At 41.5% G+C, this 142,962-nt stretch overlaps 8 protein-coding genes and 1 long non-coding RNA gene across 17 annotated transcripts in view; 2 read left to right on the top strand and 7 right to left on the bottom strand.

The window, feature by feature from the left end:
* ret (ret proto-oncogene receptor tyrosine kinase) overlaps nt 1-13,364 on the bottom strand; it is a 20,588-nt gene extending 7,224 nt beyond the window's left edge. Inside the window, exons 1-7 of the mRNA XM_069689963.1 lie at nt 13,102-13,364; nt 3,740-3,985; nt 3,216-3,509; nt 2,267-2,505; nt 1,976-2,171; nt 1,689-1,888; nt 1-89 (exon numbers count right to left, since the gene is read on the bottom strand). The exon at nt 1-89 is cut by the window's left edge and continues 194 nt beyond it. Of these exons, the coding sequence (XP_069546064.1) occupies nt 1-89; nt 1,689-1,888; nt 1,976-2,171; nt 2,267-2,505; nt 3,216-3,509; nt 3,740-3,985; nt 13,102-13,168 (1,331 nt within the window). The 5' untranslated portion in view covers nt 13,169-13,364. The remainder of the gene's footprint in view (nt 90-1,688; nt 1,889-1,975; nt 2,172-2,266; nt 2,506-3,215; nt 3,510-3,739; nt 3,986-13,101) is intronic.
* Nucleotides 13,365-16,446: 3,082 nt separating this feature from the next.
* LOC138616013 (heparan-alpha-glucosaminide N-acetyltransferase) lies at nt 16,447-38,156 on the bottom strand. The gene is made up of 18 exons (XM_069689964.1): nt 38,075-38,156; nt 37,618-37,712; nt 36,744-36,865; nt 35,510-35,628; nt 33,799-33,868; nt 33,610-33,680; nt 31,574-31,649; nt 28,499-28,575; nt 27,627-27,657; nt 27,366-27,526; nt 25,014-25,126; nt 24,669-24,790; nt 23,924-24,047; nt 23,741-23,827; nt 22,813-22,890; nt 19,159-19,229; nt 17,936-18,048; nt 16,447-16,691 (listed from the first exon to the last, which is right to left on the bottom strand). The coding sequence occupies exons 1-18, from the start codon at nt 38,154-38,156 to the stop codon at nt 16,510-16,512; spliced, it is 1,794 nt and encodes a 597-aa protein (XP_069546065.1). The 3' UTR covers nt 16,447-16,509.
* A 2,562-nt stretch (nt 38,157-40,718) lies between these two features.
* LOC138615902 (uncharacterized) lies at nt 40,719-41,690 on the bottom strand. The gene is made up of 3 exons (XR_011310564.1): nt 41,481-41,690; nt 40,932-41,095; nt 40,719-40,784 (listed from the first exon to the last, which is right to left on the bottom strand). It is a non-coding gene; the product is annotated as an uncharacterized lncRNA (long non-coding RNA).
* A 2,896-nt stretch (nt 41,691-44,586) lies between these two features.
* pcbd1 (pterin-4 alpha-carbinolamine dehydratase/dimerization cofactor of hepatocyte nuclear factor 1 alpha) lies at nt 44,587-47,118 on the top strand. The gene is made up of 4 exons (XM_069689961.1): nt 44,587-44,710; nt 45,502-45,633; nt 45,739-45,819; nt 46,668-47,118. Exons 1-4 carry the CDS (start codon nt 44,708-44,710, stop codon nt 46,758-46,760), a joined length of 309 nt encoding a protein of 102 aa, XP_069546062.1. The 5' UTR covers nt 44,587-44,707; the 3' UTR covers nt 46,761-47,118.
* A 53-nt stretch (nt 47,119-47,171) lies between these two features.
* sgpl1 (sphingosine-1-phosphate lyase 1) lies at nt 47,172-60,030 on the bottom strand. 2 transcript variants are annotated; one of them, XM_069689959.1, is made up of 14 exons: nt 59,961-60,030; nt 56,187-56,352; nt 55,224-55,291; nt 54,792-54,939; nt 54,558-54,637; nt 54,193-54,321; nt 52,711-52,799; nt 52,503-52,611; nt 52,314-52,412; nt 52,075-52,221; nt 51,542-51,780; nt 51,298-51,444; nt 51,094-51,214; nt 47,172-49,634 (listed from the first exon to the last, which is right to left on the bottom strand). In XM_069689959.1, exons 1-14 carry the CDS (start codon nt 59,970-59,972, stop codon nt 49,491-49,493), a joined length of 1,698 nt encoding a protein of 565 aa, XP_069546060.1. In that variant the 5' UTR covers nt 59,973-60,030; the 3' UTR covers nt 47,172-49,490. The 2 variants fall into 2 exon arrangements, with proteins under 2 accessions (XP_069546060.1, XP_069546061.1); XM_069689960.1 differs by lacking the exon at nt 59,961-60,030 and adding an exon at nt 57,345-57,415.
* A 4,869-nt stretch (nt 60,031-64,899) lies between these two features.
* neurog3 (neurogenin 3) lies at nt 64,900-65,568 on the top strand. The gene has a single exon (XM_069689800.1). It carries the CDS (start codon nt 64,900-64,902, stop codon nt 65,566-65,568), a length of 669 nt encoding a protein of 222 aa, XP_069545901.1.
* A 349-nt stretch (nt 65,569-65,917) lies between these two features.
* On the bottom strand, nt 65,918-72,835 carry pdlim1 (PDZ and LIM domain 1 (elfin)). The gene is made up of 7 exons (XM_069689958.1): nt 72,566-72,835; nt 71,446-71,597; nt 70,890-70,974; nt 69,593-69,777; nt 68,457-68,605; nt 68,135-68,252; nt 65,918-66,581 (listed from the first exon to the last, which is right to left on the bottom strand). The coding sequence occupies exons 1-7, from the start codon at nt 72,656-72,658 to the stop codon at nt 66,395-66,397; spliced, it is 969 nt and encodes a 322-aa protein (XP_069546059.1). The 5' UTR covers nt 72,659-72,835; the 3' UTR covers nt 65,918-66,394.
* A 3,279-nt stretch (nt 72,836-76,114) lies between these two features.
* On the bottom strand, nt 76,115-116,758 carry LOC138616004 (sorbin and SH3 domain-containing protein 1). 8 transcript variants are annotated; one of them, XM_069689951.1, is made up of 29 exons: nt 116,660-116,758; nt 107,079-107,115; nt 106,779-106,865; nt 106,296-106,412; nt 105,428-105,534; nt 105,159-105,300; nt 104,903-104,932; nt 104,095-104,237; nt 103,110-103,170; nt 102,895-102,969; nt 99,977-100,012; nt 99,740-99,842; nt 98,351-98,465; nt 95,691-95,774; nt 90,626-90,675; nt 88,443-88,621; nt 85,004-86,464; nt 83,741-83,805; nt 83,381-83,551; nt 82,717-82,763; nt 82,245-82,359; nt 81,924-82,049; nt 81,635-81,829; nt 80,857-81,381; nt 80,122-80,217; nt 78,593-78,639; nt 78,452-78,504; nt 78,212-78,318; nt 76,115-77,882 (listed from the first exon to the last, which is right to left on the bottom strand). In XM_069689951.1, the coding sequence occupies exons 3-29, from the start codon at nt 106,810-106,812 to the stop codon at nt 77,832-77,834; spliced, it is 4,335 nt and encodes a 1,444-aa protein (XP_069546052.1). In that variant the 5' UTR covers nt 106,813-106,865; nt 107,079-107,115; nt 116,660-116,758; the 3' UTR covers nt 76,115-77,831. The 8 variants fall into 8 exon arrangements, with proteins under 8 accessions (XP_069546052.1, XP_069546047.1, XP_069546053.1 ...); XM_069689946.1 differs by having other exon boundaries at nt 78,452-78,639; nt 116,660-116,757; XM_069689952.1 differs by lacking the exon at nt 78,593-78,639 and having other exon boundaries at nt 116,660-116,757.
* A 2,897-nt stretch (nt 116,759-119,655) lies between these two features.
* On the bottom strand, nt 119,656-131,474 carry pik3ap1 (phosphoinositide-3-kinase adaptor protein 1). The gene is made up of 17 exons (XM_069689945.1): nt 131,299-131,474; nt 130,072-130,497; nt 129,068-129,315; nt 128,654-128,798; nt 128,402-128,544; nt 128,169-128,301; nt 127,748-127,944; nt 127,481-127,649; nt 127,322-127,387; nt 126,979-127,233; nt 126,842-126,898; nt 125,729-125,922; nt 125,568-125,640; nt 125,216-125,383; nt 122,977-123,047; nt 122,015-122,118; nt 119,656-120,416 (listed from the first exon to the last, which is right to left on the bottom strand). Exons 1-17 carry the CDS (start codon nt 131,327-131,329, stop codon nt 120,302-120,304), a joined length of 2,595 nt encoding a protein of 864 aa, XP_069546046.1. The 5' UTR covers nt 131,330-131,474; the 3' UTR covers nt 119,656-120,301.
* Between the last annotated feature and the right edge of the window lie 11,488 nt (nt 131,475-142,962).

Genomic DNA, 142,962 nt, shown 5'->3' with positions numbered 1-142,962 from the left:
GCCGACACGTTCTTATCCGGCACCTCGAGTCGGTATGTGACGCTGAAGCCGTCGAACTGCTGGCAGTTCTCCACACACACTCTGCCAACCTGAGAGGAGATGGAGGAAGAGAGGGAAAGTTTAAATGACAGGAGGTAAACACCACTGTGGACAGCTATATACTGTATATTGATTAATATATTTCATTTATTATTATTATTATTATTATTATTATTATTATCATTATTATTATTATTATTATTATTATTATTATTATTATTATTATTATTATTTTTACTGCCAGCAGGTGGCAGTCTCTCTGTATGTTTAACAGTGAGTCAATGACAATTTTTTAAGATGTTAAACTGACTATTGTCTCTATATAATGAAATAAACACTGAAAAACATTTAAGATGTATTCTTATCCTCTTATTTAGGCATACAATTATTACAGTATCAAAGCATTGCATTGAAGCATGTTGCAGTTCTGGCCACTTCAATGCATAAAGGTAATACATTCGAATCACTGAGCAACATTTACTAATGCTTCTAGAAGTTTTCACCCTCTGCTGACTACACAAAATTGTGCACCAGATAATGTTTTAGCAGACCAGACTGCCTCAAATGGGCTTCGATCTTTTTGAAACACAGAGAGCTTTTGATGGGAGACACTGCGTACTAAAATGCACCAAATTGGTGGCTTATAGCCCCAACAGAGAGCCTCACAAGTGAATGAACCACCTACAAGTCAATCAGTTTTAGTTTTAAGTTTTCTTTTTTCTCTCTGCCTCAATCCGGTGGGAAAAACACATATGAAGCCAATAAAGCATCATACAGTCTTTCACACATTTTTGAACAGAAAGACTAGATTTTGTTACTCGTCACTTTCATGCACCAACAATTGAAAATTATCAGGTTTTGGTGATGTTATAGTCAGTGGATGTTTGTGTTTATAAATAAGACCAGGCTGTGGAAAGGATTGGGTTAACATGTTGTTTGTTTTGTAATTGACATTTGGGTTTTGGCTTTTCCTTTCTCTCCATTTGAAGGTGTATCACTTCCTGGTTTTTGACCAAAAGGCCTCCCACTCAGCTTATTAGTGCGACATAATAAAGGTGTGTAAGCTACTTCTGATGATGACCCTGATGAAGAGCTGTGTGGGTCGCACCGCATTGGTCATTTTAAATACATTTTGCCATGTTAAATAAAAGCCTTGTCATTTCTCACGGACTCTACAGTGTGCTTTGGGTTGTTTGGAAGGAAACTTGCAGTTTTACACTTTGGACCGTATTCCATGTCTGTAATGAATCCTTCTCAAGAATGAATAATGAGCTTTGGCACTGAAACTCAGTACTTCTCTCAAGGGATTAATATTGATACAAATCATTGCAAAAGGGTCTCCTTTGGATCCATACCCTGGACTCTCTGCTGCCCACAGGGCTGTAATGAGGGACAGATTATATGTTCTGCGTGTGTTTGGCATGTCTGAAAGATCTTTGTGGCTAAAAGTTTATATAATAGATCAAATTCAGTGTCTGCAATAGGAAAAAGTGAGCAGATGTTTTTTTCGTTGGAAAATGATTTTATAACTCTCTCAGTGAGCATGTTTATCATGTTCATGCATTAAAAAAAATGCATAAGTGTCACTAAAGGCAGCAGCAGCAGACTAAACAGAGGTACAGGTCAGTATGGTTTGCAGTCAGGAGTACCTGTGCGTAAACAGAAGCTCTGCGCGTCACTGTAAATACGTGTGTGATGTTGGCGAAGCGGATGTGGACGGGTAAGATGGTGACGTTGAAGTGCAGCGACACTGTTCCCTCCAGACCGGGATAGGTGGTGTCATTGACCAGATAGTCCAGACGCAGGGTGCGGTTCTCTGTCACGTACAAGTTCCTCTTCAGGACGAGCTCTAAAGTCAAGGAAACATCATGAGTCACTCCCTGATAGCTGATGTCCTCATAAAAAGATCTTTATCAGTAGACTCTATGTTACTCACTGTAGTCATGAACCGTCTCTCGAATGCCTCTGTGAGCAGCTTTCTTTTCACTGAAGGTGCTTTTTATGTCAAATGTTTCCTTTATCCATGGATCACTGTTGAGCAGAATCCCCACGTACTTATTGGAACTCTTGTCCGGGGGAAAGATGGGCGTCAAATCCCTGTCAAAGACAAACAAGGAGCCGAAAGATCCACCCTGGGAAAAAAAAGTCAAAATGAGACAATTTAGCCGACGTTGTGTCTATAAAACATCCAGAATCGATCCGCTCAGTGTTACAGTAGTCGTCTCACCGCTGTCCGATTGAAACTGATGATAATATCTGCTGTGTCTGTTCCGTTCACATACGGTGCGTTATCATCCTCGTCATCGACAAACACATCCAGCGAAGTTTCCACCTTGGTGATGACAGTTTCTGTTCGGACCGTACAAACCAGCAGGAGTCTGTAGCACTCACTCTCCTCGCGGTCCAACGGCGCCGTCACCACCAGCTCTGTGGTGTTCTCATCTACAGCAAAAGGTGCCGGGGTGTCTGCAGACAGGATTAACAACAAAGATTCAGATCCTTTACTTAAGTAAAAGTACCAACACAGCACTGTGAAAATACTCCATTACAAGTAAAAGTCCTGCAGGGAAAATTCTACTTCAGTAAAAGTACAGAAGTATTAGCAGCAAAGTGTCCTTAAAGTATGAAAGTAAAAGTTCTGATGTGTTCCCTCTGACTGATATATTGATATATATTACATGGTTAGATTAATTATAGTGACGCTTCAGTTAGTTAGTTTGAACTACTTTATTTCCAGTTGGATATCCAGGGATAGCAGATAACTCTGAGGGGTCGTCAGATGATTTCTGGGAGGAAAAACAAAGTTCTCATCCACAAATCTGTTTTTCTCTAATCTTAGATTTTTGGTGAGATATTGGATCATTTGAACATTTATTGAAATGAAACAATTAAGTTTATTGGGGAAAAAAAATCACTATTTAGTGGAGCTCTTAAAAACTCAGACATCTGAAATGTGACTCCGACTGCACTCTGCTGTTTGTAGGACGTCAGAAGACAAACAGGTTGGAACCTTCTGGTTTCATCTTTAACAATGTGTCCAAATTTTAAAAGTTAGTTATATTATCCTTTGTGTCACACCTTCATCCTAAAACCCTTACAGAAAAAAACAGGACTTTCCCATGTTATTTCTACTTAGAGAAGACAAACAAAAAAAAAAGGTGTTTAATGTGTCTAACCTGACTCCACACTGTAGGAGATGGTGTAGTTGGGGCACACGTTGAGTCTGGTGAGACGCTGGAGCTGCCGCAGGGCCCCGGGGAACCTGTTCTCCATGATGTGGGGGTTGGACTTGTCTCTGTGCGGGAAGCATAACTCCTTCATGTCTGTGTGAGCACACTGAGGCATTGAGGCGTTGACGAAGTCCAGCATGATGTGAGCATAGTTTTTGGTGATGCACAGAGTCCTCTTGGGGTAGTTAGGGGAAACCATGGCATGAAGGGACAGCTTGGTCACCGACCACGACTTTTGATCTGATGAGACACACAGCCAGAAGAAAAACAAGAAGCATTTTAATCTCGACTCTTTTTGATGACTGGGCTCTTTTTAGCCTGCATGCAATTACATTATCATCCTGAACGCAGAGCCAAAGCATAATTAGTATGCACAGAGCATCAAGGAACGAATTCACCCTCATGTCCAGAGGATACCTGGCACTGAAACGGGACTGTACTTTCCATCACTATGAAAAGGCCTGACTCACAGTGCAAGGCAAAATCGCTCTCCTCCAGGGTTTTGTTCAGGGATAGCACTCCGGTGTTGATGTCCAGGTGGAACCAGGAGCCGTAGGCCGGACGTCGCAGAGAGCTCATACTGCACAGGTAGAAGTGCGCCCGCTCGGAGTCACTGTTCAGCATGGCGTGGACCTGGAGGATGGGCGTCCCCACCGGCTGGCCCACGTAGATCGTCTCAATGTACACATTCTGGGGGAAGTAGAGACCTGTCGCTCCTGCACAGAGAAGAAATAATAAGAATGAGTGAATCATAGGGAATCTGGTCCTTTAAGGACAACATCGTGATAACTGTAAAATAAGACCAGAGACCTTGTGTTATTACAAAGCAGGACAGCAGCAGTTATCATTCATCTCTTTCTAGATGTTTAACTGTGGCGACAATACTAACTGACAATGCTGTCTGGCCACTGAATGGAAATTAACACATACATGGGAATATGACAGGTCCAATTCTTTCCCCCTCCTCTGATGCGTCCTTCATCTTAGCGGAAATTGAAAGGAAGGCTCAAATGACACTTATGCAGCTCCTCTAATGAATTTCTCATCTGGTCAATAACATGTGGTTTCCGATTCTCCTTGTGTTCACCTTGAGAAGTTTAATTACAGGGGATAACATGATATGGAAGAGAAATGAATCATTACCTGCCAGAGGGGAGTGCAGGCCATGTGTGTGTGTGTGTGTGTGTGTGTGTGTGTGTGTGTGTGTGTGTGTGTGTGTGTGTGTGTGTGTGTGTGTGTGTGTGTGTGTGTGTTGGGGTAATCCATAAAGCGCTACAGCAGGCTGTGTGTTTTACAGGAAAATGGAGATGTGAGTGTTCCTCCTGTAATTATATCCCCGTTGTGTTCCTCTTTGACGACGGTAGGCGACCATTTAGGGAACGCACTAATGTCATTAGCAGACAGCAAAACTAGATTTTCTATTTCTGCTGGTGCAGTTGAGGCCTCAGCTCTGGTTTCAGACATTGATTTAATTTTGCCGGGTTTAGATGACAGGAGGCCGAGCTGATGGATAAATGTGGCCGTCCTTCCTGCAGGATGGAGATACACTCAGTGAGTCTGCAGACCTTTCTATTAAAAGTGTCCCCAGGACAAAAACAAACAGCGCACCACTTGTTTGTTAATCCTGTTGGGAGTCAGTTTCAAGACTGCCAACATTTTAGGGAGGATTTTCCACATCCTAAATCTACCACAACCAAATTAAAACCATTCATGCCATAATGGTTGAGAAATAATACATTTTTGTATTTGGCTTAAAGAGGCTGTAATTTCACAGTTCACGTTTGTTTATTGACTGGCAAAGCTTTTAAATGTAAAAAAAATATAATAATATAATAAAGTAAAATAATAAGGATATGAAGAAGCCGGTTCAGAAATAACTCATTCATCAATTTTGTTTCTTTCACTGTAATTTCAGTGAACTATTCAGACACATTTGAAAATTCATCTAAGAAAAGAAACATTTTCTGAAGCAATAGACGTACCAATCACCCTTTAATTAAAAATTAAGTCTGTTAAATTGGCTATGTTTGTGCTACCCTGATTTGCCAGGTACAGGACATCATTCAAAGTATATTTGGGATAGTATCACACCAGAGATCAGACTAGAATACTTTGATATGTGTGCATGGATAAAATGTTTCCTCTGAAGATAAACAAAAGGTGAGAGTTGTGTTTTCAGCATTAAACATACCAATATATATATATTTTCAAATGTATTCTGACTGGAAGATGTACTGTACTAATGTACAGTAGGTGCAGGCCTTAAAATTTCAACTTGGATGGATGGTCTTACTCTGAATTAGCTGGAAAGAACAATTCAGTAATGATATAGGAAGTATAAAAGCGAGGTAAAACAGAATATGATGATTTTATGTGAGAAACTCTTGAAAATGTGGAGCTTTTCATTTGTATACCTAAAGAGGCCATTAGAGGGAGCCATTATCATACTGAGACAGGCCCGAAAAGAGTGGAAACCTGCAGCTTAATCATTATCATAACACATTATTAGACTAATGTCTGTGCTGGTTTCATATTAAAGATCCTGGCTTCATTTATTTTTTTACAACCTAGAAAATATTCACTTTCTGCAGCTCTTTATTAGATAAATAAATTAAATTAAATTGTACACGTGACAAAGTCATGAATCAAACACAGCAGATGACAGCAGCTCTGAAAGCAAAATGAGAGGGTCCAACATGTTAACCAGTGGGAGCTGAACACATTTATGGAGGCAGGCCTTGGCTGTAAGCCACAGTGGCTGGACCCCGTGCAACACAATTCGTTTATATCATTCAAAATTCAATTTCTTTCCAGGACAGAAGCCAACAGAAAGCAAGCAGTTTATATCAAAACTAATTAATTGAATGGATCAAGCAGGCCTCTCGGAGCAAATGGCATCTTTGGTCTGTGAAGCCATGATGACGACTTTCCAAAGCATGACTCATTACCTTCCCTAAAATGATGCACGAGAATGACAGAAACACAGATAGTGATGACATCTCACCACTTATGACATTTTGAATAAAGATTTCAAAGATAAAAGACGTAGTAAAGGTTTTATTTTGGTGCTACGCCTTGAGCACTCTTTTTAGATTTGGACATATAGGTGGATGATGAGCTGTTTTGAGCAGCTTTGGAGCCTCAAAGTATGTAAACATTAGCATCATAAGCAGACGCTTTACAGCCTCCAATCACAATAAAAAAAAAAAAAAAACTGGTGCTGAGCTTCCATGTACAGTGTCATTTCTTCAAAAGCCAGAGTGAGTAAATTTGCAAACAAAGCCAGTGTTTGAACAGGAGGACCATTGCAGCAATCCATGTTTACAATAGATATCATGTACTGCTGAGTGGATGGTGAAATTGAACATGGAAAAACATGAAAACAACAGCAGTGGAAAGTCCTCATTCGTCTGTACACGTATGAGTGCAGTTTCTGTGAGTTAATTATGGCTCTGTCTGTGTGTGTGTGTGTGTGTGTGTGTGTGTGTGTGTGTGTGTGTGTGTGTGTGTGTGTGTGCGTGTGCGTGTGCGTGTGCGTGTTTTCTGTTATGTCTCGTATTTTAACCGTGCAAGAGCAAGAAAAGGACAAAACTCATCACAGAATCTGAAGCCATGCGCTCAGCCAGCCACAGACCTCAGCGTGTCTCAGCCTGGTCAGAGCTGATAGGGTGGGACGCCCTCTCCATCGTCCCAGACAAAGACAGGAACTCAATTAGCTCAATGCGTGCTCGGGCTGATAGATTTACCAGCTATGAGCTCATGTTCTGGAGTGACCCACAGGCTTACTAATCTACCTCTGTGAATCCACCTCTAAGTCTCAGTGAAACAAAAGTGGGGGTCTCCCACCCACCCAGACGTCCTCAAAGAGCATCCTTGTCAACAGCGTGGCAGATCAGGGAAAGTGACCTGGTCTGGCTGCTGTGTGATTCATCCTCTCTGTAATCTTGTTCGTACTCTGGAGCTTGCGTGGTGAGAGCTCAGCCTCATGCCCTTTTCCTCTCCCAAGGTCAATCTGCGCTGCATCTGTCCCTGGTAACGACCCACTGGAAAGGCCGTGTATCTGGCAGCAGACCAATCAATAAACGTACTAATCAACAGTGATGCTGATTGTTTTCCGCTGATGAGACGGACAGGAGGGGAAAAGCTGATGGCTGCATGTGTGCAATCATCTCCGCAGCACTTGTTTGGGCATCTGTGTGCATGTCCACAGAAATATGACTGTACAGGTTTAATTTCACAGCTAGCTCCAACAATCTATCCCATCAATATCCACACTTTCAAATAATCCATCATCTGTCACAAAGTAGCTTCAGCCAGCAACATTAAGGAGCAGTTCGCCCAGTTATATCACGGTGGTATAAACGCCATAAATATTATAATCACTCTGAAACCTATCGTCATTACTCTGCTTCCAAAGATGTTACAGTTATGGGAATTGTTCTCTTCAAAGATTCAATTAACTAAAAAGCTGCACATTCCTCCATAATTCCACTCATGAAAGCTATTATTGATCATAATGTTTTGAAATATCTCCCTCTCAGTTTCCTGTATCATTATGCACCATCAGTTCATCATATCACACTGGAATCAGGACCTGGGTTTAATATAGTCATGACTGTGATGCTTTCAGTCTGAAGGAAACAAAGTCATTTCCTGTCATGATGACACACTCGTCAAACTTTTCATCAGAAGATATCTAATCTGGGTTTGGAGGAGGCAGTCCGGCACCAGGTAGATTACTCAGTTTACCATGATGCATACCATAACATAATAATCAATTACCCCATCGTGTAATCCAATTAGCCCACAGAGAATACACGAGCTGGGATCCAATGAAGCATGTTCATCCGTCATCGAGAAATCTAATAGAACATCTCCTTAGGGGTTAGTTGCAAGTACAAATTCAGTTTAAGGATTCCTCTTGGGATGACTGTGGCATCAAAGATTTAACATGTGGTACATCATGGAGCTCCAGTTTGATGCAGCAGTCATTAGACTGCTTTGATAAAACTATCTGTCCTCATCACAAAAAGCTATCAAATTCACTGACATGAGGTTGTAACTGCCTGCAGCAAAACACAGTAAAAGAATCTGTATTTGCATCAAGAGTTTGCAGCCACGGGTTTCATTAAGGTTTCAGCTTAATTGACCACTTTTAAATTTGCTACTATTAACAGCTTCCAAATAAACAGAATCGGTTCGATCACAACCAAAACAGATCCTTCACAGCAGGGAAGAGTCGAGCGGCTCTGTGAGTCTGTATTTACGTTGGGCATTGCATTGTGCAACATCAGTAGCACCAGTAACGCTGCTAACACGGCCATCCATAGCAACACTATAATGTTTGGTACATTTAATATTTGTCATGCTAACATGGAAATATTTGCTAATTAGCTCCAAACACAACGTGCAGCTGAGGCTGATGAGAACGTCATTAGTTGTGCAGCTAGTGGACAAATTAAAATCTTGACCTAATTATGGTGCTCAATAAAAGTCTGGGGGTCAATAATGTCATTTTCTGTAGACTATGAATGTCTAATTTCATGATAATCCATCCAATAGTTGTTGAGATATTTCAGTCTGGTCCAAAGTGGTCAGACGAAACAACAAAGCAGCATTGCTATACTAGAGCTAACTGGCCAACATGGCTAAACTCAGCCACATGTATAACTAACACATAGTGCACATTGTATAAAGAGGTCTGTTCTTTTAATTAAATAAACACTTAAAAAATGTAATTAAATATAAAATGGCTTAATTGTAGGACTCTCTCTTCCAGTTTAACGGTGCAACGGTATGTGGAGCATTTTAGCATCTTTAAATCTGAACTAAAATAGCACTGCTCAGATAAATAGTTGTAGTTCTGCTGGACTCTGACTGCTTGTTATTTAGTGTCACAGCATCATGTTTCACAGTGAATCTGATGGATTACAGAATAGAAACCAACGGAGGGCCATTGCTTAATGGCAGAGAAAGAAGGACGCTGATCTTCCAGCACAAATGAAAGAAAAGCTTTCTGTCACAAGCAAGTGGTGTAAAAATGATCTCCAACATGTTTACAACTTCAACAAAGTGAAAGATCAAACAGAGGAACGCCAGGGTGGGGCTGCTGGAGGAGGAGCAAGCATCAATATACATAAAGAGCAATAAGAAAAAGATCCCTATTTGGAGAAATTGCAATAAATTGGCAGATTATATGTTTGTTAGCATCTGAGCTACTTTCTCTCCCATTCATTCCTGCAGTGTCTCACGGACAATGTGGACTCAAATGAGCTGAGCTTGTTCTTTGTTTTGTTCATTGTTGTAAATGATGGGTCAAACACAGCGCGCTCCGCTAGGCGACTGGAAAATAACTTGTCAAGACCCATGTGAAACGAGAGGACTAAATGCCTCGAGGGCGAAATCTCAATCAATGTCTCCTTGTTCTTTCACCACAGCAAATTAGATTCTACCCATGCATGAGAGGGAAGTGTGACCCTGAACTGACTAGAGGATCAGACACAGAGCTTTGACAGGTAGGAGCAGCATCCATGCAACGGCAGCGCCAGCAGCAGGAGCAACAGTGGGACTCTCGGCGAAGGCAGTCGTAATGAAGTGAGGGCTGCCTCTCCATCAGACACGATACTTAAAAAAAACAAACACTGTCCAGCTTGGTCAGTAAACTAATGAGATGACAACATTTAAAAAAAAGTTTTGTGATTAACAATTGAGCTGGAAAAAAGAGGAGCTTCAAAGTCAAAAAGGCTGAAAATGCTGCGGCCGTGCTCTGATTGAACAGTTTTACTTACTGCCCCAACACGGCTGGTTTCAGAGCATCTGCATGTTTACTGTTACTCATTAACTTCTTGAAATGGGTGGAAAGAAGCTGAGGCCAGATTGATGTGGTTTTACATCATAGCGTGATGTATTGTGTGCCATAACAAAAAAAAATAGCATAAACCTTCCAAAATAACATAAAAAAAACATCCATGTCCAGCTTCTGAAAAAATGTTGTTTTTCTTCCTGAGATTCAAAGAAAAGCTCAGCAGTTTCACACAATTGAATACAGAAGATAAACTCTGCTCGTAATATAATGTTTTCCAATTATACTAAAAGAGACATAGTGACAGCACGAGTGGAAAATTGACAAGATTTACAACGCTTCCATACGCAACACGAGACAGAAGCTTTACTAAATTATATAATTTAATTTAATAAGGAGCTAAATCAAATAGCAGCGTGTATCAAATGAGATTTATCGGTCTGGTCCTTCTCAAAAGCAAAAGATGCTGATGAAAATGACCGTTCTAAAGCGCGGAAGGGAAGGAGGAGCTGAGGAGGCTTCCTCAGGGATAGAGGAAGAGGGGGGTGGTCATCACTGAGGATGACCACTTGGCTAAGGTTTCAAAGGTCACAGGGCGAGGCGGGGTCAAAGATACAGTAGCAAGGTCACGGCGGAAGATAAACGGATCAATGCTTTTATGTGAAAACATCTGTGTCTCCTCTTGTGGGAGTGATGGATCACTGCGTTAAGAGGACTCGGTTAATTTCAATAAAGGCTTTCAGCAGGGTTAGTCACAAAAGGAACTATTGAGTTTGAAGACCAAGCGTTTTGTTTATCTTTGCGAAGATGCCAATCAACACTGTAGGATTTCATCTCTTCTTCAAACTACTCTAATCATAAATCAGCCTTCATTTAAAGACATCAAATTGGTTAAAGGTCATTTCAGTGGAAAAACAAAACACTTAAATCCTTACAAATCCACAAAAGACTCCTCTTGGATCTTTTTCTAAATTATAAACATGTTAACATCCAAACTGCATCCAACTCCACAATCCACATAAGCTCCCAATTTATGTTTTCTACTACATCACTTCTCCCATTTAACTCCAGTTTTAAGTGCAGGGCAACATCTGAAAGTGCTGATTACTCTAATTGTGAGCACTGATTGCCAAATTCCTTTGTTTGATGACCTCAGCAAACACTAAATTAATCAGTAACCTGGACCAGGGATGGTAAAAAGCACCAAACACATACAGTGCTGCGACTTAAACCCATCCATTAGAGTCTACCAAATATTAGAAGACTTGTATGGCATTGAAAAATCCACATTACAGGTATTGCTGTACAAAACGTGCCTCACAGCATTTATGAGCCCCGACACATTTGTGAAATCATTTGGAAATTTAAAATGTTTGAGAGAAGTGTATTATTATATGACATCAGCAGTCAGAAACAAATTCACTAGCTTGAACCTGTAAAATCAATCTGATGTGTCATCTGAAGGGGAAGCCAATGTCCGACCTGCAGTCGGAGCGGTGTGTGCACTTGTATAACAGGAGATATTTTCCTAAAGAAAACAAACAGCCGGTGTTTACCCAGAGATGGGAGCAGCTGCTGCACACCTGCCCGCAGCTCGCCTCTTCTCCTCCCTGGACAAGTGCAGGTCTTTTGTTGCAACAAACGGGCAGGTGATGGATGCCGCGTTTACGCAGGGTTTAGCTTTCAGCACCCGTTTAATTACCATCACGTCCTTGACATATGAAATCCAACTGGACCAATGGTGTTCTTCTATAAATATCAGGAGAAATGTCTGCTTCAGTGATAATACATGGAGAGCAAAGTAGAAGGGAGATGTAGATGTATGTAGGGTGAGTGAGAGGAACATCAATTTACATCACTCTGTGCACTGAAAACTATACAATTAAAAATAAGCAGCGGACACTGCACACAAGTATGCCCACTTAAAATTAATCATTTTAACAACTCTGCAGAAAACTGCTCCCCTGGGTGGTTACGTACTCCTAGTTTCTCAGTAACCCCCACTTTTGCAGGCATGAAATAGCAGTGACCCATTCACATGAAAATTAAGACCGTTTTTCGCACCTCAATTCCACTAAAAGACTCTGACGATGATATTACTTTTACACTCTACATCCCTGATGAATGCACTGATAGTAACCTCTGAGAAGACCAGTTCAAAGTCCAAAAACAAATCCAGGAATTCCACGCAATGGCCTATATTTGTCCGAGCATCACATCTGACAAACAGGCTGCACGCTGAGATTTACACACTCCTGAGCTATGAGAGACACTTTAAATATAGACTGCATGGCAGGACCGTGTTGGTACAGTTGGGCTGTGGGATTTTGAATGGGATTATAATATTATGATATAGGGCTATATTCATTTTGACTCTGGGGGTTCAATGTGCCATACCATGCATAACAACCAGCGCACAATGCACGTATCAATTTCTGCAGGATGAGACACTGCTGGCATTGTGATCGTGCCTTTTCAGACACTTCTTGAAAAAAACAGAAAGCCTTAAAAATCACTCAGTTTCCAAAATGCTGCAATTTAGCAAAGCGATTCAGCTTTACACATGAGCAGTCATGTGTGTTTGTCTGTCGCAAACTAGATTTCAGGTCCATTGGCTGTTTGTAGCAGCAAAGAAACCTTTCTTCTCTGTATTTCTGTTTTGCAGAGTCACAAACGTGGTGAATTTAAATAAAAAACAAACATTAGTTTAGTTCCTGCTGCCCTGACTGACAGGAGAGGAAGAGATAAAGAAGATCTTTCACACAAACAATGATGCTTTCAGAACAAATACGTATGAAATGCATAAAGCAGGCAGTTTAAAATATTCTCCTTTGGACTATCAGAGCGCATATAAAAGTGTTATTTCATTTCAATTTAGTTTTAATTAATATAACTATCTTTTTCTAATAAGCCACCATCAATTTGGACATACTTTAGTGCAAGATGTAAAGATGTTTTCCAACTTCATCACCTCTTCATCTCTTCCTCTCCAGTGATCACTTCAACAGTAAAACTGATGATGAATCTTACCTTCAAGCAGGAGCAGCAGCAGCAGCGCGACGATGTTTCCCCGAGAGAAACCACAACTTGACCCCATATTCACGAACCATAAGTGAAAGTTTCTGAATGAAAACGCGATTAAAAAAAGTTCCTTTTTTGAAGAAAAACGAAAAAGAGGAAACCGATCGAATAAAGAGCGTCAGTGTATAAACCAGTGTGCGTCCTGCGTTCGCGGCTCCGGGCAGCCAGATGAAGTCTTTAGTGTCCCATCGACGGGCTGCTGCTGGGCTGACTGGCTGGTCAGGGGGAGGAGGTTCACTGCTTCACCACTCACTGCCCCGCTGCTTCCGCAGCAGCAGGCGTCTCAGCATCTACAGGAAATTTAAGAGCACAATTTAACAGCAGGTCAGCCATCTCATTAACGCTCTGCGGGGGAAAATTATCAACAATTACCATTAGATGTGTAATGGTTCATTTTAAAGGTACATGCACTGTTTCAAAGGGGCATCCGGTGTGTGCGATTTAATTACTCGTTCATTATACCAGATTTGTAATAATTTATTTATGCGTTTTATTTTGAAATAATCATGATTTTACATGTATCTGAAGGAGCATTATCCTACTGAAATGCATTAATGCAATTAAGTGGATTTAAAAAAAAACATTTTTTTAAAATTTGAGAACAAGGTGGACAGAATAAAGTGAACACCTGCCTTTGGGGAGGGATTTTTGGTTAAATGATAAAACATTTCATTGCTGAGCTGCAACCCAAACCATCACATGGATTAATAACACCACACGAATGACATCCACAGTGTTTATCCTCACATAAATCACACTTTAAGTCCCAGAACAGAATCAGCACAGCATTGTAGACCAGCTGTGTGACTCTGGTCAAACTCGGTCCAACCTTTCCTCTCTGAGGTGTGAGTGTGTGTCCGAGGCTGAGGGCCGAGTTAAAGTGTGGGGATCTCTGTGTGACTGGATGATGTGGAGTGATGCATTGCTGCAGCCTCGGGCCAGGACACCAGTCACTCACACAGCAGTCGCTTTCCAATCAATGTCCCTGCATGGAGCAAAAACACTAAGGCTCACTGGGCCGCGGAGGAGAGAGCAGGGCTCCTCAGAGGATCCATCAGGTTTCACCAACTGAAAAAAAAAATACAGATTACTGGGTCTGTACTTATATCTGCACCTCTTGTCTTTGGGATGATCAACTGCTTTTTGGTGTACTCTTACAGAAAAAATACGTGAGTTTCAATCTTTTCCTCATGGGACAGATAGGATCACATGTATGACACATGCTTACCACATGTTGCAACACATGATAACATGGGGAAAATATGAGGAAAAGTTCTTACATGGGCTTCAAACATTACATGAAAATGTTCCAAAACTAGTTTTCCATGAGCAAAATACATGTTTCACATGTGCACATTTGTATGTGGTCCCATGTGATCACAAGGGTTTTTGCACATGTGAAATTCATGTGTTTCTTTTGTATTAATATGGCTTAAAAATTGGGGGCCATTTAACTCATAAATAAAGGTGAATAAAACTATCGGGGAAGAGATTAGATTTAACATTTTGCGTGTTCAGTTAAAACTTTTTGTACACTTGTAAATTCTTGTTTGCTCGGGAGCCTGTTGTTAAATAAAAAAAAATTGAAAGTTGTTCTTTTTCAGTAGTTTCGGACACTGATTTAACTTTCAGTGTGCACCATAAATTGCTACATTAAAAAAAAAAAAAAAAACTTGGTAATATGTTCCTAAGAGCTGATCTCATAGACAGATAGTGTGCTCAAATGTTCACTCACATGTAATATTACTTGCTGTATCAGGGGAGAGTGTGAGCAGCATTATGTGACACAAGAAGCTGAGCGGTCGGCACGAGCACATTTAATCTGGGATAAAGTTTCCATATGATAGACTATAGGTATCCTAAGATATTATGCTCAATGAGAATCAATACAGACAAGGAAGTGCGGTGGTCTGGACATGGTATGTACAACTACAATGTTTTTATGGACCTTTTCTGACAACAATGCTGCAGGATAGATGAATCAGAAACTCAGTCTGAAATATAATCTGAATATTTGTCACCTTTATAGTGTTCACATTCTCATTTTGATCCTTTTGATCTTCATTAACAGCTCCTCAGGACATTTAATAGGTTTTGACCTCCTCATAATGTTGCAGTTACTGTAAATCACTCTGAATGAGTCAGCTAAAAGCTGATACTTAAATGCAAAGCTTTATCAACACATACACAAAAGATATCTTTGGAGCTCTGTGGTGAGTCTGTATTGATTTTATTTCCATCCAATCATGAATCAGCTATGCGTTTCCACTGCTGGCACAGTAGTTTGGAAAAGCAATTATGCTTGCTTTGTTCAAGAAGGCAGGATGCACCTACTGGGATTCAAACAGCAACTTTGTGCTCACAAAACAATTACCAAAAACCACTACACCATATTACGCACTGGTATGACGACTTGTGCGGAGTGCATAATAGGATTTCACTCAGGAAGAGGAGCATGAAGCCGCATCACTTCATTAACTAGATGGTCATTTCATGATGTACACGCCACCTGAGCTGATGCCGAGGGACTCTGATCTGAGTGTGTTCAATACTGTCATATATACACTGAATAAATATGTGTAAATCACTCAACTGGACGGTCAATCATGTGGAAAGATGATAATCTGAGACTGAACCCTGTTTTAGTAAGTAAGAAGCTCTGAGTGTTGAGTATGCAAAAATGTAAAACATATAAAGGGCTCGAACTCTTTGAGGAGGCTCGTCTGATGAATTGCATTTGTCTAATTTCCCTGATTTTCTAATACAATGAGTCCAAGAGGTGTCAGGTCCATTAATGATACTCCTTTGTGAGCTGTGCATCTTGACCCCTATTAAAGTACGGACAGCAGATGGCACACACACACACACACAAGGCGAAGAAGAGTGGCCATGGCAACAGACTCATAATGGCTGGCCTGATGTGTAGTGGAATCACTCGGCCTAATTTGTTAAGTACCACCTCAGTATATTTGATTTAATCAGTCTATTCTGTGCAAAAAAACAAGTGGCATCAAATAAATCCTCAGCTTCCCACACTGACAGCAGAGCAGACGTCTTCTCTACAAACTGGATTTCATGGATGAACACTTTCATGCTTTTTCCACTGATTTGCTGCAGATTGTTTTTCATAAAAAAACTTCCTTTGAGCTGCTTCATTTACCAGATGACTTAAATACTAGTTTACTTTATTAAAATGTATGAGGGCAGGTTGTATCTATGAAGAGTCACCTAAACTCATTAAGCCAAGAACAGGAGACCAGACGTTATAATAATCTGTATACCGTTCCCATGAAGAATGTTTGTTTTTAATAGAAAAATTAGATATCTGCAGAATAAAAGAGGAACAGATCATCCTGCTTATATTTTGAGGAAGAATTTCTTCCTGTAGAGCAGGTAGGCAACGAGCACCCACAGTATGGTTCCCCACAGGCTTTGGAAGAGCTGCTCCCAGTGACTGTCCAGGGAGTGCATTTCCCAGCTGAAAGGGAAGTAGAAACCCAGGAGAGAGTGGCCGACGTACACGAAAATGGAGTTCATCCCTGAGGAGACAGAAGACACAAACAAGTGATTACAGAACAGGATTTCTCAGTTTTAAAGGAACATTTTGGTATGTATTTTTTTTTAACTCAGGTCGTATTTTCTATGTGGATATTTGAAGAAAGTGAAGGATGACAAAATAATATACTTGGTCAAAGCTTTCCACATCAGGGAAAATGTTCAACCCAGTGTCACAAAAAAGAGTGTAATACACCAGTCAGTCCTGTAGAGGATACCGTGTCAGTGCCATGTTTTGCCTCGCGTAGGCGTGAAAAGTACAGTATCTAAGTTTAGGCACCCAAAACCTCAAAGTTAGGTCAAGGAAAAGATCATGGTTTGGATTAAGACAAGTAATCTTAGGTAAATAATGATACATATGTCATGTAATTTACTTAACGTGCACTGCATCCATAAATACGTCCTGTCCTGCGAAATCTAAGTTTTATCCAAAGGCAGCTGCACTTCTTTAGTTTATTGAAGACATTTCACTTCCTCAGTTCTGAAGAAATAAAGAAGTCTCGTTGCCTTTGGATAAAACTTAGATTGACCTGGATGACTGAGAACTGGATGACTGAGAACCTTCACAGACGTCCTGTGTTTGATCCAGCCAACCATCCCGACCTCCTCCCAGTGTACACTTTGAGTCTTTGTTCTTCATCATGACCTCCGTCACACGACCTTGTTCTTTCACCCCGGCCATACACGTGTGTTCTTTTCTCACCTATGTGAGGTGAAATGTGACACTGATGTGCTTTTCTCAAGTGGAGAAATGTTATATGAAACTCTTTTTCTCAAAGCTTAATAACTGGAAGAAAAGAGGTCAGTTAGACCAAATAGTAATTAAAACCCCTACAAAACAATCACACACACTCAGGACACTTTTGTTATATTATATACTATATATAGCAAAACCCTGCAATAGATACAGTGATTGTGTTAAATAGCTGTTAAATAATAAATTGTTCTGCTAAATACTGCTGCCATAGCATTCTTGTTTCCTGAATTTCTTTAACAGGTGGCAAGTGTAAAGATCATCTAAAAAAAAATTGCCTATAATAATGAGAATAAGACCCAGGTTTAAATATACATTTTTAAAACAGAAATATTAATTAGAGCCACTTTAAGACATGAAATACATTCTTTAAGGTTTGCAATCTTGTTCCAATGATGTATCTAAAGTTTTTCTTTTCACCAAAGCACATCCACTGTTATAACAATATACTCTAGGAGCATGAATAAACAGTACCTGGGTATAAGAACGGCTGCCCTCCCCACCAGCCCTTGATGTCGATGACAAAGTACATGCCTCCCAGCAGCAGGAAGGAGAAGCAGCCCATACACATCACAAAAGACAACGACCTGGACGAAAGAGACCATCAGTGACACTTTACAACAACAGCAACATTTTACTCTGTACATTACACACGGGCATCGCTGAAATGTTAGCAGTGTGGTGTGAACAAGGGTGTAAACACACTTAGTCCATCAATCCTCCGCTGCAGATAAATAACACTCAGGGGTCTCGAGCCAATCCAACAAACTGTGGGACAGTTCGCTAGATCGGTCGAAAGCATCAGCCGTGGATCTTTGGCACGTGCCCCATGGAGCTGAGCCAACCAGCCATGTCCCTGTCTCCTCCTAAGTGCAAGAATGTTTGATGAAATATCATCTAATGTAAAATGGCTGCCTACCAGAGCCTCCTGCAGTGGGCTCTCTGTTCTTTTTTTTAATCTCAGCTGAAGTGGAGACAAAAAGGACTCTTGGCTGGGAGTTAATTACTTCTAGACATCCAGGCAGGGACTTCTACTCAAGAGCTCAATAACCTGTGCATGATGAACTGCCTATAAAAGCCAGGCAGGTAATAGCGGGGGTTGAGCACGTGTGGCGTGAGCGGCGGCCCCTGTGGAGCATCACGAGGAATTTGCTTACACATCACAGATGAAATGCTGTTCTTCCTGCAGCAGCATTAAAGTGATTCGCATCATTATGAGGGGGAACGTGGGGGTGGAACAAATGCACAGGTCGTAAAGTAATCTGTGTCCGAGGCAGTAATCGTGCTGTGTTTCATGTAAAATCATTACAAGCATTTATCAAGGTGCTGCGCCCTGTTTTTCCAAAAAGGCACATGATAGTTTGGGAGCAGTTACCGGCACCGCGCTGTGGTTACTTCTTCCAGTGCTTGATCCCTTCCCATCACACAGAGCTGGTAAAACGTGTAGTGAGTGTTTCTGGGCTAGAGGATAAAGCATTCTTTATTTTGTTGGCCATAAGGAAGAGTGATCATGTTGGGGAGGATGTATAACCGCTCCACCTCACACTTCTGACAGCCCGGGTGATTATTTACAGTCGCGGCTGTCATTAGAGGTAAGTAAACGCGTGTTTTAGCAGCCGTGATTTGTGCCTGTTGGAAACCCATCCTTTCTTTTGTGAGGAAAACTGGCTGGATTTAGAGGGTCAGGAAGCACTTACCAAAGGTTTTTATTGACAGGTATAAATCCTCCATCTCGTGTGCACTTAGAAAGGATGGCTGCGGAGATTCCCTGAGGGTGGAAATGAAACAGATTTCAAATCAATGGGGGGGCGATAAAGCAATCTGTATCGGGCTGCTAAAACGTGAGGCATCGGAATCAGAAGAGTCCAGCAGATGAACCGATTATCTGGGAGTCAGATGAGAAAGGCCTGTCAAGCCACACAGACACACACAAAACAATGAATAAAACCAAAACAATGGCTAAAAGACACTAAAATGTGTGGATTTACTCCTACAAGGGCAGAGTCAAATCCCGTTGAGGCCCACCTGGATCCATGGTCTTATTTACTCACAACACAAAGGAACTCCATATAATCAACTACATGTCAGTAAGAGCTTTTATGGTCTCATCTTTTTACCTTTACGTGCTCTTTAGATACATAAAGAAACCTTTTGTGCTCCGGAGAGAAACCCGAGGCAGTGGATCAGAATCCAAACATGCTCGTTAGGTGGATATCCATCATGTGTATAGATGACAGAATCGATGGTGTGGAAATAGCCTAGCTGAGACTGGATTAAGTCTCCAGGCTATCCAGGCAGCAGGATGTGGGATGGGGCTGGTATGTGGGGCAATCGCTCAATTTCAATCTCTCACTTCTGGAGCCTGATCGTTGGACTTTAATTAACAGGGGCTGTTGTTTATTATGAGGAAGATGCATGGCTGCCCCTGGATATCAGTCTGCCACAGAAATACAGTGAACTGCGGGCTAAAATCTGGCTTTTCCGTTTACTGTAGCAACGCTTTCTGGTTCTTTGCAAAACCGCCCTGTGCCTGATACCAATCCTGTGGTTGGGTGCGTGTAGTAATGAGCTCACTCCTCCACTGAGGAGACCTGCTAATGTCAAGAGCACATGTCTGAAACAAGAGGCAGCTCAGCTCTGCTTCCTGCCTCCCCTTTGAGCCGAACTCGTATTAGAAAAGTCAATATGAAGAGCAGGCCGATCGCTAAAACTAATTTTGCTTTCTGTGTTGGTAAAAAAAAAAAAAAAAAAAAACACAACTAAAAATAGATTTAGCCACTGAGATTAAAGAAACCAAAGCAGATATCCAGGTGCAGAGCTCATGGTATGATTATGTGCTGCGTTAATTTTTTATTTGGGTCTGTATCTGTTGCTAAAATCGATGTCTGCTCTTTCTGTCGACCACTGCAACATGAGAAAATCTATTTTATTGTGATTCTTTATTTCAGTTAACCAGGATTTTAAGTCCCTGCATTGATCCATCACTAAACACTGTACAATCCTGAATATATATCATCTCCAACGTCATAATCTTGAGTAGCATTAACTGTCACACTATGAGGTACAGTGGAAACACATAAAAACCCTCATGTTTATTTATTTCATCATGTGTTACTTTATCACTCGGTGCCTCTGGGAGAAGCCAAATGGATCTAATTTATTTCACCTCCCTCCAGCCACTCACTGCACAATGATAGTCAATACGATTCAACACAAGGAGACGTAATGGAGGACATTTGTCATTTAAGAATTGAGGTTAATGACATTAAATTCTCACAACAGAATTTCCATTGATTCTCACGTGTATAAACAGGATTATTCCTGATTCACAAACACAAACCACCCATTCTTTGGACTGTTGGACTACATTATTATTGTCCCTGCTAAACATCAGTTAACATTGTTACCATGAGCATGCCGGTATTAGCATTTAGCTCAAAGCACTACTTGGCCTAAATCAAGTGGCAACTAACAGTGATGTTACCCATCGGATTGTAAGTTCAGATATTGTCCATCGCCATTGTTCGGACAGGTTTGGAGCCAGAAATGAACATATTTGGACGAGCTGTGGAGAGCAAGCGAGCGATCTGACTCGATCTGATTTGAATACTATAGTACTACTGTACAGACCGATAGCCGTAACCTGACCACAGGCCTGTCAATCAAACAGACAAGCCCCAAAAAATATACCACTTTTTGAGGTTTATTTAATAATTAATGAGGGATTATTCTCAGATGGACAACCGGAAAACTATTCAGAAGGAGCGACTTTAGCTAGAAACACAGAAATAACTTGTGGAAAAATTATATTAACTTTGTATTTCATGAGAGAAGTTAAAGGGGAGAATATGGAGCCAGAGGCTTTTTGGAGCCAACCCCGAGTGGCACTCAGTGGTATTGCAGGCAATTTTTCAGACCTGGAAGCTACGTCCATTTTTATATACAGTCTGTGGTCTAAATACAGGCTCAAACAGATGGTGTAGATGCTTTAGTTCCTTACATGTTGAGGTTTTTATGGATTTTCTTCTTCATATTTGTTTTTAAAAGTAGGGGCTCGGTGGATTAACATTCCTGTTGTTGTCTATATAAATATAAATCCCATTTAGATAATGTACCTGATATTGAGCTATAAAAATAAACTTTATTTGACTTGACAAACCAGACAACATGACATCTATAGTGCTGATAAGACAACGCTAGTGAGTTAAATTGTTTCCTTAACCGAAGAACCTTCAATGTGGACTCAACACATGGGTCAAAAAAAAATAAATCCACATGACAGTGTGAAGGCCGATATCCAAAGCTGCACTAAAAGGCACAGCAGGAACTCCTTGACTCTCTCCCTGACTCTGTGTGCCTTTTCTCCGCCTGAGTCGACCCTTCCTTTCGTCCTGGCACAGTTTGATTTCAAAGGCAGGGTGACGCAGCCAGCTCCTCCAGCTCCATCATCGCTCCAGGTCACAGCACCGCCGCTTCAGGATGTCTGCCTCCACAGCATGCAGGCAGCCTCCTACTAACCCCGTTCTTACAAAACAAGCCACATCTCTGCAGCATCTCACTGAACGTACATGAAAACAGCGGCCGAGGACGGCTCAGCGAAGCCTGGCCTTCCTGTCAGTTCTGTTAGAGCAGACTAGAGCAGCCTCCTCTCACAGGTTTAGAAATGCAAAACAAGCCATCTCCCGTAACACCTGGCTGCTCCCTGGGGGACACATTCCCCCTCTAAACCAAAAAGAGGCCAGCTTGGCTCTTTTTGTTTCTTTGAGACCACCCAGAATGAGCACAAATCTAGAAACAATATGACCTCAAAGCTATCCAAATAAATGAATGTCTTTATTCTGGATCTGAATGGACTTTAATCCATTTCTTTAACAGAACTGCCGTGTGTTAGATCTGCTTGTCGAGACTTTTGCGTGCAGGTGCCTGAATTGATCTTTCGATGCTGCAGTGGACTGTAAGTAATATGCATATCTCTTCTAATCTAAAACCACATGTGAGGCGCAGGCAGGCAGTGCGAGACAGTGTGTATCCCCCCGAGGCGCCGGATACTCATGTCTGCCCAGAAATGCAGCCACACATGGACGTTGTTTAATTGTACTGAGATCACACACATGTCCTCTGCTAAGTCCTGCTAATGAATGGCTTAAGGCAACTATGACTAATACCCCGACCGGCTGGAAAACACGCCGCAGAGTTTACCTGCAAAGCGAAGTGAAACACCGTAAAAGCGCTCAAGTCTGTGAGTCATAGAAGCAGGAGGACGATGCTTTCAGTGGATTGCTGTCTTGGTGTTAAATTATCAATTGACTTTTATACTTGTTTGTTTTAGCAGCTGTGTCGGTGTGACGTACCAGGACGACGGCCCACACCACGAATCGACAGAGGATGTGGACGTTCTTCTTTTTGTAGAAAAGGATTATTTTCCCCGCCTGTGAGAGAAAGAGGCACAACTCATTCACCCATACACTTAATGACAAATACCACATAAACAACAACAACAACCAGTGTGTCCATGCATTTGCCACTGGGAAACCAAAGAGGCCTGGGATGCGGCTGTCGATGCTGCGTCCCTGAAGTGGCAGTCACATTTCTCCTCTCCTGTCGAGCCAGATGTGGGGTGTAAGTCATCTGCGCCCTCTGATTAATTTGGTGATGATGAATGTGTTTCAGCTGAGAACATTAGCATGGGCAAACACAGAGGAGGGCGGCGGACACCTGGCGTGTCGTCTAAGACTCGCTGACTGACGGGCTCAGAGCTAACCGCCCACCGGGAATAGAGAAATGCGGCTGCTTTTTTATGGCAGCTTCCCACAGCCCAAATGGTTACAAGTGACACTGTCGCCATCAGAGGCTCAGGTCTAAAGACCAAAAGCTCTCTCCTCGCTTTCTGACAACATTTTGTCACTTAAGGGGCACAACTGTGTACTTATAGTGAGGCAGGAAAGTGGCTTTCACATAACTTTTACAAAGCACAGAGTTAGCTGTAGGTTCTCTGCCTAATTTATGATATTTATCAACATATTAGCATAAAGAACACCACTGATCATCCAGGTAAATTAGCTCTGGTATGGCATTTAAAAATTTCAAGATTAATCACAAACATTAAGGTTAAATGTATTACTTATATGTCTGATTCTTTTCTCTATCTAAACTGTAAGTTGATCTTGATTTCATTGCACTACCTTGTACATGACATTTATTCCCACTGAAAATTGCGAAGTCTGTGACTCATAATTTAAAAACACTCTTGTAGCACAAGAAATAAATGAACCATCTTACCTGCATCCCAAGAAATCCCATGACAATGGAGTTAATTGTGCCCAGAAGCCCCTCTGGGTCAAAGGGCTGCGTGGTGTGATACAACTCCTGGAAAAATAAAAATATAAGGAACCTGCAGATTTCATAGTCATTGAAAATAATAATACAGATTGTTGAAATTGAGAGTGTGAAAAAAATACTTACTTTGCATGTGGGGTATCTGTACATGTTATCACCAAACATCCATCTGTCAATGTGTCCTGCTGCACCTCCAGTACAATTTGGGTAAAGACCGTTATCTCCGATTCCACCGGCTCCTAAATACCCTCTGATAACAAACAACATCACTATTATAAGTATCATTATCAGAATAAGAATACAAATATTTGAAAAATGTAGATTTATAAAGGTATTACAAAAGAGACAGACATAATATAGTTAAAGCAAGCTCAGTCTTAAAGTCAATGACCACCTCATGTATTTAAAGTCTGTATGGCCGTAATTTACCACACATCCTCACGTTCCAGTACGAAATACAAATCAATCAGATGTCGTAGAAAACACAAGAGCTCTGGGAAAAAGTGCTTCAATTTGAAGCCACAATATTCTAAACCTTATGCCAAGCAGGGTCACAGAGACGGGGAAAAAACACACAAAAAGCAGAAGACTCAGAGCGAGGAAGATGGATCCTCTGCCTGCGCTCCTCTTATTGCACATGACAGACTGAGATTGGCTAATTATGCCCTCTGAAGCATCCACCACAGGCCCATAAATCACGGCGGTTCATAACACCTGCAACACAAGGTGCACACTAACACCTCTGCTGCAGCTCCAACTGGAGATTATCTGAGCAGGGAGCGGTGGAGGGGAATTATACTTTTGAAACACATGTGTACATTGGATTAATGTGCAGGCTGCACTCAGCGGTGGGAGACTAGTTTGGACTTACGTGGGGCAGTTGGGTACAGGCATGAGGAGAGTGATGCACAGCCACAAAGTCTCCAGCAGGATGATGATTAGCCACTGTGGCCAATACAGGACAACATCCTGGGCGGGTTTCCACCAGGGATCCTGCAGCATGCGCATGTTGTGTCACCAAAAATATTTCAAAAATAAAGAGCTGCTTATGTGCTTGACATTGTTAACATTAAACTTTACTTTGAGGTATATCTGCCGCTTATTCCGGCAAAAAGAAAAACTAAACATGAGGTGCACACGTGAAATTAGCCCTTCATAATGTTTTGTCATGCTCTTGTGTGTAACAGCTGACAAAAGTGACCCTGACAGGACTCACCGCTCTCAGAGGGATTTCTTTCTGGCCCCAGAAAGTCTGCAGCAGAGACAGAACAAAGTAGGTGAAACCCAGACGCTGCAGGACTCCAGGGATCCTCAGCCAGGACCAGGACACTAGAACACAGTCAGCACATTAACACTAATGTCGAGAACATGAACTTACATTTTAAACAAGACACAGCTTTAATTTACTGACATTAAGCTTTTTCTGCTGATTTCAACAATCAGGAATCTTCTCAATCATCCCTCTGCCACTTCTACCATTGATGGACAGCACGAGGCCCACGGCATCAGTGTCAGCCTTCAGGATAGGGACATGTCAAGAATGTGGGAAGCTAATCAAAGATTCCCAGTTATCTCCCAGGCTCGACAAATTGGGAAGGATAGGATTGGCTGCAGGTTGAGAGATTGATGGTAATCTACACATTAGTTAATTGAAAACCTCTTTGCCGCACAAAGTGCCGTAAAAACAATATGATCCCAATCATTGATCCGAACAAATCAAATAAGAGGCAGAAAGCTCTCCTCTCAGGAAAAGAGGGAGCTCGTACTAATAACTCTTTAGTTAAATCCGCAGGTTACACCCCCACAAAGATAATTTACTGCCTCTGTCCCCACACAAAATTGTCACTTAACTACTGTTTTAAAGTGAACTCCAGCAAACTGCAACACTTTTTGTTTCACTGTTTGATCAATTTATGCCCTTTTTGTGTGTGTGTGAGTGAAAACGAAACCCTTATTGATGTTCAATATCATTTTAGAGAAAGCTCTGCTGTCTACGTCCAGTCTCTGAGCACTTTCAGAGCTGGGCTGAATACAATGATATTATATGTTGGATGTCAGCCGGATTAAAAGAGCTGCCGGAAAGTTGAGCAAACAAATCAGCTGCAAACTTTTCAAAATAAGGGTTTCTTTTATTCAAACCTCCTCTGGTTTGAATGAGACTTTTTGACCTGATTTTTGTCTGATTTATTTTTTCTCGTGACCCTCATCATTAGGAAAGTAACACTGTCAGAGATTAAACTTTGAAAACATACTGTGACCTTTTGTATTTAATATTTTGTACATCAAAAATGTCTTTTAAGAAAATAAAAGCCTGCATTTACTGTGTGTTTATCTAACTGATAACCACCAAAGTAGTCTTTGACTTTTATTTGGACATCCAATCGTAGCAGGATTTATTCAAAATGACTCACAGTTGATGTCAAAGGCTAACACCTTCTTGTGCCTCATCTGACATTGAAAGGGTTTAACATATTGAGCTGATGTGACTCCACTCTCTTATTAGATCAAACCCTGGGACTGAACTGCCAAGGACGTCCTTGGAGACGGAGGGCAGAGCTGCAGTTTATGGTAAAAATCACCAGCTCCAGCAGCATACAGCAGCTGCATGGAGCTGAAGGCTGTAACACTATCCGTTTGTAATTGTCCATTACCACAGCCGTTGTTTTTGCTCAATCTGCCTCTGTTAAATGTCCCCTGGTGCTAGATGTTGAGACTGCACACCCAACAACAATATTTCTGTTAACCTAGTTACTCAGACATCCACGCAGGAAAAGTCCATTAGCACCACCGGTAGCTAATGTGTGAAGGGCGCCCAGTGCGTCCCAGGTGGATGGTGAAATAGGGATTTTCAGCATTATTGTCCTCCTTTAAACTCGACCAAGCCCTGGAGCTTCGGCTTTTATCGCAAATCCGGAGATCAACCTCTTTAACATGTTTATCACACAGCAAAAAACAAACATGTTTAGTTTACTAGAAGGAAAAGAAGCAATCTCTCATTAAACTACCCTTACAGAAAAAAACACGAGCTTCCCATGTTTACCGCATGTTGCAACATATGATAACACGCGGAAAATATGTGGAAAAATATTCTCATGGGAATCAACATGGGCTTCACACATTATGTCATTAAAGTTGACTTTTCCTATTTTCAAAATATATGATACCGTGGGACCACCCACACAATCACATGTGACATTTATGTATTTTTCTGTAAGGGTAGAATCATCACGTTTAGTATTTTCACTTGAAAATTATTAATTAACTAGTTGATGGAGTGAAAACTAAAAAACCTAGTAAAACAAACTGTGTTAAAACTGTTTGATGTTTCCTAACATGACAGCAAATGCAGCTTAATTTTGCACATCAACAGGTGCAAGAAAGTCCTCCATCTGTTCTCCACTGTTAATGTGCTGTACCAGATCTAAAAAAAAGAGGCCACTATACCGGAGATGCTAATGTCTGTGTTTTGAGAATTCCCCACTAAAGAGCAAACAGAAATGACAGAACGAACACATTCACATATACAACATTGTTGTTGCACTGAACAGCCATGTTGTGTTGTACATACGTCTTCCGTCTCGTGGAGAGTAGTTGATAAAACAGAAGCCGAGCATCAGCAGGACGGCCGTTCTCCAGGTGATTTTTCGCAGCAGCTGCAGGCGGCTCACTCCTCTCCTCTGCATGGACGCGAAAGCCAAAACCACAGAGGTCCCGATTACAAACACAAACCTGGAAGACAGAACAGCATTATGGTATTAAAACACACACACATATATATGTGTAAATATGTACAAGAACATGCATATTAGTGTATGTTCATACAGCCTACCATGGCATGACAAGATCTCCCACAGTTAGACCTGCAACAGATTCAGAAGCATTGATAAATATCAATCGATCCACAGATACTTGAATTTGTTGCCATTAAACAGAGTTCACAGTTCTTGCCCTCTTCTATTCCTGGCAATCCACAAAGACACCGAGGTGAATTAAGAACAATGTTATGTCCTTAAAGTGCCGCTTCTGCCATTAACTTTCCATCCTGGAAAGGTGTGATTAATAAATATCTACACTCCTGTGACAGCAGCGGCCCGGCAGCCAAGAGAAGATTAATCAATCCACCTCTGAAATCAATACACCCGTGTACATGTGACAAAGAGGCTATTACAAAGTTTAAAATTGAGAGCAATGACATGCATTTCATAAAAAATTGCAGTGACATATTTGTATTTTGGATGTTAGTGAGCCGGGGAAAAAGGCACCCAGCAAATGTCTGCTGCAACCATAGGTGCCTTGCTCAAAGGAGCCTCAATACTGACCAACAGGGGAGTCTCACTCATTCCATGGCCCCTCCCATCTTCTCCCAGCTGTCATTTAAACACTCATCCGTCCTCCTCCTCTTCTCCTCCCTGGTTGTTAATAACAATAAACATCTATGGATCGTGCCTTTCATTTGGCTCGTATGACGAACGGCAGCCTCTGTGTGAGTGTGTGAGTGTGATCTTGACACTGCATTTATCACAATTAGTGACAACAGGTCAAAAAATTATAGACGTGAAGAGCACAACGTTGTCGTTGAATAACAGCCGTGAGTTCATGCAGTCATCACATATCAAACTGTGTGCAAGATGCAGGTTCGACTGTACAAGCTACTTTTATTTTGGTTCTATTTAGTAAATTCATGCATATTTTGTACTTAACCATTCCACGGTGCATGTTCGAAGAACCAGTAGCCTCCGCCACCGTAGTTCACGAACACCATCACTGTCAGGGCAAACCTGCAAAGACATTACAATGAGTCTACACTGCTCAATCCTTGGGTACAAGTGAAGCATAAATAAAGAAAACATGTAAAACTGGACAACTGCCAATAGAAATACATTATAAATACATGAAGTGCATAATACAACAATAATTTATGATCCTTTTCTGCCACTTCAACCGTAATATGTTGATTATGATTGAATATTAACTTCTGAATTAAAGTTGAGGAGCCTGGAGGAGGGTCTTTCTTTTCTGTCAGACTCCAAATGCAAGGTAATGCAATCTAAGCATTATGTATCACTCAGGAAATGAACGCTTGTCCTCTGGATCTCCTTAAGCAGTAGTGCTGACTAAAGACTTTATGTCTAATATATGATACACTTTATACTTTAGCACCGGCCAAGGCTGCTGGAACACGTCACGTGATGGAGTACTTCACTGAATCAGACGCTGGAGGGAAAAAAGGTGTTTGCGTTGAATGTCAGGAAAAATGGGCGGGGGGGGGGGGGGGGGCATTACACAACACAAACTTGCAGGGAAGGGAAGTGGTGGAGATACAGCGGAGGTTTTTCAGTTTCGATCCTTTCACCATCCAGGATACATGAATTTATATTTTTAATGTTTTATTTCATTAAAAAAAAGGTTAAAAAAAAAATCATAAAGTTTTTTTTTTAAAAGCCATAACAACATTAGAAGAATGTCTAAAAGGAGACTGTCTGATAAGGTGCACTGTATCTACCTCTGCCTCCTCTTGTTTTTCTGCCCAGATTCAATTAAGAGGCACAGCAGAGCCATTACTGCTCTTTCAGCCCCAACCTGCTGATACAAGATTTTAATCGGTCACTATCATCTCAAAAGGGCTATTAAAGTGGAGTAAACCCTGCTGCATGTGTTCATATACTCTTTCACACACACACACACACACACATGCACGCACGCACACACACGCACACACACGCACACACACACACACGCAGGCCTATCATTTGAATTTTGACGAACATATCCATTAGTTCCCATAGTAACAAAGACAAAGGTTAAATCTCTAGCCAGATGAGCCCCGGTGAAAATCACTGCAATATCACGGCTTATTGGCCATCTTTTTAATTAAAGCACCCCACTGTGTGTGGGAACCATTACTTTACAAATGCCACACACACACACACACACACACACACACACACACACACACACACACACACACACACACACACACACACACACACACACACACACACACACACACACGTGACATTAAAGGCTGCTAATTATGACCAAGGGAAACTGTAAGTGCCTTAATTCACATGATGTACACTGAGAACTTTTGTGTTGTATCAAACTGAAGCGCTGCACACTCTTTGCTTGGTTCCTAATCAAGTTTAAATTGTTAATATCTCTATGAATGTCTCTGCTTAACATTTGTCACTTCAGTAATGGATTTAATTCATGTCTGGGAATCAGATTTATAGCTAACAGATGACTGAGAGATGCGTCTCTCTGGCAGCTGGTTATGACTCACTGATAGACACTTACGGACGTCTTTGATTTGAATCATTGTACATGCATTACCAATTAGAGTACCAGCTTAGTACTTTTACCCCCCTTTTGCAAATGGATAGTTACACTCTATCACTGCACAGTATTGAGTTACCCACCCTGCTGGCCATATCAAGTACATGGACATCCAATCTAGCCATAATAAATTACAGCTCGAGTTGAAACGCCAAGGTTTTGTGGCCAAACATCAGAGTGGGTCTGAAACCGAACCAGATGAAAAACTTGGATATTAGTCAAAATAAGGTTGAGACTGAGGCAACCACCTGCCGATAAACGCAGCTCTCACTGCTTGGTTTTGCTGTAATAGTTGTTCCGTCTGTTGTATGGCACTGCTAACTACTGACGGTGCGATTTTCAACTGTGAGGAAACTGGCGAAAGGCTTTTAGCACTGCGACACAAGATTAAAACCAAATCCTTTTATAAAAATTAACGTGCAGTCGTACTGCACAGTTCTCTGTATATCATGTCAGTGGTGGCTGAGCAATGATCAGGAAAACCTTTCAGCTCTGAAGAAAAGCCTTTTGCCTTCAGAAATGTCTCAGTATTTATGGCAGATGACTGATGTGTCTGTTCTCTGCAGAAAGTTGTTACTTATCGAGGGTGTATGGATCATAAGTCACAGGGCCGAGGAGGCACACGCAGCGTTACTCGAGTGCTGAGTCACAGTTTGATGAAGTGTGTTGCCAGGTATGAGAATTTCCAGTATTACAGATCAGGACATCAATATGTGACGGGTATCTGTCGCCCTGGAGTGACATTTCAGCTAACAAGATTGAGCAAGACTGCGGCAGGAAGTGTAAATGAAGGGAAATTAAATTGAAATGTATCCTTTCCTTGAACCTCTGCGGATTCAGGTGAAAGTGTACTCAACCGCTGCTGCTCCCAAATGAAATAAAAGCATTTAGTATTTTGAATTCAGCACATATGCCCAGTTGTTTGAAGCCACAGATGGATAAGATGCCAATCGTCTGCTGGATGTTACCTGTGTGCTGCTGGATTTCCTCTCACTCTCTCCGGCTTGGCAGGAGATCTATGGCCGTGTGGATGTGTGCTGATATGTTGACGGTATTATTACATCAATTATTTGGCAAGGGGGAGGTCAAAGCCACACCAGCATCCTGTTTCCAGAGAGGCGTGCTTTGTGTCTACCCCCAGGCCGCAATTAAGGCGAGCAGGGAGCCCAGATTCAATCACATGCATCACTCCTGTCCAACAGAAACACACTGTTCCAGACCCGAGACGCTCTCATATCAGAAATCATGCCCAAAGCTAGACCGCCACATCACAAAAGCTTGGGGGAGCATGTGGCCAGACTGTGACCCCTGTAATTCTTCATTACGCCGGGTCTGTAGATCTTCATCATGCCTCAGACTGCTCCAAAAACAATTAGCATGTGAACGAGCAGCGTGTGGTGATAGGCCGATAAACAGGAGGGTTGTTGATGGAGTACGTACCCTCTGAAAGTGTCCAGGGAGAGCAGACGCACTGGTTTAGCTTTACTGGTATTCTGTGCAGTTTCACCAGCATGAGCTCCGTTCTGCAGGAAAAACAGCAGGGAGACATAATAATGTCCGCGCTTCAACTAGACACCAGTGTGGGTCATATAAGGTTGCATTTTGACAAGAAGCAATATTTGTTAACTCACTGTGTGCATAATGCTGCTGAATCTATGTTTTTTTCAACTTGCCTCTGCTGTTTCTCCTCATTGTTACACAGTTAGAAGAAACAAAACAAACACAACATTTAAAGTCTAACACCTCATGAAAGTGGATAAGGCAAATGTATTAGCACCTCTAACAGTCATGGAGAAACTAAGCAACAACCCATTATGATGTAACCCACTGTTTTGTTAACTGTCATTTTGAAGTTGAGAGTGTGGCATATTGGCCTTCGCCATTTTGTTTTTTTGGAGCCAGAAGTGACCATATTTGGACAAGAGGGTGGAGCTAAGGAGGAGTGAGAAGAGGACCCTACGCCCACCCACCTATATCAGAAACCTGACTGCACCCTAGAAATGTCAATAATTCCAATATTCCCTCTACTTCAGTGGCTAAATGCTTCACTCTGTTCACCATCTGCTTTTGTCTGTCTGTTTTTGTTGTTGTCGGGCAGTTCATTTGAAGCGGGTTGATTTTTACTCAAAACCACTACCTGCTATTTGACTGGACTCGACATTGGTCAGAGCAGAAATACTGAACCAAAACAGTAAACCAAAACAAGCAGCTGAAAGACACTAAACTGCTCTGTAAAGCCGATTGGGAGACTGTGGACTGAAAATTCGTCATTGTAAGTGAGCCATTTCATATCAAATGATTATTTGTGATTATTTGATCCAGTTTTAGTATTAATATCTTGAGAAGTGCTGCTTTAAATTGTTTTTGTCACTTACAGGAGCATTGTTGCCTCATAATTTAACTTCCACAATCAAAGTGTTGATTACACGACCTCTTTTAATAGCTCTGCTAATTGGCATTCAATTTAAAATGACCCTCTCCTGCAGTGATTATTTATGATTACATTATAATTAAATATTTTCTCTTGAAGTGACAAAAACAAACTTGTGTCAATCTTATTTGAAGATTTTACATAACTACGATAACAACTCCAAACTGCCGCTTGGGTCAAAACTAAAATTCACGCTGAAACTCTTTCTTTCCTGCTTTTTTTCCATCCCTCTGTGAAGGCAGCATTCTGATGACTGTGGCCTGTTGCCCTCTCTGTTGGATTAGCTTCACTCGCTGGCCTCTGTGCAGCAGTTTAAAGAGCCAGAGCAGGAAGACACCAGCACTAATACGTTATGATGGATCTGCGTGCCATCCAGACAGCATATGGAAGCCAGAGACATCTCGCTTAGAAGAATGAGAGGAGCTATTCATGCTCACCAAAAATACACCGCAGCTCTTTGCCATGAAGCAAGATGATTGGACGGAGACGGCGCTCTATCGCTTCCGCGTAGGTCTGCAGTGCAACTGGCTCTGCTAACATTTGCATCAATCATTCCATTAGTGTCTCCCAATCGGCTTGATGACTGGAGTCTCAGAGCAATTTTGGTGTGCATCTCAGGCTGCGTAGTTGGCCAATGAAAATAATTCAATATAACTGCTGGATCAAACAATGTTTGGTTAAAAAAAAAACAGCCTAAAGTCTATCTTTTTAGGCAGGAAAAAAAGCAATAGGGGGCAACTATTTAGCATTTTTGCTCTTCTGAATACTTTAATTATAAAAACAAAAACAAAAAGTAACAAGAATTTTCAGGATTAAAAAGTCTAAACAAAAATATATACATACAAAATCTGACAAATCTGCAGATTATTCTTCTTATTCTCTACATTTTGAGTTTAATGCTAAATTTATTGATCATTTCATGGAAATCCTTTGATTGGTTTATGATTGATCTTCAATTTTAATCAATCAAATTATACATCTGTGCCATCTAAATGCATTTGTGCAGATAATCATCTAATGCATTTCATTAAAAGCAGCATTTTACTTACATTATCCACCGAGTACTGTGGGCCCTGGCAGCAAATGATCTTAATATATTTTGATGTGCGACGCCTCCTGTAAAAGGAACAAAGTTTGAGCTGCCTGGTTCTGATTTTATATACAGTCAATGGTTCTGATGGAAGAGTCATCAGTGCTGAAGGGTTTTTTCTGGTGGAGAATGTGAAAAACATACCTGTAGATGTAGGGCACCACCACGAATAAGAGGGCGATCATGGCCAGTTGGAGAGCTGCAGCCAAAAGAGCTAGAAAAATAAGACAAGGACATGTTTGCAAATGTAAATTGCGAAATCAATCTGTGCCCCTCTTCTCTCTGAATCTGGAGGAGCTTTGTACTGTACATCTCTATCAGATATAGCTGGGGATAAGAAGGGCTGATTGCCAGTCCAAATAGTCTGCGCTCCTCGTCTCTGGGCTCCCCTGAGGCTCTCTGTCAGTCAAAAAGATTCAAGTGACAAACTGGAACCTAATGGAAAACTCTTGTTGGATCCATCAAGGAGCAATCACTGCGGGTAATCTAACCCTACAGGCATCAGAAAAGGAAAATGTACGGCCACGCTGGAACGAGAAAAACAAAGACGGAGAGGGAATGAGCCTCACTGCCGGAGGGCACAAAAGATATGAGACGGGTCAAGATGAGGTTTACAGCACAGGAGGCCACGAACACTGTGGCCTGGATGGATTTTATTTGCTAAAAGCAAGGATTAAGGTGAAACTTATCACAGTATAGTATAGACAGAAATGTTAGGAGAAATACTGGTACAACTTACTCAGGAGTCCTGTTGCGTCAAAGCATAGGAAATAAAAGGGGACAGTACATGCTGTGTTTGTCTTTAATGGAAAAACAAACTAAAAGAAGCCATTTTAATCCACACTGGGACATCCACTCGGAACAAAGACTGGTCACTTAATCACCTCGGAAAAAAGTCATTTCATCTCTGGCGTCCACTCGTAAAAACCCCATAAAGCTCTCAGCAGCACATGAAGAGAAACAACAGCGCCGCTCGCTCAGTCTGTCAGGATGAAACTAAATTAAGTTCAGTTCACTGATATATTTGGTAATATTGACCAAACACTTGATCGCAGTCGATACTGTGGATGTCTTTATGAGAATTAAAGGGCTCTGCAGGTGACTTGTGGTCTGTGGTGCAATGCAGAATACAGTACTAACATGATTAAAGGGCGCATCTGATAGCAGAAACAGGAACATGTGCTTGAGGAGTGCACAACATGAAATCATGAAGCCCTGCGGCCGATCAATCCAAGACACTGAAGTAAACTTTGAAATTCCTTGCAGGGCAACTCTTACCTGCGCGTGAGCTGCTGACCAGACCATTACTTAAGTTGATCGAGTCCTATGGGGGGTTTGTATAATCACCGGTCTGTGGAGCTAATGGAAGCTCATCATACTGTGAGAGGTGCAGTCACACTGACCATCATAGATAATGGCTACTTGGCCTTAAAAGTCTGATCTACAACATAATCTGCAATATTGTTAAGTAGAGTGTACATTATGGAGAGAGAAGCTTTCAAAATCCCATTACGCCCTAATCCTTCCACACTCCCTAATGTATTACCCACAATCCTCCACGCGCACGGCCGGGCCTTCAAAACAAGCAGAAAAGCTTTTCTTTTTATCCCTTTTCAAGACAGCGTGTCTTATCTGATCAATACACATCATGTCCCCGGAGACAGATGAGAATTACTGTTCTGCGCGTGTGGACATGAGGAGTGATTCTCCTCTTTGCTGACTCAATTAAGTAGAGATCAAAGGTTCCTCTACTGCCACTGTGTCTCAAGTCCAGTCTCAGTCAGTTGTTCAGATCTATGTCGTCATCGTCATCATCATCATCATCATACATTCTTCATCGATGCTGTGTACGTACGCAGGTAGATGTTGTTTGGACTTTTATCCAATGTATGCATGCAGCTGGGATCCTTTGTGGCCTCTGATATCTGGATCCAAACAGAGTAATGACCTCCTTCCTCATAAGTCTGACTCCACCTGCATCCAAAACAGTGACACATGCAGACAATTAAAAACACATTAAACTACAGGTGATTTTATCTTTTAAATGAAGTTTCCTTCTTCTTCTTTTGTTTAATGGCTGGTGGCATCTTGGGTTTAAGGTGCATTACCGCCACCAATATGCTGGAAAAATGTAATTCTGTTCATTTACCCAGTATTTTTTTAAAACTCAAACACAGCTAGATATTGCCTATCCGCAATGCTAAACAAATTCTTTAGATTTAGTTTCTTCATTAGTATTGTTCTGTACTTTTGGCAATGACAAATAACACATTCAACTGTTTCTACTAATCATTATACTTCCTCATTAACTTGTTGCTGTTTTCTTCATGACCTGACAGTAAAAATAAAGGAGTCTGTATCTTCTCCTACAGCTCAGGAGCACCACCTAGTGGCCGCAGACTTACAGTGCACGCCTCTGTCCTCACCAGCTCCAGTTTCAGGAACCAAAAACATGCATTACACGCTCATATTGATCCACTGTTGGGATGACATACTAGCTATCACTTGGAGTGTTTTTTCAAAGGAGAAAAGAAAATCAATAGCAGCACAGGCTGGTTAGAGACCTCAGCATTGATCTAAGAAGACCAGACCTCTGAGAAAGCAAACATTTTAAAAAGCAACAAAGGCTTGTCATGTTGCAACGAAACCCTGCTGCCATGTTTACAGGTGACAACCAAATGGAAAGCTCTGCCCCAGTGTCTTGGTAGATCTGACAAATATGATAACTGTCTCCTCTTGTTAACGTGCTCGCCGATGTTTCCGCAGGACACGTGGCTCTCAAGGTTTAATGAGCCCTTTTCATCAATATTGGAATGTCAGGTCTTATTAACCCCAAAAAGGCTCCTGATCGATACCTGGCGAGGTGCTTTAAGGCAGGGCATCACTCAGGTCCAGAAAGCAGGTCAGGATTACTTCTCCTGCCCTGTAAATAATCTCACAGATTGCTGATGCAATCATCAGATGACACCACACTATATGTCCTGAGACAAGAGCGACGCACTCGAAGTAAACAGGAAACAAATCAGCATTTTACCTTTTGAAGGTGATTTGAACATATTTGATGTTATGTTTGATATTAAACTTGTTACCTGCAAAGACTTTCATTTCTGGTTTGTGATTCCACTTGTACAGTCAGAGTGAACTTAGTACTGATGATTGCAGATGCATTTTGGTTTCTGGGTTTCACGGTGGCCAAATGCTGGTAGACACACTGTGAAGTAAAAACAGATGAAACATGGACTTAGTTATAAACATCCCTCTTTATGTGGGGATAAAAAAAACTGGCAGGAAAATCTGAATCTTATAGACCAATCTGATGACGCCACTATGACTGAAAGTATAACGGTTCAAGGACTGACTTGCTCCTGTAGTTATGCTAAAAGTCTTGTGTGGAAAATAAGGATTTACATTTTTTTTTTTTTTTTTTTTTTTTTTAATGAACATAGAAAATAATATATACAAAATAATACAGTTGCAGTTGCACAGGGAAGAACAAAACATTTCTTGAAGACAATTAGATAGGAAAGTGAAAAAATATACATTTATTTTGGAATATTTGATTTATTTTACGATGTTCCTATTTTTTTCTTGTGCAATAGATATTCAAATTTTCAAGTCTATAAAAATTCTTCAAAGCTCATGACTTGATAAGGGATAAGTAGAAAAGTTTAAAAAAAAATCTCAGGCCAAAGGATGGAAATGAAAAATAACTTTCAACTTTCTTACTCTGCAATATTGTAATAATCTTTCCAGAGACAGATCCATGAACTAGAAACCTGACAGTGAATGACAGTGTGTATCTGCGCTGTATTTGAGGCTGTATTTGCTGTGGTCTGGTTGCATCACTATGGACTTCCCCAGACTGACCAATTCACATACATGTGTGTTTTTGTGGAACTTAATTAATTTTGCTGCTGATGCCATCATCTTAATAAACCTGGACACACAATGGATATTATTTACCTCATAGCAGTAGTCTGAGGTGTAGTAAACCTGCACTTCTTCTCTCAGCTGGTTGTGAAATTCCAGCAAAGCTTGATCCATTTTCAGAGTGGACGCTGTACCGATTAAAATAGTGATTTACAGCTGAGACACAAATCTTCTTGTACATCATAAACATCTGATAACTGGAGGGCATATCAGATCACTACCATCATCACAATCATTTCACTGACTAAACATTATTGACTCAGTAAATACTCATACTGACATGTCTGTTCGATGTAACTGAATCTTTATTGAGACAAAACACTGATTATCACAAGAAGCTAAATAGAGAACTTTTTCTTTTTTTTTTGTGACAGGAATTAGAGATTCGCGTCACCTCAAAGACATTTCAGGGACATTTTTGTCTCTATATTTATTTAAAACTGGACACCAGACTGATCATCGTCCATCACAGTTGAATTATAAAGCTTACCTGTTCCGATGTGTCCTCCATAGCTGCTGCTAACAAGGATCAACAAAGTCAGACTTGCGTGCTTCAGTCTCCTGGACTCCATGTTGATGATTGAATACAAACTCTTCTTATTGCTCATCTTTATCACCGTCCCACCAGTATAAAACCCGGTCAAAGGGCAGCATGTACACGTGGTGCGTGGTTTCTTTTGACCGGTTGACGATGTATACCGCATGTTTGGGATCTCATGTGGGGGCAAATATATTCATTAAAGATCCTGTAAAGTAGAAATGAAAATGAGTTTTAAGTTCATCACACCACAAAAGAATGGGTTGTTAACTACAAATTTGAATGAAAAAAAAAAAAAAACACCGACAAGTATGTTAAATTAGGGTTTGAAATCGTGAGAAAATCAGCAGTCTCCTCTGCTGAGACTGAACCAGAAAACCAACGTCATTCTTATTAGTCTGCAACAGAATGGTAATTATTTTCTCTAATTTATTTAAGTTAGTAATAACAGTACTGACTAGCATAAAGTAGATAAATCAAGCTGGGATATCAATGAACAGACTGTATATATAGTTTTAATTGTCTGCACTGTCAGAGATCCAGTTTGCAGTCATCTTCCACTCTTCAATATATATCATTGTTATCCAACCCGGTTTTGTAGATTTATAAATAAGTGAACCCTGTACTCTTTTTACTTGTTTTTATTACCATGTTTATAGGTGAAAGAACCTGTTATTATAATTATTATTTAGACTACGATCAAATTGAACACGTTGTATTGTTAGTTTCATTCAACTCCACCTACCTGCAGCCTTCTGAGTGTTTTATGTGTTAATTGCTGAATTTCTCTTTGCATCGTACCAGCTGAGTACCAGAATGCTGTAAACCAGCTATATACCTTTACTGACTAGTTGTTCATGATAAATAATAGATACATTAAATAGTTAACAGTATCTTTATTCACACCGTTAATTGAACTGTACACGTGGACCGGTGGGGAATGCAGGACGACGGCCACAGAGGAAGAGAATATCTGCTGCAAAGAGATTCATGTTGTATGTAAAAAAAAAACCCACAAATATATCTTCCACAATGATCATTTACAGCCAGTAGGGTACGAGATCCCTCCACTGAAACAATTTATGACATAACGGGTTGTGAATAGATGTGCACAGCTTCCAGAAGTCCCACGATGCATCACTCTCCATCCAGGACCAGAACCAGTCTGCCTGAACCGGACTCCCTGCAGGATGCTCTGAACACCAGGCACAACACGGGCAGCTCCAGAGGAAGGAAAAGGTTGCATAAGTTTGTTGATAAAGACTTCTTTTTTTTTAATTGATTTTGAACGTGTAGAAATAACATTGTTAAAAACCATTGATTACATCACCACGCATAAATTAATCTGTTTAAAAAATAAAGTATTAGAGGACTCATTACATTATGGATTAATGTACCCAAAACAAATATCATTTGCTTTTGATATATAGGCAAACAAGAGTAATGATATTTAACTAATAACACCGGAGTGCACGTAGGTTTTTAGTCAACAGGTAGAACAAACATAGATGAAGTTTGAGAGTTTAAACATGTCTTCCTGTCACTCTTGCTTTTATTAAAAGAGCAATGGACTCTTTCTCTACCGTTTGAACAGTGCTTTTACAGATACTCCACAAAAATAAGTTCTTCCAGTTTTATCCCTCATCTTCCTGAGCCATAAGGTGGGCATTCATCTGCCTGGACCTTTAGGGTGAGAAAAGAACAGCATGGCGATCCAAGACAAGGAACTGTTGGTGTGTCCAGTAATCTCAGAGCAGAGACATGCAGCTCCAGGTTCAGGATACCTGCAGAAACAAGAGCACAACTACACCAGTGAGGAGAACTGCAAAGAGTCACTGGGACCTCCTGACAACAAGGAATTACAATAATCTAGCCGATGCAGAGGAGCAACTGAACATGTGACACACTGAGAAGCAGAGGGAGAGAGAGAAGCCACAGTTAACTGATGAAGTAACAGATCTGAAAAACAGCATGTTAAATCAAGTCTAAATAATACTTGTTTTTTGTTTTTTTTATATCAATGTATTCAACAAAAATATCTGATAATGATATCTACTGATGTAAGACTCCTCCCCTTCCCAAAGCAAACCTGGATAAATCTGAAATGATGACATGTTTCTGTTATTTTGTCATTACAGGCGTGCTCCCTACCGACCTACTGAGGTTTATGTCGTGGTGCTGGGATAACTGGGAAAGCACCATCAGGTTGTCTTTCCCTCTTGTGTTGTGCTCTGCATTCACCAAGAGTCCCCTGATGAAGATGGAGGATACTGGATTTAAACCACGCATGTAAATTCATAATACATGTCAACCTCCAAAACACTGTCTCTCCAGCTGTACAGACTTTACTATGTTAAATGCCTTGAAAAACCGTGTTGTGATTTGGCAGAATATAAATTAAATGGAATTCAAATTAAATTGAATATCGCAATGTTCTGGAAATGTGTTATTTACTCAGCTATTCATCCCTTGGAGTAATTACTTTTTTTTTTCTTCTTGAGCCACATAATATGATGTTGTTATGAATTGATTCTGGTGGTCTCCAGTGCAGGTCCGTCTCAGAAGGGCCGTCTCAGGAGGGCCGTCTCAGGAGGGCCGTCTCAGGAGGGCCGTCTCAGGAGGGCCGTCTCAGGAACAAAGAGGCAGGTTAGCTGCAGTGAAACTGGTGGTGTAACCAGGTGGGACGGAAAAAGAAAACAAGATAGGAACAAGGAATAGAGAGGTTAGGCCGTCATGTCATAATGTATATATATTTTATAAATACAAGTGTGAGGAAGTATTACAGTTGTAGGATGAGATGGTGACTTACTTTCTGTCAGCGAGCAGCTGATTGGAAGTGGGATTGTGGGGTTAGATGTGTGCTGCTTCACCAGGTGTTGGAGTTGTTCCCACCTGGACGCAGTGGGAGTGGAAGAAGCTGGGATGTGGTGTTGCCCACGGCAACACTCCTTGTGGCTACTGTAGTTTGAGAACCTGGAAAATATTTAAGCATAGTAACAAGAGCTCTTTATGTGCAGTCTTCATACGGGACGACTGTATGTAAACACAACACACATGTTCACATTATTGCTGTACTTTGACCATTAACATTGTAAGATTTCATTGTTCCATAAGTGTACGAAGCACAATTATTTTTCTTCGTCACTCGCCACTTTGCCAGTCACAACAAGAATTGTTGTTTTGATCATTTTTTGTAATCAATATAATAAAATAATCTGACATTGGGCCAGATGACCTTAATTTTTTTTCAACAACCTTCAGCAGTGTTTTCTTTCAACAACTTTATTGTACCTACAATGTTTTATCTATCATCAGAGATATTTATAAAGACAAACTAAGAAAGTTACATATCTCATACCTGCATTCTTCCTGCTGCTCAGTGACAGTCATGTGGCTGCAGTCTTTTTCTCCACACGGTGCACCTGACATCCAACATCCAACCTGTCAGGTGACCTCATGTATGATGTCAGTGGTTCTGTCTCTGCAGACTGCTTTATGAAAACAGAATAGAAAAAGAGAGCGTATCTGTCCAATGAGTGAAACATACAGATGCATATAAATCCAGCTTGTCCCCCTGATCTGTAACGCAGGAGTCAAACTGGACACCACAGACAGAAGACAGTGAGTCTCCAACTACTTCTAACCACCTGCATTACAATAGTGTCAATAATAAGAGCGGAGGAGTTGATTTAGTTCTGTAACGACTGCAACATGCACAGCGCTGCAGTATATCACATGTTAATTCATTATGTCACATGTCAATTCATTTTATCACGTCAATTCATTACATCACATGTCAATTCATTGTCACATGTCAATTCATTATGTCACATGTCAATTCATTATGTCACATGTCAATTCATTGTCACATGTCAATTCATTATGTCACATGTCAATTCATTATCATGTCAATTCATTATGTCACATGTCAATTCATTGTCACATGTCAATTCATTATGTCACATGTCAATTCATTATGTCACATGTCAATTCATTGTCACATGTCAATTCATTATGTCACATGTCAATTCATTATGTCACATGTCAATTCATTGTCACATGTCAATTCATTATGTCACATGTCAATTCATTACGTCACATGTCAATTAATTTTATCACGTCAATTCAAACTTTGAACCTGCTCAGGTCCAGCTGAAAGTCTTTCTCTTCCACTGATGTCCCTCCTCCTCCTCCTCCTCCTCCTCCTCCTCCTGCTCTCTGCAGCCTCCTGCACATGTAGTCGGGCTCGTTTATCCGGACCGGTACCGGTACATGTAACCGAGAGGGTCGATGATTGTAACGTTACACTGGAGTACAAAAACAACAACCCTCATTAATCGGGAGGACAATATCTCCTCTGGTCCATGTTTACCATCACCCCGACATGTAAAATAGAGTTACATATATTATAGTTCCTTATCGGAGCTATATTGAGACGCATAAAACAATCCCGCGGTTATCGGAGCATGCAGGAGAAGCGGTACGTCCGTGAAATCAGTCCGTCTCCGGTGGAAATTGGTGAAACTATCCTTCGTGAAATGGTCCCTGCAGACCCGGCTGTTGGTGTTAATCCTACCGTCTCCTTTAGCGAGGCTCATCATGAAACCAATCCACCTCTTTTTCCTTTCTTCATCAGTAGGACATTTAAATAACAATGCAGCGCTGCTTTGGAGGTTCTTGCTTCCAGGAAAGATGAACTTGCGGGTGGAGGGAGACGTCCTGCAGCAGCTAGCTGATGTACAATAACAATCTGACTACTGCAGGAGTAGAACTGAAGTCGAGTGGGATGACTTCTTATGCAAATGAGCTCCAGGCTTGTATGCCATTTCACCGTGTGAGAGGAGGAGCCATGCAGAAGGTTATATAAACCGTCTGTGCGGTAGCTTGGTGACGTACTGAAGCTAGATTTTAGCCCCGCCTAAAAAAAACTGAGCTGAAGACAGATGAGAAACTGTTCAACGGTCTAACTCCATATTTCAGTGCGACAACGTTTTCAAACTTTGCACATGCTTTCAGCAACTCATTTCACACGTATATAATGTACTGAGAAGCAAATCTTGGAATTTGCTTTACATGGTCTTTAAGGACTCTTATCATTTGTGGGGGAGATGGAAAAAACAAGATTGATGTCAGTTTACAAGTTTAAAAAGGTTATTGCGTACGCCGATCAACAGCAACATTAAAACCACTGACAGGTGAAGTATAAAGTATGATATCAATAAATGCTCCCTTCATATGGATTATAATGTTCAGTTGTTGTTCAATCTGATTAGAAAGTGTTGATTTATTTAGATGGTTATTCTGGAGACTATAATAGGTGGCGCTGTTGAACTGCACTGAGCTCTACAGAGAGGTGTTCCTAATATAGTGGTCCTCCTATTTGAATAAATAAGGTTGACAAAATATTAGGAACACCTAATACACAGCACACAGTGCAGTTCAACAGCACCACAAATTACAGTCTCCAAAGTGACTATTTCAATAAATCAACACCTGTCTCAATCAGATTAAACAACAACTGAACATTATAATCCTTATAAAGGAAAGGTTTATTGCTGGACTGTTGTTTTATATTTCGTGCTTCACCTGTCAGTGGTTTAAATGCTGCAGCTGATACTTTACTTTTCCAATTTGACTCCAATCTTAATGGTTTTGCTTTCCTTTCTAACTAAAACACCGAAGCACCCTTCTCATTTCCATCTCCTGTCGACTGTTAAATGCGGATCACTTGTCACATTCCCTCCCTGTTTTCATTTCATTAACCACTTCATTTCTCTGAGCACTCGCTGTGACAGATGAGTTCATTGGGGCGACCTCAAAGGAGCAGCTCGTTAACCTCTGACATGAACTCCAGTCAACTGAAGACTGTCGTTTTAAATCTGCTGTCCTGTTTAACCAAAACAAAATTATCAGTGGACTATTATTCTGAAGTTTAAGTTCCTGTTTAATATGTGTGCATACGCAGTATAAAATAGATCACAGAGTGTATCAAAGTTGCAGTCCTCCCTCTGTCTCTGTTTGAATCCATCTTTATACCATACCTCCTCAGAGTGATGTGTTTGTTTGTTTGTTTGTTGTATTTGTTATTTCTGTATTCAGTGGCAGACTGTCACAGGTACACTACCTCCAAGCGACACGCAACTGAATGTAGTATCCTGTACATCCTGTTCTCCTTTTCTGGCTAAAGTATTTGCAAGATCAATAAAAAGATTTAAAAGAAGATAATGGCAAGAACCAAAAATAAATAAATACAAAAAAAAATACAAAATAAAAGTTGCAGTTCTCGCTCTTTGATCACACAGCAAACACAGGCCTCCAGTGTTGAATCTATCTGGCCTCACATGCTTTCTTGTGCAACAGAGGACAGTTCATGATTAAACCCATGCTGACAGGTGCCTGACATCAGCCAATCAGCAGTGAGGATTTAAACTCAGGCTTGTGCAGGAGCAGCTAAGCAGGACCCACGGCTCGTGTGTCGGATGGATTTATTCCAGCTGCTCTGACTGGCTGCCAAAGCATATCTGCCTGCGTGCAACAGGGAGCTGGAGCTGAACCTCCACTTGTGCATGAAAACACTCTGCAAACATGGTGAGTACACACAAGCTCTCCGGCCGCTCACCGCCTCAGACATCGGCTGACACTCACTCAATGAAACGCCATTTGTTGAAGCTTGATGACAGAGGAAGGTTTTTAGATAGATCAATACAATGCAGTGTCATGTTTGTTGATATGTTTTTGCACGGATGGATGTGTGTGTGTGTGTGTGTGTGTGTGTGTGTGTGTGTGTGTGTGTGTGTGTGTGTGTGTGTGTGTGTGTGTGTGTGTATAAAATTGTTTTATTTGAAGAATGGATGAGGTTTGAACCAGTGGGAGCTGTTTGTGTGCTGCCCAGCCACTCTGCTGATAGAGCAGATTAGAGCGTTGCTATGATACCTGTTGATGTCACTGCTCTGCTCCAGGCTGTGGGTGAGACGTCTGTTTGCCTTGTTGTTGTTGTTTTTTTTTAAGCTCATCTGGGGACAAAGCCCTCCGATGAAACTTCCAGATTCACTGACATCCTGTGTGTCTGTGAGGGGATGTTGTGAAATGTTGACAGGGTCCGGACGGCTGAATGAACCCAACTTTAAATCATGTGATTCTGCATCATGTGTCAAGATTAGGAAGCCAGTGACTGACTGACTGACTGACACCCCCTCTCCCCTCCCTCCCTCCACCATCATCATCATCACACATACCTTTGAACCAGCTAGTTTTTTTTGTTTTTGTTTTTTTAAACCCAGAAAGCGGCCTCTCTCATTGTTTCCAGATGGGATCCTGTGCAACCAATCACAGTTTGTGTTTGTGATCTGCCCCTGTTACCTCCTGCTCTGTCCTCACAGGCTGGGAAGATCCAGGGTCTGACTGAGGAGGAGAGGAACCACCTCCTCCCCCTGTTGCGCAGCGCTCAGTGGGTGGAGGTTGTTGGACGGGACGCCATTTATAAAGAGTTTATCTTCAAAGACTTCAATCAGGTTCTAATATTTTATTGTTTTTGACTCACAAAACCCTCCTGTACATTATTTATATGCACAGTACATGACTGAGTGAGTGCTTGTTTTTTTTGTGGGTTTTTTTAGGCTTTTGGTTTCATGTCTAGAGTGGCTATACAAGCAGAGAAGATGGACCATCATCCTGAGTGGTTCAATGTTTATAATAAGGTATGAAGGACCAATAAAGACTTTAGATGTGCACATTTTTTGATAATCAGTGAAAACCATAGAAAACATTACAGCTGGGTTTGAGTTCAGATTGGCTGTCCTTGCTATAGATGCTACAGATTTATTTTTAAGAGCAAAGTGAGATAGGGGGAGGGGGGGTGCGAGTACTGGGTTCAGTCACTGGGTTCAGTCACTTCAATCAGAAGACTTCAGGTGGGTTGTGTTAAAGAATTGGGAACTACAACATCTTTTTTTGGACATTTTAATGACTCTATTTGATTGCAGCAGTCAGGGATTGACAGGTAATGAGGGTAAGAGGAGACTAACATGCAGCAAAGATCAAATCAAACCGGGGACTTCCTGCTCAAGGCCTGTGTGCACGTGCTGCCTGCTGAACCACTCAGCTAGCGGGTCGTTGTTGACGCTGAAATTTTCCGTGTTTTTTTTCCCTTTTTTTTTGTTGTCAGATTTGAATATTGGCATACTGGGTTGACAGTGCCGTGTTTGGTCTACTCTGCAGCTTTCAATTCGGTTGATTTCACCGTTACCGTGCTGCTTACCTTTCCTGCACGTCAACTACTTTTAGTACATTTCAAGTGGTTTTGTCACAAAAACATCAAAGACACTTTTTCATGGCCTTCGCTTCAGCTGACTCATCGCTGCTTATATCATTTTGTGACAAATGACAATCTCAGGTCATTAATCTTTGGGTTCAGAGTACGTCAGTGGAAAGTTTCGAGTGTCAAACGTAGTGAAATTCACTTCAGAAAAATAATCGGCCTGTTCTGGTCATGTGAGCGTCATACTCACAGATTTCCCCTCTCTGCTCCATTGTCCTCTGTTCTCAGGTCCAGATCACTCTCAGCACCCATGACTGCGGTGGGCTGTCCCAGCATGACATCACTTTGGCCTCCTTCATCGACCAAGCGTCTCTGATGTGAAAACTGAAACGCTGGAAGTCACGGCTCTTCTGAATATGTGACCTGCAAAACCCAAAGAATAAGAGCTATTTACTGTCGGTTCATTGTGAGACATCCAGCTGTGAGTGTCAGACTGCAGAGGACCCACTGTAGCTGCTACTGTTGGGTTTATACATCAAGAAAAAAAGATTAGAAGATGAAGGAAATGGTCAAATCACGTTTAAAAACTAAGATATAAAAAAAAATGAAGTGATGTCTGAGCAACCATTCCAGTTAATACAACACATTCACAGTGGTACATGCGTCCTTCTGTCCCAACTAGTGTCTTATGGGCCAAATGTTTTTATACTGTGTTAATAAAATGTTGTTTTTCCCGTCAGTGTGTTTGTGTTGTGAATAAAAACAAAAAACGACCAGAAGATGATCTCCTCGTCAGACTGAATGCATTTTATTGAAAACACAACACGGCCTGCTGTGGTCAACGCAGCGTGTTAACAGAGTGGGTTAACAGGGTTTGATGAGGATCTTCTTCCAGGAGAAAACATCACGTTTCTGAACTTCCATCTGGTGAATGAGGATGCACTCTTACACGAGCAGAGATACATTCAGTGCCTCACACATGATGACACAGTGAAAGTCAAGACGGATCTACGATGGAGATGTGATTCGATCCAGTACTCTGATGGTCTTCTCTTCAAATTAACACATTTTAATAAGGGTGCATTTGAGTCGTTATGAAGCCAAACCCATGATATTAGAGAATAACTGTTATGATGACATGAGTTAAAACACTTATTATTGCTACAATGTGTCACCACAGAAGAAGAATACAAGCCAGGCAGATTGTATACTTTCTGCGTAGACTTGTTAATAATCTGTTGAAGATTTCGGCCTAAAGAGGAATTTATATTCAAAGTTAGTATTCAAAATAGATTTCTTGGCCAAACAATCATAATTTTGGAGGATAATATTTCTCCACATTTCGTTTTTGTTTTTGCACAGGCATGTGTTTCCACACCTTGTCAGCGGGCGGAGAGTTTCAGGATGGGTGGGATGATGATGATGGTACGAGCTTTCACCGTTAGCGGCCGTGTTTTAAAATAAGCACCGACTAAAAGCTGAGAAAATTCTTGCACATGTAAGACGCTAAATACATTCATGTCTAATCTCTTTAAAACTCATCAGGACATAAAAACACAGTTAGTGAAAACACACACAAAAAACACACACAAATGAAGTGATTACTGAACACCCAGTGGTCACACAAATGCTTAAATTGCACTAACAAAGCTGATAGACTTTCATTTACTAGTATTCTTCTAATGACTTGAACATCAATATCAGAGCGTTCCCCATCGTTTCACTTCATGAAAGGAAAAGATACATATTGCACAAACATGGAAATCATTTCAACAACATCAGGAAAGCATGTGAAATAAAGAGAACAAGATCCTTTTGGTGTTACAGTATGCATTGTTAAGTTGTCGACCTGTCAGTAAACGTTCCGGCTGAGTGGATATTTACTAAAGTAGTTTCTCCAAAGATAGGAAACTATTGAATTTGTCGGTCTGTGGATCAGAAATCTCCGTCACAGTGGGTCTGTTTCCTCTCTGTCTGTGTATTTAAGAACACTTTATTAGTTAATCAAATGCCCCGACAATGTGACGTCCATCATGTTAGAAATGAAAACACGTCGCCCTGTTAGACCGTGTTTCAGTGGATGAATGAATGCATGACGTTTGCATTGAGTGGAAACTGAGGTAGATTGAATTAGGAGACAATTTAATACAACAAGGTGACGCAGAGACGACTACAACGCAGACGGCCGAGGAAATAATGCGTTAATGTTACAGCAGACCGGAGCTGAAACGAAGCCTCCGGTCCGGCCTGTTTAAGATCCGAGACAAGCGACTACGGAGTGGAGATGGTCATAAAACAATCAAAGTGGCTGATAAACTTTGGATTGCCGCTTTCAGAAAACATGAATGCCCTTGTTCTCCTGTCTTTTGTTGAATATTAATGACATTTAAAAGCTCCCACTATCTAAATCATTCTGCCGCTGTCTACGAATCCAACCGTTGATAAGAGCACGAACGCAGACGTAAAACAAAAGCAACGTCAAGTGCTGACAAAACACGCGTTCACGCTTAGAGACGAAGTTCGAGCGGAACGTCAGAGCTGCAGTTTCAAGTGATTTACAGATTAACCTGATTATGTTCTCTGCTACATGATCAGTACATCGGGTTTCATGCTAGAGGGCAGCACAGCGATGCGAACAGGTTCTCAGTGGCTTTGTGTTTTTTTGCCGAGTCATCACAGATGGTGAAGCAGTGACGAGCTGAAATGTTCTGGCATTAAAAAAATACAAATAAAATAACTGAATGGTCTTGCTACGCAATCAGTAGAGATCATGACAGACATGTATTAGAACATTAACCTTAAATTGAAATGAACTTTAAAAACAAAACAACACACACACACACACACACACACACGCACACGCACACATTTCCACTACATAATTAAAATCAAATTAAAAGACTAAAGCTCGTTTGGACCCAGTCATTCTGTCTCTTACAACCGATTTCCATCTGAGCTGTTTAAAATGACGATGGCTTGTGCTTCAAAGATCTTTGCAGATGTTTTCCGTACGGTGTAGTAATGCAAGATAAGGCAACCGTTGTGTGATTAACTCGGAGCTCTGGGGAGGAGGCGAGCGCGTTTCCCTGCGTGCGGCGGCCCGGTCCCAGTTCAGTGGGCTTTGCCGTTGCCGTTCATGTGGCTGGTGTTTGATTTGGCCACCTCGGTGCTGTAGAGACAGTCCAGGAAACCTCGGGAGATCTCCGTCACCATGGACCTGTCTGGGATGGACTGGGCCATGCCGTAGATCGCTCCCTGAAACAACAGGAAGACATGAAGGAGTTTTAATAAGTGCACAGAAATAAAGGAAACAACTAAACAGATCTTCTGCCTCAGACAGCAGCAAATATTTAGAGATTTAGAGGTTCAGTGCTGCATTATACATTTCTAGGTGTAACCACTTTTTAGAAGCCCGTCTTGACTACTTTCAGGTATTTTTCTACATTTCCCACAATGTCAGATGCAGAAATAAACTGCATCAATACCTTCTTTTAGTTAAAGTGTGGCACAGATGTGACACTTTTTAATGTCTACTGGAAGTGTGTCAAAATCAAAGAGTCTTTTTGTTCTTATTTTTGTAAAATGAATGTCAAGCATTAACGTTGTAACTTTCAGCTGTGCAAATAGTGCGTTGCTCACAGGCTGTCAGGGGTCCATGGACAACATAATGACGTTGGGACAGACGCTCTCACGCATTGACCCTTTCAACTTCAAGACAACCGTTCAACAACTTAACTAGAAACGGGTGCTTATTGTGTATAACAATAAAGGTTTTGGGTCATTGCCTATGAAAAGATGAAGGCATGCTGGGAAATTCTAAATTTGTTTGTCCAATGACCTCACTCCCTGTCAACTTTGATAACTTGCGTTGACGTCATGAAGTTTTGTTCGCAACGGTTCAACCTTTTATCAAGAAGCTCTTTAGCAAATGGGCAAGAAGTTAGCAGCATAGACCAGACTGTTGCTCACAGCTTCAGTCTTTGCAGTGATTATAGTCTGGAAACCCTGTTTGCTATAAGGTTTCCCCCGCGAGGCGGACCAATCAGTGACCGGTTGGGATGGCTAAGTACGTCGATTTTCCGAAGATGGCGGTCAATATTCAGTCCATGATGGTCAATGCTCATTGGTTAAAGGTTGCTCTAATCGTTTTTAAATGAACCCGAGGTCGACACCCATTAGGGTGCAACGATTGGAAACAATCCTTCATCAAGTGTGTTCACGCAGTGAATCTGGGTCTGGTAATTCTCGGCTGTGATTGTGACCTTGTTCAATTTCTTTGTCCTCGGTGTGACCAATGCAGCTAACAAACCTGCCAGGCACAGTGCAGGCTGATGCTGCTGGTGTCCACTTAAATTCACATTTAATACAACAAGAAAAAGAAAAAAAAAGCCATACAGGCCGACGGCATGGTAAAGAGTACAGACAAAGATGAAAATGAAGTTGGTTGTTTCTGATTTAAATGCTGAATCAGCACTTAAATGAGGGAATATTTTCTCCTTTGGGTTCCTCCGACAGTCCACAGACACATACATCAGCTGATTGGAAACTGTGCGGTAAATTAACTGTCGATGTGAATTTTACTTCATGCGGCAGCTCCGTTACAGACTGTCGGACCGTTGAACATCAGAGCAAAGCGGTGAGTTATTGATTCAGAGAACTGACTGGACTAATTTTCTAACTTCGTCCTGTGTGTACACAGTCCGGTCTCACTCACCATTCCTGTGGTTTTGTCTTTGGGGTTCTTCATGATGATGGCGACCTGCTCTTTGACCTCACGAATGAATTCGTCGGCTACCCCCGGCTGGGTGTGCAAAACTGTGCAACAAATGTGGATGCTGTGAAAGAGGACATCACGCAGTTGTGAGTATTTGAACAAAATTTAAATCCATCAAATGAATGTTATTTGTGTTGCACCGACCTGGACGGGTACTGCAGGGTGTTCAGATTCCAGCCCTTTGATGTCAACGCATTAGACAGACGGAAAATATCGAAAACATCCGAGCCGATCGCGACCACTGACACCTCTGGCTCCCCGAACACAAACACTCCTTTTATCTTGCGGATTCTATCAAGAAGAAAAAAGATAAATAAATCTCAGAGGCTTAAATTATGGTTTAAGAGTTCTCATATTGTTATTAACATATGACTTTTGTGCGTCCTACTGTGTTGTGATCTTGCGTGCGGTGCTGATGATCTTCTTGGTGGCATCCACGTATCCGTTCTCTCCCATGTGCATCATGGTCGCCCAGCAGGCAGCGATGATCCCTCCCGGCCTGGAGCCGGCCACAGAGGGCGAGGCGTAGATTCCCCCCTGCCAGTCCGGAGCTACGAAGTACTGGTACTGACGGTACTTCTTATCACTGTAGAGGATCACGGAGGAACCTTTGGGGGCGTAGCCATACTGGAGAGAAATGTGACAAACAGACAGATTCAAACAAGGATGTCCAGTTCAGATTAAATGATACATTACGTTACGATACTTTCCAACACTTATTGCATAAATGAGACTACATTACAGAGCTGAAAAACTAGCAGTGTATACAAGCTTAAAAAACTAAATCTTGTCACCCTCATGGTACAATGTTTAAGGCTGCATGAACTTGGATGTTTAGTTTTTTAGTAAGAGAAAGAATAAAACAAGAGAAACTAAATAACAGAATTGTTGATCTGAAGGGAATAAACCGCCACTCCTTACCTTGTGTGTGTCTGCGGAGATGCTGGAAACGCCTTTTACCGTGAAGTCAAACGGGGGGAGTTTGTAACCGGCCTTGGCCATGAAGACGATGAGAAAACCGCCCAGACAGGCATCCACATGCAGCGGGAGGTTGTAGCGAACGGCCAGCTGGAAACGCACGGAGGGAAAGTTTCAGGGATTTAACTTCCCCGTTTTCATTTCAGAAACTATTTAAAAAGGAAAAATCTTCTACTTCTGACCTTTGCTACTTCCTCAACGGGATCCATGATTCCATGAGGAAACTGCGGCGTGGAGCAGACGAGCATGGCCGTGTTTTTGTTGATGTATTTCTTCATCGCCTGAAAAGAGAGCAAACAATGTGGGAATAATGCACGTCTTATAAATAGCAGTCAATTAGCACATGCTGCCCGCGCATGTCGGATTCTCACCTTCACATCTACTTTCATAGTTTTCTTGTCGAGGGGAATGTGAATGAGCTTCATCCCGAAGTAATGTGCTGCTTTGTCAAAAGCTGCATGGACGCTCATCGGTGCAAGACTGCAGAAGTTGGAAGGAAAACGCAAAAAATTATTTTACGACCGTCTCCGTAAAAACAAAACCTGGACGCGGCCTCGTGTCTTCTAAAGCTCATCTTACATTTCAGGGTGTTTGACGCCTCGTTCGTACGCCATGTCTCTGTAGGCCTTGCAGGCCATCAGGATGCTCTCAGTTCCTCCTGAAGTAACCTGCACAAAGTGGAAGAAAAGATGCATCAAACTAAGTCCACCAACCGTGTACTGGCTTGTATGTTTCCTGTGCATGTATTGTTTGGTTAGATTGTTCTATAATTCTGCATAGATATGACCTAAAACATTATCAGTCCTAAAAGAAAAAAAAGAGAACATAATTAACCAAATGAGGCAGAAATATTGTACTTGCTCATTTGTTTATCAAGACAAAATATTCAATACTACACATCTGTGAGTGGTAAAAGTATGTGGACTTCGAAGATGAGGAGTTCATTTGAAGTTGAAATTAAGAGTTTAATCAATGGGATGACAATCGAATGTGAATGAGTTCCCCGTTTCATTTAAGGAACAGAAATCTATCAAAGTCTGAGGTCCACAACATGTTTGTTGAAGTGTATCACGGCACGAACAGAGAAGATTTCCTCCAAAAAAGGGTTGTTGATGCTCTTCAGGGTGGAAAAGGGTATAAAACCGTTTCTAAAGAATTTGGGCTTCAGCAGTTCACAGTCAGAGTGTACATAGTGTACAAATGAAGGAAATTCAAGTCCATTGTCAGCCTCCCCAGGAACGGGAGACCAACAAAAGATAACTCTGAGTACACAGCGGTTAATAGTGCATGAGGTCAACAAAGGAACCCAGGGTAACTTCTCAGCAACTAAAGGCATCTCTCACATTGTTAATGTTCATAAGTCCACCGCCAGGAGAACAGTGAACAACATGTTTGCATGGCAGGTTGGATACAGAAAGCTCCATTATGGACAGATGGGACCAAACTAAGGTTGTTTGGTTTAAATAAGAAGTGTTATGTTTGGCGAAAGGAAAACACAGCAGTCCAGCATAAGAACTTCATCCCATCTGTGAAACAGGGTGGTGGTAGTATCATGGTTTGGGCCTGTTTGCTGCATCTGGGCCGGGACGGCTTTTCATCGTTGAAAGAAGAACGAATTCTGAATTACACCAGCGAATACCAAAAGAAAAATGTCAGGACATCTATCTGTAAACTGAATCTCTAAAGAAAGTGAGTTATAAAGCCAGAAAATAACTCAAACAAGTTATTCTGCGAAATAGGAATACAGTTCATGTTTCAAAGTCCTGATCTTAATCTATTAGAAATGTTGTGGAGGGACCTGAAGCGAGCGGTTCATCTGAAGTAAACAATCAACGTTCCAGAGTAGAAGAAGAAATTCCTCTTCGCTGATGTGCAGGACTGATTGATAAGTTGACTGTAGGTGTCACACCAGACAATAAAAGCAAAGGTTCACATACTTTTGCCATTCATAGATAGGTAAGAAGTCAAATATTTCTCTTCATCTACTATCTATCTACTTTCTAGTATCTATCTAGTACTCTATTCTCAAGGCTTCTCAAGCGGCTGTGTGTGGGGACTTACTGTCCCACAGGAGTTCGGTCCACCGCGGAAAAGTGTGCAAGACATTCTCACAACCTCTGCCTCCATCTTCCTCACGCCAGGAAAGATGTCGGGATGAAGAGGGTTGCTCCACGCAAAATCTCCATATACCTGAAGAACAAACGCAAAAATGAATGAGCTACAAAAGAACTACAAATTTTCATTTACTCTAGTTATTTACAGTGAGTCATGAAGAAAAACAAAAACCCGAGATTTAAAATAATGAAAAGTAACAAAAGTCCGACTCTGTGCTGCTGATTGTAACCAACAGTAAAATGTATTCAAGCTCGACCTCGAGTTGTTCGTGTTCGGAATAGCAAAGTCCAGACATGTATACAGACGCATACCTTCACCAGGAGTTTAGTCAGTGATTCATCCCCCCAGTACACTGCTCCAGAAACACAGCCTTTCTCCCACTGCACCTCATCTGCAACGACACATCATGCCTTCAGAAATCTCTGCCTTTCATAAAGGCATTTCTTTTCAAGAGGAAAAAAAAAAAGACGACATGTTTTTCTTATCAGGAATAGAGATTAGAAAATAACATTCAGGAAGATAACACAGATAAGGCTCGTACTTACTCAAGGTTTCATACTCTCTGATCTTGTCCATGACTTGGCTCTGAGCCAGACCTTTAGAGGGCAGCTTTGTAGTGTAGCTCATCCCCTCCTTCAGAGTACACAGACTGACAGACATGTCATCCAGAGCCTTGTTCAGCTGCTTCTGAATCTGATATAAAGAGAAGAATGAGTTACTTCATGGGCATCAGCTGTCAGTAAAAACAACAGAGAGGAAAATCATCAGTGAAGTAACAGTGTGGCCGACTGACCAGAAGTAACCACACATTATCACCACCGGGTGATGTTAAGTATGGCAAAGGTCTGAACACCACCACCACCACCGCCACCGCCTCTTGGATATGCAGTCATCCAAGAGTGACTCATGAGAGCCTCAGACAACAGAGTCAGTGCTTGTTGGGACAAAGAAGGAAGAGATTTACCGCTGATACTTACTGTCACGCCAACAAAGGGGATTTTTCTGATGATTCGAAAGCACTGCTTCTTGATTCGGGATGTGAGACCTATTAGGCAAAGAGACGAGGCAGCAGCTGTGGTGAAACGCTAGCACACATTCAACCACAAACTATTAAACAGCTGACTGGGGTCTGCAGTCACACGTCAAGACGAGACGTGCTCTGAGAAACCGGAGGCGTATTCATGAGGTATTTTATTCTGACCATGGAAGGACTGAAGCCTCGTTGTCACCTTTCACGCTCTCTGAAGTGAAGTAAGATGAGTGCTGATGAATTGAACCACTGATTGGTTGATAGAAGATCTAGAAAGTCTTGTTGATTGAAGGTTTTTCTCAGACAAACACACAAGTACTGCACTTTCATACGCTAAATGCAGAGTAGCAGGGAAAGACAGGTTTCTATAAAAATGATACTCACTCAACGGCTGAGACCAAATTTTGAGATAACATACAGTCGATTAGAAGATGTTAAAACACATATTAAAGTCGTTCCAAGTTATGGAACGAGCTGCCTGAGGAAATAAGGTCTGCAGAGTCAGTGACATCTGTTAAGTCTCTTCTTAAAACATACTTTTATCGGAGAGCCTTTGCTGATTTTAGTGATCAATTCTTATTTATTTTATAAGTTCACTGTGTTGTTAAGACTTCTCAGAATTCACTTGTTGTTTTGTTTTAATGGCTTATTTTATGTAAAGCACTTTGTAACTGAAGTTTAGAAAAGTGCTATAGAAATAAAGTTTATTGTTATTATATAAAAAAAAAAAAAAAAAAGAATGTGATTACAAAGTACAGTGTGGGAGCCAAACTCTGCTAAACTACACTGTGAAAGTGGCCAAATGTGAGCACGGACTCCAAAAGCTCTGTGACTGTTAGCCGACTTCATGTGTTATCGTCCCTGATTGAGACTCCTTCTTTGTACTCGAGCGTCATGTGTGAAAGATTACTTTCTTGCTGGAAGAGGAAGCCTTTGACCCACACCGCTCCCAGTGTGGTGATGACCGACACGCCGATGATCTGCCACGGCTCCAGGTCCCCGCAACGGGAGTTGACCTGCCGTCGGCCCTCCTCCAGGTACAGCAGCACCATCTCCTTATACACCTCCAAGGCACTCTGGAGACACACACACACACACACACACACACACACACACACACACACACACACACACACACACACACACACACACACACACACACACACACACACACACACACATTACAACATGTTGAAGTGTCAGCATTTAAATTTGAAGGAAGTCATAAGACTCTTACGTCACTGTAAATTAGTGTCCGACCGACACTGGACTTTTAGGGCCAAGGTTGATATCAATATTAGGAAGTAAAAATAAATTCCAATTTTGAAATATCAAGCAAAATGTGTTCCTCAAACACTTGAGAGAAAGATATGTAATGGAGGAAGGATATCTTACACTTTAACAATCAACTTTATTCTCTAAAAAAAAAAAACAGCAGAGAATTGAAATGGGGAACTTCACTGAGAGTATAATTATCATAAATAACTATTAAACAAAACTAATTGAACAATTTCTAAATTACCCAAAGCATCTTTTTCTGCATTGGGGTCTGTAAAAGTATCGGTCAGCCTCTCTGCATGTTAGAAATCTTTTCTCATGATTATGTTTATACGTAAGCTGCTGATGAAACTCCATCATTACTATTTTATTTCAAAACGAGGCAATAATTCTACTTCAGTTCATTTTTATGAGACATTCTCAAAGATTTATACATCTGCAATACATGCAGATACACATACATCAAATTACAGTAATAACTCAGCATATTAGCTCATAAAATACTGCAACTCAGGCCCTAAATCTTCATATGCAACACGATTAATTCAGTCAGGCATCTAAAAGTACAGTTCAAGAATTCTGACCAACAGTGAAGTAGAAATGTTCTCGAGCGTGACTGACAACACATGAGGAACAGGAAACATGTGTTTCATAAAGCTTTTTAAAGGCAGGTAACTTTCCCCAGCACGAGAACATGCTGAAGTAATCACTGAAGTAGCTTCAATAACAGCTCGAGGTGCTCGGGTACGTTTAAATCTGGTTAGAAGTCAGTTAAAGTTGAAGTACTCACATCAGAAGACATTGTCACACCTACAGAGTGTTTATTCCTTCTCTCACTAAAACCCTGTCAGCTCTTCCTCTGACTGTCACTGGGCTCTGTGTGCCCCAGGTGAGAGTAAGAGGAGCTCTCAGCCAACCGGGGACGATCACCGAGACTCCTCCCACCACCGAGACTCCTCCCACCACGGAGCTGGCAACACAACACATCCAGCCAGCTGAGGGGATGTTTTGCAATCAGTCATGATAGGACAAGACAGGAAGTTTGCCTGTTAATACGCAGATCTCTGAGTGTTGTTCTACATCTATGCCTTATATCATAAAAAAAATTCAAATAATGTCAAAAATCTGAGTTTTCACAGCCTGAGAGGATCCAAGTGAGTCTTAAGCTGCAGCAATATCACAGTAAAACACCCATCAATTTTTACATCACATTACATTTCATTTAGCTGACGCTTTTATCCAAAGCGACTTACAATAAGTGCATTTCAACCATGATGGTACAAAACCCAGAACAACAGGAATCAAGAAAATACAATTTCTTCAAGAAAGCCAAACTACCAAGTGCTATCAGTAAGTGTCATCTTAAGTGCTACTAAAGTTCTCCTGTTCAAGGTAAAGTCAGAAGAGGTGTGTTTTTAGTTTGCGGCGGAAGATGTACAGAGTTTCTGCTGTCCTGATGTCAGTGGGGAGCTCATTCCACCATTTAGGAGCCAGGACAGCAAACAGTCATGATTTAGTAGAGTGTCTAGCTCAGTGAGGGAGAAACAAGCCGATTGGTAGAAGCAGAGCGGAGGGAGCGGGCTGGGATGTAAGGTTGGACCATGTCCTGGATGTATGCAATTTCATTACATAAGTGCAACTAAATTGTCAAATCATCTTTGTCTCTCCCACTTCAGGGATTTTATGGCTCAATAGCTGGCAGTTTGACAGCAGGACTCTCCAACTCAGCCACAATCAGATGAAGAAAGCTTAAAGTTCAAAAGACAACATCTTAAGTAATCACAATCAGTGCTGCCTGAAATAAACATCATATAATGGCACAATTCTGCAAGTGGCCCCTTGCGCAATGGAAACGCTGCTTATTATGTCACAGGTGTCTCAACGTTTGCTCCAACCTGTGAGGATGTGAGGTGTTACTATTATTATTATTATTATTATTATTATTACAGTTGAATCATACGAAGCAGTTGAAGCTCAGATGAAAGGTTTTTTTTCCCAGTAAATCTTAAGTGGAGGTCTGAGCTGCCAGTAAGCCACAGGAGTCCCCCGCCGTCCACGCCACCCCACCACGCCTGGACAACAGCTGCCATACCTGCCTGTTCGAATAACGTGTTCTCGTTCAGGTTTGGCAGGATCAGCTGCGGAGAGCCGACTGGGACGCAACGGAAAAGAAGCCGTGAACAAATGTTGGACGGGCGCCTTGACTTGAGTTTTCATAACAGGTAAAGTATGTCATGTAGAAAAGTACCAAGTGCCTGCGTGACCTCTGCCACGTATCAGTCATAAAGAAAAAGATTAAGTGATGCTATCTACCATCACTGCAGAAGACAAGTGTGCTCTTTCAGATAAGGACCTCTTTCTGTTATCCAACACATTTTCAGTCTACATTTCACCTTCAGGTCCGCCCACACTTCTCCAAACCATTCAGTGCTATCTGTCCGTCAGGAAAACTTACACCTACACCACACAAAGGACTTTCGTGCCAGTATTGTCTGACTCTTGTTAACCAGTGGACGCCCGTTCCTTTTCTCCCCCCATTACAACATTTGACTGACTATTCTGTGAGGAGACCTTTTGTTGTCTCCGAGGGGAGGACATGTTCTCATGGAAATGTACTGGGTATGAGGTGGCTGCTCTTGGGATACATCAAAGGAAAACTGACTGCAGAGTCGCACAACATCACCTCGGCTGTGAGTCAAAGAGACATGAAGAGATCAGGAAATAATTACAGCTGGAAAGTTGACTCAAACTTTGAGTCTTTGCCCTGGCAGCAGATCTGTGTCAGACGAGCTGTCCTCCAGTGATGAGTCTTTTTGTCTGCAGCAACAAAAAGTTGATTGAGCACCTTTAAGGAAAACCCAACAAATGTGAACAGCCCCCCTCCCTCTCCCCTCCCCTCCCCCTGAGGGTAACGCTTTGTTGAAACTTCCTGCAGGTTTATGTTGTGCAGGATCTCTAATTTTAAACAGTGGGTGCTACAATAAACAATAGGAGGGAGCTTTAAAGCATATGCAGAGGAAGTACCTCATCAAAACAAGGAGTCACATTTAGACTTCGCGGCAGCCGCACATGAAACATCACGTGTGTGGGTATACATGTATACAGTATTTCAGACATGTATGGGTGTCTGAAAACATGAATGTCCCATCTCAGGGGGGGCGAAATGTTTCTTCACAAAAAGCCTCAACTGAGTAGCGTAAAGCTGTGGTAACAAGCCTCGCTGTTGGACGCATTGTTTGTTGAATCGGGGCATCACTCGGAGAAAAACAAGTCGGGTCATTACCTAACTTCACTTTTGATAAACAAGTCTTCGCCCCCTCGAGCGTCTTGCAGCAGCACTGTCATCGTCCCGCGAGCCACACCGGATGTAACGTGACAAAACGGAATAAAGTGAAGCGGCACCTACCCAGTAATCCATGTCGACGAGGCAAACTGTCCTCTTTTTTGTGTCTGGTTCTTGGGCAAAGTCACCTCCGACGGTCTGCATCTACATGCTACTATCAAACACAGCAGCAAGCTAACTCTGATTCAGGAAGTAACTGGCGGTGTGATGGAGCTGCGCGCGCACTGCGCTTGTTTGGATCTGGCAACAGTGCGCTTTGAAGTGTTGCTCTTTGTGTGGCGGCGCGCGCGCTTTGCAGATCTTCTATCGAACCGGCGGCGGCGGCGTCGCACGTTTTCACGCGCACAACTGGACGAGTTAGTGCTGCGTTCAAAGGCTCCTCGTGAAAGCCACTACCGGTCGTGTGAGCGCATTTGATAAGCAGGGCGAACGACCAGGAGTTTTGGAAATACTGGAGCTACATTCAGTCCCACCCGCCCCCAGAAAAGTTGTATTCTTTAGATATTATTCTTTAAACTATTTTCATTGTATTTATCCATCTTAATGACAATTAACTTTGTTCAAATAGTTTTAATAAAATTTTAATTTGTAATGTAACACAATAAATATTTAAGCCACCCATTTCATGAAATGCTTGAAAGTAAGATACATTTTAAAATTTGGGGACCAGATTACCAAAGCTAAAACTTTCTAAGAAAAAAAATTAAATACAGCGGAGGGTGTTATTGTTGTGAAAGAAAAGCGATGTCTGAAGTGACAGCGATGTATCTGGGAAGTTCTGGATCGTTTAAAATGGTGGTAATCCTGTGGCATATTCATATTTACACCTGTGTTGGGAGGTTCACCTTTATTCTACTTATAATTTCGATATCTTCGATATTCCTGAAGGCATCATTCGGTTTACTTTTGTAATGAGGTGAATGTAGTTTTCTTTCTGGGAGTGAAAACAGCGCCACAGAGCTGCCGAGTACTGTAACTACATATCCAACAACAAGACGATGAAGAAACATACATTTTTGAGACAATAACGCAGCCAGTAAACACAGGGTAGCTGGGTGTGACATGATCTCCTTATACATACAGGTTTAAGTCTACTACACAGTAAATCACCCAGAATGATTTGAGGATCATATTTTCATCATAAACACATATCATAGCCTACTCGTTTGCAAAATTATCAAAATTAAATTGATATCTTGAATACCGTTCTTTCTCCAAAACGGCACTTTTAAACTAATTACAATTGTTTGGTATTTTAATATGGAGGATATAACTATTTTGATTGGATTGCTTCTCTCAAACAAATAACCCACTTTAGCTAATGTCCCTCGTTGTGAATTACTATTGTGAAAAAAATGGAAATGATTTGCTGTTTAAAGTTAAAGGGACCTGACAGCATGTCTTCACCAGTTAGTTAGGCTAAATTCATACGTGTTTAAAATGAACAAACTGAGTTGTAATGCAAAAATTAAATAATATATTAAATTATGTCAAATACTTCAGTTAAAAGCAGCTGTATTTCACTTGAATCAAATAAAACTTTTCAAATTAAAAGCTACACTATAAATAATACAATTATTTATAGAAATTTATAAAAATAAAAAAGTATGCTAATTTCCCTGATTAAATAATAAATTTATGAGTAAATATTACCTAAATGTTATACTAAGTATTTCATCAATTTGGAAATAATTCACATGTTCTCTTTTATATCTACCAAGAGCCACTAATTAACACAAGCAGCATCGTAAAGAAGCTATCAGAAACAAAGAAAAAAAAACACATTCTGCAGTAGTTTAGGGTTTGAAAAGGGGCGACAAGCAGCCACAGCCCTATTTGTGCTTAAAATCTCCAATCTTTACAAAAAGACAAACTGTCCCCAAAGGACAGCTATTCCACTGTAATTGGTGTACACTGTCTTCAAAAGCTGGGGTGAGAGGTACAATGCATTGCCTGTGAAAGGAAACTCCAAAGCACATTAAAAGTGAATTACTTCTTGTGCAAAGTGTGGTCGGGGTCATGCTGGTCACGACGCGCGCACCTCTCCAAAAGCGCACACGTCTCCAAAGGCGCACTCCATACTTTCTGAAAGGCAGTCACATTGTTGGAGGGTCTCACAAGAGGTGTACATATGGCATCCGGGTTGCAATTAAATGTTTTTAAGATGTTTTTCCTTTCTTGAAGAAGTTTCCTTTTCCTTTTTTTCTCTCCCAGCAGCTCTTTGCCAGAAAGAACAAGAGGAGGGGGGCACATTGAATGGCTTCGCTGCGAGTTTGGGATGACAACAATCTGGTCAGCGAGTTGTTGGACTTTGATTGTCCCCTTCAAAACGTCCTTCAAACAAAAAGCTGAAGACGAAAATAAAGCCCCACCTGGTACCTCTGTTTGCTAAAATAATAATAAATAGATTTCGTTTAATAAATAAGCAAAAGAAACTGTAAAGTGAAGTAGTAGAGGAAGTATTAATCAGGAGCATCGGGCAGGTATCACCTGCTCCGGAGCTTGCTCAGTTTATTGTTAAATATTGTTAAATCACTTTTCGTACCAAGTCTGCTCCGATATCTGCCATTTCCACAGCAACTGGGGGCTTATGTTTGCCTATACTTTGCATAACAAGCAGGACACTACAGCACACTGATAAAAAAAATCAAGGAGAGACTGACAACTTCAAATCTGCACCTGTCCACGATATCCGAATATGGATTTGGCATCAATAACTATTTGTAAAGTGGTACTATTCAGTTTACTTTAGACTTTTCGTGCCTTTTATAGCAGCAAAGCACCGTCTCCTATCTCACTGGTGTATTTGTCCAGTTTATTGAAAGCATATGGTTATCAGATTGTTCCCAAAATACATATTTAGACAGAAAGTTAAGGAGAGCTTTTTGTGATCCTTTGTTGGCAATTGTAAATCATGTTTGAGCTCTGCCGCACTCCCCCCCTCCCCCCCACCAAAGCTAAAACGTGTATGCATATCACAGACACATTTTATTAATCTTTTTATGTCTGAAATCAATGTTGTATAACAAGAAGGTAACGCGCCACTAAGTTTTGGCATAATTGGACAATGTTTTGGAGATGTCTTAGCGCATACATATAGGGTCACATTACAGAAGAAATTGAGCTTTTATTGTTGCCACACACAAAAAGACCCTTTGTACTATCAATTCACACAGCAGGTTCCACCTTTTCAAATCCTTTTTGTTAGTTGGTCCAATGCGTAATTGTCTTTGTGCGAATACCGGAGCTTTGCGCTTTAACGCAGCAAGAAAATGTTTATCCAAATATGTATGCCATTAAAAAAAATAAATGTTCTTTTATATAAATGACATTGTGTGAGTTAACGAAGATTTAACCTATTCTTCAAGATAACCCAATACGGCAGTGTTCAAGTGAGGATCAACTCGGAACAACAACTCGTCAGTCATACTAAGTCATGCGATAAGCGCTCAATCACCACAATCACAAACTGTATGCTTAATAATAAACAAGTTATTCAAAAATAATCGCAGACATGTTGTTTCTTTTAATCTAGGTTCCTAGTGCTGTGTTGCACATGAGTTTTATATTTGAAGTTAGTGTGCGAAGTTACCATGACCATGGTAAGACGTGCCAATATTTGGAGTGCGTAAAATGTGGCATTACAAGCACCATTTAAGGTTAGTGATCTGATAACATTTGCAAAAGAAAACTCAAACATTTTGCTAAAACATATTTCAGGAAAGAAGTGCAGTGATAAGTAACAGTCAATACAGTATGTACCATAATTAAATAGCCTTTGCGCATACAATAAGGCAACCCGTCTAATTGAAAGGCACATTAACATAAAGACATTATAACTAGTGACAATAGTAATAATTAATAATAATAATAATAATAATGATAATAATAATTATCACTGGCCTTAAAAGCTTCCAGAGGAGCTGAAAACTAACCATCTAAACTCGTATACCAGATCGTTCGGAAATGCGTAAAAAGATGTTTCTATTGTATATGAATGTATATTTGGTTTATGTGAGCCTTCTGCTTTTAATGCTTGGAACACTGACATCTCACTTTGGCATCAGAAACAAGCGTGTCGCACCACTGAAACCCCAAGATATAGAAAAGTTTACAATACTTATTTCTATCGGGGCTCCCAGCGTTTAATCTGAGATCAAGTATAGTGACAGCATGGCTGACAAGGTGTTAATAAAGAATAGTAAACAGTTACAATACGATCCTCAGACCCAGCAGTCGGCCTGAATGCTCCCTGATTTTAAAATATTCCTCCAGACAGACTTTTGGAAATTGATGCCCGATTTTAATCTCAAATTTAAAACAAATTAAAAATACATTTCACTATAAAACCCAATTATTGCCAACCTGGCATCCATCTGGGACATCTTACCTATTTGATTGAATGTTACAAAGAATACACAAAGACGTAGAGCACTGTGAAGAATGAGGGAGAGAGGGAGAGGGTGAAGGACACGCTGCCTGGAAGCTGATTGGCCACTTGACGGGCGCTGTTGATTCAGGCGTCCATGGTGCAAATAGATAAGATAAAGACCATATAAATTGACAGAGATGCGCATCCATCCCTCACTGTCAGCTGCACATGTTCACTGTCTGCTGCTTCCAGCCAGAAGAGAGGACGACCGCCTGTCTCTTTACCCAAGTTTCACCCGTTACCAGTGCAGACGTAAGTGCAAATATATCCATCCAGCTGAAGGTTTTATCTGCCGTTTGATGTTTCCCAGACATACTTTCGAGATAGTAGTGCAGTTACAGATTCTGAATCACTTGAATATTTAAAGAGGTGAAATCCTGCTCCTCAAATACGTGAAATTCGTAACATTTCGAACCATTTTTGAGTTTTATGGAAAATTTATGAAAGTTTATTTTTTAGACTCGATTATTGCAGATTTTTGTAAAATACTTATAAGAGCTCTTTATGTTGTTACGCGTCAGCTTTGGTTATATGTAACTTGATTCGTAGAAATCTGTCTATTTGCACAGGATGTCCCCTAAAGTGAGGTGTACCCCCGATTATCTCCGTGCGTCCAGGGATGCCGTGACGCTCTGCAGGATTTCTCCAACACTCCGCAACCCCGTGAGAGAAGCAGGCGACACTTCAGGAGACTCCGGCGAAGATTTGCCTGGAAAACCGCTAACTGTTATTGAAGCCCCCTCAGCGAAACATCCCAAATATAGATGCGAGCAGTCTGGACATCGGGGCAGGCGCAGGATGAAGGCAAACGACAGAGAGCGCCACCGGATGCACAACCTGAACTCGGCTCTGGACGCGCTGAGGAGCATCCTGCCGGCGCTGCCCGAAGACGCCAAGCTCACCAAGATAGAAACTCTGCGCTTCGCCCGCAACTACATCTGGGCTCTGACCGAGACCCTGCGTATGGCCGACCAACACGGGCACGCGCCAGACTACCTGCCGGTGGCGTCAGAGCTGAGCAGCCCTGCAAGTGTTTCATCTGCTGAGTGGGACTCCGTGTCACCTGCGGAGTCTGGTTACTGGACCTCTGCTGATTCTGGCCCCAGAAACTCTTCAACAGCTGTCAATGAGAGGAGATGTGCAATCTTTACAAGAGACGAGTCCAGCGCCGTCCCGGTCACCTTTTATTTCAAATCACTGTGTGGTGCAAATGATCTCAGACACACGTGGCACTTCTGACTTTTTATGATGAAATGATCATGTAGATTTTTTTTGTAAAGGGTGGAAATGTTTCAGGCATTTAGGTCTCGTGATGTCACAGCAGGTGTTTCTCCCACCCCCCCCCATCAATCAACGTAAAACACCTGCAGTGACGTCACCAATTGAAAATCCCAAACGTACTGAAATGTAACAAGCTTGTTGCAGTGGTCTTTTCTATCTTCACTTAAACTGGGTTCAAAACAGAATCCGTTATTGATTTACTTTTCAGGAGAACTTTCTGAAGCTGCAACTATAATTCAAGGAAATTTCTTTGCACTGAAAAGTATGTAAATGATGAGGAAGTACAGTCAATAATCCAGGAAAAAAATTGGTTTAAGATAAAATATTTATTTGGCAATGATTTTCTGATGAGTTTTTGTACTATTCTGCTGTATAAAACGGTCTATTTAGTTAATAAAAATGGTAAAAAAAAACAACAGTGACTTTTTGGGGGGTTAGGAGCACTCGGGCTTTCCCTCGTTTCCATGATTTGAAAGAACATACTGGACGTGTACAAAGACAAACATTACCAACACATAGTGGCTGTCATTCAAATAGAGATGATCTGTTTGGTGAGAGAACATTTTTCATACATTTTCCTTTCTTACAGCCCAAAGTTAATGTGCAAATCATTTTCAAATAGTTCTTTTACTGTCCTGCCTGGCAGTGACAGCCCTGAAGCATAATGTGACAGAAGACCATTTCATAGTCTGAGGAGGAGAAAGAGCTAAATGTTGTCATGTCGTGGGTTATGTCGTGTTGTCCTATGGTGGCGTGCAGTCCAAGGCTGAGCTCGGCGAGCGCGCTACTTGGGGAAGACGGTGACCACGTCGTAGCCCTCGGGTGGAGTGACTCGCTCGCGTGCGTGCTTCTCACAATAAATCTGGTTCTCCACAAAGAAATGTCCCTTCTGTTTCAGGCTGACGTCGCAGTCTGTGCAGGTGTAGCACTCGGGGTGACGGAACTTGTCCCTCAGCTTCACCACCATCCCCCTGAAGTGTAAATATAAACATCCCATTAAACTTAAGCAAGAAAAAGTTGCAGGGTTTTCCTCCAACTCGGTAATAAAAGTTATTTTTATGGGTGAAAAGTCCTGACTAAAAGTCCATGTTTCAGCTGATCCTAAAGGTGTTGGATGGAGCTGAGGTCAGCGCTCTGTGCATGCTAGTTTAAAGTCCTTCACATTACGAGCAATAACTCCATAACCTTTAAAGAGGGTAAGAATCGACGTGGCCTTCAGGTAACATAAAAACATGAAAGGCCGTCTCTGGTGCCGGTGTTAGGTTGGTCTGCTCTGTAGAAACATGGAGGTGCAACATGACGAGCTCAGTGGAGGAGGACTGGTTACCTACAGTATGTAGGTGTGAAGGGCTCATTCTAAGCTAACTAAAACACAATGAGTTTTAGTTTCAGGTGATGATAATGAAAACATAATTATGAATATTATATTCAATTCCTGCCAATAGATACTAAATCCTACACACGGGTCCTTTAATGGACCTGGCTTTGTGTGTAGAAACGCTTCCATGTTGGAGAGGGTCTTTTTTTCAAAGTGTGACTATCAAGTTGAAGAACACTTGTCTAAAACAGTGGATAATAAAGCATAAACTTTTCACATAATTTAAACTAAAGTCAGCCAATAAAAACCACACTAGACCAAAAATCCACATATGTGAGCAGTGTTTTAACATACATTTACTCCTGTAACTTAAAAAGTGTTTTAGTGACACAAAGAAATGTCAGGAAATATGGAAAAGAGATATTTAACAAATGTCTCAGCTGGACTTGATCTGAGGATGTAGTGAAGGAAATGAGTCAGAACCTAAACTGGGCCTGACATGTACTGTTTTTCTTACTACTATTGACATTTTATGTGGTCCAGTTTCATTCTTTTCAAAACGGTACTTTTTTAAAACAGTCAAGAATGAAGCGATAATACTTTACAATACTGAACTGTTACTGCATGAGAAAAGTGTCAGTGTTCATATTTTCTACATATTAAATCCCTAACACCAAAACTTTGGTTGGTCACTGGATTCTTGGGAGGTTTTGGGTGCATAACTTCCTGGTATGTAAGTGGATCTTAATTATACAGTCCGATGAAAAGTTTCTGTTTCAAATAACAGCGTAGATTGTTGAGGAAACTGATTCTAAAACGGTTCTTAAATTAAGAACAGAAGGAAAAGAAAGTAATCATGAAAATTCAAGCAGATTAAGTAAACTTAAAAGATAAATGAAAAAGACTGGACAGCTGCAAAGTTTCAGGAAAACAATTCTGTTTTTGCTCATTTCGGCCACAAGGAGGAGACAAACTGCAAACAGAGACAAACTGCAAACAGAGACCACACTTCGGTGTTGAATCACAACATTTAGTCCCAATGTGGATGTTTTTCAAGTCTGAAACCACTAAAAGCTGGACAGCAGGTATCATGATGATGGTGTGGATTCAGATGAATCCATAAATGACTCTGATCTGACCCTTTAGTGGAAAAAAACAAAACAAACATGTAAAACTTAAAACGCTGAAGAATCCTAAAATACTTACACAATCCCAGATCCACATTTGTCACAGACGGGTAACTTCTCCGTGTTCCCCAGTGATGATCCGATCTTTGTGGTGGGAGCTTTCACACTCCTGAAGCCTGATGGTTTTTCTGAGTCGCCTGCAAACACCCAACACACACACTGAAAACGCTCTTTGAAGTTTCACTGGTCATACGCATCTGTAATATTTCTATTCAGTTGGACTTTGTCACTGTAAAACATCTGTTATCTAATCTAAAGTGAAATAAAGCTGTGTGGCCCGAAGCCACACACTGTTAAAAGGAAAAGTCCCACATTGAAGAAGCTGTAAATACCATCCGTACCCGTCTCCAGTATCTCCTGCAGCACCTTGAATGAAGCGGACTGTCGAGGAGGCTCATCAGACTCTTGGTTCTCCTGCAGCATCTTGTAGACCTCAGAATCCGCTGCTACGGGCGGCCGCTTGCCTGATTTCGACGGATCTGATGGAGATCTGCAAAGAAATCATGTATTTCGGTACGTCAGATCAATATTTGATCAAAGTTTTGAAATATTGATGAATCAGATGTTTTTAACTCAGTACTAACAGTAGAAGATAAATCTATAAGGGGGAATGAACCATTTAAAAAGAAAGAAAATCATGTAAATCAAAACAGAAGCTGCATTAAGATGAATTCAGCTGTCATGACATGGCTTAACTCAACTGCCCGTAAAGACTTTTTAGTCTAAACTGAGTATGTAAAAAGTAGAAAACACCTTTCTAAAACTTGGTTATGTGTTTTACAAAAAGATAAAAGATTAAAAGACCAAAGATGAGTACAACACACACGTTACATCAGCACAATAAAAAAAACAAATGGTTAGAAGCATCACAAATCAAAGCAGCATACGACTCACAAAGCACAAAAACGTTTAGAAAACTGCTGTGACTGAAAGTTACAGACTCACTAACTGCTTACGGGCGTCTTGGCTCAGGCAGGAACAAAGAGCATTACAGCAGAATAAGAAGGAGGACACAAAGACAAGGACAACCGTTTCACACAACACAATCCTGCGTGTCCAAGAAATACAATAATTCCCAAGTAGCAGAACTGAAAAACTCTAAATAATTCAAAAAGATTCGGGGAAGAAGCATTAGACCCAAACAAATACCTGCTGAGACCTGTCGGGCTGCAGTCAATAAGGAATACATTTTGGGCAGAAACATTTTACTCATTGTTTTAATATGGTTTAAAAAAAAAAAAAAAAAGCAACCAATCTAGAGCATCCTCATGTTATTGATACTGATCAGTACTTAATACGGACGATGCGAGTAAAATATTAGTTATTGAATGCAAAGCTCCCGTTTTCCAGCGCCGAGACATCTTGAAAAAACCCTCCTCATCAAAGCTGTGAGCGAATGAATAACGGTCTGTTTTGACTTGATCTGATAAGTCCTGACTGGACTCGCAGTAAGTGGTATCGTTTCAGCAGATCTTACTTGTTGTTGGAGTCATTAGCTGCGACCAGAGTCTGAACTTCGTCCACAGCGGAGTTGAAGTTCTTTATGTTCTCTGAAGAGTACAAACCGGACGGGTTGTTGTACTGGTTGGTCACAACTTTGGGGCCAAAAGCGCTGAAAGGCAGCGCGCTCCTGTTGTGGGTGGAGCCTATGAGTTTCACCTCCTGTAAAAAAAAAAAGAAAATACAATTACGGTCCATTTCCATTCAAGCTTGTTGTGCACAATCCAAACTTTAAGATGGTGCAGGTGCCTGAAACTCACACACCGTCGGAAACATGCAATTTATGCAGTGGTCACAACTTTTGACGCTTTCAGATGGGCTCTCATTTTGAAATGTTTCATGAACTTGCACATGTACAAACATGTCGTAGATATTAGGTGGGTTAGGAACATGACTCAACAATTTAAAAACACGCCACCTCAACAGTTTTCAGCGATAAAATCAATCCTGTTGAAAACTGACGCTTGGAAACCTCGTTCAACTGAAAACGCCAAAACGGTCCTACTTTGTTCTTGTAAGTGCTGCTTTTAGTTTGTCAAAGTCACACACAGTTTAGCAGGATAATGTACGACTACGGATTCTGCTTTAATTATACCTAACCAGCTCAGACGTTTTAGACAAGCACGTCATGACACTGGCATGCCATCACAGTGGGCACATAAATACCACCGAATCTAGCTCATGCTTAACGGTGGGAACACGGAAACGCCTCCAAAAATAGCCCATGCTTCAAGCACATCACATCCAAATTGCCAAAAATCCCAAAGTCTCTTCAAGCAATTAAACTGACTGCATGGATCAGGGTTACAGCAGCCTAAAAAGCTTCATGGAAAAGTTTGAACAGATCAAAAAAACAGTGAAGACGCATGAAAGTCAAAAAGTGCTTGAAGCATGTGTTGTTATGTGTGCGAGAAAAATGCACAGCCTTTGTGACACACAGGGCTCGGACACCGCTTCCTACATGATTTCACACTTTGGCCTCAACTTCCCAGTCAGCAGGCAGGAACTGAGGCTTGCATCAGCGCTTGGCTGATAACCTACTGTCTCCTAGGAAACCTCCTGTTGAGAAGTAAACAATGACTTCATCGTTGGCAGCAGCAAAAAAAAAAAAAAAAAAAAAAAAAAAAAGAAGGAAAAAAAATCGTTCCACAAGCCTTTGCAGGCACAGTGAGAAACGAACAGTCAGGCTTTTCGGAAAGTCTACGGCTACATCGTAAACGGGACTTCGCTCTGAATGACGAGTTCATCCTCAGAGCTTTGATGTCGACACTCACCCGTGGCTCTGATGCAAGATTCATCTTGTACGGATGAGTCTTCCCTTCCTCGGATGAAAGCGGCGACCACAATTTCGATTCTGACCTGAGGAGCAGAGGAAGATGTTTGGAAAATGATCTGGACATTTAATAACTCCACATGCCTGAATATTTTTCTCTCCTTCTGGCTTCGTCTTGCCGCGTAGCTGCACGTGATCACGTCTTGCAGTTATGTCCCCCCCCCCCCCAAACCCTTCATGCAATCAACACCGATTCTCTTAATGTTAACAAACATATCGGCCTCAAGTCTGATGAATCCGTTTCAACATCCATCCTGCTTGAAATCCTCCGCTGCCGGTGACTTCTGGTGTAATGCAGCGACGTGACACAGAATTGAAACACAGCTCAGCAGACATGCGCTTGTGAGATTTAGAGCGTCAGTAAAACAAAAGGCCTTTAAAACGAATGACTAAAGATCACATCACTCCCTGAACACCTGGATCGCGGCTGAGCCGTCTCACCTTACTCTGGTGTTTTTCAGGCTCGGGGCTACGCGCATCACGCCGCTGCAGCCTACCTGTCTACGGAGAGCACCATTTCCTCGATGCAGCCCTTGATCTTGTTCTGCGCCTCCAAGTGAGTCATGTTCTCCGTCGGCTCTCCGTCGATGGACAGGATGATGTCTCCGATGCACAGGTTGGCTTGGGCTGCTTTACCGCCCGGGTTGACCTACAGCACAGGAGACACCGTGTTTGGGACCGCGCACGAGCTCCTCGGGTATCTCGAGGGAACGCCTCGACTTCCACATGTTTGAAAAACACATTTCTAAAAAGAAAAAGAAACACTACTTTCGCCACACAAGTTTTAATTACAGCCTGAAAGCTCCTTCGCTGATCAGAGTTTGTACTGAGCAGCTGAGGGAAGGCTGACCTTCAGGAACCTCCACACATATCTTTGTTTGAAAGGTAAACAGAGGTGGTTTCAGGCCCAGAGACTGTCCGAGATAACAGGACGAGGGAACAGTCGAGGAATTCCTAATCACGTTTCCGTGGGTGGACCCGACACCGGAACAACATTTACAACAGGATCAGCAGCCACCACTCAGGCAAAGTCCACAGAGGAGGTTCACGCTGCTCTCAGCAGGATGATCATTAAAAAAACATGTATACACCTCAGTGGTGGAAAGTCAGGTCGGGACAAAAAGAGGCTCCGAGGGCTTCATGGACACAGCGAGGTCAAAATAAGACAGTTAAAGAGTTTTACGACAACAAATGATGCTTTTAATTAGAATAAATTAACCCGAGAGAGGACACGTGACCGAACATCTGGATCATACTGGTATTTAATGAGTTTTAGTCTCACCTGTACGGTAAAAGGTGTGAACACATTCATGAACACGAAGACATTTCACATCCCGTAAGAAGTCCTGATCTCGTCTCGTCTCGTGAAACATTAGTCCACGGAGCACCGGAAGTTCACCTCCGTCCAGTAAACACACGTTAAAGCTCAGAGGAGCTAACGCTAGCTGAGCTACCACGAGATCAGCTGAGCTCCGGTTAACTACCGGTTTGTATTCATTTTGTATTATTTATTGGTGAAGAAAAGAAGAAACTAGAGAGAGGTGAGTTCCGTCGGGACGAGTCCAGGTGCGGTTACAGCGACCCGCAAAGGAGCGGCTAAGTGTGAGATCAACTTACCCGGGACACGGCCAGCGGCTGCTCGAAGTCTTTCCCCCCGACGAGCCTGAAGCCCCACGGACCGGGACCCTGCATCACCACCCGCAGAGGCATCACAGCACCGACGTCTTCTAACCGAGCCGACTGGTGCCAAGCTGTGTTCAGAGATGTGCCTCGGACCTGCGGCTCACTTCCTACTGCACGATGACATGTGCCGAGATCCCTCCAGTCTGCATGAGGGCAGGGGGAGGACCCTCAGTCTGCAGCTGGACGGACGATTTAAAGTTTCCTCTCTGATAAGTGAGACCAAAGATCGTGTATTGAGAGGAAGGATCACTCCGTAGTGTGTGTGTGTGTGTGTGTGTGTGTGTGTGTGTGTGTGTGTGTGTGTGTGAGAGAGAGAGGAAGTTAAGGAAGTTCCCGATGAAAACACCACAGGTCACGTGACATAAATTGCCACTAAAAGCCAGGAGGACTTTCGACAAGACAAAAACACCAACATGAAAGTGTTTTTTGTTGTTGTTGTTGTTGTTGTTGTTGTTTTTTGTCTGTGCATCCAGGGCCTAACACATAATTCCTCCCATGTACACCATGCAGCTGCTGCGAATACTCACTATTGGACACCAAATGCGGGTTATCTGCAGGATCCCATCTGAAAATAGTCCCCAGCCTGCACAATTTACTCCCGTTTGAGTTATACCTGTTAAAATAAATGACCAGCTGTTTTAGGAAATAGTTTAACCCTTTGGAAAAAGTGAAACTATAAAATTGTGCCCAATTTTAAAGGCTTTATGTCTTTGGTGGGAAACAGAGGCCTGGGACTGGATGCCACACACGAGACGACAGAAAGTTGGAAAGTATTGAGAGACACAATGACGCATGGGATTTGTTGACAATAACAAAAATATTGGACAATGTCTATACTTGAAACTGACAATAAAACTCCCCAAGGAGCACAAACATATGTAAAAAATACCTGCAGTTTTTGCAAATATACAAATGTAATCTTTGCCTTTACTTTAATGTTAATTTATCTAAAAGTTTTAATATAAATGACACTTAAAAACATGTTAAAATAAAAGGAAAATGCGACTCAATTGAATGAGTGGTACGCGATGACCACATCACTTTTAGTGTGACGGAGATTCTTTGAAAGCAGAGCAGAGTGATCCTTCTTGACTTTTTTCCCCTCTCTCTAATGAGCTCCACTGTTTGTTTTAGGGATGTCGGCCTGCCCTGACGTCACCGTGTTATGTGCGAGTTTACCATTTATGGTAGAGCTAAATCCCAGGATGTGGAATGTGCCGCTCCCAAAACCTGAATTCCTGCCAGAGAGGATCTCTGCCCAGAGTGGAGAGAAAAGAGGCCCGGCAACACCGACTGAATGAAACACGTCCCTTCTTGTGCATCTTTAAGAGCCCTTAAAGTTCTCCCAGAGAAGTCTGTGAAGGTGTTTGTTTTAAAGTGAACCTTCAAACACACATCTGTCAGCCTCATCACTTTAATGGGATTTAACACTCGAGGTGAACATGGTGGTGCTTCACAGGACTGTGAGTGAGCAGCCAGAACTATTTATGTAAGATGACTGACATTGCAGGAAGTAAAATGGATTAATATCTTATGTCATACATCATTTTCCACTGGTTGGATGTAGTTTAAATAATGTGTTACATCAAAATAAAACAGATAACAAACTGCAGTTCCCCAACCCAGGAACTAACAACTCCACAACTCCACTCCTTAAAAAACACTCACATGCAAAGTTTGATTGTCTACTTGCTGAGAAAACGTTGGTACCCATTCTAAATTAAAAATAAATAATGTGACCAATACCTTGAAATGACTCTTATCTGTACTATCATTCATATCTTTGCCATAAATCACAACAGGTGACACCCAAAATGGTTTAAATGGTTTATTAAATATTGCATAATACCGAAGTCACAGCAGTGTATAGCATCTTTATTTTAATATTGTCAATGTAACAGCACTGCAAATTGAAGCAAACAAACCAAACCTGTTGCAGGTTGTGCGTCTTATCAAATTAGTCCATTCTTCTGATTATTAATCGTCATGTTGAAGCTTTGTGTCACACTTTTTAAAGTACAGACAAGTTCTTAGTAAATGGTCTCCCATCATGGAGACTGGGACGAATGGGGAAAAACCATGGTTACATTAAATATGTCATGAATACATTTCAGTGATACTCCAAAAAAGAAAAAAAAAAACGATATTAAATGAAAATGAGGCACAATTTAGCATCTAACATAAGGCATTATGATGCTCACAAATGGCAGCGAAATGTTCAAACTCTCTGTGCTCAGTAATGCTCCACGCTGTGCTTCGACGAAAACTCCTTCAGGCAAATAAACCGCCGCAAGTGACGGAGAGCTCCATGTGACGCTCCCAACGCTCGCAGTCTAATTTTCTTTTCTTAATTTACATATTTACAATCCTTCTTGTGCCGTACTGCTCGATAGTCTGCAGGTCCATTCAAGGTGAGACATTTTATTTTTTACATATTCTGTGTACACTGCCTGCACCACATTCATATATTCATACATTCATACATCCTGTGATGTTTTATGGAGCACAGAAACAATCTATAGTGTGTCGTTTGGTGACTAAATGACTGACTGTTTGCCCACCATGCTTGAGGTGGAGCAAAACTTTCTAAACTATTTTAACAAGGCTACAGGTCGACACCCTCCCAACCGATCAGCACATTCATGAGGAGCAAAAATGTTTAGCCAGCAGTGGAGGGGAAAAAAACATGCTTTTGTGGTGAAACAAAATACATGAACATTATATCAGTGCTATACAGGCAAACCCACAATGCAGTGTATTAGATTACTTGCTGAGAAAATATTCCCCGTGCTGATGTTGGCAAAATAGTCAGTGGAGATCTGCACAGGAAGAGGAACCTGATCCAACAACAAACATCAGAGAGGATGAAACACTGATTGTACTGAGTTTGGTGTTGGATATAACTCCATATATGTTGTAGCTTCAAACCATGTCTGGATCAGGTCAGTGTTTATCGTCACTGCACGACCGTATCTAACACATTCAGGTGCAATAAAAACAAAGACAAGTCAACAAACACTTCTAGGTCTAGTGAGTCTTACTGTTTTAAATGTCTATTCTTCACATTATGCTTCAGATTTTGTGTATTCAGGCATTCATACAGAGCTATACTAAAAGATAGGCGCACTGATAGTCTGGCACCATATGATTAGAATTGTTATCGATAGGGAAGTGATGATGTTTGTACTGAGCTTTTTGAAGCCTTCAATGGCTTCACGAAATCAACTAAACATACTTTCAAATTCGTCTTTAGCAACTGCCCTACAAAACTAGACCCATCTGCTGCTGGGAGCAGGTCACAACAAGCACTACGAATTATTTGCAAGTCCTACTTGACAGTTCTGCTCGGAATCGATGAGGCCGATGACAACGAGGAATTTAAATGAAGAGAAAAAAATAACAAGCAAAGAAAAACAACAGCCACCATCTTTCTATGGGTGTGTGTGTGTGTGTGTGTGTGTGTGTGTGTGTGTGTGTGTGTGTGTGTGTGTGTGTGTGTGTGTGTGTGTGGAGGATGTACTCTGTTACAGGATCTGATGGTGCTGAGATGAGGGAGCTCTGTACTTGCAGGAAGATGGCTCTGATGCGCTGATAGCTGAATTCAAAGTAATCGGCCATCAGAGAGCGACGAAAGCTCAGCGTTGACCCTTTCATCACTTTGTTTTCTTCAAGGTAAAGGTGAAAATGCTGACGTTTCATGCTCCAATTTGATTTGTCTTATTGATTTGACAGTGCATGCAGTTCTAATGCTGACCTCAGTGTACTGATTACATATAATAATATGTAGTCATATGATAAAGGCCTCCAAAAGTTTTCTGTAGGCATCTACATGTACCTATACAATCATGTCAATAAAGTTGTGATTATAATCTCTATATGATTTTAAAAAAAATCTGTATGATTATATTCTAATTCTCACCTGTTCAGCTTTCACTTAAAACATGTAAATAAGCTTTTAGTCACCGCTGATTAATCTGCTGTTATCTTGTTAGGTTCGATCCTCCTAAATTACCAAACAGGAAGTTAAGTGCTACCACGCCTGTCCTGTGGTTGAAGTCAGGCGTCTACCACCAGCTACCTTAAAGGCATCAGCCATCAGTGATCACTTCTGTTTCAACTAGAGAAGTATAAAAGGTCCAAGACACAGTTTCTGAAAATATTGGATGTGAATATACAGTTTTGTTTCACTTTCATGTGACATGCAGCACAGTCTGTGTGTCCTGACAGCACACACCAATGTTTTAGTGTTTCTAGTCATGCACGTGATTGTGTTAATAACTTCTGTATGACAACCTTCAGGTAGAAAACGAAGGCGATACTGAACCGGTATCTAAAGCAGTTGGGTTGTGAAAGCTGTGATCTACTTCAAAAGTAGAAAATACTGACTTTATGATGATTCAGGAAATGGGAAAGAAAGAAAAACAGGTATGTTTCTGCAAAATCTTATTTCAAAAGTCTTTAAGTATTTAAACTCCAGAGGGCACTGACTTTAAGCAGTTTTCTTAAATCTAAACTAAACAAAAATAATGAGCCATCAGATTACATTTCATATCTGTTTGGTAAATTGATCCAAAAACTAAATTTTATATTTTAGAAGAAGAATCAAAAGGAAGTTTTTGTTTTATCTCTGAGATGCTTGCTTTGCATCATCTTTTGCTGATCATATTAAACCCCTCCGGCCCTGAAAGGTAGCTCATGACAAACAGCTCCAACCTCACATCACACAAAAATACATTCGGACCCCTACAAAGTCCAGTTCAGGTAATAAGATCCACTCTTTGATCCATACACTGCTCTGCTGCCGGCCTCGAGTCTGAGGTGCTACGTAAACACTTGTGTACTATAAAATTATCACACGGACAAAAATGGAAGCTATTATTTGTACAACAAATTTGTGGGAGTTTTTTTCACAGAGAAAACTCCACGCGTGGAGAGCGGACGTTTCTGTCGAGAGGTGTGTGAAATGTGGATGAGGTGTGTTGAGTTTTTTTTCGGGCAGTGAGCTGTCTCCCTCCTTTGTCTTCGCCTCGTGCAGTTTGACATACCTCAGGCCGAGCTGATCACTTTCCCAGACAAAATGTGTTCGCCTGGCTAAACGACTATTCTAACCAACAGCCATGCGCGGTAGTAATGACTTCCCAAGCTTGACAGGCAACCGTGTGTTACAGCCAGATTAGATAGCTTTACAGTTTCACCTCCTTCACGTAATTCCCAGGGAAAGTCCCAAACTGTTTTGTCCTCTTTGATGTACCTGTTGAGGAAAAAAAAGAAACATTGATCAGGATTAAAGGTTAATGTGACCTCAGTTTGTTCACAAAAATAACCCCTTTGAGCTGTATTTAAAATTCTGTACTGTGCCTGTGAATGTACATTGCTCTAAATCCTATACTGTCTTCCTTTAGAAACCTTCTATAAGCGATGTGACACATTGAGGATGACTGTACTTCTCCTGGACATGCACACTGCATGCGTGCAGTCCCTTGCTGTCATTCTGCAGAAACCCTATATGGATTAATGTGACACAGCGAGTGTGACTGCATCTCGGAGGAATCCCGTCCCCGGGGGCCCGGCGGCACATACCGACGAACCAGCCGTCATCGCACTTCTCCATGACGCTGACGAGGTCTCCCTCCTGCAGCTCCAGCTCGTCGTCGTTCTGCGGCACATAACTGTACAAAGCCTGGAAACTGGAGGAGGAGAAGGGCGGTGAACTTACAGAGCAGAGAATGTGAGATCAGTAAAAAATGAAATGGGGGTCGGGTGGCCTGAAATATATATATATAAAAAAACCAGCGTGAAACTGGAAGGGATCTTACTCACATTCCACAGCTGAGACGGCCCGGCTCCGGGCTGCTGCTGTGGGACTGGGGTTGCTGGGAAATGATGAGACATTGTTTACTGGGGTGGGGGTGCAGTCTATGCAGAGAGTCATTATGGTGGTGGGACAGGGTGCTGCAGTACCTCACCGAGGTCTCAGCTATATTCAAGATTTCATTACACACTGCCTCCTAGTAGTAGTGGTAGTAGTGGGTGGTCGTCAGAGAAAGACAGACAACGGGGGCCCACCAAAAGTCCCGGAGGTGAGGAGTTAGAGAGGGAGGAGGGGGGATGTGGGCGGAGGGGCGGGGAAGGTAGGTCCAAGTGAGAGGCAAGGTCAGAAAAAGGAAGTGATCCGTTAAAAAAGCCAGGAGGTAAAAGTAGAAGGAGTGTTGGTGGAGCCCGGGAAAAGAAGCATGAAAAGGCAGGACACCAGAGAGGGAGCATGTAGACAGGAAACATGAGAGATTAGTGCACTTGTACAGGAAACCAGTCAGTATGAACATGCAGCAGTAAGAGGAAGATGGTAAGTTAAAGGAAGAGTGTGACATTTTGGGTAATTTACTTTCTTGCTGAGAGTTAAATGAGAAGACTGATATTACATTCACATCTCTATGTTCAATATAAAGCCTGAAAACAGGTCAAATCTGTCGCGACAACAACTACAGAACAATGAAATTAGAGGTGGATTCAGATGCATAGTGATGACTAAGCAACATGTATAAAATGTATTGTAGGTTTACTGCAGTTCAACCATGAGACTGACCCCAGTTCAGTCACACGTTTCTCCTCCACAGCTCTCCTCTCCTCCTGCCTCCCACTCATCCCATTTATCCAATCACAGCAAGCATCAGGCCTTCCATCACGTCTCATACCATTTAAATACGATGTTTTCCTCATTGTCCCTCTTCCTTGTCTTGCAGGCACACACCACCACCCCAGCGCCACCTACCACCAGGGGACTCAGGACCATAAACATACATAGATATATAGACAAATGTCTATATATCTATGCTGAGGACTCTTTGCTAGGCCGGCCTCAGACGCCCTCCTGCAGAGTGCTCTGCTAGGATGTGCCCTGTCCACATAGTTTGAATCTGTGCCAAAATCTCTATTCATCGTTTAATCTCGTATTCAGATGGAGAAGTCTCTTCAAGTTAAAATGACCCAATCTAGTGACATTTAGCATGCTTTAGCTTCTTTGCACCAAACATTGTGCTGACGAGACTCCAGGATGTCACTGTGCCCTGCTGAAAAAGTGAGCAGCACACAATCCTTATGATGCTTTTATAGGATATGTTACTTCATGTTAATTAGTGAGTTTAAGAGGTGCTAGTTGACTTCTATTAGCTTCGTACAAAACAAGGATAATTGTTTCCAATTTTACAGTTTTTATGCTAAGCTAAGCCAACTGCTCCAGCTTCATACTGATCAGAAAGACATGAGAGTGATATTGACTTTCTTATTTAACATTCAGCAAGAAAGCAAATTGTATGTTCCCCAAAATGTCAAACTCCTAAAGAACTGTTCATGTAGCACAACCATAGAAGACATGAGAGTTAAAGTTGATGTGAGTTAAATGGATCTTTGAAGGTGATGTGTTTAAAATGTTGAACAGATGATGAAGTTATTATTTTTGTAAATCTTTAGTAGGAGATTTTCCACCATCTTACCGCAAATGAGTTAACGTTGTTGTTATCATGGATGTCAAACAGCATCACTGGGCTTCTGGAGCTCCGTCCGTGAAGGTCAGCCTCGTTCTTCACAAACTGTAACACGGAAACAACATGTCAGCTGGCACACTTTAAAATGAAAGCCTGTCTTGGAGACTGCACCACATCCTGTCCGGCTGAAAGTATTATCATACTTCAGGGGCCGACAGGTTGAGTTTCCCTGTAGGTGGAAGTTTTAACCTCGTAGCCGCTTTTGAAACAGAGGCCAACATGTGAAACCTATAAATACTGACCAATAAATATGTCACTGTCCTAAATAAACTTCCAACCTCCAGCAGCAGCTAAGATGTCACGCCTCTACACGGAACAACAACAGCATGCTGAATTTGATGAAAACAGAGTAACTTGAAATCTCAGGCACAATACCTCCTTTTACAATCCCTGGAAATCTGAAACTAAATATACACTGTAAAACATTCGCATGTTAGTAGAGCACACACCAACATGCAGACTTGCAGCTACAAGCAATGTGACCAGTTTAATTACTCTGACTTTACTGAGCCAGCAGACCCATTCGGAGCTAAAATCAACATCAGGCTGAATCTATAAGTTAGTTCCACACAGAAATGTCTGCTTCAATGCTTCACAACATCTATTTCAGGGAATCAAACTGTGGCCAACAGCCCATGTTCCAGAGTGAGCCTGATGCAACACCACACACCATGCAGAAGATACCTCTGCAGGGCTATTTCGCCTGCTGCCCGGGGCTGCGCGGCCCCCTCTGTCCCCCTCTGCGCCTTCCCCCTCTGTCAACTCCTTCTCCCCCCTCAGCCAGCCCTCCAGCACCGGCCCGCCGCAAGGGCTCACGCTGCGAGACAGATGTGGGGAGGGAGGGGAGAGCAGGAAGTCCTTCCCTTGAGGTGGGGTGAACGTGAGGAAGGGGGTGGCCGAGCTGGGCCTGGGCGGGTAAGGGGGAGGCAGAGGCGAGGCCGACGGGGAGGCCATAGGGGAGACGCAGTACGGGCTGCCGGTGATGGGAGGAACAGGGCTGGCGGAGTAGGGCGGGGGCAGGTACTCGCCGCAGCGGTAAGACACGGTGGGTAGAGGTGGCAGGGGAGGGGTGGGGGCGGCAGGAGGACTCCCGCCTCCCACGGTCAGGGAGATCCACTCGGAGGAGATGGCGTGGACCTCAGGGGACACGGAGCGGCGAGGGGAGCGAGGGAGGGGCATGGGGGAGGTGGTCAGACGATTACGATACAGCTTTTTAGCGCAACAGGAGCGTGGGAGGAGAGAAGACGATGGAGGCAGACAGAGAAAGAGGGGATAAAGGAGAGGAAGAGGAAATGAAGGATGAGACAATTTCACTACAGAACAAATTAAAAGGTGGAAGTGAATGTGAACAGAATGGACTGAACTTAGGAGGACTTCTGAGACACCACTGCAGTCTGAGATAATATGACTGTGGATCAACCTGATAGTGGCTTTACCCTCCACTCAATCTATGTGACCTCACCTGAGGAGAAGCGTTGGTGCTGCGCTGTGGCGACTGGCTGACGGGAGGGTCGGGGTACTCCACCCCGTTCTTGACGCGGGGTCGTCTGTTCACTTCTACGTAGGTGACGGGGAAGATGCCTTGGCGGTTGGTGCCTGAGACTTTGCCTTCATACCAGTTCTCATCGACTCTGCGAATCAGCGTGATCCTCTCTCCCTGCGCACGGGCAGGTTCAGAACATTAGTAATAAACATGGTGAACAACTTTCAGCATTAAAGTATTTGTATTTTGGTTGATTCCCACTGCACACCTTTCTGAAGGACATTTCCACCACTGTGTCCCCAGCGAAGTTGAAGCGGGCGACGGCCTCTCCGTATTCCAGTACCTGAACCGGAGCACTTTTCTTTGGCTGTGCTTTCTCCGTCGGGGGGAGGAGCTGTGCAAGAAGACAAAAATCAAAACTAACTGACCAAGATAGCATCTTTAAAACGCTTCAAAAGGTAGTTACAGATGCACTACATTGCGACTTTGAGTCACTGTCAAAAAAAAAACGGGAATTACACTTGAGCATAATCATTAATGGCCTTGAATTCTTATTTGGAGTAAAAGCAGGCAAACAGAACCAACATACCTCCACGTAGCTGCGAGGGAAAATCCCCACTCTGCCATGATGTTCGCCTTCAAACCAGTTCTGATCCACTTGTCGGATGATGTACACAATGTCTCCCTTCTGAAATGGTAGTTCCCTACGAAAAGTATGTTTTACGGTGAATAGTGTAATAGATAATTAGCTCGGAGGCTCAGATGGGTGGGACACACGTCATCTTTTCTAGTAGCAGTTATGTATCATTGCAGCTATTCTGCAGCTCTCAACAGTAATTTCCTGCGATTGTCAGAGATTTTTTTGGCACCACTTCATCAGAAGTTGGCAACACCACCACAGTCAAAACAAATGGCTGTAAATATTTTAGCAAGGTTTACTCTGATAATCTTAAAATGATAAATGGCATGCATCTATACAACGCCTTTTTACTTTGGTGGTTTACAGTTTACATACATTGGGGTTCTGTGTTTGCATACAAATTCTGATATATTCCACTTACTTTAGAGTTTCTGCTCTGAAGTCAAAGCGAGCCATCGCTGGAGTTTTCTGTGGAGATATCAAAAATAAAAAAAAATTCTGGCTACCACTCCATTCAGTAGGTATTATTCTTGGCATTGTACTAAGTCAGTAAAGGTTTTCTTTAAGACTAAATGCTCTGCTTTGTTCCTTTTTGCCCACTATTCTCTCTGTTATTTTTCCATTCATGCGTATTTTTCTGGAATTTGTGGTGAGCTGTAAATCTGTGTCGTCTGTCCTTTCAGTGCCCTCTCTGTACATAAATATTCTTGAAATGACAGGAATAACCTGCTTGTGACTGGCTGGGGAACTTGACCTCTGGAGCATACTCAGTTGGTCGTTACTGTGTGCTGTTTACTAAGACTGTGCGGCTCAGAAAGCCGGCACACCTTAGTAAACACAACAAGTGACACTACATCCAGATATAAAAAGGGGCTGGTGTGATCTGGACCTGAAGTTAAAATGTAAATGGTACAAACTTGCCTCCTGTTTTTCTATCACAGCACTCGCTCTTAATTTTTGACCCGGAGGAGAGAGCCACCGGGCTTGTCACCCCCACAGGCCGACTCACACAAACTGACAAAGCACCTGCCGTCTCTCTTCCTGCTTACACAAGGATAAGACGTGCACGCGGCCCCGTGTTGTACCTCAATGCCTGATTTCCTCTTCTCTGCGTTATCTGTGATGTTGAGCAGGTCTCCGAAGCGCTCGTTGGTGATGAACTGGTGGTGTGTCGGGACAATGCTTGTGTGTCGCCTCGACGCCGTGTCGGCCTCTTCCTGTTCCCGTTTCAGCCGTCGCTGCTCCTCCAAGATTTTCTGCCAGGAAACCAGACTGAGCTGTTTGTCCCCTCCAAATATGGGTCTCCTCTACTCTTACATTCATGGCACACACTCTTTATAATTTATAATATATTTTACTCATCCATAACAGCTCTCTCTCCAAAAATATTACCTATTGTGAGAGATTATACATACATTTTTGGCATACATTTTAAGAAAATGTACCTCTTTGTCTCCATGACGCCTCCTCAGTACGTCATCCTGGCTTTCTCCGTGAGCTGGAGACGAGTCTGAAACAGAAACAGAGAGGAGGTTATGCTGTGAAGCATTTTCCCCTACAACCTGAAGGCAAACTAACAAAAAAAAAAGAGATAAAGAGAACAAAACTTATCAAACAGAAGGTGATGATATTGCAGTCAACTCCTTAAATTCCAGTAAACGGAAACATAAAAAAAATATACAATAAATATAATCATGCATGCTTTAAACGAACACCATCAGTTTTGCACTACCAAAACAAACTGCACACACATCCAAAAAAAGCCAAATGTAATCTTGCATGCACAGAGGAACCAACACAGAATGACCCAGTATGTGTTCATGAAAAAACAAATGGGAAACCTACTTTACCTTGGCCAAAAAAAAACACACACATTACATCATGGTTTATGTTGATCAACCAACCAGCATCTTTTTTTTTTTTTTTTACTTGATCATTACTTAATTTGCTACCCATAGATGTTTCATTCTGTGTCCCCGCAGCGAGGGGCCACAAGAAACAGCTATTAAAGTTTCAGGTTTGTGTCTGATGCTCCGAGTACCGTCTGTTGCATAAAATAAGTCAAAGCAGGAAACATCCCGTCTGACTACAGGAGATGAAAGATGGCAGATGTGAACAGTCCCAAAAAACGGAAAGAATACACACCAAAAAAAAACAGACACGGTAAGACATCAGTTTGAGGAAGCGTATGCAATGTTATAGCACAACGTCCTGCTTAAACATTACAGGTGAATTCTGGGAACGTAGCTTTTTATAGCCGTTTAATTGGAAGGCATTCAAAGTTACTGCCTGGATATTATTACATCGTAATAATGTAATAAAATACAAACTGTTGCTTGTATCGATGTAATGCTTACGCAGCCTCTAGCACTCATGCATACAACTCAAATCTGATGTCCAGGGAATATATATATATATATATACGTTACCAAAAGCCTCCTGAACCTCCTACAGTCACTGAGGGGTTTTGATGCGTTTGTGGGACCATACACATTGACAGTGAAATGGAGGAGGAGCAAACAGCACACTCAGAATGAGATGAGAGGATTCCCTGTCACTTTGTAAACACACCACACAGACTAGAGATGGAAGAGGTGGTTGCATTTGCTTTGTGGAGAGAAGAGACACAAGGTGGAGAGAAGAGTCGAGGTAAATGAGTGACCACAGAGGGAGGAGGGTGACGGTGGTGAAGGGATGGAGATAGCCACCTCTGCGGTGAGCTGCCAGCGGCTGCAGTAGGTTCCCGTTGGCGTCCAAGCCCTGCCCGTTACTCAGGTGGTCAGTGTCGCTCCCCTCCCCGTTACTCAGCCGCTCCAGAACCTCCAGGGAGGAGAGGCGCTGGGGGATTAGAGGTCTGAGCTCAGGGGACAGGCTGCAGGGCCTGTGGGTGCCCGTCGTCACCTTGGTGGCTAACAGCGTCCTCCGAGTCTGGTGGGACTGCAGGTTCTTCCGTAACCTGAAGGGGGTGGGGCCCATGAGGAAGAGGCTCCCTGGCAGCATCTTCTTCTCAGAAGGTGGAGGCCTTTCCTGTTGGGTGGTGGCCTGCTGCCTCTCATGCCGGAGGATGGTGGTGAAGCGGGTGTAGGAGGCCGGGCAGGAGCCTTTACATTTGCTGGGTTTGAGGAGGAGCTGATGGTTCAGGTGGTGCAGGTGGTGGAGGTGGTGGTGGAGGTGGTTGTGTTGTGGAGGGGATGCTGTAAGCAGCGCTGAGGGACTCCTTGATCCACTGACATGTTGGTGGATCAGTTCAGGGGAACTTTTACTAAAGATCTGCTCGACTTCGGCCTCGGTGTTACAGGGGGACTCGGTCCGGACGTCCTGTCCGTCCGACGAGCAGGAAGCAGCCTCCTCCACTGTCACACTGTCCGGTGACAAGGCCTCCTCCCCAGAGCTTTTGCCCTCTGCCTCCACTAGGGAGCAGACATCTGTATGTGTGGTGTTGGCTACCAGAAGGGACTCCGCTGACACTGCAGACGCCATGTAGAGGAGGGCAGGACTGTGGTTGGGGCTGTGGCTGTGGTTGGAGTTCAGGGTGGGGAGGGAGGAGGAGCGGCTGGGAGCTGAGCTGGACCGCTGGATGATCATTTCAAACTCGTTGACCCGTGATGACACGGCATCCCGTGGAATGTTCCCCCCTTCGTCCGCCTCTGACCTCTCGCCCTCGTCGGCCTTTGCCTTGTCAAAAAGAGAAGCCAGGCTGCGGACGCTGCCGTGGGGGCTGCAGCCGGCCGAGCTGGGCCGCTGGATGTGATGCATGGTCCTGTACAGGCTGGAAAACTCTGATGCGCTCCTCCTAATTGCAGGGGAATCATTCCCGAGACCGTCAGCGTACTCAGCGCCACAGCTGGAATTAGAGTCTGAATGATGCCCACTCTCTCTTTCCACTGCTCCGGCACAGTCTGTGTCACACTGCCCGGTGTAGAGATCCTCACAGCTGTGCGCCCTCGGGTGCCTGACAGTTCTAGTCCTGCTCTCCTGTATGTCGCCACCGGGTGGCAGCAGTTTGGGCTTGAATTTAGAGGGCAGGATTTGGGGTATGCAAGCTTTGGCAGCAGAGAGGGGCTTCTTACTCTTACACTGGTTACCTATTGCATTACTGGCAAGAACCGATCGACTATTTACAGAGGAGCAGGGTGAAATTATATAGCCATTCCCACCTTTATAATCCACTGGCAAGCATGCAGGACAACAGAATAAACAACATATTAGATTACAATGGTCACAGGTTTACACACATACACACTAAAACAGTCGGGCACATTTCTAAAATAAAGACCAAGTTCAATCAAAAGTAGATGAGAAGAGGAAGCAGACTTGATGCATAGTGCATCAAGTTATAGATGACTGTTCCGATAACAGCATGTATCTGCAGTGAGGAGTTATGCTTTGTAAAAATGGAACCAGAGGAAATGTAGTGTCTAACATAATCCTGCATTATTAAAACCACTGTAAACAGCAATATAACAAGTAAAACAAAAAGTAATAAAACAGTAAAACACCATGAAATGTTATGTGATGTTGGACATTATTTACAACCTTAAACTATTCAAATTTTCTGTTGTCTATTTTTATTCACGTTAGGAGTAACATCTTCTCCCGCTGCTTTAACCTCAGACATACATTTCCTCCACTTTAAGCAATTAAACAGACGGCTGCAGTGATTAATGGCTGCTGGCACTGCTGTTAATAAACTGCTGCGCTCCACGGCTGTAAATAAAAAAATATATCCTTAGTCAACCTGCCCGGTAAAACACGCCTGTCAGACCCTCTGAGATACACTCATGTCCGTTCCTGGCTGCAGCTCGTGCTTGTGATTGCACTACAGATGGTACTGGGAAATGACACAACACTTTCACATGCTGTGAGGCACTTCTGTAGCATGAGTGACCAATCTGTCACGTTCATTATCTGCCAGAAAGAAAACACACACACACACTGAAGAAATCGACTTGATATTATATCCACGGCGTATGGCAAGTGAAGAGTTACTGTTCTGGCCACTAAATAAAGCCCCGGAGGAGGCTCAGAGATTAATACAGATATTTTTTTGATTTCATGAGCACAAGACAGAAACACATGACGAAGTGTTTTTGTTTTTTTCTTTGGGCTTGTCTACTCTTTACCTTCTGTGTCATGATGAGTAAGCAACTCTAATGATGAAGGTGGTGCCTCTGGCAGGGAGGAGCATTCGTGTCAGGTGACTGCACGGCTCCACATTTCAAATGGTCAAAAATGTAAACAGCTATCTATATATGTCTTTGCTGTAAAAGTACTGACATGGATGATTCTTCTTTTACATTTTTCATGTCTAAAATGATAGCCATTATCATGGAAAATATTAGAAACTTCAACTCTGGGTGGGCAGTTTCTTATCTGACATCTGTTGTGCGTCTTCCCACATGTAATGAAAAGTTACGGGTCACACTGTCCCTTCCTTCCTCTTCCTTACATCTCCTCCCCCAGTGTTTCTCTCCCCGGCCATGTGCGCAAGCATTCCAGCCTCTGACCTCACACTGACAGCTGACTTCCTCATGCCTGCCCTCCCTCTGTGTCCCTCTTGTTTATCTCTACCCTGTCTGGCCTGGGTTGTAAAGAGCAGAGCTCTGTTTATCTCGCCTGTACCTTCCCATCCATCCACTCTCTGGCTCTCCGCTCCCTGGCACTGGAACACTCTGGAGTCTTGCCCTAAGCCTGCCTAGCGACTGGCGACTCACAACTGGAGCATGGGGGGAGGGGGGGGGTGTAGAAAAATCCCCAAGGTTAGCTTCCATCGACTTAACAAGACCACCTCGCTCCCGCCATGAGTTTTCCAAAGCAGATGGCCAGCAAGCGTTTGATAAAAACATCCATGGCATCAATAATAAATCAAAAACTGTTGGAGGGGAATGAATGCTGTGAGGTGATTGGCCGATGCTGTGAGGTCTGGGAGCAAAGAAAATGTGTGACTTCCAACAGAAAGGTAAACGGAAACACATATGTAACCCTGTCTGACAATTTGACCGGTCCAACATCAGTGTCTGTAACTCTAACTCGTAGGTTCTGTCTCAGCAGGAAGAGTGTTTAACGTGCTGCTGTCCTGTCTACCACATCCACACACACCTTTTGGCCATTTTACTGGCCACATATGTAAAGTGGCTGGTATCCTACCTTTAGAGGAGGAGGAGCTGCCTTGGCGCTTGTTTAGAGCACGTAGACCTTGTAAGGGAATGTCGCCGCCCTCCAGGACGGTCTTGTAAACATGGCGGTCGCATTCTGGAGCCGTAGGCTCGCTAGGGGATGATCCTCTGTCCTGCTCCACCTCGCTGTGTCCAGACTTGCTCGAGGAGCTAGACAGAAAATAAGAGGAAGGCAGACAGCTAATTAAACAGTAAAATTCATTCAGTGGAGTTGTGCTACATGTTTTTTGCAATAAACAGAGGCACACAAATTGGGTAATGAGCTGTCATCTGGTTCTTATTTAGCATATCTTGGGGTAATTCTTGTCTTTGCAGACTTGGGGGAGACAAAATAATCAGAGACAGAAAAAAAAAGCCAAACTCGGGTAGGAAAGTGCAAAGTTTGGAGGCCGATGTTGAGAGCAGGCACCGACTACAACAGATATCTCGGCATTCCAGAGGCCAGCAGGACAGATCTCTATAAATATTCCCTGAACATTCCCACATGGTGCATCAGCCGCTGCCACGCACCTGCACAACTCTCAGGTTTACTCTCTTTCACATGCTGTCATGTGTTACTCACGCTGCTCCTCTATTAGTAACAAACAGGGTCATTAAACAGACAGCGTCTAGGCTGGAATAAAAATACACCCAAACCCTTTTCACTAGTGTGGGAAGAGAGAGGGATAGCGTATATTTTCCAAAATGTGTTCAACATCTGCGGTGTTGCCAAGACAGAGTTTTACACACTTGCACACATGTATGGATACATTACTGTCTGTGTTCACTACCTGAACAAGAAGCTCTTTCATAGCTGCTAGAAAAACACATGTGCACTGCTGACTGCTGAGATCCATTAAAATGATTTTGGCTCAAGGTTACTCACAAAAATTCACATAAATGCTTTACGGGAAATGTACAGTACAGTACAGTACAGGAGCCACGCAGGATTTCAGATCCTCTCCTGGGAAGGTTCTAGTGAAATCAAATGCCAGTATAATGGCTGAGAGAGCAGTGCTCACTGCAGTTTAAGAGTAATGATTATCTGAGTATCTAGACTGAATTAAGGTCATTTAAATGGCAATTACTGAGCATTTATTTACTACTGCATCAAACAGACAGCTCTTGTTTTGAGGTCATACAAACAACTTGTGATCATTTACATCAACCTTCCACACTGCAGTGATACCTGCTTGCTACTTTAGCTGTCTGTTTGTAAGAGAGAGACAATCATGCACACCCAGTGAGTGTGCAGCTGAAAATACACATTTACTGAGCACTTCATTCATCTAAAGACAGTAGACATGCACAGAAGGTTTTTGGATTTTTCAATCAAACATGATCTTTACAAGGAAGTTCTTCAAAGGTCTCCAATTTCAACCAACAAAAAAAACATCCTGCCATAAACATATGTGCCTTTGAGGGAAGTCAGTTTATGAGTTGAGGTTTCCTTTGAAAACCTTTGGGTATGTGAACCTCCACCACCCTTTCATCAGCAACGTCTTCCTTTCAAATTAACAGCGAATCAACACATTAAAATGATGGATTAGAAATGTCTTTTTAAATGCTTGGCCATGATGACATAATGATTGTAGCAGATGGGGAGCTCTCAGCAGAAATGGAGGGAGAAGTTTATTTTCTCTGGACTGTTACTTTGGCTCAGTCACAAATAAATACACAAGATGACAATCTCATAAGACAAAAACCTAAAAGACCAAGGGGCTTGCTGAGCTTTGTTTTAATACAAGCACGCTTCATCTTTCATAACCCGCTTGCTGGTCACAGATCTGTACACACACATTCAGGGGGAGATAACGGTTTTTAAGTTATGCAGCAGCTGGGCGAGTTCCCTCTATCCCAGTGACATCCAGGTTGCTGTCTTTAAATAAATCAACACATAGCAGCCATGTCTCCAAGCTACAACCACCCACCCTCTGAAAAAATTAAATACAGACAGAGGACACACTGTTCTGGAAGCTTTTTGCCTTATTAACAGGATCTCCTCAGGAAGCAGGAGTCCCCCTGCTGTAGGCGGGCGAGCCCTACAGGGTGGAGAAAAGCGCTCACTGACATTTATCCCCAGAGCAAGCTTTAAAAAATCATCTACATCCTGGAAGGAGGATGCAAAGATTTAAAGCACAAGTATTGAAATAAGAAGGGGAGGCATGGACTTACTATTGCTGCAGGTCGGACGCTGTTTCCAGGGGGCTGAAAGAGGGGGCACTCTGCAACAAACCAAACAAAGAAGTCATTGATAGATCCACAGGAAGGTCTCCTCCAGCTAGAACAGAGGCAGGGGCATTAGCCAGAGCCAGACTCTCTCTTCTCTTCCTCTCTGCCGTTCAGGCGCTGCTCTGGGTTTCTGTCTGGAGCACCCGGGTTTCTGAGCTTCTCTGGACTCGGCTTGGCATGGAGGAGTAAAGCGTGTGTTTTGGCCCGCATGCAAGTTGGAGAAAACAAGCGGCAGTAAAGAGAGTGGAAGGGTGGGAGGGACGGGGTGGGTGGGCGTGCATCGGTCAGGGGGCGCCCATGCGGGGAGGGGGCTGTCACAGGCTCAGCCAATGGGCTGCTGTCTCCCTGTGAAGCCATCTCTTTTGTCTGGTATTGAGTCACTCTCATTACCACCCGACCAGACCGGGGGGACAATTAACCAGCTGGTGGTGCGAGGAGGCCGAATTACACACATACACATACACATACACAGACGCGCGCGCACGCACACACACACACACACACACACACACACACACACACACACACACACACACACACACACACACACACACACACACACACACACACACACACACACACACACACCTGTCAAAATCGATACAAATGCTGACTGACAAAGTAAATACAGAAAAACATATTCAGTGTAGAAACAGATAATTATAACAATGTATTAAAGACAAAGAGGAAAAATATGAAGACAATAAAAAGATAGACTGCGAGCCCAAAGTGAAAGGATAAGTGTTTAAAGGACTACAAGTGTAGTTGTTATTTAGTAGCATAACACAGGGGGCATCATTCATTCACCGTGGCAGCACCAGCATTTTGAATGGTTTAGAGCCAACTAATTTTAGCCCACTGTTTCTGTTGCTTTCCGCTTTTCGGACGTCACGGCAAGTAAAAATAACAGACGTGACACGGGCACTATGAATAAGAGCACAAGTGTTGTTTGCAAATACGATTGCACAATCCCCATCCCAGCCAGCCGGGCCCTGCTGTTAATACCACATCCACTTCCCCACGGCACGGCCAGGCCTCCGCTTCCCACACCGATGACCAGACAAGGAGCATTTCTGAACAGCTCATTTGCCACAACATGCCTTTCCACTTAGTTGCCAGGGCAGAGTGATCATTAATAACCTCTCAGAATAGGTGCCTATCTTTATAAGAGCAGAACATCAGGCTGGCAGGTCTATAGTTTGATCTATTTATAAAGCCAAATGTTCCATGTCAACTCAGAGAACACATCAGTGTCATTGAATAATCTGCGGCTCTTCCTTGGTCCGCCACGTCTTGTGCACCCCTCAAATCTGATAGCAGCCGGGGGAAGATAGTGTCCTCTGACACCCCTGGATAATTGGGCTTACAAGCATGCAGCATCAGTGGAAAGTAAACAGGAAACAAGCATGGGAGGCTTATCTAGAGCAAAGGAATGGAATCTTAATCTGGTTATTTACAAGATGCCTGATTAGAGTCAGTTTATGTGAACTTTTTTACATTAACGGGTGAAACTGTTCAATTTGTAACTAATCTTAAAAATTATTCTGTGATAGTCATGTCAACTTTTTTTAATCCGGTTTATTAAAAAAAGGCAGCAAATAGAAAATAGGAATGAAAGCGTAAAGGAGAGACCCTATGACCGGTTTGATGTATGCGGTACTGTCACACATAAAGGATGAAACAACCTGCTTAACGGAACAGTGTGTAGGATTTAGTGACATCTAGCAGTGAGATTTCAGATTGCAACTAACTGACCATATTTGGACAAGCTGGGGAGGAGGAAGCGATGGATCTGACTCGATCTCCAGGGACACTACGCTCCGCCCCCCTCTTGCAGAACTGTGATTGCACTACAAGCCTGTCAATCAAATATACCTCTTTTTGAGGCCTAATATCTAATTATCAATGGAAGTATTTTCGGATGGACCGCCAGAAAACTAATAAGAAGGAGTGGCTTTAGCAAATGACACCATAATGACTCATGGACAAAAAAATTGACTGACTTTGTATTTCATGAGAGAAGTTCAATGGGAGTCTACGGCGCCAGGGCCTTTCTGGAGCCAACCCACAGTGGTACTGTAATATAAGGCAGTTTCACACTGACCTCACTTTCTAGAGCTGAAAGCTAAATGTCCATTTTTATATAAACTCTATGGTTCTTGGTCATATCTATCTTTCGCTCCTCCCCAACTAGCCCAAATATGGTCACTTCTGGCTCTAAAAAAAACCCCCAAAATGGCGACTGACAAAATGCCAGACTCAAGGCTTCAAAACAGCAGTTCACAAACCAATGGGTGACATCACGGTGGGTTGACGCTTGGAGAGAATCTACGGTGGCTGTCAAACTTGACAGTTTGCTAGTTTGTCCATTATGGGCTGCTGTTGAAACATGGCAGTGCTCCATGGAAGAGGACCCACTCCCTATGTAATTATGTAGGGCTCATTCTATGGTAATAAAACCACAACAATTCAAATTTTCAGGTGATCATATACAAATGAAAAAATTATGATAAATATTACATGTCAATGCCAATGGATCCCCCTGAATCCTACACACTGACCCTTTAAAGCCGTACGAGTGGGAAAGGTCCGGAGCTGTATATGGACGCGAAGGAAGGATTCTGTGAGTCAGTGGAACACCGATGACAGTGTTTCTGCAGAATTTCATGTGCATGTTTCCTAACAGGTGTCCCCTGCTACTCAGAGCTCAGACTCCTGTATGCCGCTTTCATATTCAAAATAGCGATCATGAGTGTGTCATGGTAACATGAATCCCATTCTTTCCAGGGCCTTATTTGTGTTGATATGTTCTCATGAAAACAAACAGCTCCCCCAGTGTGAAGGGCCTGTTATAGCCCCGTCTCCCCGCCACTAAATGCTTAAAGGTAAAGGTTAAGTGTATAAGAGAGGTTAAATATGAAAGCACAATGAGCTGGCGGGCTTACAGAGTCGCTTCCTTTAGAATATGTCAGGTGGTGATGGTGGGGGCTCTAACTCGGCGCTGAGACAGTGTGGCAGCAGCCCCCACGTCAGCATATGCTCGACAGATGGAGTCACTCTGTCGGTTGTAGGGGCCAAAACGCTCTTCCCGACCATAAACATGTGTGGAATTCCAGCTCCAGTTCGCTGCACGTATCGATGAGCCACTGTGTGACCGTAACTGTCACTGGAGGAGTTTTCGCGCTCATCTACAACCTAGAAGTCGTTAATATTAATCAAGAGGACCATTATTGTGATTATACACACAGGTGTCACTCTTACTCAGTAGCTATTAGGCGACGAGAAGTTGATACATGAATAAGTAAGGATAATTTGACAGACCAGGATTAAGAGGAAGAATAAAGAGTCCAGTCTTGTAGGATTAGATTGTACTTTACTGTAAGCCGGCTCTTTAAAGATGTTGGTTGACAACTGGCTAATTACCATTAGTGTGAAACCACACAAAAACTGTTAAAGATGCGGATCAAAGGAATTAATTGTCCTTTTAATACTGTCCGAGAGGTTTACCCATAATATAATACTACTTCATTAGTAGAAGTGGATCTCCTCAGGAACTTTAAAAAAAGACTAGACTTAACTGAACCAGAGCCAAGAAGGCCCGGCTCTTCATTTAACCCCTCGGCACCGTGGTTTCTGCAGACTTCCAGCCACATCTCTCCGCCGTTTAAACCACGTGAGCGCTGATATGTCAATCAAACTCCAATGAGCCAGTGTGTCTGGCTGAGCCTTAAGGTCAAATGCTGCACATACCAGGTGCAGCTTTAGAAGTGACTTTGACATTAAACAGGAGCCAGTCACCGAGCCGAGCTCATCTGGCAAACATCCAGGCTGCCATGAGACATGAGAGTCGGCCGCTAAACCTCCTCCACATATACACTAACCTGGAACAGGGGGCTCTGCCCCTGTGACTGGCTGATGCTAGGACATGACCTCATGTCGCAGCCAGTGGTGCCACCTCATATGATCCAGGGTGTGGCGGTGGACTGACAACAGAGCGAGGAGAATCAACATCTGTTTGTGGGCGGCCAGTGCCACACTTCGTCTGGTGCCAGCTGAGGCCCGAGGCGTGGATTTGTCATGACACTGTATACTGCTGCAGCATGCCCGCACCCCTTTGGATATTTTGGTAAATATACCAGATAGCAGGCAGGCAGACAGACAGCAATTATTATTTCAAGTGCTGGGGATTATCCTGGAGCCTAATGCTCGCGTGGACTGTAGTCTCTCCAAGTGAGGAGTGACTTCTGGATGAATCCAGTCCAGGTCTCCAGCTTATGATATGTATTCTAGTTGGCAGGATGCACATCGAAATGAACAAAACGGTTTCCTCTGTGGGTGTTGAGTTAACGACGCGGGAGAACAGGGAAGCTGCCATAGTTGGCAAGAGATCAACAGATCCCATTGTAAAGAAGATACAACGGAGATATACCGTCCTGCTAGAATTTAATTGGTCCTTTATCATGAGCACCTGTGCTACTACTGGAGTATAATAAATCCTAATCAATAATAAACCTTATTAAACATTAATTATCTAAACAGCACAGGGATAAAAGCCACAGCTAATGCAAGTGGTCAGACAGTTTTGTGTTGCCTGAGCTGATTGTGCTCACTCAGCCTCACAAGCAAATAAAATGCTGAGAAACACTGTGAGGGCAAAAATAGAGCTCCTTTTACTATTTGGGACACCGGTGGAAATAAAATCCTTTCAAATTACATGAGGTGATGATGAGGACTCACAGTCGCTACAAAAGGTGCTTTGAAAAGTTTGTCTCAGGTATGATTGTTGAGAGGAAATACATTTTCCCCACACGCATGCTATCACAGAACTTTTTATGTGCGGGGTCGATTAAAAAATGATTCATTATAACACTGTCAGGGAAAGTGGGAGAAGAAACTGAAGTAGTCCTGACAGACGGACACAGTTTGTTTTAAACATTATTTGAACATGGATGTTATCACATGCAATAAAATACAATATGCTATCCGTCTGAGGACAGCGACCACTTACCGCTTTGTCAAACTCCATCTCTGAAAAGAATTTATACCAAGGCTCATTCTCTATATCTACATCTTCTGGACTTACATCCTGAGTCTAGGAGCATGGCAACAAGAAGAGGAGGAGAAAGACAAAGAGAAGACAGTTCAGACAGCACAGAATATACATACCAGGGTAATGAGCCTTTTAGATACTGTTAGATACTTTTAGAGCCAGTGTTTCAACCCAAAACCGTGAATGATCAGCAACACTGGAGGTGTTCTCACTGAAGAAGACACCCACTGATTTAAAGGATAAGTTCATGTTGTTCCAAGTCTATGTTCAGAATAGTTTGATATGTTGGAAAAATGCTGTCTATATGATAAATATAAAGCAACAACCTGCAGCAGGTTGACTTAATAAAGCATAAAGACTGAAAACAGTTGGAAAACAGGTGGAAATAGCGAGCCGGGCGATGTTCAACAGGAACAAAATCTGCTTACCAGCACCTCTCGAGCTCACATATTAATACTTAATATCTCTTTTGCTTCATCTGTAAAAAAAACTAGAAGTTTCTTGTGAGGCAAACAGTTGAGACCTCACTGCTTTCAGCCACATGATAGTCCAGCATGAGATTGTAATTGTGGAGGTTACAATTTATCATTTTTATAAATTTAACAAACAAGAATAAAAATCACAGTCATTGAGCTTTAGAGGTGCTGCCGGGCAGATGTTGTTATCAGGATAAAATGGACAATATGGTATAAGATTTGTCAATCTTGTCAAATCGTCAAGGATATCATCAATAATAAAATTCTTGAAAATATGACAAAATACTGAAAATGATTTTAGTTTTAAATTTCAAGAACATCGAATTCCAATTAAATAAGTATTATATTTTTGTATATTTTGTAAGTGAGCATAGATGTTAGTGTTTGCCTTTAAATATTCATATATCTGTGGTTTGCTGTGCATCTGATCTTTTGTGACTAAACCACTTCCACTCTACTGAAGTTGCTCCTCTTTGTGGAACTAATGTTTCCACTTTTAGCCACTTTTAGCCATGCTTGTTGTTGCTGTGTGTAAGTTACATACGTAAAGTATGTCATATGGTAAAGTATGACGACACTACAACAACAACAAGTCGGAATATTGCCATTATTATAAAATGGATTTTTAAAATCATATTAAGAATCGTACCGATATTATTGTGATTGATAAGATATTTGGCACACCCCTGTTTGCAGGCTTTGTGCACAGCTAAGCAGCTTTAGCCCGATATTTGGACAGGTGGACTTCTCATTGCAACTAACTTCTCATCTAACCCTCGACAAGAAAACAAATAAGCACAGTGCCCGAAATGTCGTATTATTCCTGTAATAAAATACCCACATACACATATGTACATCAACAAAGCGTTTCTCTGTAAATGTTTCTCCAATCCATATTTTACTGTCCACTGTAGCTCAGTAAATAATCACTGTGAGGAAATGTTGCACTTCTTTAACGTAAGAAGAAACTCACTTATTTGACTGCTGGAGCCGGATTTTAGCCTCTGCTGAACTTATCAACGAACCTCGCATCTCTTCCGATGCAGTTGCTTTAAGAGGGAAACTCTCTGGAGTTCAGTTTGGACACAACATTCATTTTCAGCCATAAAAATGGCTTCAGTGTACATACGGGGATACGTGTATTACATTAAAATACACTTGCAAAAACTATGAACGTATCCTTTAAATTAGTCTTTTCCCTACAAAGTACTGTTATTTAAAGTGTACTATATATTCATTTTATTCTATCAAATAAACAAAACACATACAGATGATGACTGACAACACATGCATACTACTTTTTTACATGTGATATAGTAATAAAGTGAGCAGCAACACAAAACAACCACAGAGTACAATAAATGGACCTAACAGAGAAAATGACCACCTACAGCAACGAGGATACTCATCTAAAATCAGTGAGCATGTAATTGAAGAACAACAGAGTTCAATATTTCACAGGACGAACTGGAGCAAACTGTGATGAGTGCAGTGGTTGGCACTGGGATCAGGCCACGTCTCGGCTAGCGACATCCACTAGCTTGACGTAAATGGGCATCAGACAAGCGGTAATTACACAACTAACTAACTCCTTCATCACAATGATCCCCGATATTATGTAAGAGGGAAATGTAAAAAACTTGAAACCAGTGAAATGTAAATGCAAAAAAAAAAAGCCCTCAAGGACACTGAATGATGCCGCATCATTTCATTCACCACAAACTGGAAATGGAAGTGGAAGTGGGTTAGAGAGCGTTACACCTCCTCCGAAGAAAACACACAGCATCTATGTTTTGTGTCTGTGTGGATTCTCTCACAGCGAGATGATTCAGCCCAATAACCTTAAATTGAAGAGAGGAAGACAATGGCTATCCTTGTAAGTGATACTCCCCCCGCATGCTTCCAAGCAGGATCGTCTGTCACCGCAACAGGACACCCTTCAGGAATGTGGGGGCTTCACATACGTCGCCTTCCGAGCTGTTAGTAAAGCTGCCACCCGGGAGCTTAGATACAGAGGTGGTGGTGGTGGTGGTGGAGGAGGGGATGATGGGTGGAGTGGGGGGACAGCTCACACGACATGAACACAGAAAGACAGAGAGCGGGACGGAGAGAGAGAGGGAAGGAGGCAGGCGGCTAGCGTACCGTTCTCTCCAGCTTCAGCACCGACGATTTCCCCGGCTCGTACTCGAAGATGCTCCTGGGCTCGGCGCGGTACTTCCTGGTGTCTACCTTTTTATCCGGGGGCTCCCACTCGTTCCTGTGGAAAAGGGGGGTGGGGTGAGGGGATCGAAGAGAGCCAATCCTTATCAAGTAGTCTCCATGGCAACCAGCAAAGGCTTTATTTTTTTGATTTTTTTTTTAATGTGACGTCCGCCCTCATTACGCCTCTCTCTCTCTCTCTCTCTCTCTCTCTCTCTCTCTCTCTCTCTCTCTCTCTGTCTCTTCCCATCTCTCTCCTCCTCTAATGATGATATGATAGAAAATCCAATTCACGGCTGAGCCACATCAGTAATTTGATCAGGTAAACAAGATTGGGCCCCGTGACAAAAAACAGAACGCAGCATTTCCTGGGAGGATTTCTAAACAGACAGCCAAGGCTGAAAAAAGAAAAATCCCCTATCGTACGCATGATCATTCTCACCACACAAACCAACACGTTCTTTCAAATCAAATTCTTTCCTAGCGCCGAGAATCAGGCGGCATTTTTCAGCACCGCTGATAACGACGTGTTTAGGAATGCAGCGCTTCATCCATAACCACGGAGGAGCGACGAAGGTCAGTCCTCAACGTGTCATCTGCAGCTTTTGTGGGCAGCAGTTTATCCTCCATCACCTGTCCTCCTTCATCACTCTATCACTCATTTCTGTGGGAGCAGATCATCCCGTGTTGGTGTTGACATGTGTGTGTGTGAGACTAATCACACGCAGAGTAAAAACTGGAGGACACAGTGGTGGAAAACAAATAACCTCAGATTTGCAAAGTCAGGGAGAAGGAATAGCTTTTGTTTACTAGTTAGTAGGTGTATTTAATAAAGTACCTTTCACAGACAAAGTCACAAAGTGCTTCACAACAGAAATAACAGCAGAATACAACAATATCAAAAGCAACCTACAATCACAGTACACAACAACAGACCACGGAAATAAAAGCCAATAAAAGGCCAATCTGAAAAGATACGTCTCAACACGTCTTTTGAAGGCGTCAACTGACACTGCCAGACGTAGATCGAGGGGACGAGCGCTCCACAGTTCAAAACCGAACTATACAAACTGTTCATTACAAGATCGTTTTTTTCTAGGGGTACTGCGAGAACATGCACATTATGGATACTGATCTACAGATTATTACAGCCATGGTTATGTATAAAAGGAAATGAACAGAAGTAGGATTTGCATATTCGTCCTATAATTTTCACATTTTTCTATCTTTTCTGAGTGATAAACAGAGCTCCTTTCTTTGCTGTACTCTGCTGTGTGTTAAGTATCAAAGTAGATGGCCTACAGTAGTTGGGAGCAGGTGGAGGACACTGACCTTTTGGCAGCGGGTTTCAGGGAAGAGGACCGCGTTGGCACCGGCATCGACCGGCTTCTTGAATCCACCTCATCGTCACTTTTTGACCGTGGGACTGCTCTCACTGAAAACATCGACAGACATCATCAGCATCATAATGAGCTGCATTGTCGGATCAATCGAAATGTTTAAACATAAAACATGATGGATGATACACAGATTATTTTTTTTAAATGAAAGTCCAGCTCCAAAACTCACCATCTTCCAAGTAACCAAAGGGGGTCGGACCGTCGTCTAAAAGAGCAGAAATAAAACAGTCATAAGGTATTTCTCTGCCTGTCTCTGTTACTCCAAATGTAATGAATATTGCACAACACTAAATAATTCAGAAGGCACTATAAACACTGTTTTCCCGTGTTTTTCGCTTGCCTTACACCCTCCATTAGGCCGAGCATTACAGGCTCACTAAACACAAGCACAGTGTGTCAAATCAGAGCCGTTTACAGGAAGCATTACTGAGCTAAAACGGGATCCAAGCATCGATAAGCATCAAGGCTCTGGATCAGTAATGCACTGGAAAGCATAGAGGGCCATAACTGACACAGTCAGGGTGATATTTTCTGAGCGGTAACACAGACAGAATCATATCAGTCACAACTACACACAGAAGTCATTTACTTCATGTTCACTGTTGAGACTGAAAACCCAGACGAAGAATGAGAGACAGATCACACTGGGCAGTTTCTCTCATTCTGCATTTAAATCTTGCCTCCTTCTATAAACCAAACTCTACCATAAGCATCTTAAACTTAAACCTAAACAGTGATACGTGATTATTAAACACTGATTATTATGTGCAGCAAACTGAGTAAAGGTTGTGTACAGCCTCAGCTCTGGACAGGACAGGAAACGACCTCAATGCAGGACTGCAGCAGCACCTAGTGGCCACAATAGTACACTACCTCCCAGTAACTGTTCATGCTGTACTGCAGAACTGTTAGAGGAATAAGCATCTATAAATGAGTCAGATACTGAAAAGACAGCTCTCTGAAGCTGTTAATAGTAGATGGATAATGGAAAAATGAAAGGCCATGAGTTAATTGTTATGAATGAATTGTTACTTTCTGTGAAGTAAAATGAAAAAGACACTTGAAGATTTCGTGCATCATCCTTGTCAACATGTCATCATCAAAGTACTTAAAAGAAATCTGTCTATGTCTGCACAGGTCAACCTGTTTAGAGGCAGCCATCTTTAAAGGGATATTTCAAAGGCCTAATCCATAGTTTTTGTGACAAAATTTATTTTAATTAACTAGAGTATATTCACAAACTTTGCATGTGTTACTTATGTTTAACATTACAGCAATTTAGTACACATAATACATTTACCATGAGGTTGGGGGAGACACGCAAGAGACTGTTCAGCTGATGCAGTTTTGTCCCCTAGTATTGGTTTGCTTCAAATACACTTGATACTATACTTCCCAAGATGCCACATCATTAGTTTGTAATGTAGAATTGTTATTAAAGGAGCAGTCTCAGCCTTATCCGAGATAAGCCCAGTGACATCATCAGGGTCACTCCTGTCTAATGAGTTAACTGACTTTTACATGTATGTGTAAAATCGGAGGACTATCCCTTTAATATCTTAAATTTTTTTTAAGTGTCAAATGTATTATAGGAAAAACATCCGATAAACCCACTGAGCCAAAACATGACGACCTCTCAGACGAAGTAACTTAAGTTGATTATCTCGCAGGTTTCAAGATCTATATATAAATTAGACTGTGAGGGAACAGTCAGTTCTTATAGTCAACCTGATGGATGAAGTAAAGATGTGGAGGTGTAAAGACCTGAGCAGCTTCATCCAGGGATAAAACTTTGTGGCCAGACGACCAGCGTCACGGCATTTCTCTGAAAAAGCCACAGCTTGCGAGATGCTCCCAATCAGCAGTGGTGAGTATCAGTAGGCCGAGGAAGAACAAACTGTGACCCAGCAACAGGGTGTCGAGGGATGTGCTAGAACAAGTGATCTGTAGCAGCTCCAACTCTCAACTTACAGGACTTAAAGGATCTGCTGCTCATGTCTTGGTGCCAGAAACCACAGAGCAGAGTCCATTCCTCGGAGGGTTGGAGCTGTTTCGGTGGCACGTGGGGGACCAAGAGTCTATTAGGCAGGAGTGGGTCATCATGTTTTGGCTCATCAAGGGACAAACTTACTCAATATGTTGAGTTTCAGAAGTGGGGACAGCCTCTTCTTCTGATCCCAGATTGTGTATTTGTAACACTCAGAGCAGTGGTCTTTTTCTCAACAGACATTTTAACTTGTCACAGCGGGAAAAGTGTGAATCATGTCAATGACGCAGTGACTGGATCCTTAACTAATGCTGCCTTCAAATGATTAAGTTGTAAAAACACTGTTGCTAGGTAACAGCAACGTGGACGCCGTCTAGAAGCCACATAGGCAAACAATTCAGCAAGCTAACAGGGGAATAACATAATGCAGGAAATGATAAGGCACAGAGGGAAAAGATGAGGCCATTGGGAAGATCAATATTTTCCTCTGTTGTAGGCTATCATCTAAGTTATGAAGACAGATTCTACAAGACTGAAATTACAATATACTAGCGAACATCCAAAGAAAAATGAACCTCCATTGCCATTGCTCCATTTTCCATAAATGTCTGCAAACTCAAGGCTTATAGAAAATTTTGACTTCCGACGTCGTGAATCCCACAACGTTCATATGGACTCTTGTCGTGCACACGGTAAATACGACCCCATTTCAACGCAGCTAAAAGGATTCCAGCCATGAGGCATTGTATTATTTACACCTGCTCTTTTCCTACTGTGACGAGCCAACATGTCTTCAGTGTAAAAGCCTTGTTGAATCCAAACAGAAACTTGTCTATAACTTGTCTTGAGTTTGATCAGGAAATCTGCACGAAACTTGCAGTGTATTCAAAACTTATGGCGATAGAGGCTCTATTTATGGTATGGAGCAAATGTTGGAAAATATTAGGTTAAAGCCTCTCAAATACTTTGTGCGTCTTCAAGGTGTGTGGTTTTGTACTTGCCATGTGGCACGTTACCTCAGATTAAATGCAGCAAAAGTATTTGAGAGGACTCAAGATGGCTGCAGATTAGTAAAGAGTGGAGTTACTACCATCAGATACCTTTTGATTTCATGTGAATGTCATAGTTCTCAGGGAAAATGTAGGTGGGGCGGTAAGGGTTTTCCTCAATAGGCTCTGAGCACAGTGATGGAGAGACAGAGGACAGGACACAGAGACACACAGAAAAACACACACATACAGGTGTTGGACAGAAACAGAGAAACACAACGGGCAAAAACTGATCAAACACAGAAACAACCAAATGCATCACTTACCAGGTATTCTGTGTATCTGTTTGAACATTGTCTTATACCAGTCTTTGGACTTTTCAGTGTTCTGAAATTAAAATGTGAAAATGATCAATTAATGACGGGTTAAGTGAGAATGTTCCTACTTTTTAAGCAGGAGTGCAGCAGTCCTGCTGATGTTCGACTGGGTGGGTTTGGTAGGACAATTAGACCCGTAAGACACAAGTGTACGGAATAACATTAATATTAATTAATTTGGATTAATTAACAAGTTCCATTTGTCATTGCAGAATATTAAGGGGCAAATGTTGAGATGAATACAATTTTTCAGCATTTCACATTGGCAGTCGCAGCCTGGTGGTCGGATGCCTTTGCCAACCAGTCACGTTGCAATTTACATCCAGTCTGTCCAGATTTATATTATATACATAGAGAAGACTTTGAAGGAATTTGGCCAATATAGTTATGATAGAACACAAAGTTGTTGCCATGACAGCAGACCACACCACAAATATGGATGTTGTTACCAAAAAGCTACTGAAGGTAGAAGAGTGAAGATGACCTTTGACATTTTGCACATAAAATGCCATCGTTTTGTCATTCTGTAAACGCCGTCATGGCCACAAATGTGTTTTGTGAGAGGTCACAATGACCTTGACGTTTGATCTTTGACCATCTAATCAGTACATCCTTGAGTCCAAATGAATGTGAACGTCAAGATTGAAGACGTTCCCTCAAGACAATCTTGAGATATCACGTTCACGAGAATTAGACATGAGGTCACGGTGACCTCTGACCCCCAAAATCGAATCAGTTCATCCAAGTGAACGTTTGTGTCATATTGGAAAAATTATTTCAAGATGTCCCAGGAATATCGCATTCACAACAATGGGGTGGACAGACAGACATAATGCCTCCGTCTACGTCTGTCTTCGCTGCGGAGGCACAGAAACATGAAACATTTGCAGTGAGCGGATTAGTCTTCATTCGACGGGTCGGTTTTGTTGCTCACCCGTACAGGCACAATGGGCTTGTTGAGAGGGCCGAGGACAGAGGAGTGCAGTGATAGCCGCAGCCTCTTCCCGTCCATATCAGGGACCGGACTGACTGAGTCTCTCCCTGGATCAGGGCTTTTGTCCCTTTCTGGGGTTGGGTCTGTAAAGAGCAACAAAAAAAGAATTAAAAAAAACAAAATAAAACAACAGCATCAACTGTAAGCCGACAAACTTCAAAGTTAACAGCACATTTCTAGTGACATGACAGATCACTTTTGGAGAAAGTTCAAGGTCAGGCAACAGATATGTATTTAATCAAGCTACACAGATAATGTGGGCTTTATGCAATAAATACATGTGGGAAATAAACAGAACAGACTTTTTTCAAAGCAATTATTCTACATGTCATCGCAGAAAAGCACATTAATACTGCTGTCTGTTTACCATTTTCTACCAGGGAACAAAAACCTAAAATTAAATATTGTTTGTCCTAGGTTTGATAAAATGGCATGAAATGTGAAAATAAACAGGAATAAAATTAAATATCTGAGATGCATCTATATAGCCTGGTACATTGTTGTTCTAAAAAAAAAAATACTGTTCCCAGTACTGTTGACACAGTGACGCATAAAACTTGACTCATTCACTTCGTGACGCTTGTATTAAAACACATTTAGTCGGTCGTGGCAGCAGGAAGGAGACAGATGGCTCGGATGAAAAACAAAAAAAATATTGCCTGTAATAAAACTGTGATTTCTGCTAGCAGTCTAAGAACTGAAAAATAAATTAAAAATTTCTGTCAGACGTCACCAAGATGATGCATACCTTCCAAATGAGACAGATGCTTTTTCTGCTCTGTTGTGAGAGAAAGACAGACAGGGACATGACAGTGAAATGTGACTAAGCAGTGATGCGAAAGTGTGAAAGCACTTTTAATATGTGGCACAGAGACAGACAAGGCTAATGGATCACAGACACTGTCAAGACTTGAAGTTTGGTTAATAAAATGTCCCACAGGAGATTGAAAGGTTTTCTCGACACCTGTCATCCCCTGGGTTACGGACCCGGTAGGTGCGCTCACCTCTGTTGTGCTGCAGCAGGACGATGGTGGGGTTCACTGTGCTCGTGCAGGGGTACACGAAGCTGGAGGTCGGAGAGATACAGTGCTGGATCTCAGTGGAGGATGGAACTTGGTTTTCTTTCAAGCTTTCGGGTAAATTGGTCTAAAAGTGACAGAAATTACGCTGTAAAGGTCAAAGAGTCGAGAAACAAACAAAATACAGAGATCACACAGCTCTCATTACTGCAGAGCCCAACAAAGCTGTTGTGTTCAGTGTGGTGGAAACGTACCTGGCACCGAGTGTTGTTTACAGGAGGTAAATCAGCTGTGATGCTGCTGCCTCCCTCAGCCAGTCCTGCTTTCGAGCTGTCTCCATTAATCTGGCCTGTCCAGCCACCTAAAAACAGTCCAGAACTCTCTCAGTTTGGCAGCCGATGCGGCAAGTACAAAAGCACTGAGGATGATACTGAGAAGAGCTTAAAACAGCAAACCATAACAGATAATTGCAGATCAAATAAATCTTCATTTCCCTCCGCAGGGTGTGGATGCTTTTCTTGGTGGTTTTCATACACAGAGCAGTTCATATCGCCAAGAAAGGAGAAAAAAAAGAAAAAAAAGATTCTCCCACAATCTCTGAACTTTGTCATGAGAACAAAGCGTCTATTCAGTGAGCTGCAAAGACTGTTTGTTCCGATGGCCTTTATATTCAGGCTTGACAACAATTAAAGCATGTCCCCCAATAGCCCTGGCCGGCCTCCAGTCCGGCTCCATTGGGCTCCACGTAACAAACAAGCCCACGGTCGGTGCTCCACAGTGCAGCGTGGGGAGGCTGCGACAACAGAGCTCTTTGACTCGCATGAAAAATATGAGCGATCGCCCTTTATCCCAGCAGTGAGTGTGCTCGGAGCATCCACTTCAAAACGTGAGGAGTTACATAATCCTGACATCAAAACAGACTTCTGATGTGGGGAATTTTTTACAACTAAAGAACATGATGAAATGCCTTTTAAATTAAAGCAACGTTTACATCCTCTGTCCACATTCTACACAGACGGCTCCTTTTTTTCACACTGCCATGCAATTATTACCGTCCTGCAAATGTTTTTTCATCATGTTGGGGGTTGTTACAAAGCAGCTGAGGCATTTGCTCCGACTTACTTGGCGCTGTAATGACGTTTGGCTCTTCGCTGATGCAGCCCTCATCATCGATGTGGACGAGGGTCGCCCTCAGAGTCACAACTCCTTTCCCTTTGCACACTCTGCTCGGGTCCAAATCTGAAACCACACAAGAGGAAACTCTCATTTTCACTTCTCTCTTCAAGGCATTTCAGTCTTATTTCGGAGTGCTACATCCTCAGAGTGTACTTCTGCCTCAGAGCTGCAGGGAAGTTATTGCCACCTCATGCCCCAAATGACCGAAATAGAACCGTAAAGTCAAAACCAGGCCTTCAAATTAATATCCTACTAAAACTAATTACCATCATCACACCGTCAGAGGTGAAAGTAGAGCAGCAGAGGCTTGTCTTGTTTTATTAATTTCCCAACGCAGGTGGTTATAGTAATGCCTTTAAAAGCCTCCTTCTAAGTTTTCTCTGTGAGTTGTAAGGACTGAAATATTGATGAGGCGGAGGGAAACATCACCTGCTGCAGGAATTAGGTCAGGAGAGCCTTTCATGGTTTTCAAAGGTGTGATCCTGATGGCGCAGACTGCTCGAGGACCGGATGGGACTTCAACACAAACAACACACACAGATAACAAGACATTTGTGTCTATTAGTTAAGGCATAGTCCATCCCATTTTATGCATGTCTTGTTGTGCTTCATCATCACCTATTTCTTACAGCAAATAGATTGTACTGTTTACACTGCATTAATACACAACAAAGATTTAGTTTTAGTTTGGTATGTAAGACATTGTTTGATGACGTAGAGCTGACTTACTGGGAGTTGGTCTTCTGCTGCCCTCTGCTGGAGAGCCCTGGAGGAGAAACACAGTGAAGTCAGCAGGAGCAGAGTGGATTGGTGTGATATATCATAAAGTCCTAGAAGGCAGCTACACAAAGACTATGACAATGTAGAAAAAAATAACAACATGCCACAAATAGATCGCTATTGATGTCTCTTCTTTGTACTGCAGAAATAAAGGCAGCAAAAAATAGACAGAGTTTACTGTATTCTTTCTGGAGAACTTTAACAGAGATTTTAAACCTTCGAACCCTCCAGAGGTCACCATTGGGCTTCCATTGAACAAACAACTGCTCACATCCACAAGCAATTTAGAGTTGTCAATTAAATTAACCTGCATGTTTTTGGATCTGCAGGAGGAAACCGGATCACATGGAGAACATCCACACAGGCAGAGGTAGAATATGCAAACTGCACTTAGTCTTGTCACCTTCCTGTTGACTTTGAATTGTCATGTATTTAGTGTGACAAACGTAGCAGCAGAGCAGTGGCACCACCTCCAGATACAGTACATCTACTGGTATATAATATCTCTATAGCTTCTTCTCCCTAACAGCCTCAAGAAACTTCCCTTCAAATGGACTCTAATATTGGATCAGGGTTCGGTGAGCAGGCTGGTGCTTTGCAGCATAAAGTCTATTTCATAATGGAGGACTGCAAGCACTGAAGCAATGTTACCAGATTCCTCAGAAGAGCTGGCTTGGCTGCAGCTTCTACTGTAGTAATAATGGAGTCACTGCAATGTATAGCTGTAATTGGGGACCACATACAGCTAATGAAATTGTGGTATTACTTCTGTGGTTGGGTTACACACTGAAATGAGATACAACACAGCCAGACTGGAAGGTGGTGAAGTTCAAGTCATCTCTTTAAATCCAGTCTGGAACACACAAGATCCCACATTTACTCAATGTTGGAAATCAATGGCACCGTTATATATTAAAAAGTAAACCTTTATTGATAGATATAACAAAATCTGATATCTATAATGATGATTTCTTCCATCCAGTCCTGATAAGTAAGATACAAAAACTCACTGATACTAAAAGGAGCCCACAGTGGCATCAATCAGATGCCTGAATAATCTGTTAATTGCATCCTTACAGTCCAGAATCACAATTACTAAAGTTGTATTCATCCATGATATCTATGAATAGAAAGCCAACAATCTAATCTAAGATGACAACAACTGCTACATGTGAAATTAATTAGGAAAGAGATTTTTTTGTGGATAATATTGTATTTCAATATAACAGTCACTTCATTATCAGCTAAAACTCAAAGTTTTAAAGGTGCCCTAAATTTGACCCTTTCCTTCTGACAAGCCTTGTTTTTCAAGGCTTTACTACATTGAATTCATCGAGGAAGTTTGGCCTACCTCTGACCGACGATATGAATTCAACATTTGATCTGTGTTCCCCTTTAAGGACAGGATGGGAGGGAGGGTGCATGCGAGAACAAACATATGTTAATCTGAGCTGCATCAGTGGAGCATGCAGAAGCAAAACCAGGGCCACCAGAAAAGTAACTGTGAAAGCCTTCCCATCGCTCTGCTGGGCTTCCCATTGTGCTCAGCCAGCACGACTGATTTAGGAGACGTCCCCATTTAAAACGCCAAGAAAAAGGCTAATTAAGTCAAGATGCAAACACACTCACAAAGGCGCTCAAGCTGTCCCTCGTGCATACAAACAAACACGTTGTTTTCATTTGTGGATTTGACTAAAAAACTGAAAAATCTGTGTAGAATTTATTCTATGATATTTGTTTAAAGCTGCCTTTTAAGTTGCATCTTTCCAGTCTGAGCTTGTGTAGGACTGCGTGTGTTTACACACAACAGTAAATAAGCTAACCTGCAGAACAGGCTGGGGACTGATGTTCCAGCTGGAAACCTCCACAAATAGGCCTAAATGGATGAGGGAAAATGGGAGTGATTCCAAACAAGTCCCAAGGGACACCAAGCAAAAACCTTTTAAAACATCTTCCCGTCTTGGAGCTGCACTGTCCCCGAGCATCACAGACTCTGTATTTATTTCCACTCTCCTTAATAAAATCAACTTGCTTCCTGACCCCCTGCATCCCAGAGAGGCAATGCATCCATGATCTCATTTCCAAAACCATTAGCAGACATTCCTTTGAGGAGTGCTCAAAGCCCTCAACGCTGCTTCCGCTGTATCCTCAGATGAACCCCGAGATGGTGAATATACAGCAGGAAGAGCATCGTGAAAGTATGCGAACCTCTCGCACATGATAGATAAAGAGGAAGATGACAGCTTGCAGCGTTCAGCTTGCTGTATAAACACACGAGAGCTGAGATCTTTTAGATCCTGGCCTTTTTAGGAAGTGACAACAGAGCAATGAAAAGAACACCAACCATCCAGCCTGTGTGAGAATGAAGGAGAGCAGGGCTGCCACTGTAAGATGCCCAGCGTTGGTTGGGCCAAGGCAAAAAGGGAAAAAAAAGAGGACACTGTATCCGGAAAACACTCGTAAATTTATCACTTCTTATAATCTAGGAAGCCGTAAAGAGACATGCCTTTATTTGGGGTCAGTTTGGCCTCTCTGTGAGGCAAAAGCCAGCAGAGACAAATTTAACTCACTATCTGTTGGATTTGTTCAAAGAACAGCAGATAAATGAAGAGGTTCAAAGGTTCAAAAGATACCATGTTAAATTTTTTAAGCTCTAAAAAAAAGCTTATTTTTCACCTGTTTTTCTTGGAGACTTGATTTAAAGTGTTATTGCTGTAGTTTTCTGATAAAAAGGTGAAATGAGACATAAAATACAAATAAATTCACAGAGCTGAGAAGAGAGTGGGTGTTATTCATACACTGAAATTCAATTAGGGAAATCACAGTCAGTGAAACAGTCTCAGGTCAGACTTCAGTGGAAAGCCAACAAAGGCCAGATGATTCATCCCATTTGCATCTCTCCACTACGTGACGCACTCACATGAACATACACACAGTTACATAAATCTCTAACTGAATCCTCTGCGGTGAAACTAAAATACCTTTCCAAAACAAACAACTCCCAAAAGGCAGCGACCATCTGAGAGGATCACTGCAGTTCAGGAGAGATGTATTACCTACTTGTTGATGTGCACAGACAGTCCGTTCTCCCCGCACATCAGGTCCCTCTGAAGCCCCCTGAGCCTTCTGACTGGGTTTTGAGGGTCTCAGCTGGGTGGGACGATCCCAACATTGACCTTGACCCCGTGCTATGTAGGGGGTCTGTTTGTTTCTGACAACAGGTGTGTCCAGATGAACTTGTCACCACATGCCACCTGGGAATGTGGCACCCACTCAACAACTGTGCAGACCAGCATATAAAAATCCGCCTCCCCCTCGACGTGCTCACGCAGGGCCAGCAGATGAGAGACAGACAGACCTCTGCAGGACGCCTGCAATTCGCTACTGGATGACTCAACTATCCAAAAGGTCATCTTAACTGCAGTATGTTAATGTGGGATTAGATTTATGATACCAAAATCTAAAGACATGTAAAGTAGCAGAAACACGCAGATTTAATTAAGGAAGCAACTAATACTTACTTTCATGATCAACAATTTCTAAACCTGAATTCTATGTTCACTGTAAAAAAAAGTTAATTTTCAATTTTGTACAACCATCAATTTAAACAATATTTAATTTACAAAGTCATAAATGACAGAAAAACTGAAAATCTTGATTTAAAATGTTTTACCATGCTTGCCTGATAAAATGGGTCAAACTAGTATTTCTGAGATCGGCTCAATTATAGAAACCCTGAAGACGATCATGTCTGTGTGTCAACTCGTTGAAGTCAGGTGTCGATTAGCGTAGCTTAGCGTAGCAATTGGAAGCAGGGAGAAACAGCTACCCTAGCTTTGGTTTGTGTATGAATAAAACACATTTTTACAAACTTTATCAAACAAGCTTTAACGGTGTTGATAGATGTTCAGAGCCAAGTGCCTCCTGTTTCCAGTTTATGTTAAACTAAGCTTAACCAGACTCTGGCCTCAGCATCGCAGCTGTTACTGTGTATTTATGTCCTCATCTTGAATAAATGTTTCCCAAAAAGTCAAACTATTCCTTAATGTGAAACTCGCAGTGAAAAACTTTTGCCTCTCCCTCCTGTTAGTAATTACCCTGACAAACGTGGTCGGTACATGCTTATGTCACAGGTTCCATCGTAGCCTACCCCGTTGCTGCTGTTGCAGCTGTAAAACGGTGGATAAACAGAGGATAAAAGGGGGATCAATTAAATGAAAGGCATTACAACCCCCGCAAAATGATTCGTTTCACAATCAGAATTTGATCCATTTGGTCCGATAAAATTTGGGAGGTCTAGAAGAGCATAGTGGGAGATCTTAAGTTAGCTCGGCTGGTGTGGAGGCTCTGCCCATGAAGCACGGCCGGTAACGTCCCCTCAGACACAACATTTAAAACCGCTGTATGCGCCCATGTGTGCCCTGCCGTGCACGTATCACGGGTGCACTCCGTTACTTCAACAAATGTCATTACACTACTGACTTTAAGAAATCCTGTTTTTGTGAAACATTAGTTTCAACACAAAAATATAACGTGTTTTATCTGTTTTTATTTCAAGAAATTACACAAACTTACAGTATTTTGTTTCTATTGACAGCAACATTCACTGTATCTGAATCAGCCTCCTGATTTCCTCTTTCTGTCCCTTCTGAAAACTAAACAAACGGTGAGTGGTACCGAGTTGAACTATGATGGGTTTCACGCAGGGGGCCTCTGTTAAACAGTCAGAGGCCGCCTTAAATGTGAGCTATGTTAATACAAAAGAGCTCTCGTCACACGCTCAGCTGTGCTATGGACAGAGAGAAAGGCCTGTTACGTAACACCGCTTGACTTCTGCTTTGTCAACAAACGGCAGAGATGGGAGAAGCTACCCAGCGCTGCACATGGATCCCACCAAACAGCTCCAAACATGGCTCGAAAGGGCCGCTCCGGAGCAGCAGCTTATCCCCCTAATTGAGGAGAGTCCCTCCACCAACCCGTCCTCCCTCCCGACTCTCTTCCATAAACAGCTTCCACACTGGACAGCAGCCTGGGATTCTACACATTCCTCCAGCCAAGCTATTTGAAGTTCATTTCAAACAACTGCAGCATAAAAGGAAATGCATGTAACTTACACACTACAGTCATCACAGGCCTCAGAGCGGGATTACACATTCATGTTGATAATGGATGGAGCTTAAAATGAGTCTATGTGAACGCTGCTTCTATGCCTTTGGATTCTTTGAACCTCAACTAATGAAATATCACAGCAACACAGAGACTAAATGAGTTTATCCTGTGCTATCACTCAACGGCATATTTTGAGGTTTGAGTTTCCTGACCTTTAGATAAAAGGTCCTTTTCTGACGGAAAAACAAAAATACAACTGACACTTGTCAACGAAAGATGCGTCCCTGAGTGCTCAGCCTGCCAGCGTGTCCACGAGAAGCACAGACAGCTATTGGACGTAACCGTGGCCAGATCCTCGAGACAGGGAGCACTTGACTTGGATGTGCGAAGGTCCCGAGGAGGACTGCAGTTACAGGTGCTGTGTTAGAGAGCCAGGCTGCTTCTGACATGCCTGCTAGGCTTTTAGAGCCGGCGTAATAAGAATGTCAGCGAGCTGACAGTTTACCCCGGGTGATACATCTTCACAGCAAGGGCTGCAGGCTACACTCCAAGAGTGAGAAAGCTTTGGATCGCAGGCCTCGCAGGGAAGATAAACACTGGACTGAATATTTAACTAGCTCTGCGGTGTCTCTTTAGGGGACTTTTGGAGAGTTTACTTTTGTAGGCGCTGAGTGAAAAGTTTAAAACCGGAAAAGTGATATAATTGGGAAAAAAATAGGGGCAAAATCCTTGAGATCATATTGTGGTATTTAATTAGGGGAAAAGAATAAAAGACACATATGATGTTTATTAAATGTCATAACTACATAACTACAGCTGCACATTAGGTGAGCTGCGATGACAATTCAAATCATTGTCTGAGAGAGTGCTGAAAGCGTTTCCTCATCTCCGCTGGATGTTTTGACTCCGACGGGACTGGAAGCTCTGAGTGTGCTCCCCAATATAACTCTCTGAGCACCTATGTGACAGGACTACTTGATAATTGAGTCATAGGATATGGCGGCTAAACGTGAATATAAACAGCGATGTGATAATCCAGCAATTTTAAGTGCTATAAAGGTATCCTCGTGTGAAATGAGCGGGCAGCAGGATTCCAGCGGGTCCCCATCATCCATCTATTTCAGGAATGCGGGCGCAGGCTGACTCGCCGCGTCACACCCAGAAACAAACACAACAGGCAGCTCCATCAATAACAGCCCGGCTTCACAGGTGGCAGCGCACATATCAGATTTTCATTACTGTTTATTACATTTTGGGGTGAGTGATTTATCCAGCTGCAATGCATCAGTGTCAGTTGATAAGTCTGGTTTGGTCTGTGTGCTGATGAGTCAGGACATATGCAGATTCTTCTGAAAATATCTAGCAGAGACAGCCGTGATGCTCTTGTTTTCCATCAGTTGACATAAACAAGAGGAGAGAGATGGAGGTGTGGCGCTGGTGGTGGTGGTGGTGGTGGTGGAGGTGGTGGAGGCGGGTGCTGCTCAAATCCATCACCAAAGCGTAAATTGTCTTTTCACTGCCTTGTTTACATGCGTCCATGATCGGGGGGGAGCCTTCTTTGTCTCGCGGACCTTGAAAAGCCAAAGCATAACACGTCACTTCACCGTCCACTTCAGCCAATGGCAGGAGGCGGTGAGAGCAGACAAGGGAGGGGGGGAGGAGGTTGCCAAGCAACCTGTTGTAACATTAACAAGGAGTGAAAACAGAAACCTGGTGTCTGGCTGAAGCATCCAGCCTGATCCAAAGCCGTTTGTTATCCACAGTAAAGACAAAGCAGCTCTCTTCAAATACTGTCAACACAAAGCTTTGTGGTCGCGTCATGCCAATATCCAGCGACACTGAGCAGTCGGCGGCCAGAAACTCAGGCTCATAAATAATGGCGATTTTAGGAAATAGGCCTTAACGAAGAGAAGAATATCATTCAATTATTTTGCTGTTGTCCTGTAAAATGTTGTACTACATTAGTAAATTAAGGACAACATGCATTCTCAAGTGTTGGTCATATTAAGCCTACACCACAAAGGTTAAATATGTGTCAAAGGTGAAAGCAAGCCAATTCTATCCAGTGAGAAAAATAACCCTTTAAAGCTGCTTGTGACCAACTCATATGTTCTAATATTGTCTGTCAGATTGCCAAACCACTTGGAGATCATGTTGTAAAAACATGGCTGTGCGATCCAGCTGCTTTTGGCAAATCTTTGAAATTCAGTTTTGAGATTCATGTTTCCTCTCAAATCTAGGAGAGCTGTGTAATGTGACTCCAAACAAGCTTCATAAAATATTAACCACAGTGCTGGGTTTGCACCAACAGGTCCCATCCTTACTCTGCACCCTGAAGCCCCATTGACACATATTAAAACACCTGAAGATATCACTGCCTCTGAAAATTTGAGAGGAAATTGAAAATCAGTCCCCTATAGTGTGCACTGAGGTTAGTTCATGCTAAATAAATGAACTACTGTCGAAGATAAATAGTACAATTGTGCATGTGGATGCAGACGTGTTGAATCCTTTCAAAATCAACAAAAATGTTACTTCACAAGCTTATGTTTGACATAATTGCACAACAATGCGTGCAAAAGTTCAGACGTTCAGCTGCTCTCTGACAGACTGAACAAACGGCTCACGGCTGAGCTGCTGGCCACCAAACACATGACTCATGTTTCTGTTACATGTACATGTAAACCCATCAAAATCTCTGTGTAAACATCCACAACTCCTCTACTGACTAGTTCACCACAAGTGTTTCATTCACTGCTGAACTAGTCTGTACTCTTTGGCATGTGGGACGCTGATGGATGTCCTGTTCCGTGTCCATTGTCTAAATACAGCATATCTCTGTTCACCCAATCCAGTACGACCACGTGATAAGACAAGCAGAACAGACTGTGATATTCTGAAATGTTCCAGTTGTCCAGCAAAACACTGAACTTGATGGTTCTGAGAAAGTCCGCCGGAGTGCTTCCCTCCATCCTTGAAGCAGTTTGATGAATTATTTGTGCAATAGGGTTAATATTTTATCACGCTAGGTGAGCATCATGTTACGCAAATCCCTTGGAGAAAAATTATGAATGAAAACACAGGGAGAGACACACATCTGTGGAGTTTCACACAACCCGCTGACGTAACAGCAGCTAATTTTCAAAGAGGATGGATGACGAATTATTTTCTCTTTCTACTGAGATTGAATTTCATCCATAAACTGAAGTACACTGAACACTTAAGGGTTCAGGCTGCATGTTTGTTGGACTAAAATAAACTTTCACTTGGTTGCATTTTAGCATCACAGCTGACTCTATGTATGCGTCATATGTGGACAGGAGGTAGTTTTTATTGTCTATGCAAGTCCACTCTCGTGCTGTGAAGCAGTTGTCAGTGTCACATGTTCATTGTGAGTCTTCAGGTTGACCTGTTGGTCAGACTAGAACATATAGTTTAACATTCAGGCCACTGTGTCAACTTCAACTACTGTCTAGTTACACAACACATCTGCTCAGTTTGTCACAGATGTCAGTAGAATAAAAGTGGAACATAAGAAACGTGGTTAAGACATTCCTCCAAAATATAATACCACCTCTTGTATGACTACTTAAGAATATGCTTTAATTGTGTGAAACAGCTGCTGATGCACCTCATGGACATTTACTCCATTCCCTCCATGCCTGCTTACCTGCATAATCACCTAATCAAACATGACAAAGGCAACAGTCTAGCCTGACGACACTGTTGTGAATATGACAGTGAACCACTGGTCAATAAACACCTTCATGCCGCATAATATGCAGTCCATCAAGTGCAAGGTCCTGATGGCACAGTATGCATGTGGAGTAGCTTGTAGTCTGCTCCCTATGACTCACAATGACAACCGCTAATAGTAAAGCTGCACCGCTGGCTGCCGATTTGAAGAAACAAACCGCACTGGAGAGGACGAAGCAGACTTTTTAAATGATACTATTAGTGGTATTCAGCAGGATGTGGTGTCCGGAAGCTTTTAATTCCCAGATTAATACATTGAGGATTCCTCCTGGGCATTCAGCTTCAGAGTGCGGCACCCATGGCGGGTCGCATTTCCACTGTATGGATCCTTCTCTACTGCAGCAGCTGTCCCAAAGCCAGAGCGCCCATCTGCTCTCTGAGATGCAAAATCAACATCCACTGACTCACAGACGCACTCATATTTAATAAGGCCTGCTTAACTCACAGTACAGGGCTGAGATTAATAAGAATTTACGTGACGCTGGTTTTGCATCAAATGATAAAAATAATAATAATAATAATAAAAAAAAAGTCAGCTCTCAACGTGCCTTGTAGGTAAAAAAAAAAAAAAAAAAAAAAAAAAGTCGCTATAAATCAAAAAAGGAAGGAAATGTAAATAAAGATGTTGAGGAACCGCAGCAATGATTGTGAGCGGGGACACTCACCTCTGTGTGGTGGTGATCCAGCGTTGTGCTCTCTGCTGCAGACACACTTCACTGAGCTCTGTGCGACGGCAGCTGCTCTCCACCAGCGTCCTGTCAGCGCTTCACACTCACCGGCTTCAGCTGCGTCAACACCGCGGCACAAACACCGCGACCGAGCGCCTGGAGCCGGTCCCTTCACAATAAAAGCCTGGGCTCCGTCACCGCAATCCGAACTGAAGTAAAGGTCTGAGTTTAAGGTACATTCAAATATTCAACAATCTGCCTTGTAGTAGTTTGTAGCCACGGTTGCAGTCGGACAAGCTGTAAACACAACAAAGGCATGTTAAAAGATTGAGCTAGAGACGTCCTGTTTGTCTACATGAATAAGATAAGTCCAATAATTGACTTACCTTTAGCCCTTTTTCGTTGCCACCAACCTTTGAGAAAAACATGAAGATCCTTGGACGTTAAATACACACTATGTTTAACAGCTAGTTGCTGACTTGGTCTGTTGTTTGGTGTTTGGCAGGTAGCACAGCTGTATTATCAGCCTACACACGATTTGATGCTGGGAAACAATATAGCTCAATTCAGTCTCATCATTACACCAAAACAATGAGCTGAAACACATTAACATGCTCCATAGAGAGCAATGCCCAACAGTCTTCGACCAATTATTTACAAAAAATTGATAAGCAACGTGATAAATAATGGCCATGACAAATCATTCTTGACATTCGATATTTACAATAACAGGAATGATTGTGATTAATATATCTGTTTTAAATGGTGTTGAATGTCTCAGCCATGTTTGATTTTGATCCATACATCATTGTGCAACCAAATGTATTTTCTCAATTAGTTGCCATTGTAAACATTAAATAAGTCTCAGACAACTTTTTTTTTAAGAGTTATAACCACGAGCCTCTGTCTAAAACACACTTAGTCATCGTCTTAAAATAATACCATTAAATGTAGAGGCAAGTTTTCAACTTACATTCAGTTGTACAAAAAACAACTTCAGCACATCCCCACCAACAGTGGCACCTATCACTTCTGTCGAAGAAGGATCTACATGGGATTGTAACCATACATTTGTGGGCTACAGGAAATTATACAATACGTAACATAAAAATGTATTTATAATGCCACATTATAGAAGTCTATGTAAATATATATATATGTTTTCACAGTAATGCAGTGTTTATGAGTAAATGTTTTACTTTGAAAGTTTCAACCAGAAGTCCCAGCTGGCTGCACTTTCTCAAACTTGTTTCATGTCTCCTCTGAAACCTTTACAGGAAACAGTTGCTTAACAGTCAGTTATTTATAATAAAAAACAGTGGAGTCTTGTGATGAAACCACTGTTTGCTTCACAAGACAAAACCAAAGAAAATGTTCTCACACACAAAAAGATGTTGACTGGAGTCCACAGAGAGAAAGAGAGAATATGGAGCACCATCAAGTGACCAAACCAAGTAGCACAACTAATAAATGAATACTGGTCCTAAGAACGCAGCTAAAATAAAGACACCTTCAAGTTCATAAAAGTAACATATTTTCATATTTAGGGCCTGAGCACCGATGGTGCGAAAGCCCTATTATTCTTCAAGGAATTATTATTCCGCGTTATTATTATTCTCGGTAAACAATCATATGCAAAAACTCATGAAAGTTGGTAACACCCATCTCTCCCGGTGAAAAATGTCGTATTGTACATGGGTGTGGCCAAATGGCTCGCTCGCGCCCTCTAAAGAGATGCCCCGGTGGCTCCATTTACCTACATGCACGAAATTCGGTGGACACGTGTATCACACAAAAAGTTACATTGCACCATTACGTCAACTCAACAGGAAGTCCGCCATTTTTTATTTAGTCTGCATTTTTGGCGATTCACACATGCTATACTTTAACAAACGCCTACAGATTTTGTCAGACCGACTTGAAATTTATTCTGTGCACTCTTAACATGTTTGGAATTAAAAGTTATCAAAATTGTTTTCATCGATCGGTGTGCCCCTGGCGTGGCGGCCAAAAAGTGACCCAAAAATGACTTTTGGGTACATTTTTTTCAGAATTTGGAGAACATGCTTTAGTTTGATTTTTTTTTTTAAAAGAGTCTTGATAAGGGGGGGGACTTGAACCCCATTCCTTCTTGGCAAGAGGCAACAGTGCTAACCTCTGCACCGCCTGAAGATAGTCCAGCGGTCTATGAGGCTGCTTCAGAGCTGGAAACGACCTCAAGAGGGTTTGAGCCCTGCTCAAGGTAATCCACGTGTTTCACGGAGTGCGAATCCCCCTAAGGGTAAGCCACATGGTTGCTGGTTTGTGTTGTAAATGCAGTCATACTTAAGGTCAACAACAACACAGAACAAAAATAAAAAAACGTTACACAAAAAGCAATCACAAAAAAATAAAGGCTGTTTAATTCTTCTTTGATTTCTGTCCAAACTTTATCCCATTAATACATTGTAATGCTATACTATGGCTTTTTAATCATATTTTGGACAACATGCTATAGTATGACACAGTGGTGCAGTGGTTAGAGCAGTTGCCTCAGTGAGAAGTAACTGGGTTCGATCCCTACTTGAGGCATACATGTCAGTTCAGAAAAAGGTCGCACTCCAAAAAGTTATATAGTATAGCCAGGGCGATGCAGCTAAGTTTGATGTTTCGCCGTGACACAGGAAATTGATGTTTAAGATCAAATGATGCTCCAAACCTCACAAAACTTTGCACATGCGTCAGGCACCAACTTTCATGAGTTTTTGAAGATGTTAAAGACATCCAAAAAAGGGAAGTTTTTTTTTTTAAGAAGAATAAGGAACGAGATCGATCATTTTTTTTTAACTGCAAGCGGTAATATGCGGACCCTCGCATGCTGCATGTTAGGGAGCCGCATATCACTGCTTGCAGTTTTAATTCATTATGAAATTCAAAAATTACATTAAGACAAAACTGAAGGCATTTCCTGAAGGTTATTTGACACTCCGTACATGACCAGGTGCTTCTCCAAGTTTCAGGAAGATAATATACAAATATCAGTCTTTAATACATATAGTAGAGACAGAAAATGAGGTAAAATAAGTACAATATAATGTCACAAAAATTCCCAATTAAGAACTAAAATAAACAGGAATACCTTACACTGTATATTCTTCTGGTATCGACACGGCTCATTATTATATTATTAATATAATTTAGATTTCAAATAAAACAAATTATTTTCCCTTATTCCGCTATGTCAACACATTTGACTTAAAAACCGTAACATAAAGAACTAAATTTAAAAAAAAAAAAATGTAACAAAACATATTGTTAGTTTTACTTGGATACTTAATAATTATTATAATAATGTCCCATATTTATTACAGGTGTCACACAAATTGTTGCAGCAAAAACATCACACAACATATATATGTTCTGAGTATGAGTCACTCATCCACACGCAAACACACAAATACTGTACACAGACTCAGTTACTGATGTATAAAATTAATAAAAGGAAAAAACAAACAGATGTCTCTCTGCAAGAGTTCACTTGTGAAATCCTGATGGTTGTTTACAGAGATACACGCAGTCTTCTCCTCCATTCTTCCTGCAGTAAAAAAATAACCCATAACTTAAGAGCGTTAACCCCGTTACAATGAAGACGTGTGGTCATCACCGCAGGCGGCGAGGTATCGGAGGTGCCGAGTTGGTTTGTCTGTGAGAGGGGATTTGAGGGAGCGCTCGTGTCGGGCAGGAGATGTAGCGCTCATGCACCATCTCTGGCACCCTGCGGAAAACATACTGTTACTGTGCTGCAAGGTTATCAGCTTTAAAGCAGCTGTACATATACAGTATAGGGTGGGTAAACTGTGACTTCCAATTTATGATCATAGAGAGAAAAATCACCAACAGAAGAAATTATGACATATACCTGCAGACTTTGAAAGCTGCATTCTGTACAGTATAGAGCACTATCTATTTATGTATTTGTACCAGTAATTAAAAGTTCTCCAACCCTTGGTAAGTAAGTCACTGGTTAGATAAATACAATTGTTGCAGTCATATTTAAATCCAACATTTTTGTATTTCGCCTGCTTGTCTGTTCTTCCACACAAAGGCTGAGAGCAGTTTCCTAAGTGAACATAAAAGGGTTTAAAATGTTTACAGGCTGAATTGCAAATTGTGTAAAAGTAATGCTTACCAATATGTTCTTTAAACAGAAACTATTATCTAATCAGTACGTTTAGCTGAAGTTTTAGCCAAAGTTAACTGTGGCTAGTTTAAATAGATGTTTTATTTCTCAAGTCAGCTGTTTCTGACATCTCCGACTTCCTCCGTCCCAGTGCAGTCACTCTAAGTTTTAGTGCCGTTTTGTTGTAGCTAAAAAAATGAAAAAGCACACATTTCTATTGAACAATTATTTCAATTGTATTGATTGTTTGGTATTATCATTTATCACCATTGACTACATGTAACAAGGCCAAATAGAATATTCTCAGTCATATAATCGTCAGCGTTTACTTTCAGCTGAAGTTCATACACACTGTCACACCTGATATTTAAAAACTTATGAAATTAAACGCAGCCCCCCGGTGTAGGTGTTCCTTTTTAAATGCATTTCATAAATGTTAGTCTATGTAATCTCACAATACTAAAAACTCTATTGGACCTCACCAGTGTTGCAAACTCTTTATATTTGCTAACACTGAAATTTTGCTTTGCGGAACATTTGAGGGACTTCAACAAAAAAGTAAGAAACTTCCTACACAATAATAGCATACAGAAGAAATAAGATGATATATACAGTTCATTGTAATACAATATACATAATACGTTCAATAGCTGAACAAACTGAAGGTGTATCAGAGTTTATACCTGGTTATCTGTCGTGCACACTGTACTGTTACCTTTTGAAGAGATCAGAGAGGCAGAACAGCCTCTATCAGTTAAAATGATCACACTGCAGAGTTTCACAGACTTACAGGAATTGAGTGCAGTTATAGTTAACTAACAAACCACATTCAGTGTTACTTTGATCTCAGCTATCATTTTAAAATGTTCTCAGTTTGAGGGCTGTCACCTCTGTGCATGGAAGATATTTAGATGTTAACAGAGTATAAACATCAGTGCCTTCATCACTTTCTCACTGTGTTTTACACTGTGCTTCCTCTGCCGTACACAGCTGCGAATCATTGGTGGGTGAACATTTCCTCTCTATCGTCTGTAGATTTCTTGTTAGTCTCCCCATTTCTGTCACACTTTCACACTCTTATGCTATCTACTTATTATAAATGCTATTAGACGCTGTCACACTGCAGTACACGTGGATTTGATACATCAGCACTGCATCGCTCTGCATTCTGATCATTGAATGTTCAGACTGACCTTTCTGGGATCCGAGGGGGAATCCTGGGTGGAGCGATGAGGGGTGTAGCATCAGACAAACGCAGAGGTCGTGGTGGTGGAGGAGGGAGATTATCTATTGAGTCCTTTAAAAAAAAAAAAAAAAAAAAAAGAAAAAAAAAGGAATATGTGACCACACCTAAAACACTTCAAAATAAAACATTTAAATAAAGTTAAAGATTCCATAATAATCTCTTTACAGCTGATAAAATGTACTCAATTAATCAATTACAAGATCAATAGCATGTTAATCTGCATCTTTTTTTGACAGTCATTTAATAGTTTAAATATATTCTCAAGAACCTTCTGACTCCAGTGTCTCAACAAAACAATCCATTTAATGTAGACACATTGGGGTTTATTATCTTTTTTTTTACCGTTTTCTAACATTTTAAAGATTAGATTGATCTTCAATTAATACAAAAATACATGTTGTTAGTTGCTTGCTTGTCTCGCTCACAATGTAAGTAGGTGGTTTCAGTTAGAGTGTGAGATCTGCAAAAAGAAACACCACCTCTCTGATTACACCCCTGTCAAGTGATTTCTATGAAACTATTGAGCAAGGCTTCCTAGAATAGACAAGAAAGAAACACGTGGGTCTTCAACTTTGAGTCTTTTAACTATGTTTTTGTAAAATATAAATAGATCTGCACTTGTCAGTATTTTAGGAAATGAAATACTGAAGAAGGAGGTAAAAACTGAACACAAGACTCCCTGTCTACCTCTCTGCTGCGCATGTAGTTATGTTGTGGATGTTCCATGTGCAAAAGTCAAAGGTCAGACATGTGCAGCATCACAAGAGATAGTGAAGTTTTAGTGAGTGTGATAACAAGCGGCCATGAAGCATGACAGAGTCCGACTTTCTGATGTAAAAGGAGGTAAGTCTGTGTAAAGATTGCTTTTCCGACATGCCCTGAAGATCATTATCATTAATCCGTGCTCACCTCAAAGTCAGGTTCCGTCCCGCTGCTGCAGCTGACGGTGCTGTGAGTGCTCAGTCTGTTGCTCTCAGTACCTGATGTAAAGAAAAAACAGGTTAATCTGGAAAGAAAACACGTGATTTCAGGTTTCTCTGAGGGTCGTCAGACCACTTCCCCAAACGGGATAAAAAATATCTTTTAAAGTCTCACAACAAAGAGGTTACAGTTCTACGCTGTGTCTGCAGGGAGAGGTAGAGCGATCAGAGCGTGATTCATCAGACAAGCTTTCTGAGAACAGACAGACTAATGTGAGAATCATGAGGCTGTCAGCAAATCATTCTTGAACTTCTGACAACATATCAGTGTTTTTGAAACCAGTGTTTGACGATTCAGATGTTTGTGTGCACATTTCTGATCATTTTCGTAAAGGCTCGAGCATTCATTGGAAAAACAAAAATCAAATGCAAAGTACTGGAAATGGAAGTGACATTTTTACAGAAAAACCTTTCACTCAAAAAAGCTCAACTTCCTTTTAAGTTTGTCAACTCAGTTGGTAACACAAAAATAGATTGAGTACTGAAACATCCCTAAAAGAACAAACAAATAACTACAGTGAATTTCTGCTATTATTATCTGGCTGTCAGATGTAAATGAACGGGGAAAGTTAATTCATTTAAAGTTGCACAAAATTGCCAAGAAAAGATGGGCAATTGCCCTTTTTTCCCTTTTACTGTTGAATTTGCACACCAACTAAATAAACCTTCATAAAACACCAAGACACTATTATATTTGTAGTTATGATGGAAACAAATTCTACTGTTTACAATAAAGTACGATTCTTCATGCATAAACAGCATAAACAAAGAAAACAGATGATATAAAATATATAAGTAATTTAAACATACAGTAAGTGGTAAGGAATAATTGAGTGTCTCAGTCTCTGTCAGCTAAAAGGCTGACAGATGTCTTCAATGTGGGAAAGTTAGTTTATGACTAACAACTTTAACTAATCAAACCATAATCTGTGAGTTTTTTGTAAGTAAGAAAACATTCCCTAATGCCTGGAAGTGGCTTTGCAGTAGATAACACCTTTGCCTTCATTCAGTGTGTGTGGATCTATGACTCTGTAAATAGTCCCTGTTTCCATTCTACCTCCATCCACCCCTCTGCTGCTTGCCTGCATTTCAAGCTGGCAGCACAATGATATGGAAAGCCCCACTGCAGCAAGTTGACATGATTGGTTCCTTATGTCTGTGATCTATGAAACGGACTGTCTGAATCCGTTTTTTGAGACTATCAGACTGCAGTTCCAAAACGAAATGCACAGCCATGTCGTTTACTGATAATTTTGTTCATGATGTCTTCCAACATATAAAAAGTACCAGATGGACGTGTTGACAAGGACACAAGCATGATTTTTTTTTTATCTTTAAAGAATTCGGAGACACCGAAATCTTTTATAATGAGATTTGGTTCAAGATTTTTAGATTTCTTTTGGTAATTGTTTTCTTTTAAAAACCAAGAGATATATCTCCTCCTGACATAAGAATTAAATATTCTCTAATTTGTAGTCACAGAGGATTCACTGACTGACCAAAATACATCATAAATTGGGTGCCATCCAACAGGACTTTTTGATGAAGTCAAGACAGCTGTCAACCCCAGTGGGTGAAGCCTATTAATCTAAGTTATTGGTGTAGAAGTAGTTTCTGATCAGCATGAATTTCAAGATGTTACTTCCAGGAAATCCCTGGTTTTCTTTCAAAATGTCTGAACCAGTCTGTCCACTACCTAATTTAGTTTTTGATTATTTAATTGGATTTAACTTTTCCATCATTAGTACCACTGTGGTCTCTATACAGTGAGTATTCTAGTAATGTCTTCTCCTTCATCCTTCACCACAAGGGAAAGTGATGTACAGAAGAGACAGAGTGACAATCAGAACTGGAACTCATGGAGTTCTGTGGTATTCAAACATTTCCTCCACCCGTTTGCCTGAGTAATGTGGAGGCAGGTACAAACACCATGAATAGTAATATCACAAAGTAACGGTCACTTAGATACATATACAGTCTACATAACTCCTGATGAATATGTCATTAGAACTGGAAGAAAGACACACAAGCACAAGACAGACCAAGAGCTGAGAACTTTCACTGTGCTCCTCTTGTTTAGTCCCTTTCTGAAAGAACAGCTCGGACCATTGAGCCACAGTGTTTAGAAAAAAAAAATTATGAAAGAAAATTTCAGCATTGGGACTCACTGGATATGCTGGATGTGCTGCCTGTCTTCCAGGTGCCTCTCTGGATGACCTGAGCCCCTGGAGGGGGCAGAGCCACAATTCTGGGTGCCTGCTCATACACAGCACACTCTAATGTCAATGTGGAGCCCCAGTACAAGTTCCTCTGCAGCGGAGCACTTATCTCGTAATCTAAGAGATGAGAGACCACATCAGGTTGCTACTTATCAATTTACCAGTGTGTGCTGCCTGTAAATTAATCATTTTATACGTTCAGACTGTAGTCAGACCATCATGGAAACACATATGAGAGCTGCATTAAAGATATTTGATTCTGGATAATACATTAAACATTTCTATAGTCAAATGATTCTACCAAGTTCCTTTCCAGTCTTCTCTCTCTCTTTGTGACGCCTAGTGATGCTGTCTCGTAATCGCTTCAGGTATCCCTTCAGAAAAAAAGAGACACATGTTAGATTTATTGTTTGAAAATCAACCAACACCCCACAGACCACAAACCTTGTATAACTGATCTACCTGCTGATAGCGTATGGAGTTTGCCCTCTGCTCATGGTCAAACTGCCAGGCTTTGAACTCCTGTACAGCCTCATCCACAGTAATTTCCCCCACTTTGACCTTCTCCTGCAGGGACACGAGCTGCCTCTGCCCAGGGGTCTTCATCCCAGCGTAGGGGTCATAAGCAGGTGTGGGGGTTTCTATCACCAGCTGAGCTGAACGGGTGGAAAAGGTGGCCATTCAACAAAAAGAAAAGTTATGAAACAGTCTTAAATTCTTTTTTTTAATTGTTAAACAGCAAAAACAATGCAAAGCATGTGATGTGAAGGCAGAGCTCAGCTCATTGGTCACATGAAACCTCAATAGGCAGATTTAAAGAAATGCTAATGTTTGAAATATTATAAAAATTATTATAAAATATCCAACAGCATTTAAAAAGTCTTTAATTTATTTGAGGAACATTTAAGAAAATGACACATTTAAACAGCCAAGAACTTGTTCAAATAAAAAAAAAATACACCAAGTTGTTAATGTGTTGGGCAGTCAACACGAGGTCTTGCATGAAAGTGTTCTTTTGTACACCTGCACTTCTCCTGCTGTGTCAGGTGAAAACATCTGCTGTGACAAGGCCTTATTTGCACAAGTTCCTGTGAATATTTTTTCTTCGTCAGCTACTTGCTCTGAGATGTCCAAACATAGAATTTGCAGTAACCACAAAGACAACTACAAAGGTCACTTGTTGTATTTCACCACTTTGGTTTCACCTGAAGCCTCGAGTCTCAGAACATCGATACCACAGTGGTTAATGATTGCATAGAATCAGCATCTATTGTGGTTTCCTTATATACACTCAGGGGTAAGATTTAAATATAAATCAAACACAGTGCATGTTGGTAGCAACAGATAATGTTAAATACAAGTTAGAATATACTTCAACTTGTCAGTAAACCGTTTTTCTCGTAGTAACCTGCTTAGTTTACTAAATCCAAAAAAATGATATTTGAGTTGGTCGATACTGGGGCGGGTGACAACCAATTAAATTCTTCACACTTTTAAAACAGCCTTAAAATCTATCCGAGATGAGATAAAACAGAAAGACAAACAGATTGTCATTGATTTTAAACTGTGTTTTACCTGTAGAATATCCCGTCTCTATTGTTTTACTCTGGGATGTATCTTTATCTGGAAATACTGCAAAAAAAAAAAAAGAAGAACAGTTTTATGAAATAAACACATAAAACATGAGTAAATAAAACCAGGTTGCACATTACCTCTAGAGATGTAGGGCATAGGCTTTTCAGCCTCACACTCAGATTGAGGTCTGGGGATGGGGGCTGGTGGACGGTTCAGGATTGCTGGGTTATAGGTGCTATTTGCATCCACAGTATCATAGATATCCTCGAGGTGGACATCGTACGGATCCTCCTCTTCCTCAATCTGATCAAATTTACTGTGATGGTGTTTTTCCTCTTCCTCACATTTAAGGTGCTTGTTGTTGTCTTCGACTTCAACGGCATGCGGTTTTGCTGAAGGACACAACGTAAACACATCTCGACATCATACAAGTTTGTTTGTATTTAAGTTATTTACTTTGAAAGTTATTCAAATGAATACCTTGGAAGAACTTCCTGAGCATAGTTTCCTCAGGGTTCTCGTCGTTTACTGCATTCATCACCTCATCTGATTAAAAAAAAAAAAAGGAGCACCATCAGCATCTGCAACTACCACTTTTCTATTGTCTATAATTATTAAGACCAGTAAATAAAATCCCACATAGGTCCTCTGCACATTCAGGGTCGATCTCCAGCATTGACTCGTATATGTCCTCCGAGTACTTCATCATGATATCCTGCGAGCTCTTTGACATCATCTCATAAACCTCTGCACCATCATCTGCGTCAATGTTGTCCTCAAAGTGACACTTGAGCAGGTCCGCTGTCTCCTGCATTAGTGTAGACATGAGAGACGGACAAACATGTACCAAAACCTGACAGCCAGTAGTAAATATTTCAACTAAAAAAGCTTCGTCACTGGACTTACAACAAATTTGTCCATGAACTGTCTGAGATTGTTGAAGCCACTCTTCTCTGCGAGCGTGTTTGGGTAGTCTCCGTGTTTGTTCATGACACTGTAAGCCTGCAGAGCGCCCGGACAGCGGAGGAGGATGGTCACCAGCTTCTTCAGACCGTACTTAGCAGCAAAGTGGAGCAAAGTGGGAAGTTCCTGGGTCCTCTGATCTGAAGCACAAAAAGCAAACACATGCGACAATGTATGGTGACTCCCAAAAAGCTGCTTTTACGTTCTGTTTTTTTAATCACAAAAGATCCAACAGGCATTGCAGGAATGGAAGAAATAGTTTACTGCTGTTCTCCTGATACACAGCAAAACATGCTGTTAAATATTTGGGGAAATAATCAGAGTGGGCAACTAATAGAACAAGAAGTCAAAGTCATGTACTCACATGACGACATATTGTGCTCTTCAATCTGTCTGATTCCAAACAGTTGCAGACCAGTAGCAGGCATCTTAGATTTGAATGAGTCAGTTAACATGTTGTCCAGTGATTCTCTTGCATTGGACGTCAGGTTGAAGGCCTGCAAGTAAAACACGAGTTATATAACCTGAGGAAGTATTAGACTAGTAACAGCCTGTATAACTACTACTACTACTACTTCCTGTATAACAGTGTCTCACCTGGCAGATGAAGTTAATGGGATCAGAAGCATTTTCAAGATACCGATTGACTTCTCCCATATTGGTATAATAAGTAACAGGCTTTAGGCCGACACTTGATTGGTCAGTGTACATAGTGAGAGATACATCTCCAGCAGGCATATCTAGATGGAAACGTATATATATGTTAACATTTAAGTTTGGCGATCTTGCATGCAACAGTGAAAACAGTTAAAACAGGTTAAGGTCACATGACTTCCTGTGGATACTTGCCAGGTGCAGTAACACTTATTGTGTATTCATTCTCCACAGCGCCTGTGACCCTTTTTGCAACAACATCTGCAGATGAAAACTCAACCTCTGGTGCCGACTCATCATCTATTTTGTGAGTGAAAATTATAAAAAGTTTCTCCGGATCCTTAAAAAAAAATAGGAAAGTAGAATAAAATGGGAGGTTAGCAGTTATTTTTAATTACTAGTTCATTTCTAGAAAACAAATTATTGGGGTGAAATACCATCAGCAATACAAACTCTTTTGCTCCAGTTAAGGAGCAACACAATGTAAATACTAAATATAGCTTTCACACAATTTTAGGCAGAATATGTATAAATTAATCTTAATAAAACACTCATTGCACTCCATACGAATACAGCCTTTGAAGTTATTGTTATGTACTTCAGTCTTACCCCACACAGAACTCTGCTTGGCTGCACGGTGACACAGGTGAGGTGTGTGGACGAGTTCATTTCCTTGTCCGTCGAAGTCCCCGTCCTCACAGACCCGTCTTCCCTCGGGTCAGTTTCGTTCTGCTCTTCTGAAACCACTTCCTCTGTTTCACCAGAGGTGGGATTTTCTGTTGATGAGGCCGGTGTGATGTGCAACACCGTTGCAGCTGCTGCAGCTTCGCTCTCATGCTCAGCCTTAGCTTGCCTGCCTTTGAGTAAAAAAAATCATATCAAAAATATTTGATTTGATTGACACCTAAATATTCTACAAATTAAAACATCTTTAATTCATTCTACATAGATAAAGGTATTGCATTCAGCCCTTCATAATTCACAAAGGCCTAAAGACTCCTTTTACACACATAACAACCCACTTTCTCTCATACTTCTGAAGATAGTTTCAGTTCCATAAGGTTATTTTTCAGGTGTTAAACTCTAAAACTTTTGCTGCCACCCGAACACATATAGAAGGTAATGGAGTTTTATGTGTGTTTTCCAAAACATTTCATCATTCACAGATGTATCTTAATATAATAAACTCCTTACGTGGATTATTTCTTCAGTCAAAGTGAAAACCACTGGTTCTACGGGTCTTCATGATGAAACAGGATATTGTCAAGATGCTTTTGATCTTTTTTTTTTGTTATCAAAGACTTCTTTTTAAATCTTGACCACTATTCAGTATGAAATTCCATTCACTTCCATTTCAGTGCCTCAGAGTTTGATGTCTCCAAACCTTCAGTAATTCCAAACTATCAACTTATCAAGACACAGTTACAGCTGAATGACATGATCTGTCTCTTTGGAATTTGGGTGAACTCAATCTTTAATTGATTATGTTTGATCTCGGGGCCTGTAAGCAGTTGTACTCTTTTAGGAAAACACCTTGGACATTTACTTATAATAAAACATTATAGGTATATAGTAAGGCACAAATAAAAAATATGTGATTCAAGTTTGCATACTATCAGTGATTGACTCCAGAATGGTAGAAAGGTAAACAGCAGGCTCATCCTCAGCATAGAGTTTTCTCCAGCTTGGCCAGTCTTCGAAAATCTCTGCCAACACGTGATCCTCAGACACGCCACACAACAGCGCCACCACTCTGTGTGGAGGGTACAGGACTCTCTCAAGGGCTGCCTGTAGTTCATGGTTACAGAGGATGTCGAGGAACACTCCTGTGAGGAGCAACACAATGCACTTGCAGCTTTGGAAATAGTCCAAGTTGTGTCCGTGGAGCTGATCGGCTGGACCCACCACATACAGCAAAATGGACCTCTTATGGAACTTTCGGGAAGATTTTAAGATCTGCTGCAAATAGGTGGCCCATTCCTCTGCCTCAGCAGTGTGCAGAATTAACAGCTCATGTGTGGCGAGGGAGTCAGAATGTACTGAAAAACAGAATATATCACAGTGATTGGTATGTAGAGCACTCAAAGTCTCCAAAATGCCTTACCAAAGCGTAAAACTAGAAAATATGAATCATTAGTTTGTCTTAGACACGGCTGATCCAGCATCACCATGTGAAATGAATCAGAATCCGGCTCAAAAAATTACACTAATGACATGACACTGGTGGTATTATGTGTTGGTTTGCATGTTTGTCATGGAAATGCTCCACAGCGTGCCAGCTGTCCGGCTGTGGAACGTCAAGGTGACTGTGGTTGGAGAATGAATGTCCGATCTGTTTGATATTTCGGTACAGAGCCAACAAGGAGTTGTGCAAACATTGCACTGTGTCAACACTGGTCAGAGTAATTTTGTTTGACTCATTACAGTGTTTAATCAGGTCAAGTTCACCTCTGTACATGCTAACTGGGAAAGAAACCCAATGTGAGTGTTCACCTTCATCACAGTTCCCATTAATGATGGCGCTGTGAGAAAAGAGCGAAAACATATAGATTGATTCAAATTTAGGCATATAGGAACTTTAAAGTTAACCAACAAAGATTTAACCACAATGGACGACAAGATACTTCCTCTTTTTTAAGTCTCAAAAAAAATTCTCAATGAAAGTTCAGTTAAATGAAATGAAATTCAATAAATGTATCATACTTAAAAAAAGAAGATAAAACAGTTCAAGTGTAATCCATATTATTTAATAATGGCCAATTGTAAAGAGACAAACAAGTTTTTTTTGCTAGATCTGTACCGTTTGACAATAACTCGACAACGTGATGTTTCATATTCACCTGATTCAGCTCTTGACACGGGTTCCTCCATTGTTGTGAAGCCTCAAAAATCCACAGAAATCACACCATGAGCAGCATCATTCGCCCAACTATTTCTTTTTGTTTTCTCAATTTTAGTAAAGCGCCTTTACTCGTGAACTGAAACTGCATTTGCTTTCACCAGCCCTTTGCTCAGACCACCCCTTTGCTCAGTTGTATTAATAGCAACCTTTAGTTTCCTGATTTTGGTGACTCTGCTCACTTCCTGAAACTGTTGAAGAAGTGAAAAAATGTACCATAGTCGTGTCAGAGTGTGCAAAGCGTGTGCGATTACATTTGCCTCTGACTGTTCTTCATTAGTCATTTGTAAACAGTTACTTATTCAGGTGCAAAATGAATATGAAAGAACTAAAAAGATGGGGGGGGTTGAATTTTGAGACATGTAGGCTCAGTCCACAGAGACAAGAGTAACACAAAGCCTCTAGTCTTTTATTTAGACAATACTTTGGTTCTTTGTTCACACACACACACACACACACACACACACACACACACACACACACACACACACACACACACACACACACACACACACACACACACACACACACACACACACACACACACAGAGTGTCTAAATTCACCTGATGTGTGAGCCACAGGCTTCTTCCGTTTTTTCACTTCCTTAACAAGGTGCAGTGTGTCTGAAGAGTTCAATGGTCTGAGTGATTCTGTAAGACAATAATTCAGATAAATGAACAGGCTCATCTCTACACACTAACACTGTCATACTTTACAGGATCTTACAGTGTTGTTATTGAGTTCAGTTATTGCTAAACTGACATGTTTATACTTTTATAGGCAATACATTGTTTCTGTGTCACTGTGACATTTAATATGTAAAAGACTGCTGTGGCCAGATTAGCAGATGTGAAACAAAATGTGATATGTAGCATTAAATCAGCTACACTCAACATTACATTACAGTTCATTTAGCTGACGCTTTTATCCAAAGCAACTTGCAATAAGTGCATTTCAACCATGAGGGTACAAAACCCAGAACAACAAGAATCAAGCAAATACAATTTCTTCAAGAAAGCCAAACTACAAAGTGCCATCAGTAAGTGCCATCTTAAGTGCTACTAAAGTTCTCCTATTCAAGGTAAAGTCGGAAGAGGTGTGTTTTTAGTTTGCGGCAGAAGATGTACAGAGTTTCTGCTGTCCTGATGTCAGTGGGGAGCTCATCAAAAGTGAAAGGGACTTTCTGAGTCTATTTTTCAGCTTTAGAATTTACAAATGTTTTCAATGAAACTTAGAATAACATGAATTTTATCATTATGATTCTGTCTCTAGCGCAGAGTTACTTTTGTGCTCAAACCTGAATGACTGAGAACCATCACAACAAAAAAAAGCACACACACTGTTTCTTCAGTCAAAAAGGCAAATGAGAAATGAGTCAATGAGCTGAATGAATCGTCTGCATGATGCAACTAGTTTTCAGTATGTAAACTTCCAGACTCCCCATGAATTTCTCCTTTAATACACAACAACATATTGCAATAAGGTATGGCACCACACTACTGCAACCACTAGAGGGCAGGAGACACTCACTTAGCAGCAGACAGTCCACATCACTGAACGCTACACAGACAACAATAGAAAGCAGACACTACACAAGGAACACAGAAGGTGCTCCTACACAGGTGTGATTAGGTACTTAAGCATTAATACTCAATTATTTATTAATATACTTCAGCATTATTAACCCATTATATCACACAATGCTGGCAAGATAGACTCCTCAACAAATGTCAGATTCTTTAATAGTTTAATAAGAAGTTAGTACATGTCTTTACTCTACTGACAAAAAACATTTCAGGGTTTCCCCTACCATTATGAGGCTTAGGGGCAGCACCCGTGTTATTCTGGGCACCACCAAACCTGAATCATTGTGGAGGACAGCCTCAATACCAACTAAAGGACTTTTCTCAGGTCTAATGGTTGTATTTATTCCCCCGTGGACTTCTACAGCAAGTTTCATCTTTTTGGGTGTTGTTTTTGTCCACATTTTTGGAAGCTTTAAAATGGATATATTAATCATATTTGTTTCAAAAAATGTGCAAAATTTGCAAAATGTTATATTTGCTCAGAACAGGACTCCCAAAACCCTCACCGGAGTGCTTCAATTTTCCACGATTCTGGGTAAAACACTAAATTTCAGAGACCAATTCTTTTTCCTCTGTTTCAGATCAAATTTGTGTTTGAGATGAACTAAAGACAATGCTTTACATTAACAGAAGTAAACGGTTTTGGATTTCTGCAGGCCGAGAGCATGACTGCTCTCCTCCAGATGAATATGGACGAATAGCTACCATGGTAATGCGTCTTGCTTTTTTAAAACACTAACTAATATTGTTAAAGGTAAAGACTTTACTCTTTATTCATATGTAGAGTCCTAATATATACAGTATGTTTAAATAAATTCTTACGATTTTTGTTTTCCTGGAACGCAGACTGTACATTTACTGTTCACCATATTATGTGATGAAAAAAATCACACAAACTCTTCAGTGGAGCAAAAAAGCGTGGCTGACAATCCCACAATGCAATGCATCATATATTACAGAAGCAAAAATGATTGCTACTCTACAACTGTCCTTCATGATGCAAAGTGATGATGATTATGATGAGATGATGATTAGGTGTTCACTGTCTCAATTAACTTGCTACTTTAAAAAAAAAAAAAAAATTAATTCACATCAGCAAAAAAAGATGAACACGTCTAAATCAAATGAGAGAGACTGTGAAACTTAAATCCCTTTTTAAGCTGATTATCATGTGAGAAACAATTGTAGAAAGCTACACGTGAGGTACATTTTCCTGGCATGGCTTGGATCCATTAAACCAATTAGAAGTTGAGAAAAAGGCCAATAAACACACAGCAATCATGAGTGATCATGATCATCGAATGAGAATTGATGAACTGATCACAGCCCAACAAAGTGTCCTCAAAGAGTTTCTGTAGCTGCATTTTTCACTGCCGTCAACAGAACCACCATCACCTCTCCTGTAGAGTGACTTCACTAAACTTCCAGACACTTGTCAGATCAAAGCCAAGAAGCTGCTCTTAGTGGAGATTAAAACTTTTTGTTGGTTGGTTTGTTTGGCATACAGTATACTGTCAGTGCAGGCTGCCCCCAGTTTTCATTTTCTTTAATTGCAGTGACAAAGTTTATTCACAGGTCTAAGTGTGAATTTGATCCACGAAATCAATTTACACAGCTTCACTTTTCTCGAATAACACAATTAGTTTTGTTTCTGCTTTAACCTCTTTCCACGACGCAGACTTAGTAATGGTCGCTGCAAAAGTTCACTCTGACTTCTGAGGCTGCCTGTGAAGAGCAGGGTGATCCATGACCTGTCTTTAAGTACAATTTCCTGTAGAAAAAGAAGTTCCTAATTTCTTCTAAATCTGCCATTAGCTACCATAAGCATGACCGGCCCGTTACCTTTTGTTTGGGCTCCCTTGAAACCACTATCTATTAGGTGGCTCAAATCAAATCCCTTCAGCCTGAGTTTAATAAGAGAATATTTTTGCTCCTATATTTTAACCTTGTTATCCAATATCCTGTCTTTTTAGTGCTCGGTGTGTTTTCGGCACACAGAGAGACTCTGGTAGAGAGTGTGCGTCAGTTCACAACAGAGACCTGACATCCTGCCTCTCGGAGCACAAAAGTTCACTAACAGCTCAGCTATATTTTACTGGATTATCTCATTGTTGCATACAGAACAGGTTACTACTGACCAAGCCAACCGTTTTAGTTTTAGTTTCAGTCTGAGTGACCCGTGCCTCCAGAAGATGTTAGTCAGACTGATTAATATGAAGCTCAATATAAAGCTGCTCGACAAGGGTGGTTTTATTTTATTGGAAAGTGCACATTTAATTCTGCTCCATATTTCCTTAATCCTGGGCGGAAATAACTCTGCAACTTTCCTTAGTTGACTCATTGTTACTAGAGTCATGAAATCTCTTTTGACAGACACATAATTACTGCAGTGGGTACAAGAAAATTGATTTGTACCAATTTTCCAAATTGCAAACTTTGTATTTCCATGGTAATTTTGAAGAAGTAGAGGAAAACATGTAGCCTTATTTTAACATGAATGGCAACATATTTTTACTTGTTGGATTCAGAGAGAAGTAATGACAGAAAACATGAAAAATATCAAAACTGATGTTACCAAGAAGCAAAAATAGTCCAAGGCAGGAAGCTGTAACAGGGGGAGGTGTGAGCACTGTACATCTAATATCACCGACATAATGGTCATGTTACCGTCTCGTTTACTGTACTTCCCCATCCCAGGAAAGCTCTACCTCGTATCTGCTCTGCCTCTGAGGCTGCTGCTTTTAAAGTGGAGGAAACTAGAAACAAAGCACAGTCCGAGGACATGGAGCGCAATCTTGAAATGGAAAACTGAAATGGGGAAAGGGTCTGGAGCTGAAATGTTATTTGGATGATAGCCTGCATAAGAAAGGAACTGTGTTTGGTTTCTCATTGAGAGTCACCAGGAGGGCTCATTGTGATAAGAAAATAAGTCTAATGTTACCTGATCTGGTATAATGTGGACCAATTACCACTCCATTGCACTTCATTACAGGACTGTAATAGGGCCGGGGGTCAGTGCTTGAGATGGAGTGGCAGAGGAAAATTGAGTCGTCATTGATAATATGATAAAAACTGACAGTGAGAGGCCCCTCCAACAAATTATTGAAATTTACAGTTGATAGGGAAACACTATAACCTCATTTGGTAAGCAGCTGGCAAGCACTTGTGCAAAGCAGGTCCTCGAACACAATGAGAGGCTTATGGAGAGAGAGAAATCCAAAACTATCACAGAATAGTTTCTGTTCATTGGCTTCTGGCTCTGAGTGTGCATGTATTCAGTTTTTAGAAATATCTAAAGTCACACAAACTTCTCCTACTGGCTCGTATTTTTCTCCTAAACAGGTGGATTGTGGAGACTTTTGTGGTTAGACAAGTGAATAAACTCTTGTCTTGTGCTTTTGTAAACAGCCAGAGTCTAGAACGACATAACCCCTTATTATATGCTGCAACAATAATACGCTGACAAAAAAAATCTTCTTGGACAAACAAATCAAGTCTGGCCGACATTATTTTAATTCTTAGTGTTTCTCCTCAGTGGAATAGAGAAGTGCAGAGGCTACCAAAATAAAAATCTCAGTTTCTGTAAACCTCTGTGTTCTTGGAAAAGGTATGGAAACCGGTTTGTTTGCCCCCATTAACGTCACTCCATATGAGGTCCCTTGAATAAATAAATCAAACAAACTACCGTCAGACATACATTTTCAATCCATCAAGGTAATCAGATTCTGTTTACCTGAATGGGAACTATTCTAAAATGTTATTAAAAACTTAAATGGAGTTTAGGTGTGGAATAACGAGGCATGGGAAATGATGAGCAAACAGCAGGATAAGATTCCAATTACTATTAAACAAGCATTGCATTGACTGGTAAAGAGGAAAATAGCTCTGACATTTTCCACAGCCGGAGCTCCCACCTGACAGGCTTTGTCGTGGGAGAGCACAGCGAATTCAATTCATGGGCTTTTTAGACATGAGGTGGTAAAAGCTTCCTCCTGAAATATGACTTTAAAGGTCCGTTTTCAATTATTTGACCAGTGGTTGACATGCACGAGTGCGCTTCAAGTATAGATACTTTAAGTGGAGTAATTGTTAATGTTTTTAAATTATGTATTTTTTCCAGTTTGACACATATACATATATATATATATATATATATATATATATATATATATATATATATATATATATTATATATATATATATATATATATATATATATATATATATATATATAAAATATACACATACATACATATGTGTTTTTAATATGTATATATATAAATATATATACATATATATTAATATTTATCTATACTATATATAGTATAGATAAAATAAGAAATTAATTTTATCTTGCTTTATAAACTAAATCAAATACACAACAATGTTCAAATTGCATCTTTGCAGCTTGCCATCATTTTCCTGAAGCATTTACATGCGTCATACATTTACAATATGTCCCAACATTAAGAATTCAACAAGGCCATGAAGTCATTACTTTGTACTGACGGAAATATAATTTGTGAATCATTTAGAAGACTAGTTAAGTTTATCTCACGTATCTAAATAGGCAATATATTGAATGCATGCTTCATTGATCAAAACTGTTGTGGAACAACTTATCGAGCAACCATCTTTAACTACTATTTAAAGATCATTTTGCTTTCATCTACAGTCTCCACTCGGCTGAAATCACTTCGACATGATAAGACAGTCAATTTGGATGTCAGCTTTGGCTACAGTAATCACACTGGCCACCAGATAAGTGTGACTTTATTTATTTATATTGAGCCCCGTGCGTGTCTAGTTGAAGATAATAGTTTCATTTTCCGCAGAAAGTTTGCCAGCTACCCTCATTGTGGAGTAAATGTGACAGATTTCTGCTTCATTACGATTCATCGGGCTGACAGAGATGGATTCATAAGATGAATCAACAATAGCAAAAGCAATATGCAGGCTTCCATGAATCTCTTTGCTTCCCTTGTAGCGACTTAAATATGTGCTTTACAACTTGAGATTTACAGATCACAGGTGACAGCTAAGGAATAAAGAGGAATAGTCGCACTCCTGAGAGAAATGGGTTGAGAAAAGTTACCCCAACATTTTAAATAAGTGCCACAAAAAGAACACATTTTCCATTTATTAGATTTTCTAAGCAAATTTCTCTTCAAATTTGTGAAAAAAACCCATAAGTTGAAAGTATTGTGAGCGGCATGTTTAATTTAGAACATAGAGGTATTTTGACCGCACTCAGAATTCACGAGAGGCCAAACAATTCAAATACTGGGACCCGCAGCACCTTTAAAGAGAAGGTTTTAAAATCATCTAAAATGCTGGTTGACAACAGAATGAGATTGTGCTTTGGTTTTTAAGTTTGAGAGAATTAAATTGGTTTAATAAATGGAAGTTAAAAAGAGAAATTGCTTTAGTTGTTGTGTAGCAAAAGCTAGGCAGTATAACAACACTAAGTGTGGTCAGTTGTTGATTGGTCAATATGATTGAACATTATCTCACATTAATCTTTCATTAAACTGATCTCTCTTTTTTTTGCTTGAGTAAAAACATGACTTCAGAAATATTGGACCCCCCTCCCCACCCATTCCCCCACCCATCCCCCATCCCCCACATGTTTGGTCCTTGCTTGGTAAATGTTTGATTCCATCAAACTGGGCTGTGTCCAAAAGCTATCTGTGGCCTCCGAGAGACGATCAGTGACTCCCTTTGTTTTGCTAGTTGGCACAATGCAGGGTTGGACTGTTTGTCCAAGTTAGTAAAAGTAACACAGAGGCAGAACTTAGCAAAAGCTTTCTCATCCCGATGCCTTACTGCATATAAGGCAGTATTGTTGAAGGATTAGGGAATATTAGGAAATATTTAATGGTATTTCTGCTATGACTGTGTGCAGCGGAGGGTGACGGGAGCGCCGAGACGGTCGGGGATGTCAGACAGCAAAGGTCATGAACCGTGTGAAAGAACAGGCCCGCAGGGCACCGCACGACACACGGTAATAAATGCAGATTTGATGATGACATTGAATCCAAATTTGTTCCGTTACGAGTTGGTACAGTAGCCTGGGCTAAGCAGCACTGGCATATATCCCTTCAGAGACTGATAAAGGTTCCTTCACAGTTCCAGTGTTGAACAACCCATAAATGGATCCTTGTGGACCATTTCCTTGGGCTTTTCAAAATATCACCAAACCTGTTCCTCCTGGGACTATTATGACAGTTTTCTGGAAGTCACCTGAGGGCTTCATAAAGTCCCACACATGGAGGAGCTGTGAGAGGGCGCTCTGAGAAGGTTTAATTTCTAAAATTAAAGTGCATACTTACAAAGATATTGCATTACAGAGCTTGTTATTACCAGCACTGCCAGCATCGCAGAAGGACTTTGCACTTCCACAATACGGCACAAGAGGTCAGAGTTCCCCTACAAATATTATGACACACCTCGGTGTCTGATCCACAGTGAGTGTATGCCAGGCATGCACTATTCATCGTTATCATGAGGGCCACTGCCTGAAAGATGTCTGTTGAAATAAGTTTGCCTAAAACATCATTACAAATCCAATTAATACTGTCATTAAACTAGATGAAAGGAGTGACAACATCGTGCCGCTTGAAATTCTTTTAAATTCCTGAAAGCTCGTTCTGTACCAGGTAGTAATGTAATTTGTCAGTGATGGTGAAATGTCGATGTTATCGAGGAAGGGGCCACTACGGGCTTCACTGTTTACTCCACAAGCTGCACTGACAGTTATTATCAGCCTGATTAAAAAGGTAGACTTTCTGATATGTTTAGCTGAAGAGGCTGAATTCTGCTTGTTGCCAAGAGTAATTGTATATCATTCATTTAAAATCTGACATGAAGAGTACATTTAAAATTAATCTGGTACAGCTCACTGCAAATTGATCTTGTAAAAGCCGTTTTTACTTCAAGCCTTTGTACACAGTGTATCTCATGTTCTGTATTTGTGACCAGGTCTATTTGACAGCCCTCTACTAGCACACAAAGACAGCACAGTCGTGCCGTGAGAGGAACCGGCTTACTGGAATTTACCAGCTGATAAACCCAGTGCTGTTTGTGAGAGCTCTCAGTAAAGTTAATATGGAGACTGGCTTTAAATGAAAGATTTGTACAAGGTTAAAAAATGTTCAGACCATTTTGTTTGAAACATTTGGTTAAAAACATTAATTTTGTTATATGTAGTATAGTGTTTATTTCTTTTTACTAAATAGATTCTTCATTTGTCATATCTGTACAGGCAATTAAAAGACGTTTGTGTGTGACAGTATTGTAAGTAGCTATGGAATCTCTAAAGAGGACATAATATGTCATCTTTACAATGTTGCAGCTTTATATTTGTCATCATTTCTGTAACTGTAAATGACAAAGTGCCAAAGTTAATAAAATGGATATAAAATCTAAGATGTAACAAAGACTTCTATGTTTGTCAAATGAATAGTTCCACAGAGAGACAATGCAGATGTGAGAGCTTGTCAGACAGTGTCAAGTCAAATAATGAATTGCAGTTCCTGTATCATGATAACTCGACAAAAATAAAACACAAGCTTAAATAAGGCCAATATGCATTGTACTTTTCTAACATTTAAGCAAAACCTCCATGTGTGATAGAAACCTGGTAAAACCTAAGGACATTAGCTTGTAAGCTAATTCTCTTCATTCGCCCAAATAGAAACAGATAAACTCAATAAATACGGTCAATTTTATTTTTAAAACAAGTCACGAGTAAATGCCAACTCTGTTTGCTAAATTCTTATATACATTCTGATATCCTGAGTCTTTACATCACAAACACTTGATGGGAGTCACAACAAACACCAAATGGCAACATAATTGCCATAAAATATTAAAACTGCACATCGTCTAGCCTTTTTTTGTAATACCTGGTCTATCACCATTTCAAAACAAATAATTTTGGACCACCTAGTGGCAGGTAGGAGACCATGAATACCCACAGGAGAGCATTAGCACCATGTATTCCATTAAAACTAATCTGTTGTCTCGTTCGGCTGTCAGAAAACGTCCTCCATCTGACACGCCGTTCCCCATTTTCTCCTCCGTCATTGACGACATTGACACTGAGAGGATTACGGGGTAAATCAATAAACACCACGGCTTCATGAATGAGCCCAGGTCTCGGTGAAGTGATACCTTCACACCAGGTTAGGCCTATTTACCTGCAATACCAATCCACAGCGGGATCTCTGGGGTCTGTTCTCTGCATTTAAGACTGGATGTCACCTGGTTCAACAAGAAGAAGACACCTCACTGCTCTGCAGCACAAATCCACGTTGTGTTGGTCAATCATGAGCTGAGCATCGGCTCCATGTTAAAGCAGGGACGGACACCAAGTACACAGATATCTAACAAAAAAAGAGCATCAGTTAATGTCCAACTCTCTCTCTGTCTGTCTTCACATGCATCCTCGTCAGAAGTCTTAGTACTCATACTTTACTACAAACGAATGTCTCCGACCGGATGCTCTTCACTTCCTGCAACTTTAGCCGCTTCATATTTCCATTTCCAGTTGGAAAGTAGATCTCTAACTTTTAGCAAATGGTGCGGGACAAGAAGAGGCAAGACTGCCGACCAGACAGATGAGCGTTCCACTCTCCAGCTCTTAACAAGCATAGTAATACATCAGTCAAAAGCAATAATTTTACTATTAATGAAATTCCAATTTGCCTTCAGTGCATTTCACGTTGACATTTTCCACATTGCAACAGTGCTTTGATAAAGTTTTTAAAATGCAAAAACGCATCTAAGAGGCTAAAGACCAGCCCGGGTGTCAGCGTGCCTGGCAGAGGACTATGGTACTTAATTTTTATCGCCATGTGCCCCGGGCATTGGAAGCCTGAATGTTAACATTGGCTCCATTTTCATTATCATCACATGATTATGGATTTTACTGCATTTAGCTGATAATACAACTAGGAGCTCACCTTAAAAGAAGTTGCTCGAAGGTTTCATTTCTGCCCAAATGAAATTTTCATTTGACAAACAAGTATAATTAGGCTGCACTTCTTGTTCAGTGTCAGTCTGTTTTCTGATTGAACTTAGACCAATTTACTGCCACTAAATGAGTTTGAATAATTTCCATTCTGAATGTCTCGGGGACATTAGCTTTAGGAGTGCTAAGTGGCAGCATGCTTTTTGAAGTTGCTGATTATGTGATGCCACCCCAGTCTACCTATACGTTTTCGAGCTTACTTCAAAGTTAACAAGGAAAAAAAAAAAGCTCCACATAGCCTACCTCGCAGTACAATGAGAATTTGAAAGTGTTTTTGGCCAGGTCTGGGAGGCAAAGCGAAAATTACTTTAATAAGTGTGTAATACACTTCGTTAGCTTCAATGCTCTTTGCTTCTTCACTTTATTTCTTTCATGTGGCCACTTTTATTGGAGTGAATGAGCAGATTTGTTTCTGTTGAAACTGTACACCTACTAACTAATATTGCGGTATCAGTTTCATTAAACCCGCTAATTATAAATTAATATATTAGGAATTATGAGAACTGCTACCGCTTGCACTCACGTAGCCTTTCGTTAGAGATAATAATGTGACACAGTTCAGTATCCATACTGAACGAGTGGTGACACCGGTAGGCAGATAGCCTTTATCCTCATGAAATGTTTGTTTACAACAACACAATAACCAAAAATATACCAGGAGACAAAGCAGATTATTTACTATTGACATCACTGTTAAACTACCGCAGACTGTGGATGGCAGAGAAAAGTGGGGTTATTTGTATATTTTTCCCTAATGGATTTGGTAGATGACCTAAAATCTGAGTAACAGCTATTTCAGTAGGGGTAATCCAGTCATCCACCCCCCAAAAAAGAAAGAAAACACCAATGTGCAGCAAAACTGAATGACAGACATGGAGTGAATAAAATGAGTGAGGGCAAAAGAAAGAGAGGATCACAAATAAAGCTCAGTGTGGGATTGATGAGAGGGAATGGGGATTTTGACAATGTGATTAAGTAATGGTT

This window comes from Brachyistius frenatus, unplaced genomic scaffold, assembly GCF_029030835.1.
Source record: "Brachyistius frenatus isolate BFR_SWC_R1_liver_20210118 unplaced genomic scaffold, ASM2903083v1 Contig_8, whole genome shotgun sequence".
NCBI classification, from domain to species: Eukaryota; Metazoa; Chordata; class Actinopteri; family Embiotocidae; genus Brachyistius; species Brachyistius frenatus.
This window is presented reverse-complemented; position numbering and strand designations above follow the sequence as displayed.

What these genes read in the sequence shown, in the direction of transcription:
- LOC138616013 (XM_069689964.1), bottom strand. Translation starts at nt 38,156, where the DNA reads ATGGAGTCCAGGAGACTGAAGCACGCAAGTCTGACTTTGTTGATCCTT. An exon ending in TCCAAACAACATCTACCTGC is followed by an intron (nt 33,869 to 35,509) that starts GTACGTACACAG and finishes TTATTTTTCTAG; the next exon opens with CTCTTTTGGCTGCAGCTCTC. An exon ending in CCTGTCAATAAAAACCTTTG is followed by an intron (nt 18,049 to 19,158) that starts GTAAGTGCTTCC and finishes TCTTTCGTCCAG; the next exon opens with GTCGTTGTCTTTTGTGATGT.
- pcbd1 (XM_069689961.1), top strand. An exon ending in TCTTCAAAGACTTCAATCAG is followed by an intron (nt 45,634 to 45,738) that starts GTTCTAATATTT and finishes GGGTTTTTTTAG; the next exon opens with GCTTTTGGTTTCATGTCTAG. An exon ending in GGTTCAATGTTTATAATAAG is followed by an intron (nt 45,820 to 46,667) that starts GTATGAAGGACC and finishes CTCTGTTCTCAG; the next exon opens with GTCCAGATCACTCTCAGCAC.
- sgpl1 (XM_069689959.1), bottom strand. An exon ending in TCTCCGCAGACACACACAAG is followed by an intron (nt 51,781 to 52,074) that starts GTAAGGAGTGGC and finishes ATTTCTCTCCAG; the next exon opens with TATGGCTACGCCCCCAAAGG. An exon ending in AAGACAAAACCACAGGAATG is followed by an intron (nt 49,635 to 51,093) that starts GTGAGTGAGACC and finishes CTGTTGTTTCAG; the next exon opens with GGAGCGATCTACGGCATGGC.
- neurog3 (XM_069689800.1), top strand. Translation starts at nt 64,900, where the DNA reads ATGTCCCCTAAAGTGAGGTGTACCCCCGATTATCTCCGTGCGTCCAGG.
- pdlim1 (XM_069689958.1), bottom strand. Translation starts at nt 72,658, where the DNA reads ATGCCTCTGCGGGTGGTGATGCAGGGTCCCGGTCCGTGGGGCTTCAGG. An exon ending in ATGGTGCTCTCCGTAGACAG is followed by an intron (nt 70,975 to 71,445) that starts GTAGGCTGCAGC and finishes TCTGCTCCTCAG; the next exon opens with GTCAGAATCGAAATTGTGGT. An exon ending in GCAGGAGATACTGGAGACGG is followed by an intron (nt 68,253 to 68,456) that starts GTACGGATGGTA and finishes GGGTGTTTGCAG; the next exon opens with GCGACTCAGAAAAACCATCA.
- LOC138616004 (XM_069689946.1), bottom strand. Translation starts at nt 106,812, where the DNA reads ATGAAAGGCTCTCCTGACCTAATTCCTGCAGCAG. An exon ending in TGACCTAATTCCTGCAGCAG is followed by an intron (nt 106,413 to 106,778) that starts GTGATGTTTCCC and finishes GTGTGGTTTCAG; the next exon opens with ATTTGGACCCGAGCAGAGTG. An exon ending in TGGAAATGTCCTTCAGAAAG is followed by an intron (nt 81,830 to 81,923) that starts GTGTGCAGTGGG and finishes GCCCGTGCGCAG; the next exon opens with GGAGAGAGGATCACGCTGAT.
- pik3ap1 (XM_069689945.1), bottom strand. Translation starts at nt 131,329, where the DNA reads ATGGAGGAACCCGTGTCAAGAGCTGAATCAG. An exon ending in TCTGGAGTCAATCACTGATA is followed by an intron (nt 129,316 to 130,071) that starts GTATGCAAACTT and finishes TTTTACTCAAAG; the next exon opens with GCAGGCAAGCTAAGGCTGAG. An exon ending in GCTCAGGAAGTTCTTCCAAG is followed by an intron (nt 127,234 to 127,321) that starts GTATTCATTTGA and finishes TGTGTCCTTCAG; the next exon opens with CAAAACCGCATGCCGTTGAA.